The following is a 144,179-nucleotide window of genomic DNA, read 5'->3' as shown; positions in this document are numbered from 1 at the left end:
GACAGGCCTTTGAGTCAGCAGGCCCATTTTGAGTCAGCTCTGGACTTTGAAGCAAAGGAGACTTAGGTCTGGTACCTAATGGTCCAAAAAAAATTGAACCCAGCAAATTCATTTCCAAACTATCCCCATTCTGAGATTTGCCTTCATCATCATTTTGGCAAAGGCACTTTACACACAGAGAGAGAGAGGCATATCAGGGAACACAGAAAAGCAGCTGAGTGACTGGAGACTTAGAATTAATATGAAATGGGTGCTAATAAATCCTACAGATTAGTCCAGGAGCTGCATGGCCAAGCATGTGATGCTTGATTAAAGCACTATTAGCATTCCACGTGTGGAAAAGCACCATCCTCCTGCTTCCATTTCAACAGGTACTGAATATCAAAAAGGGCTTGGTCTGGCATAGGCACGGAAGAGACTTTTTCTCATACCCTTGATATATGCCAACAAGGATATTTTTCAAATAGATACGTGTTCTGGTATCTTCTTAAACTGATGTGATTAGTACAAGATATGAGTACTGACTTTCTAGATGTTCTACAGTTTCTTATTTATGTAAGTAGAAAAGAGATTGTGGAGAGTTGATGCAGTCAGTACCCTGCACATGAAAATTCGGGTGCCCAAGCCTGCAAATCGATGCAGCTCTCTACATGCAGTGGGGCAACAAGAGTGGAACTCTCCTTGTACAGCAGCAGGTATGGGAGGGGAAAGGATGTAGCAAGAAACTGGATCTCCTCCCCCCCACACACACACCTGGTGGGAAAGCACACTCAATTTGCATTTTCTGACTCTTGAAATAAAGTTCTCCAACCAAAAAATGTCTGCAAAAATTCATATACGAAAGCAAGAACAGGCCTTTTCTGTGGTGGCACCCTGTTTGTGGAATGCTCTCCCCAGGGAGATTAATCCATCCATATTGCCAGGTGTGTAAGAGAAAATACATTCAGTTTCTTTTAAAATTGCAGTCTGTTGCAGCAAAAAAAGAAATCTTGCAGCACCTTAAAGGCTATAAAACTTATAACAGCTTGTATGTTTCTGTGCACCCAATTATTGTGAATGTGGGGTTTTGTAGACCGATTTAATATTGCATTTTAAATGGTGGCAATCTGCCTTATGGTGAAGGGTAGATAATAAATTTAAATCAGCAGCAGTATACCGCTTCACTGGGTGCATGAAGTGTTGCCATCAAATGGATTTATTCAGCTTATTTCTACCCCACCTTTTAAGGCAAATCCTCAAGAGATAGCTTACAATAAAAATGTGAATCAAAAATAATATGCAAATAGCACAATAGAAAGAGCATCAGATAAAATAACATTAGGGGGCGCATAGTTACTTAAGAGGTATAATATCTAGGTTCAGGAGATATTCTCCTACTTTGAGAACAATAGCAAAAGGAATTAAATTAAATAGAAATAAATAATAAGAATAAATAACATATGACTTATTTACAGTGAAATTGACATGCCTATTTAAAAGTAATGCTCACTCACATCAATGGGTCCTATACCCAGGTGAGTATAGGATGGCAAGCCTTGGGGACCAGCAATCCCCATCTAACATGCCTTTGCCTACTCTTAGTGTTTAGGCTGGATGGAACAAACACCAAGAACTAACCAAATAAGTGGTAATTAATTTCCTCTTCCTCTTTCCTGTGGGATGAACAAACTGTCAAGTTGGCTAGACTTAATAAGAGCAACATACATCTATCCCAATAGACACTCCACCCAAATGTCTATAATCCCCATAAAGTAGGGACTTAATCCCATAGTTCCAACATCACCTTGGAATCCCATAAAGTATTTCCTTTTGCATGACTACATGAGCAGAAAGCTGAAGGGTTGGAGGTGTGGCAGTTAATCATAAAACTGACTGGTAGTGAAGAGCCCTTGATCTAGAGTGCAAAGAAAGCAATTAAAAGGAACCCCCTCGCTTATAGTGAATAATGAAAGAAATTATGTTCTTGTTAATATCATTAGAGTTGATGACATTCATTCACAATTCAGAGACTGATTTGAATCTGGCTAATGCTCTGACATATTTTTATGTCACCAGTTTTATATCACCATGGTCTTTAGGTACCATTGCAGACAAGAAAAGATAAATGTAGTTGCCAATATTGATGTGACTGAGCCAGCTTCCTTCTGCTTATAAGGTGTTAATGAGCATCTTTCATTAGAGGGGCCCTGGTGAAGATGTGGTTCCTCATAAACACCTATGACACTTGGGCTACATCCACACCATACATTTAAACCACCATGATATCACTCTAAACACCTGTGGCTTCCTCTTAAGAATTCTGGGAGCTGTAGTTTGTTAAGGATGCTGGGACTTGTTGACATTTCAGCAATTTCTGTACGAACCCTGTTTCAGACTGCCATATTCCATCTATGTCCAGGGAATTCCGGACGTATGACAACCCTGTCTAAAGTAAACGAATTCACTAAACCACAATATTCAGTCTTCAGGAAAAAATAAGTATTGAGTGGCTGGGCTTGATATTTTTATTTTCCACCATGCTTCATAGTGATACTACATTGGGAGCATTAGGGAGAGTGATAATGGCAGCTACCTGATGATGCTCAGAGCACCAGGTCACAAGATATTAGTTGAAATGGGGGGGGGGTGATCCCTTGCAATGCTTTGGGGTCTGAGCAGATGTCCGAAGCCTGAGTGAAATTGCAACTTAGAAGGGACCATTTTTATCAGGATCACAATGTGTGACAGAAAGGTAAATTCATCCTTCTGCCATCTCACAGTCCCAATCCTAATAGCTCATCCTCTCAGCATTCCATATGTGGAAATTATTTACACTTAGCATCACATATTCTTTGGCTTTGAGGTTAAAAGAAAAGAAAAGAAAGAAACCCAGAAACTGACTCAGTTTTAGTGATGTTTATTTTACTTCTTTGAGGCAGCATCAAGTTATTCTCTAGAGGAAGAATACAAAGGTGTTCTTTATAATGGCTATGGAGGAAAAACATTCTGTTTCATAATTACAAAGCCACTTTCGTTCTTGTCCCACAGTTTAGTTAACAATAAAGAGCAACAGTTATCAGGAGAAGAGCTGACACTAAAAAATGCAATCACTAACCAACAATGGTGAAGAAAACATTATCAACAGCTACTCATAAAGAATCTAGTCTGATGAAATCAGATGTGACCACACAGCCTTCGACAATCTGTTTTGCTTCGTGAAAAGCTATTTGCATCATGAATATTGATGTATCTATACCGTGGGGAATTGCTTCTCTGTGAAATTTGTTTATACCATAGCTCTGTCATTATAGCAGGACTGAGGAACATATGGCCTTCTGGATGTTTCTAAACTCCAATTCCTATCACCCCTTATTATTGGCATGCTGGCTGGGGCTGACAGGGGTTGGAACCTAACAATATCTGAAGGGCCACTGTTTCCTCATCCCTAGTTTAAAGCATCATTCTTGCTTCACATAAAAAAAACACAGTGAAATCATTATTTTTCTGTCTCCGAAATAAAATCTAAGACTAAAAACCTACACATGCTTATTCAGCTGATAAACAGCCATTGGCTGCATATATTTTATTTAAACGTCTGTGTATAAACTTCTCCACTGCTCTTGGTTGTTCATGTTAGTACACAAAAGAAAAAGCAACCTTGATCCAAATCCTCTTTTCCATCACAACCAGCACCATGATAATCTGATGGCCTGTCAAATGAAATCACACTGCGCAAAGCAAGTACTCTCTCAGGGAGACGCTTTCTGTCAGCAGTGTTTTGGAATAGCAAGTTACCATTTTTCCAATCACAGAAAATGACACACAGAGAGTACACCAAAATGAAACCTTTTATAGAGGTGGTTTAGTTTCTTAAACTCCAGGGGGTCCTTCTGCAGGGCAGGGTGACAATTCAAAACAGAATAAAGTGCATTATGTTTATAGGGATGCAACCTCTAAATCTATCCTAAATTTTGATTAATCACAAAGGCAAAAGAAGGAGGAGGAAGAATTAGTTGTAATTGGTAAACCATTCTTTAGCATGATTCAACGTCTGAACAGTATTCCAAAATGGGGGGGGGGGAGCTTTCCAAGCACTCTTTTCAAATGTAGTCCAATTTAATGCATGTCAAGTCAAAATGAAGCCCTGTTGAAGCCAATGGAACTATACTGTTTGACTTTTGACTTTATCCCTGATGATTCTATGTACTCTTCCGTTGTCTTTCAAGACAGACAGATGCCAAGAAGATTTCAGTCAAATTCAGCTCCACTGAAGATTATCCAAGTGGTAATCAACATGCTTCCCATGTACTTTCACAGAATCTTGGTAAAGTTTCAGCATGGAGAGAGGAATGTCTTAAGTGATGTCAAGTAACCTTCATTGATTTAGCTCTGCTCAGAAGAAAAGCACATTCGCTGATATCTCAGACTGTACTCCATCTCCTCAGGGCCAGCCCTATATCAAAGAACTCATGTGATTAGGGAAATCAATATGGAGAGTCCTAGGGTTTGCTTAATCTTGGCACAGGAAAGGAATAATTAGTATGTCATTAGTACCTCTCAGGAGCTAAGTAAGTAGGTGCATCCGATACACACATTACTGGCTTGAAATGAGAGCAGGTTGTTCTTTTTCTCAATTCGGATCGAACCTGTTTCAGGGGGAAATGTGTCAAACTGCAACATTTCATAATACGTGACAGATCAGATACAAGGAGAGATATGGATTGTGGATGACATCACTAGCCAAACCAGCAGTGGGAGTATATTGGATGCAGAGTAAATGGGAGAATATATTCAGCCTCAGTAGCAGACTCAAGGGTTGGGTAGTGGAGGGGTTGGGGATGCTAAATCTTCCACCTATAAGTGGCTTGGTTCTGAAAATCTTAAGGAAGTTTCCTGCTCCCTTTTTTAACCTGGAGCCACTTGGGGTTTGAAAACCTAACTAAGCATTATAGCTGTGCAAGGCTCCCATTTTGGTTTGGAGAGTCCAGATTGGGCTAGCCCAGATTTGGACCCAAACAGGATCACCAAATCAGGCCACAAACCAAATGCAGAGGACTTGCACAGATCTAGGAAAGAATTCAACAGTGCTAAATTACAGTCAGTGCAGACAGAATGGCTCCTGAACAAAAGCAGGTGCAGGAAAATAGCATGATTTGTGTGGCTGGTTGTACAACAACAGACCCTCCAAGTGTTCCTATTTTCCAGATTAGCAAAAGCCATCCTGGTTTTTGACTTAATCATAGAATGTCCCGCTTTTCCTTAGGATGCCCCTATTTTCATTGGAGGGTATGGAATTATGTGACCCCCCAAGCCAAGGAGTTAAGTAACTATACAACATTTAGAAGACGTCTGAAGGCAGCCCTGTATAGGGAAGTTTTTTAAATGTTTTATTACATTTTTATATATGTTGGAAGCCACCCAGAGTGGGACAACCCAGTCAGATCGGCAGAGTATAAATAACAATAATAATAATAATATTAATAATAATACTATGGAATAAGGTGTCCTTATTTCATTGGAGAAACGTTGGAGGGTATGCAGCAATTTGCTGTAGCTCTGCTGCAAAACAAGCTTCCACTAGTGCAATGGTTACATTGGATTTTGATTGCTTAACCATAATTCTCACCTTTACACTAGTACAACAGCCCTCGTGTTGGTGGTCAGAGAACGTTGAATCTGGGCCCAAGTCTCTACACCCGCTTGCAAACAAAACTCTCCATCCTCCATCCAGGCAAACAAGAAATGTTTTAAGAGTCCAAGCACTGCAGCACACATACAGTAATATCTCAGCAACTGTGATGTTTTCCAGATGGAGAACTGTTGCTGTGTTGCTCACGAAAATTGTGTTTACAGACAGTTTAACAAAATCCTGCCTGTAGCTTTGTAACATTTGCTCTCTCTCTCCATCAGATTGAGCATAAAAGGAAATCTGTGGAGACCCCCACCAGCTTCTTGTTTATCAAAGATACACTTATCGATAGTTGTCTGGAATCACATCAGTTTCCATACATTTTCTCTTAAAAGCTCATTGTTCTTTCTCCTATTCTCAAGAGAGACTGATGGCATCAGGTAGTGCTATGCGAAAACATCCCTCTTGCACAGTCACTTATTTATTTACCATTCTCCATCATAAAAGAAACTGCATTTGAAAAATTAGGAAAGGAGAAATCAAATTTTGTTCCTCATAAGTGGGGTGCAGGATGGGATTTTTGTTTGTTTTTTGCATTCACCTTGCTTTAAATATGGCCCGGGGTGTTTGTGAACGTTCATTCTTTTAGTTCTCAAATAATATCTCATGGTCTGCACTCTGCAGCCTTCCTAGGTGCCTAAAAAAATGCAGAGCATCATTAGCTAGCTTTCCCTATAAGCACAGGAACGTGGGGAGGCTGCCTATAAATAGATGTTTAATTTCAAGTAATGAAACATACCTATACAAGGAATACAGAGTAGTTGTGTTGCTTAGTAGTTGCATTCCTTAGTAGTTGTACAAGAAAGAAAGTAAAATGGCAGCTGATGGTTGTAGTTTTGGACATTCCAAGAAAGCGTTTTCTCGAGCTCAGTTGAGATGGATCAGAATGGTAGTTTGTTCCAAATTTGTTTCTGTGGGATGTAATCCATTGGTACAGTTCTGGGCACCACAGTTCAAGAAGGACACTGACAAACTGGAACGTGTCCAGAGGAGGGCCACCAAAATGGTCAAAGGCCTGGAAACAATGCCTTATGAGGAACGGCTAAGGGAGCTGGGCATGTTTAGCCTGGAGAAGAGGGGGTTAAGGGGTGATATGATAGCCATGTTCAAATATATAAAAGGATGTCATATAGAGGAGGGAGAAAGGTTGTTTTCTGCTGCTCCAGAGAAGTGGACACGGAGCAATGGATCCCAACTACAAGAAAGAAGATTCCACCTAAACATTAGGAAGAACTTCCTGACAGTAAGAGCTGTTCGACAGTGGAATTTGCTGCCAAGGAGTGTGGTGGAGTCTCCTTCTTTGGAGGTCTTTAAGCAGAGGCTTGACAACCATATGTCAGGAGTGCTCTGATGGTGTTTCCTGCTTGGCAGGGGGTTGGACTCAATGGCCCTTGTGGTCTCTTCCAACTCTATGATTCTATGATTCTATACAGTCAAATGCAACATTCCTTATTTCCCTAGAGTGGGCACAGGCAGGGGGACAGCCAGTCAGTGTAACTTCCTGTTCCACTGGTCTGGAGCTTCCTCCCCCTGCATGTGAATCTGCTATGCTACATCACTTACTAGCCTGAGTGAAGGAAGGATAATACTTATTCAATATATCCTTTCCTACTATCTTTAACATTCCCACAGTTCCTAGAGTTGTTCCTCTAATTCTTTTCCAAAATATTTTCCCCACTTTGGTATTAGTGAAGTGAGAAAAAGGGTAGCCAGTCATGTGAGGATTTTATATAGCTAGGTTGGTTGAGTTGAGTCACTGCTCAAAACCATTTAAACTCTGTAGTGCTGATTTAGAAAACATATGAACTGGTGTATCTCTAAGCAGCCACATGGTATATCTCCCAATATAAAATTTATTTCTGGAGCTGTAAGGGGCTTTTGATTAGTGTGGAAGTCTTTGATTATATATATTCCCACTGTTTCCCACCTAGCAAATGAGCCTGATTTGGCTGCTGTGCAAGACAAATAATAAATTTATGGGACAAGTGTTGGTAGACATTTCATGGATAAAGTGTATCATCAGCTGGGAGATTTATATGCACAGAGAATTGCAAACAGTGAGCTCAAAAGGCCTTGAAATGTCCAAGTACTGGCTGTGTCAGTTTATGCAAAGCTCAAATACGCAGAAGATAAGCACAGATGCTATTCACAACAGCAGGAACTGGGGATGATAACACAGTCTTCTACGCCTTAAGCCTTCTTTCATTTCTTTTTTCTGTGATGGACTAAACTAGGGTTTGGTTCTACTTTACATTCTAAGTACAGATTAAAGATAGAGAACCATCACTTGGGACAGTTAGTACATGGACAGCAGGCTGAACAGGCAAGCACAAAGGTCACCCAGTCACAGTCTTTCCCACTGTGGGGAGATGTCTTGAATTTCTATTTAAATTAGCACATGTGAATTGCATGCAAATCTGTGCCCTCTTTTCCATGACTCATTCCCTCTTTTTCTGTTGATGCGTGCAAAAGTGGCCACCCCAACTCACACTCCTTTAGTGTCATCTTTGTCTCCTTATGTGTCCTTTAGGAAGGACATAAACCTTTGATTGTTTTTTTTTAAAAAAATATCTTCCTTAACCAACTTAGCCTCACCTCACCTATTGTGCCCCTAATCCATTGGTTTTTCACTCTCATCTCAGTCTTGACTAGTTTAGGTAAAGGTAAAGGAACCCCTGACCATTAGGTCCAGTCGCAGACGATTCTGTAGTTGTGGCGCTCATCTCGTTTATTGGCCGAGGGAGGTGGCGTACAGCTTCCAGGTCATGTGGCCAGCATGACTAAGCCACTTCTGGCGAACCAGAGCAGCGCATGGAAATGCTGTTTACCTTCCCACCAGAGCAGTACCTATTTATCTACTTGCACTTTGACATGCTTTCGAACTGCTAGGTTGGCAGGAGCAGGGACCAAGCAATGGGAGCTCACCCCATCACGGGGATTTGAACCGCCGACCTTCCTTGTAAATGGCAAGCATTCTGGTCTGGGACTGTGTCCTCTCCATGTTCTGCCCAGTGCCCAATATATTACTGGCTCTACAAAAAAGATCAATATTGGTGGGGAAAGAACTCTCTACCTCCACAAACCTAGCAAGAAAATGTCACATGTTTTAAATTTCTTTTGAAGAAATGTATGAACAGGCTAGCATCTCATATATATATATATATATATATGCAGGTTTTGGTGTCTTCGGGTGTCTTCCCGTGTAAGAGTTGGGGTGTCTAGGCGACGTTTCGACGAGGTCTCACTCGTCATCTTCAGGCTGGTGCTTTCGGCTTCTTGTTACTGGAACAGAGCAGGATCTCAGTGTTTGAGTTCCTATAAATACTGTTGAGGGGGTGTGGTGTATAGCCTCCAACGTTCTGGGCAGAGAGGAAGTTCCCAGGTTAGTGTGCCTATTCTTCTTTTGTTCCTTAATTACTTGAGGGATATCTTGAGTGATTTCTTGAGTGATATTCTGAGTACCACTTAGGTGGGTCATTAGGTGTGGATTAGTTGTTAAAGCTTTCGTGTCTTGACCTCTTGAGCTTGTGAAGAGTTTTTCTGAGAAGATGGCTGTACTGCACTTAGTTGTGCTCTGGCTTGGCTTCGTGTATAGGGGCGAGCTGTGGTTTTGTGCCCTGTGCCAGCCAGATCTGTGTAGGGATTGCAGGGGGGTGCAGCATCCGGAGGTGCCACTATGGTTTGGCTACTGGATGGTGTCTGTAATTTATCTGTGGAGAGGGTCTGGGTTTGGGTCTGGTGTGGTTGATTGGTGATGGCGTTCTGTGTGCCTCTGGTTCTGGTGTCGGTTTTTGTGGGGAGGGCTAATTTCCAGATGTTTGGCAGGCGGGACGTGTCGTCACGCTTGTTCATGTTGTGAGGGTGTTTCTCTATCTCGATGGCTTCCATGATTATTCTCTTGTGGTGATGTTCCATGTTAAAGAGCAATTTGGAATCTGCAAAATTAATTTCGTGTCCTGTTTCTTTCATGTGTTGGAAAAGAGAGGAAGTTTTTTCTTCTTTTTTGACGGCATTCTTGTGTTCTGCGATACGTGCATTTATTCGTCTGTTTGTTTGTCCAATGTACGTGGCTGGGCAGACTTTGCAGGGTATTTCATAGACCCCTTGGTTTTCCAACTGGATTTTATCTTTGGGGTTTCTGAGGATATTGGCTATTTTTTGGTTGGTGCAAAAGGCTGTTTTGATATTGTGTTTATGGAGGATTTTGCTAATTTTATCTGTAGTGCCCTTGATATAAGGAAGGAGGGCCATGCCATTGTTTTCTTCTGTGTCTTGGTTTTTGGGGGGTGTTTCCACACCAGACCCAAACCCAGACCCTCTCCACAGATAAATTACAGACACCATCCAGTAGCCAAACCATAGTGGCACCTCCGGATGCTGCACCCCCCGTTGGGGGCTATACACCACACCCCCTCAACAGTATTTATAGGAACTCAAACACTGAGATCCTGCTCTGTTCCAGTAACAAGAAGCCGAAAGCACCAGCCTGAAGATGACGAGTGAGACCTCGTCGAAACGTCGCCTAGACACCCCAACTCTTACACGGGAAGACACCCGAAGACACCAAAACCTGCATTCCTGTACCCGTGAAAATCTACGAAAGCATATATATATATATATATTTTTCCAGATAGGTGGTGGGATCTGTTTTTATAGGTTGGTAGGTAGGGTCTTGGAGTAGATTTGATAGTTTTGCTTGGTAGTCCGATGTGTTCATCACAACAGTGGCATTACCTTTGTCTGCTGGGAGAATGATTATGTTGTTGTCTTTCCTCAGGTTGGTGAGTGCTTTCTGTTCTTCTTTGTGTAAATTGCTTCTGGGTGGTTTGCTGGAGCAGAGGATAGAAATAGAAGCCAACAACCAACTTCCCTTCCTTGACGTCCTAATCTACAAAAAACCTGATGGCTCCCTAGGACACACTATCTACCGGAAAAAAACACACAGCAACCGCTACTTACATGCACAATCACACCACCACCCTGCACAAATAAACTCCGTAGCCAAGACTCTCATCTCCAGAACCAAACGCCTGGCTGACAAAGACCACTTGACAACTGAGTTACAGAATCTCTCAAATGTGTTAATCGCCAATGGATACCAGCAAAACAGGGTTACGAAGCTAATCCAAAAAGAAACACCCCCCAAAAACCAAGACACAGAAGAAAACAATGGCATGGCCCTCCTTCCTTATATCAAGGGCACTACAGATAAAATTAGCAAAATCCTCCATAAACACAATATCAAAACAGCCTTTTGCACCAACCAAAAAATAGCCAATATCCTCAGAAACCCCAAAGATAAAATCCAGTTGGAAAACCAAGGGGTCTATGAAATACCCTGCAAAGTCTGCCCAGCCACGTACATTGGACAAACAAACAGACGAATAAATGCACGTATCGCAGAACACAAGAATGCCGTCAAAAAAGAAGAAAAAACTTCCTCTCTTTTCCAACACATGAAAGAAACAGGACACGAAATTAATTTTGCAGATTCCAAATTGCTCTTTAACATGGAACATCACCACAAGAGAATAATCATGGAAGCCATCGAGATAGAGAAACACCCTCACAACATGAACAAGCGTGACGACACGTCCCGCCTGCCAGACATCTGGAAATTAGCCCTCCCCACAAAAACCGACACCAGAACCAGAGGCACACAGAACGCCATCACCAATCAACCACACCAGACCCAAACCCAGACCCTCTCCACAGATAAATTACAGACACCATCCAGTAGCCAAACCATAGTGCCACCTCCGGATGCTGCACCCCCCTGCAATCCCTACACAGATCTGGCTGGCACAGGGCACAAAACCACAGCTCGCCCCTATACACGAAGCCAAGCCAGAGCACAACTAAGTGCAGTACAGCCATCTTCTCAGAAAAACTCTTCACAAGCTCAAGAGGTCAAGACACGAAAGCTTTAGCAACTAATCCACACTTAATGACCCACCTAAGTGGTACTCAGAATATCACTCAAGAAATCACTCAAGATATCCCTCAAGTAATTAAGGAACAAAAGAAGAAAAGGCACACTAACCTGGGAACTTCCTCTCTGCCCAGAACGTTGGAGGCTATACACCACACCCCCTCAACAGTATTTATAGGAACTCAAACACTGAGATCCTGCTCTGTTCCAGTAACAAGAAGCCGAAAGCACCAGCCTGAAGATGACGAGTGAGACCTCGTCGAAACGTCGCCTAGACACCCCAACTCTTACACGGGAAGACACCCGAAGACACCAAAACCTACATATATATATATATATATATATATATATATATATATATATATATTGAACTGGTGTGCGAAAGATAAGAGCAATGGCAAGTAGCATGAAACTAGTATCAATTACCATAATTTCAGATATCCACCAGAATAATCTGAAACAAATCTGGGTTTTTAACATGTGCTGAAGGCACATAAGAACACAATAAAAGCCTGCTGGATCAGGGCAATGGCCCATCTAGTCCCACATCCTGTTCTCAATGTGGCCTCCCAGATGCCTATGAGAAGCCTGCAACAGTGCTCTCACCTTCTGTGGTTTTCACCAACTGGTATTCAGGAACATACTGCCTCTGACAGTGGAGGTACACATAGTCATTGGCACACTCTTTATTTCCAGAGGAGGGGTGTTTCAAATAGCAGGACCCACTACACTACAAGGCCTGTGCCAGGAAACTCCAAGATGAATTGCTAGTGCATGTTGCACCATTAAGAAAGTCTCGTTGCAGTTACCAGGCAAATGTGTAGAAAGAAAAACAGCCTACTTTATATTGGATAAAATTTAAAGTAATTATACTAAATAACTTTCAAAGGGATAACTGTGTTTGCGTGTCACCTTAAAGACTAGCAGAGCAGAGCATGAGTCTTATGCCATAATAAGTCTATTATTCTTCAAGGTGCCAAAAGACTCATTGTTTAGACTCAGTACATTTTCCAATAAAATGAAGTTTTTTAAAAATGACAGTCAAGTTTATGTAACTTCTCACCCAAGGTCTTTATACTCATTTGCAAAGTAACTGTGATTGTGATACCTTCATTGAGATGAGTCATTCAGTCCTACCACATGATTTCAATCTTCAGACACTAATTTGATTCCTGTAAACAATGCCACAATATTACTCATTTGGGATTCTTCTGAAACAAACAGAACTAACATAAAATAACAACCCATGTTCAGTTGATATTACCGCTGAGATATTATGTGCCAGTTAGGCCATTTCCTGAATTCCAGCTTTAGTTTATGTCTTCACCTTAAACACATGTTTACAAATTTATTATTATTATTTTGAAGCATTATGCATCTTACGAGTTCCTCATTGGCCACAGCACTATCCATGCTAGACCTAAAAAAGAAAGCAACTGATTTTATTTAGCTATGGAGAACAAGGTACTTACAGGGCTTCATATGCAGAGTTCATGAGTACCTATCCCCTGCTGAGATCACAATCTAAATTGCAGCTCTGTGTGTGTGTGTGTGTGTGTGTGTGTGTGTGTGTGTGTGTGTGTGTAGAATAACAAAGTGGGAGGAGGGGCTGGAGAGAGAGACAAATGATGAATATGAGCAAATGTACTTCATACATGAAGGTACAGATGTACCTTCATACTTAAGCTTACTTACTAAGCTTACTAAGGATAAGGATAAAGGTAGTAAGCCTATCAAAGAAGTTTCAAGTGTCCTTTAGACATTATGGAACCAAAGGTTCCCTTCTTCTGGCTGCAAGGAGTGGAGGAAGAAGAATCATTCTGTCCAAGGAAGCCTACCTTTGGATCTTAACCTTACTTCATGCAGTGCATAGTTAAACTATAGAATTCACTCCCACAGGAGGCAGTGGTGGCCACCAACTTAGATGGCTTTGAAAAGCCATTTTGTTTGCTGTTCTATCCAGACAAGACATCTGTTATTTTCCCCCTTCTGTCTACATTCATCTTGTAAATAGTTCCTGCATGAATAAAGCCTTTGAACTCCAGGAACTGTGAGTGATTACTTCAATATAATTCACCCATGCCAAAAGGTCTGCGAACAGATACACCTATGGAAGAGCAGCTCTCATGGTGATGCACAAGGATCGGAAGGGCACTTCATTGAAGATGAATTGCAAGAAGGGACCTGAAGGAGAGAGGAAGCAAATGGAAAAACACTCAAATAATTCCTTACATACGGTGGCCAATCATGAGTCATGTGAAGAGACTCACATTTAACTTTGAGATAAACAGCTGCATGTGTTCATTATAGTGTGACCTGCAAAGCTGAGAAATAATTACAGGGAAGACAACAAGCCAATATATCAAAGTAAAAGCTGTCTGGTTTGCAATGCTTTAAAGGAAGATTGATTTGACAGAACAAATATTTGACATATTTGTCAAAACAAAGAAGAAGAAGCCTGATAATGTTCTCTGCATTTGTTCCTACTATCGAAACAGCCAAAGAAGTTTGCCTCAAACCATAAAGTTTCTTCATGGATCAACTTCATAAAATTTAGTTGCACCCATATATTCATGAATCACGCTATTATTTATACAATGCTTTATTTTTTCTTGATCACCTTTTTTCCTATGCGGGTACATCAGTATTATAAGCACACAAAGGCTACGAAAATAACCATTTCAAATAAGAAAATCCAGCAATACTCAGGAACAGGAATACCCCAGACAGGAAAAACAGCTGCCCTCCCCCACAAAAAATAAAACACACACCAAAAATAAAGGCAGGCAACACTTCCAAAGAAACAGACAGCTCCTCCCCACAGTCTACCCCCAAAAAACAATAATCTCTCTCTCTCTTTAATTGGAAAGGGTAGAGTGCTTGGGGGACACCAAGAGGGATGTCTGAGGACGCTGTGGTTTTCTTGAGTGCTGTTTTGGGGACTTTAGCTCTAAAGGGTTATATGACTCTGATTTCTAGGAAGGCATAAAATGCTAAGGTTACCTTACCTGAAGCACACTGATTTCATAATTCTGCATCCATCCGATTTCCTTCTCAGAAGAGATGAATCTTCTGTGTAACTGTACATGTACAGCTTCTCTTGCTGGAGAGGAACGCAAGTGTAGGAACACAGCAGATCTGATGGCTGGGGCGCATGAGGAAAAACCCCTTACTTCTGGCCAAGCCACTTTGCTTGCATTGTAACAGGGAACCAAAAGGACAGTATAGATCTGAAATTGATACACCTGTTTCAAGAATTCAATTGATTTCCCTCTTTTTTCCTTAATCCCTCAACGGTCTTACAAATATATTTCTGCAGTTAAGCAGGAGCTCATGCTTTCATGCATCAAGGTACTTCCAAACAGTAAAAACAATTGGGCCAAAACCGTGTATATAACTGAGAGGTATAAACATTTTCCAAGTCCTGCGGGAGCTGCTTAACTGCTCTCAACAATATTTTGGTGCCAAACCAGACGGGCAAGCCCCAGTCATGTGACTCTTTCCCATGGAATTGGGACCACCTTGTTCCTGATGCATGGTCAGTTCTATGGGAGAAGATATTGCTGGGACCTCACATATACAGTGGTCTCATTTTAGCATTCTACAAGTCATGTGAGGACTGCTCATAGATCAACAGCTTTCATATGGCTGGGAAAAGTTTACAGGGTCTCCAAAGTTGAGGAAAGACAAAGATACCTTGCCAGGAAGTCTGACTATTTCTTAAAGGTCTAGAAAACCATGACACGGAGTTAAAACACCAAAAGTAAAAGACAGAGATGGAGTGGGAGGTACTGTACCTCATCCCCCGCGTTGAGGGGACCACAGACCAGAGAGGTGGGTTTTCTAGAAAACGGTGAGTTCAAACATTTCCCACTGCCCTAAATCAGTAGAGATCTGGTTTAGTTTCAGTTTTCCTTCCAGGTGCTTACTTTCCTTGGTGCTATTGCACCAAAGGACTGTAAAACTAATTCCTGGCTTAGGCTGCAATCATAAGCATGTCTACTTAGAAGGAAGTCCCACTGAATTTGGTGGGTCTTGCTCCCAGGTAGGTGTGGTTGGGATAGCAGCCTTCGAGTCAATTCGCAGAGCCAAGTCATTTGCAAGATGTTCACACAGTTTACACTGGCCATCTTAAGATTTCTATCATGTCATGGTTCCTATAGCACTGTGCACCATTACCAGTACACAGTGCTTCCATCCCTTTTGCTGAGTGTCCTTTTCAATGGAGAAGGAAGAAGAAGCCAAATGTAGTATAAGCTGTACTTTTCTCCCTTCTCCTACCAGTGGCATCATGCTAGCAATAGGTAGCACTCACTGCTTTGTAGACCAAGTCAGAGAGAGAGAGAGAGAGAGAGAGAGAGAGAGAGAGAGAGTTTAAACACCAATCTGAATCACACCAGCAACAAGAGACTTTGGATTTCAGTCTGATTGTGTGTGTGTGCGCGCGCGCATACATTTTAATATTCAAAGCACAATGGAATAATTACATCCTACCAAAAGGCTAGAAATCCAATAAACAACTTGGAGATGATTGCAGGTAGATTAGTGAAATGTCAAGGAGCAGAGCATTAAAGCACCAGTTAAATACATTCCGCCAAATGGCTCACTTAACAATAGCAAAACTCTAAAAAGAAAACACTTTGACACCCAAATTGCTTTTCTTCTTCTTCTATATATCTAAAAGCATGGCATACAATTGAACAATGATTCAGGGAGGTTAGGAGAGGTATTTGTGGTTTTTCTAAGCAAATGTTTTCAAAAGTCTTTTTTACTTTTAAACAAGAAAAAGAAAAAGGAAGTTTGGATTTGAATTTAAGTGTTATGCAGCTGTAACAGGTGGGGAGCCAGTATGGAGGTGGTGGGAAACCTAAATAAAAGGCATGGTATTTGCAAAGGGAAAAGGGGGTGCTTTAAATCTTTGTCCTGTTTGCAATTCTCCAATCAGAACTTCCCGAAAACATCTGCTACTCCCAGTGGGATGAAACCTCCCATTGGCACCAATGAGAGATTTCCTCTCATGCAAATAGCAAGCATCTGGATAGGTCCAGCTCTGATTGCAGTGGGGGCAAATGGTTAAAGATGCACTAATATCTTTCTTAATAAGGATGGGGAGAAATTCAATTCAGTTTGCATTTAGAGTTTAATCTATGAAATTTTCATTTTTCGAAACAAAATAAGAACCAGAACACAGCCATCAATCAATATTTGCACTTCTCCTAATTTTGTGATGCAGTTTTCCAACCAAACAATGTTTTGTTGTTGTTTAGTCGTGTCCGACTCTTCGTGACCCCATGGACCAGAGCACACCAGGCACTCCTGTCTTCCACTGCCTCCCGCAGTTTGGTCAAACTCATGCTGGTAGCGTCGAGAACATTGTCCAACCATCTCGTTCTCTGTCATCTCCTTCTCCTTGTGCCCTCCATCTTTCCCAACATCAGAGTCTTTCCCAGGAAGTCTTCTCTTCTCATGAGGTGGCCAAAGCACTGGAGCCTCAGCTTTAGGATCTGTCCTTCCAGTGAGCACTCAGGGCTGATTTCCTTAAGAATGGATAGGTTTGATCTTCTTGCAGTCCATGGGACTCTCAAGAGTCTCCTCCAGCACCATAATTCAAAAGCACCAATTCTTCTGTGATCAGCCTTCTTTATGGTCCAGCTCTCACTTCCATACATCACTACTGGGGAAACCATAGCTTTAACTATACAGACCTTTGTCGGCAAGGTGATGTCTCTGCTTTTTAAGATGCTATCTAGGTTTGTCATTGCTTTTCTCCCAAGAAGCAGGCGTCTTTTAATTTCGTGAAAAAATGCAAATTTTGAGGGCAATGTTTACAAAAATGAATTATAGAATTATAGAACCATAGAGATGGAAGAGACCCAAGGGTCATCTAGTCCAACCCCCAGCAATGCAGGAATCTCAGCTAAAGCATCCATGACAAATGGCCATCCAACCTCTGCTTAAAAACCTCCAGGGAAGGAAAGCTCACAATCTCCCATGTATTAGTCAAAATAACATACAAACATGCTATTTTATTAGGAAAAATTGTACATTAGTCAAAAATGCTGACAAAACGGGCCACATTTTGTTGATGATGACAGTAAATTAAATTAAATAGAAATATAAAGTTGTATGGTTACCAAAATCTGTAGGCCTAAACCAGTAGAAGGCAATCTGTGGCGCTCCAGAGGTTGAACTCTAACTCCTATGAAACCCAGCCAACATGGCCAATGTTTAGGCATGATGGGAGTTGTAGTCCAACATCATCTGGAGGGTCATGGATTCCCCACCAGTGGCCTAAACAAATAATGTAGAGCCGCAAACTACCCTGTTCACCTAAAAATGGATACTGATGGGGGTGATTTGATCAGTCTATGCTGAATTCAGGCTATTTGCAAAAAAAGGAAACTACTGGCTTAATTTAAGAATGATCTTTACACACTCTGTGACTCAGAGGTAGAGCTAGCTGCTCCAGCACCCAGAGAGGCCGTGGGGGCCTGGCTAGCCATCCAGAGGGGCAGGGCAAGCCACCCATGGGGGGGGGTGAGCCTGCATTGGCACGCATCCCAGAGGAGTGTGGTGGTGACAGGGAGAGTCCCAGGGGGGCGCCACCTGTGGCAATGTCACCCCCCTCAGGGATGAAACCCGGGGCAAACCGCATCCACCACACCCACCTTGCTCTGCTACTGCTTTGACTGGCTCTAGCTATATAAATAAATCCATCAGCAGATTATACACACCTTCATTACATCTGCCTTTTAAGGATAACATAGCTTAGCATGTCCTTGTTCGGCAACTAATTCATAGTACAAAACATGCCCTTATTATCGGTCAGTTTTTGCTGAAATGAACTGATGAGATCATGGGGGGGGGGGTTGACAGATAATAATGGCATGTTTTGTGATGAATCAATGTGATACTTCTAGTGTTTAGCTGTTATACAATTTCTCTTAAAAGCATTCCAACTTTTCAGGAGTAACAAAACAATGTATTCCAATTAAAAGAAATGCCAGAGGCGCTTGTTTTCTCAAGTGGGAACAAAACCACTTGGTTTCATTAGGAGAAAGCACTGACTGGAGGGTGGGATATGTTGTTCAAAGCATTTCAGAGTGTGAGTGTGTTCCATTGAGTCAACAAAACTGGTTTTTTTTCCATATTGAATGACTCTATGATGACATCACATCTACATAAGCAAACTTGAAGCTAAATCAGTGGTTTGATCCTGGTTGGCATTAACTAACTTTGGTCACAACAGTCCACAGTTCCCCAAGGTTGAATGCAAAGCAAAACTGTGGTTTGTTAGCAAGTGACTTTATAAACTTTATAAGGGGAAGAAATACACCATGGAAGGGTGGATGGGAAGTCAACGGAGAAGAGATATATGTTCTGAAGGTTATTTAAAAGAATTGGTAAAATCTGAAAAACTAATTTAAAAAGTTATAAAAAAGGAAAAACTCTACTCTTGCATGTGAAGAATTGACTAGCCATTTGTCCCATGTAACAGAAGACTATCTTCTGTTTGAAGGGTTGTTAGGGGAGCGTCCTTTATTTGAAGGTGCCTTCTATTTGAAGTACTGTCCAGCCCAATCTCAGGTTAAGGATAAACCTAAGAAGGAAGAGCACGGACCAAGAAGTTGACCATCAACAGTTAATACCTGGATGGCAAACTGAGTAGGAAGTGGCATGTCTTCTGGTCATGGTCTTCCCCACTGTGGTGAGATGTATTATATTTATACTACTGTACAGTCATTGTTTCTAATTTTGCATTTATACATATAAATTAACACATGCAAATTTCATTCAAAACTCTGTCTCTTGGCCTCTTTTTTGTGGTCATGACTCACTCCTGGCAGACTGTGAGTTTGCTAAATTCCTGACACCTGATTTAGGTGCTCAGGAATGAGTCATGACCAACCTTATATCTTAGGGCCAAACTACATTGAATGTTTGGTCATTTATGCATTCATATTTGCATTTTAAAAATAGCAGCCATGGGAACAACAAATCAAGACCACAGATTTGGGACCATAACACAGAATGGAAGAGGATAAGACAGAGACAGAAAATTGGGACCTTCTGAATGCAAAGCACACACTCTACTGCTGGCCTATTGTACTTTTTAAATTACTGTTTTATTTCTCATTTCATTCATTCCTTTGCCTGGAAATGCAAATAAGTCCAGTATCAAGCATCTATAGTCCACTCACATCTAGCATACAGAAAGAAAAATGAGGGAGAGGAAAGGATACCAGAACAATCACTACATATAGTGATTCTTTTTAGTAAATGCGTTAGCAGATTCTCATCTGAATTTTCGTTCTTATCACAAAAACTATCATTTCCCGAGCTGCTATCATATATTTTCGCAACCCACACGTTAACAAAGGGAATGTACTTTTTCTACTTTCTGTGGGTATCAGTCCTGATAGCTAAGGAAACATTGAGATTCAGAGGCAATATTCCTCTGAACAGGGATTCAGTATCCAAACCATACATTTAAGCACCTTTACATCACTGTAACAGCTATGGCTTCCCCCAAGGAATCCTTGGAACTATAGCTTACTCCCTCATGGAAATGCCATTCCCAGCACCCTTTACAAACTACAGCTCCTGTGATTCTTGAGGAGAAGGCGTGTGCTTTGAAAGTGAGGCAAGTGACAGGGAAGGGCTATTGGCTTGTTTGTGGGCTCCTGAGGTGCATTTGGCTAGTGTTAGGATGTTGGGCTAGAGGGACCCCAGACAAAATGCCATTCATGCAATTAGTGGAGCTCATCTCATGTTCTGTTCATGGCTGTCACATCAGACTTACACTTTAAAAAAATGCTTCAGCTGGAGTTATGGGAAGCCTATTTCCCCTGTACTTCCCTGCTGGCAAGAGAAGGTTTAGAAGCCATGAGCCAGTCACCCTTGGCCTTTAGCAGCTGCCTCTTGACTGTTTATTAAACTCCAAGAGTTTGCCATTAGTCTTAGGTGGTAGCAGCTGTTCCCTGCCTCACTCTTCTCTTGGCTGGCTTGTCTCTGGTGCCACCCTGGCTCCTATAGAGGTGAATTGGGGTCTTCTTGAAAGGTCAGTTCTGCTAGCGGCCATTCTTCCTGAAGCAATCCTCTGTGGATCTTCGCAGTCCCCACATTGACCTTAAGCTCATACCTTCCTTCAGAGATCTGCAATGCGGGTAAGCCTAAGGAGGCAAACATATTCCCCCGTGTATGATTCATGCGCATGCACGCACACAATTCCAACTTGTTTTGAAAGTGCTACAACCTGGTGCCTGCAGCTGTTTCAGCATACAATTCTGGTTCTTTTCCATGCGAAAAAAAGATTGGTGGGTGAGAATGCTGATGGACCATTAATGAACAGACTGCAAAACATTGCTGAAGTAACCCTCAAGATATATTATTATACAAGGCAAGCAACAGCACTGAAAACATCATTGTAGCGAATGCAGACAGCCCTGCTTAGAGATAAACTGTCTAGAAACAGCACTGCCTGAATTCTGTGATCTGATCACATATACAAGTCAGTCAGTACAGTGGTACCTCGGGTTAAGAACTTAATTCGTTCCGGAGGTCTGTTCTTAACCTGAAACTGTTCTTAACCTGAAGCACCACTTTAGCTAATGGGGCCTCCTGCTGCCGCCGTGCCGCCGGAGCACGATTTCTGTTCTCATCCTGAAGCAAAGTTCTTAACCCGAGGTACTATTTCTGGGTTAGCGTAGTCTGTAACCTGAAGCGTCTGTAACCTGAAGCATCTGTAATCCGAGGTACCACTGTATCCTGAAAATCTCAGCTTCTGTCAGTGTGCAACTTTCTAGCCTACAAGTCTTCAGTGACAGACTTGTCAGTGTTTGAATAACATTTGGGGCTGGACTACAAGCTCATGAACCCTGGTGGGCAAATGCACATGGAACATAAGAATAGCCTTGCTGGGTCAGACCAAAGTTCCATTTGTCTCAGCATCCTTTTCCCCCAGCAGACAAACAAATGCCTATGGGACCGAGCACAACAACATTCTTGTGATTCCCTGCAGCTGATATTTAAGGCCAACATATCGCTTGCATTTTTAAAAAAGAAAGAAAGAAAAATGAGCATATGCCAGTCAGCATTGACTTGATTGATTTCTGTTCCTGACCATAAACAAGCATGTGAATTGCAGCAATCTCCTCTTCTATATCTGTTTAGGGTGTGCACCCTGATGAAATGTGCTTCACCTGCCGATACCAAAGCACTTTACGTTGGATTTCTCAGCACTGTTTTTTTATCTGCTAATTTATTGCTCAGTCACCGAGATTACAAACCTATTGACACTTTCTTGGGAGTAGCCATCGCTGAATGCAGTGGGACTTATTTTCAAGTAAGCATGCATACACTCAGGTTCCTTTGCATTCTTCTACTGATTGCACTTTCTGCAGTAACTTCTGAACTCTTACTTCTGCCCTGACAATTCAAAATGAATTAATTACTGGTGCAGGCCAACTAGGTTGTTCTCATCTCCTCCGCCAATTGTGGTTTGTAAGGGCAGAGGCAATGTCGCTTCTGGTTTCTGTACAAAATCCAGCACCTTGATGACTCCAAATGTTAAATATTCATGGCTGTAGCTTATGCCTGCTGCCTCTTAATACCATTTATTATCCATAATGATTTCTGTCCTTCACCGGCATCATAAAACTCTTATGACCCTGCTTTCCTCAGGCTGGAAGTGCAGTTTGAGACTATTCAGTCCTTCTAAAACCTCTCAGTCACTCCATGATCATTAGCATTCATTAAACTTCATATTCTTTTGTAAATGTAATGCATCTGAAATACTTTTCCTATCTACGTTTGTAATGAATTGTCTGCAGCCTTGTTTGGTCTCCCCCCCCCCCCCCCCCCGATTCTCAAGCACAGGCTTACATAAGAACATAAGGAAGAACTTTCTGACAGTAAGAGCTGTTCAAAAGTAATGGACTCTTCTTAGTGGAATTTCTGGACGTTTTTAAACAGAAGTTGGCTAGCCATCTGTTGGGGATTTTTTTAGCTGTGATTCCTGCACTGCAGTGGGTTGGGCCCTTGTGGTCTCTTCCAACTCTGCGATGCTCTGAATCCAACATTTTGTTACTGCAGTGGCTGGTAGCATCTTTTATAGGATCTTCATCCTTGTGTGATTCCTAGCAACTCTGATAGTGGAGGTAGAACATTGACACCATGCCTATGCACGTTTACGTTGGCCTTTGTTTACATTGTAAAGGCTAACTGGCAAAGAACTCAGGCTATGTTGTATTTGAGCTGGGAGATGTGCAAATGATTCTGTAAGGAGGGTCAAGATGTGTCCCATGAAATAGATACTGAATGTGGACAAGCAGTCTCCTGGGCCAGAGATCCTCAGAAGAGAAATTATGAGAACATCACCAGAAATGTGCTGAAGAACCATTCACCCATCCATCACTTACCCTTTGAGAGTTTCCTGGCAGGAATCAGCAGATGCATCCGAGAACAGTGCCATGAACACCTGTCAAGTCTAGGACACGGTGTCACCTACACTAGCTTGCAGCCAGCCACATCAAAGGTATGCACTTGGTCCAGGGAGTGGTCTGATGGTACCCAAAGTCACCATCTTGCTTAAACAAAGCAGTTCCAGGTCTGCTCAGTGCCTGGATGAAAGACAACCTGGAAAACACACGTATACTGCCTTGGATTCCATGATGGAAGAAAAGTGAGGTACAAATAGAAGACAGGCAGAATAAACAAACAAACAAACAAACCCCTCGTGTTTTAGATGAGAATTATCTTCCAAAGCAATTCCCATCAAGAAAAAGGCAAGAGAGGTGCTGACATCAGACATAAAAAAGCAAAGGCTCTTGGTGTGGTTTGCCAGAGAGCAGCGGAGGCACAGCAATAGCCTCCCAGTAACAGTCTTGCTACCTCTTACCAAGAGGCGAGGCATCGGTGAGGCTGGAGCAGCACAGATACACCAGCGGATCCAGTTCACCACTGCCACCCTCTGGGTGAGCCACTCCTGCAAGACGCACAAGGGAAAGAGAGTGGAAGAGGAGGAAAGGAAAGGAAAGGAAAGGGAAAGGGGGAGGAGTTCTTCGAGATCAGAGCAAAGTGCTGAGTTATAAGAGGGTTTCTTGCTTGGGTAGCAATGGGTGCCTCTTGATCTTTTGGCCAATGGAAGGAGCCAGAGTGTTCTTTCCCCAGTCCAATGCCAACTGGCAGTTGCAGCAGAGTTGCTCTTTCTTTGGCTGGTGGATTGGGGCCAGGTTGGTTTCTCTCCCTGCTACCACCTTGGCTCTGATGTTCTTTCTAGGAGACAGGGGGCACTTGGATCTCATGGCCAGCGACAGAGGCCATCGTGTTCTGCCCATGGAGTCCCAAGTATACCTGTAGATTTCAATTTCCATGACTTCCAATGCAAACTGACCTGCTCTGCATTTCCCAGGCTAGTGTGTGGATCTAATGTGGCAATTGGAATGCTGATTTTTAAGTTTTTCATTTATATCGCACCTTTTTCTCCAATGAGCTCAAGGTGGTGCACTTGATTCTTCCCCTTCTCCTCCTCATTTAACTCCCACAACAATCCTGTAGGGCAGGATAGGCTGTGAGGCAGTGATTGCTCTAAGATCATCCAGTAAGCTTCATGGCCAAGTGGGGATTTGAACCTTGGTCTCCTAGCTCCTAGTCTGACACTCTAACCACTACACCACATGACCACATGTACATTATCTTTGGATTTTGCGCAACTCTAGATTGTGCAATACAGTTCTGGACTCAAAAATGTGTTGGTAAATGTGTGTTTTACAATGAAATAGCTTTAGAAATTCACACATTGAAGACAGAATTATGGAAACACATAGGCAAAATTGACGTGGACTGGAAATAGAATCATCCAATCCACACTAATCAAAGGTCACGGAAATATTGAACATGGCCAAATGAGTGTAGCTTAATTTTCATTTCCCTTTAGGTATAAAGGTAAAGGGACCTCTGACCATTAGATCCAGTCGTGGCCAACTCTGGGGTTGCAGCGCTCATCTCACTTTATTGGCCGAGGGAGCCGGTGTACAGCTCACCCCTTTGCGGGGATTCGAACCGCCAACCTTCTGATCGGCAAGTCCTAGGCTCTGTGGTTTAACCCACAGTGCCACCCGCGTCCCTTTAGGTATAGTTCGTCACAAAAGAGACACCTATAGATTCGAGGTAGCTCTTGGCATCATGCCAGCTGATAGACTCATTGCTATCGGGTGTGCCCAGTGCCCTTATCTGACAGCACTCACCTCTGATCAGAATCAGCTAGGCACCCTTCAAATGAGAGCTGGGTGGCTTCCATTTCAATCGCTCATTATGTCCTTGAGCACTTGACATAGCCCCAGAGCGCTTCTGATCAGTGAGCTGCTCTGGGGTATTATGGGAAATTTTCAGTGGCAGCTTATAACTGCTATCGCAGGGCATATAGGATGGACCTCAGTGCCAACAGGCCAAGTCAGGTGCCCAGTGACTGCCAAGCTGGTTGTGGCTACCCATAACCAGAGACATGAAAGTGCAAGTCTCTTCACTTTATCTTCCAGTTTTATTACCATTGTCTGCAGAATATCTTGTGGTATGACTTCTTGCTAATTAAATGAGCGCTCATTTCTCTGGAGGCTCTTCTTCTTCAGATGAGCACCACTTAAGTTTTAATTATATCTCCATCTGACAGCTCCGCTGTTCAACAATATCTGACAGCCCATTACTGATCGTACTGAAGCTGAATGAAGCTCTTGGTGCAGAATGTTCAAAGACTGGAATAAAAGTTCCTCACCTTGAAGGTATTCATCAGAGGATGCTGACACAGCTTCGGTTTTGCAAAGTGGTACAAAGGGCATTTCCAGAATACTTTTTAAATGGAACTTGATTGGAGCACCAGGTTGTTCATTGAGCTGCCATGACTTCACCTCTGGATGGTGCTAGCCATTGATTGATTGATTGATTGATTGATTGATTGATTGCCCACCTTTTTTTCCAAGGTACATGGTTCTCCCAGTCATTTAATCCCCACAACAACCTAGAGAGGTAGGTTTGGTTGAGGAGCAGTGGCTGTTCCAAGGTCGCCCAGTGAGATTCATGGGCAAGTGGGGATTTGAACCCTGATCTCCCAGGTCATAGTCCAACACTCTAACCAGTACACCAAACTACATCAAAGGCAGCAACAACCCCTTCACTCCCTCCCACACTTGCTGTGAAGTACAATTAGGTCCTAACTATACACAACTGCACTAGCACTATAAGTATTCATATCACACATTTTAAATAAAAATAAAAATAAATACCAGGAGTGGGTGAAGGAGGGAGATGGCTTTCAAGATTGCTGCATTGCTGGAAAAAGTGGTTTAAGCCTTTCCTCCCCAGCCATAATCTCCATGAAAATTGCCCTCCTCCCACTGGTGTAGCAATTACAATTAGAATGAAGAAAGAAAGTTCCCATTGGTACCCATGGGAGCTTTTTCCTCCCCAGTATAGGATGAATTGCCACACAGGGGAGGGGCAAATTTCATGGAGACTGTGGCCAAGGAGGAAAGCCTTAAAACCTCCGCTCTGTGTGCTCTGCAATCTTGATATCAATCACAAGCATCTTCCCCCCTATGCTTTGTATTTTGTTAGTGATTTGATTGCTTGGATTGTAACACGTCGCCTGGTTTTAAATGAAACACACACACAGCTCACTGGTGCAATTTGAGAACCTTTGATCTTATTCATTATTATCCACTCAGATTTTGGCTTGTTCCTCAAACATTACCCAACCTGCTTCTTTTGAACCCAGTTTCTTTCTTCTTCGTTTGCCCATAATAAATATTTCAAGGAGATATTGATCCCTTGGTATGTCCTTAACTTGCATAGAGACCAGTTTCAATATACCTGACCTGTTAACACTATTGAGAACCTGATCAGTGTTACTTGTGGTCCCCATACAAGTCCCACCCCCCACCCCAGTTTCTGTGCCTATTATTTGGATCGTGAAGGAAAACACCAATATCAAGGCAAAACAATCACCAAACTAGACTACAGTGTTTGTTGATGCATTATTTATCCACTACTTAATAACACGATGGAGTGGTACAAGCTACAGCCGTGTCACATTTTAGTCAACTAGATTAACTGAAACAAGAATAAACACCTTGCTAATTACGCAGATTGCATTGGCTGCAGTCCAGTCCTAAGCTGCATCTCTTCCGAAAGCTAAACCAAACATTGAACATTTGGAAGGCCAAATTTTAATTACACACCGTAGACAGTCCATTAGCATAATGGTTGAAATTCTAGATCATTTCCTCTAATGCGATACTTTTCCAGTGACATTTATTTTAATTAATGATTCTGATGAGGCAACCGCAATTTCCACAAAACCTGACGTTTTCAGCGATCATGGCCAAACTGCAGAGGGCTCTGTTTCACTGAAGGTAAACCTTAGCATAACTATCAAGAGGCAATAATATAGCTGTGTACACAGTAAGACCTTATAGAATAAATTCAGCACATCTATACAACACAGCATTAAAGGTTAGATCTGAACTCCAACCCTAAAATTATCTTAACTGGTCTCAGGTAGCATTATCAAATTTTAATCAAGGTATAGTAAAATGCTTTGGCCATTTGTTCGCTCCTAAGAAAAAGAAAGAGATGTTTTGACAATGTAAGAAAAATATTATGCAGCTTAATAATGCATCTTGTCTGCTGTCTAGGAGCTGTTCTCCTGCCTGACTTTTGCACCTGGTGCCATTCTGAAGCAAACCGGCTGCTGATTTTTAGTTACTGGTTCCCTCTCCTACTGCCTAACTGTGGTGGAAATATGGATAACTGAACTAAAGATGCAGGGAGGGGGTGAAAAACGGAGAGAATCCAAAATTGACAGATTCATCCATCCCTACCCTCCAGATGTTCTTGGTCTCCAACTTCCATCAGCTCCAACCAGCATGGCCAATGGTCAGGGATAATAGGAATTGTACTCCAGTAACATCCAGAGGGCCACACTGCAGTGCTATTACTTTGTACTTTTATACAGTGGTACCTCAGGTTAAGTACTTAATTCGTTCCGGAGGTCCATTCTTAACCTGAAACTGTTCTTAACCTGAAGCACCACTTTAGCTAATGGGGCCTCCTGCTGCCGCCATGCCACCAGAGCACGAGTTCTGTTCTCATCCTGAAGCAAAGTTCTTAACCTGAGGTACTATTTCTGGGTTGGGGGAGTCTGTAACCTGAAGCGTATGTAACCCGAGGTACCACTGTAGTTCTGCCATTGGCAAATGGGGCCATTCCCTTTCATACCTATTTGGGTCCTGAGAAGCTCATAGGCACCTAAAGAAGAGCTGTTCCCTTTACCTTCGTAAGAGTCCAGACACAGAGTACACCCACTGGAATCAAATCCAAATGACAAATGCTATTCATATTCAGAATAGGCCCAATCACATTAAAAATATTAACTAATTTAGGTCCACTAACTTGAACGGGTATACTCCAACTATAACTTTGTTGGATACAACCCATTGATATCTGTTCATCTGCGTATGACTTAATTGTATATCATCCAATTTGTGACTTAATTTAGACATCTGCGTTGCTTTCCAGAGAAAACAACATAGCGGTTGTCATTTTTTTAAAAATAACAACAGGGAATCCTCATATTTCTTCAGAGTAATATGAGCTCAAATGAAAATAATTTCCAACCCATTTGCTGTTCAAATAATCACTTCAGCACAGAAACAGCCATCCATTATCATTACTGCGAGAACATACCTGAATTCTGTTTTGTTTTGTTTTAAATTATAGCACTGCAGTGTACTTTTTACATTTCATATCTTAAAATGAAGCTAACCTGGGTTAACTTGAATAATCTTATCTACACATTTGCATCCCATCCATATGTATTCAGTGGTTTAGTGGTTTAGATACTCTATACAAACTCTTAATTCAGTCAATATACAAAATGGATAACATTCATGAAATGTATGCTTATTATTGCAAAACATTTTTCATTCAGTCTGTCCTGTTGTTAATGCACTGCATAAAATACAAGTTCTTTGCTTATTACAATTTTTTTCTGGGATTCCCCCCCCCCCCCCACACACACACACTCACACACACAAACAAACACAAAGATGTTGCTATGGCACTTATCACCTTCATAAACTTCAGTGGGTTTATCCTACAACAACCAAAATAAAAAAATTCCTTCCAGTAGCACCTTAAAGACCAACTAAGTTAGTTCTTGGTATGAGCTTTCGTGTGCAAGCACACCTGAAGAAGTGTGCTTGCACACGAAAGCTCATACCAAGAACTAACTTAGTTGGTCTTTAAGGTGCTACTGGAAGGATTTTTTTTATTTTGACTATGGCAGACCAACACGGCTACCTATCTGTAACTGGAACCTACAACAACCAGTGATTCTCATCTTATCTTTTGGAAATGGGGTGGCCGCTAAGGCAAAATTGCCAAGATTATTCAGCTGCCTGGATCATCTTGGTACCATTCAGCATATGTAGTATGTATGAAAACATGAAATCACATAGGTTGGGAGTGCAGGTGGCAAAAATGTTGTGTGGAAATCTTCACCGAAACACTCAAATACCTCTCACTTAACAGCACGTTTACTCAGGAGCTTTCCAACCAGGGCTGGCCAGCCCATGAGGCAGACTGGGCAGGTGCCTTGGACAGTGAAATCCCAAGGGATGGCACCCCCCAGTCACCACAGCTGCTCCTGCCCCCACCACTGGAGAAACGAGGAGAAGCAGTAGTAACTTCCAGCTCTCACAAGATCTTGCCATGGTTCTCCTCCTGTGCTGATGAGACCCAGTGGCCTGCCCTGCCACCACTGCTAGAGAAACAAGTAGAAGCTGCTGCAATGTCCAGGAACTGGCGAGATCTTGTGGACCTCTCACGAGATTTTACTAAAAGGGGCAGTCGTGTGACTCCAGTAAGTGAGGCTTCACCAATTCCATTTGTGTCCAACTGGACTTAGGTAAATAGGAGGAACTGTATAAATGCGTCCCAATTAGTCATAATGGCCATATGCTCCTACCAGAATCAGTGGAAGCATGCCTCTGAATATCAGCTGCTTGAAGAAAATACCAGGGGAAGCTATTGCCTATTTATGTCTTGCTTGGGGACTTCCCATAGGCAGCTGTTGGGCCATTGTCAAAACAGGATGCTGAACCAAAAAAGCATTGTCAGCATATGGAATAGTGCCTTTCAATTAAAAACGTATAGAAAGCATATGAATTTTCTGGGCTTCCTTAAAAATTGATGCTGATGGAACCAGCCATTTAGATCTCTGAATACAGAGATATTTGCTTGTTTGCTTCTTTTCTTTTTTGAAAAGGTCCGTTTTTTATTCCTCCTACACTAGGCACTTTCAAGACCCTTCATTGTTTTTTTAAAGTTTTGCAAGGACACTTTTTTGTACTTAGAAGATGCAATTATTATTCTGTAAAAGCCTTAAAGTAGGTATTTTTTTCTTCTTAAACCCATTTAATAGCTTTTCACACTTTGTACCAACATATCCACATTGCACGTTAGCTTAAAATGGTAGGAACATGGTATGGAAGGAACCTTTTACTCTGAATTTTGAGAATAAGTAATTCTATCTTCCCGTAGTTAACTGTTCACATCTGGATGCAAAAGCAGCCTACCAGTTCTGCAAGAGGCTCTTGCACAGCATAAAAATGGTTTGAGTAAACCTGCTTTGCATCCCATTTCCAGCGGGTAATTTTTCTCAGCATGCTAATGGAACCCATTTACACAGGAATGCCATTTCATTCATCTACAAAAACTGAGCATTAGCATCAAAGAAAAGCTTATTAATGGCTGCTTCTTAACAAACATGGCTCCAGAATGTTTGATGTGGTTATACAATTCTTCTCAGTGCGTACACACTCCGTACGCAGTGAGAAGCTGCAATTGGTTCTCATTTTTAAAAAAGAAAAGGGGAGTGTGGCTGCTCTCCCAGACAAACTAGCTTAAACCATGAGCCCAAGTTTGGATGTGCTGAGCCAAAGCGTGGCTTAATTCAGTGCAGCAGCAGCAGGACTAAAGGAAGAACAATGGGGCTGACATTTCCTCTCTCGTGGCCTGGGCCTTCGCTCTTTCACACTAAACCATGGTTTGGCTTAGGGTTACATGTGAACTGGGCCTGTGTGGTTTAATGATCAGCCTAGGAAAGAGGCATCAACAGAACAGAGTAGAAATCTGTTCTTGCTGTGATCTGAAAACTGAAATTGCCAACAAAACATGCAGACCACCTCAGGCTGCAAGTCTTGTACACACAAGTGGGAGAAAGTCCCATTGAATTCAGTAGGGTTTATTTCTGAGTAAAACTTGGGCTGCAAATGTCTTGAGTGGGAACATCCCATGGGCTGTGTGTCTAGAGATGGTTGTACTGCCATTTCTGATGCAGCCTCTCGTTGTGTCTTAATTATTCATGGCAATGCATTATTAATGGTATATTTTATTAAAAGCAAAGAGTAATGAATGCTCAGAGCTGATTTAGCCATTCCAAAAGTACCCATAGCCTCCTGAGGTTTCTATGACATAAAATACCTACCAGTCCAAATAACCATGAATGTGATTACACTTTGCGAAAATCCTTCCATCGTATAAGACTGAAGGTGGTGATCTTTTCAAAAGAGCAAAGGGCATCAGCAGGTGGTTCAAGTCAGATGAAATGAATATCACCTTTGTGCATCAGTGTTCCTGAAGAGAAGGTTAGTTTCAAGAGGTTGCCATCACTTAAGTTGGGTGTGGGAAAGAGAGGGAGGAAAGGGTAAAAACACAGCAAGTGAAATTAGATTCTGACTAAACATTAGGAAGAACTTTCTGGCCGTAAAGAGCTGTTTGACAGTGGAATGGACTCCTTCAGAAGGTGGTGGACTCTCCTTCCTTGGAGCTTTTTAAGCAGAGGTTGGATGGCCACCTGTCATTTATGATTTAGTTGAGGTTCCTGCATTGCAGGGGGTTGAACTAGATGACCCTCTGGGACTCTTCCAGCTCATCAGCTCTATGATTCTATGACTTGTGGTCCATGTCCTCAGTGCAAGTGGAAGTTGGTGCCCATTAGACTAACTGTAGATGGAGGCAGAGCCATTTTATTCCAGTTTTCTCCCCAGCCTCATCCCTGCTGCTTACTGCAAGGGGCAATACTAAGAGTCCATCCAAACTTGCCCACAGAATCCACATTTTATCTAATCCATTTGTTCCCTGGCAGCCCATACCTGAGCAGCTTATATCTGGATGCGATTTTAACCCGGCGCTTCGAACGCCATTCTCCCCATTTTTCAGTCTTTGCTGTTTTGACCAGCCCCGCCTCTGCAGAAGCTGTTCCACATCAAAAACACCCACATTAAAACAGCAGAAAAATCTGTGCACAGAAAGCTGGCAGGAGAGCTTTCAAAGCAGAACAGATGTCCTTTTCCTTTTATGAGTTTGGTCTAGTGCTAATAGCATCATTAAAGGATGCAGAAAGGAAACTATTAAGCCTGCCAAATTCTCGGTTGACCTCCATAGTTGTGCAACTAACAGAAGCTCCATCTACAAACATTCACAGGTTGATAATATTTACATTTCTATACTGCAAAAAGCATCATGTGCTGATTTTTGCAGCTCAGAGTTCCTAAAGGCACAGCAGGCCAGGCCATTGCTTTGATGAATTAGATGACCCTCGTGGTCCCTTACAACTCTACATTTCCATGTTTAGGCAGCACCCCTAGCAACATGTTGCATATGCACCCCAAGCCTGATTCTACTCTTTCCTTGTGCAATTTGTGGGCCTTTTTTCTTCCATAATGCTGCACTTGGCTTGCCATGTTGCATTTCAAAGTGTCCATTTTTATTCATCCTATTGCTTTCAAATGTGCAATATTAATAACCACAATAGTCTAGGGCCCCTATCTGCTTTTAAATTTCCTCCTGTCCCAGAGGATTGTAGTGAGCATGCCGGCAGAGTGCTGCGCTTCCAGCATATTATTTAGCAGCATTTCTCTCCTTCCAGACACTCTGTGCCAGTTTTGCTGCTGAGCAACACAAATTACTTTCCTTCATATTAAGTAAGTGCTGAGGGTGACCTCCTGCAGGCTAAATAGTTATGAAGAAGATGTGGTAGTCAGTGTGGGCAATGACCTCTGAAGTGAGAAAACAACGGGGTTTTCTAAATGCTTGCTTGGGTTATTAGCAGAGGAGGTGAATATACACTGAAGATTCCTGTTGTTGTGATATAGTTCAAAACTTGAAGTTGCTCTCAGTGCTTTCTCTTATCAGTAGAGAATTACAAGACAGAGGTGGCCTTGAAGCTTAAGAACACATAACTCCATTAGTGGGGAGAAGGATCTGGCACATTCTCCCATCGCTAGTGCTTATAAACTCTTATAAGTGCTTAACTGAATCTCTTTTGCTGCATCTTGTATTTTTTTTTTAAAAAAAATAATATTTATTGCTTTTCCAACAATTGAAACACTACAAAAAGAACAAAAAAAGAATAGACAATACAATACAATGCAAAAACACTACATAACACTAACACTAACACAAAACACTAACACATAAAACTAACAAAACAAAACAAAAGCAATTTAAAACACATCAAATAATTTCAATATCTTATCTTTCATTCACTTATTTCAGCGACCTCCTCACACCTCCCTTTTTGTATTCCACTTCCGTTAATTATTTCAGCAATTCCTTTCCATCTTCCTCTGTTTTCTATCCTAAAATTATCTTAACATTCTGACCTTATTTTTCCCCTTTAATATTCTATTAATCTATTTATACTTAATTCCTTATAACATTTCTACTAAAGCCATATATTTTCATTCCAACATTCATTAATTTTGCAGTATTTCTGTAAATAGTCTTTAAACTTTTTCCAGTCTTCTTCCACCGACTCTTCTCCCTGGTCTCGGATTCTGCTAGTCATTTCCTCCAGTTCCATATAGTCCATCAACTTCATCTGCCATTCTTCCTGGGTGGGTAAATCTTGTGTCTTCCAATACTTCGCAATACGTATTCTTGCTGCTGTTGTTGCATACATAAAAAACTGCATATTCTGAATGGCCCCTTCCACCTCCTGATCCGTTATTTTGTGGTTCAACATTAGCTGTTTTTCCTGAGAGATTTTATGTAGTCCATTTATTTTCAAAAATTGATGAATGTCTATTTCTTTCTGCTTCTCCTGTGTATAAATTTGTTTAAAATACCTCTGAAAACACTTCCTGATCTCCACTGGGTTCTGTATATTCTTTCCTTCCACTTCCAGATTCGTAATAGTATTGAGTTTTTGTCTTTTTTTCATTTGCCAGGCCAACAATTTTCCACACTTATTTGCCGATTCAAATGTCTTTTGCCTCATCTGTTTAATCTTCCATTCTATTTCCTGATTCATCAGCTTCATATATTGTACTTGGTATAACTTTATCTCTTTCAGGATCTCCTGTGACTTTGGTTTTGCTCTCAGTTTCTTCTCTCCTTCCTTTATTTTCCCCAAGATTTTATTCTTTTTTTCATTCTGAGTTCTCTTCTTAATTGCATTCTGTTGTATTAGGAATCCTCTTATAACCACCTTACTTGCATCCCAAATTACTCTTTTTTCCACTGTGGTATTCATGTTTATCTCAAAATAGTCTCTTAGAGTTTTTTGGGCCTTCTTGGTCACCTCTTCATTCCTAAACAAAGTATCGTTCATCCTCCATCTAAAGGAACCAAATGGCATCAATTTCATTTCCATCTTCACAGCTGTAATGGTTGGGAGTTACTCGTGCGTAATTCGGCCCCGTTTGGGCATTAGGTTGCCTGGTTAACCCTTCGGACTGCACAGCCCATCTCCGCGTGGCTGCCCTTAGTCACTCGTAGAATCTGTCTGTGGGCGTTTCTTAAACCGCTGCCAACATAAGAGCTGTTTGACGCCCAATCGTCTCCGCCTCTCACTGCGCGGGAGTCTCCTGCGCAGGGTGGGCGTGGGTAGCGGGGTGCCTGGGCTCTCCTCACTGACTTCCAGAGAAGAGTTCTGGAGCCCCTCCACCTCCTCGTCCCGTTGCTCTCCTGGATCCCTGGTGTTACACTTATTTCCTTCCCCTTCTCCCAAGCTGAGTCTCCCCCTGGTGCTGGGGCCTTCACTTGCAGAATCAGAGACCCTCTCCTTCTCCCGTGTCTCTGATGTCAGTTCCCTGACAACAGCATTATGATCAGAACAGGTTTTAGGGCATATCCCCACTTTGCTGATCTTTGGAACCAATCCCCTGGTTACCCAGATTTGGTCAATTCTTGTCCATGTCATTTTAGCCTCAGAGAAAAACGTGCCCTCTCTTCCCAGAGGGTTCTTCATTCTCCAAATGTCAACTAAATCCATATTTTCAGTCATGTCAAAAAAGGTTTTTGGTAGTCTGCCATCTTTAGTGACTACCTGTCTTTGTTCTTTGTCCATGTTTGTAGACACCACTCCATTCATGTCTCCCATCAAGATCATATTGTAGTCCATGTAGTCCATCAGGGTCTCATGTAGCTTCTTAAAAAACTCCGATTTCCCTTCATTTGGTGCATAAATACCTACAATCAAAAATTTCTCTCCTTGTGATTGAATTTCAAGTGCAACAAATCTTCCTTGGTCATCTTTGAATATGAATTTTGGTGATAGGCTCTCCTTTGTGTAAAGGGCCACTCCTCTTTTTTTAACTTTGTCTGATGAGATAAATTCTTGGCCCAGTCTTTTATTACTCAATATTTTCCTGTGTAGCCTTATCATATGTGTTTCTTGTAAACAAATCAAGTCCAAATGTTCTTTTTTCAATATATGAAAGACTCTCCGCCTTTTTTCAGGAGAGTTCAGTCCATTCACATTCCAGCTCGAAATCTGCAATGCCATCATGTAATTACGTTGATATTCCTCCAACTGCACCCAATGCTTGCTCTTCTTCTGTTGGTGGTGGTGGTGACACGTTCACTGGAAGATCCAATCCAAAAGATAGTGTTGATATATCCAATATTCCCCTATTTGGTGATCTTCTATCCGAAGCTCTTTGCTCTGGTCCTCTATCTGGTGATCTTCTATCCAATGCTCTTGGTTCTTTTCCAAGTTCCTTCTGCAGATCTTCTTCGTATTTATACAAAAACTTTACTTTATCTTCTACTGATCTTATTTTTATTTTCCTTCCTTTGAAACTGAAGGATAGACCTTGGGGAAACTCCCACCTGAAGATGATTTTGTTCCTTCTCAGCAGGGCAACAATATCTCCGTAATTTGACCTAAGATCCAAAAGATGTTTCGGGATGTCTTTAAAAATTTCCACTCTTGACTGGTGTACTTCTAAGCTCTTCTGGTAGTGCCAGCCCAAAATTCTATCTCTCTCTTCTTTAGTTCAAAGGGTGATCAAGCAATCTCTTTTTCTATTCTTCTCTTTTTTTCCCTCCTCTTCCAAGTCTGAAGGCCCTCACAATTCTAAACTCTTCTTGACCCAAGTCCAAATCCCAAAAGGCAGAAAATTCCTGTGTAAGAAAGTCTGTCAAGCTTTCCTTCTCCAATTCGGGTAGGGCTCTAATCCTCAGATTCATCTGTTTTTCTTTAAGTTCAATCATAGCAAGCGTCAACTTATGTTCATCAAGTTGCCTCTGCAGGGCTGGGACTCTCTCTCTCTCCAGTTGTGTTACTTTACATTCAGCAGCAGTAGCTTTCTCCTTGGCTTCCTCCACAGTCTGCCGTATCAAAGTAGATTCCTGTATCAGTTTCTGGATAGTTTCTATATTAGTGTTCACCTTTTGTCCCAGATTATTTATACTTTCTGTATTTAAGTCGATTTTAATAGTTGCAGCATCCACTTTCACATTCATCACATCCACTTTCACATTTGCCGCATCTGCTTTCTTATTAAGCTGTTCCAATGAATCATTTATCTTACTTAATGCAACCGCTAAGGCCTCTTCTGTCGACATTCCTCTTGATTTTGAGTGTACTGGTACAGAAGCAGCAGCCGAAGAAGCAGGGAGGCCTTGTGTTGAACCTCTCCTAGTTTGCTGCCATGTCTTCCCAGATCTTAATGTTTTTTCAGCTGGTCTGTTTTTTCCTTTCCATTTGCCATAACGCTTAAAAGATTCAAGGTCAGTCCCAGAGTCTCACAGTTTTTTATCTTGCAGCTGGAAATTTCCCTAGCCCAGCTCTTGTAAAGCCACCAGTTTCAAAGGCTTCCTCTAGGGGGAAACAGTTTCTATTTATATTAGTCAGTGATGTCCTCTTTTAAACACAGTTCAAACAATCCGAAGTTAGTTTCAGTTCTCAGTTACTTTTACTTCTTTTTCTTAAAGGCAGCCGGGGACAGTAGAAACAATGTATTACTCTTATGCTAGCTGTCAATGAACGTTCTAAACACTGTCAATGGACATTCCACAAGACGTCAGTCCTGCTAGCAGCCCGTTCCCAGGGTCAGAGCAGCGGTATTTTAACTCTCTTCACTCTCTCCTGCAGGCACACTCAGTCCACAACTCCCCCCCCCTTCTCCTGCCTCCGAGGGGGGGGGTTAATGTTCTTTACCGATGGAAATTTAGTCTTTTACAAAAGGCTTTCCAAGACTTCAGCTTGCAGCCTTATTGCTTCAATCTATTTACAAAAGGGGAAGGCGGACTTCCTGTGTTGAACTTCCCTGTTTCGATACCAAATTAAATGTTTCAAAAACCAGTTCTCCCGCTTCAGCTCTACTCACGGGTAATTACTTTAAAGCCAAATTGTCCACAGGAAAAAGTCAGACTTTTGCTGCATCTTGTAATAGGTGAGAGCACTTTCTCAAATGTATGTTTGACTGTTTATTGCTGAATTAATTGATTGCAGGATTACATTGTGTTTTGTTTGTTTGTGTTGTTCCCCACTCTTGGATTATTATTTTATTAATAATCAGCTAGAGAAGATGGTGCCTGTTTAACTGTCTATTCTCTCCACAATGGCTGAGAAATAAAGGAGAGCTGAAATGCAAGACCGTGGTATTTAAATCCTTTTCTCTATTCAGCCCTTCTTTAATTAAAGCTCAATTAAATCAGCACTGGGAGCAGTTCAGACCACAGGGTCATTCAGAGAGGTTGCCATCCTCCTCAATTCTCAAAACGGAATAATAATAACTTTTGATGTTATGGTAATGTCATAACACTACTTCAACAGGCCAATCCTTTTGATACGGGGATAATAGTGGAATCTAAATTAAGACTTGCGGCACAATCCTAGGTGAAGCACAGTTGCTATGTGACTGTGATGGAATCAGTTTTACCTAACCATAATACTCAGTGTAGGTAGGCTCAAAGAGCTGATCGGGACTCATTCCACATCATCCTAATGCATAAATCTGAGTTATGTAGCCATTTTTCTGAAGAGGAGAAGAATGTTCTGTCCTTCAAACATGGGTGAACAAGAGGGACTGTGAAATTTACAGCTATTCTGATTAGAGGGTGAAAACAGTAGGATGAACTTTTTAACTGGCAATATGCTGACCTGCTTTTGCCTCTTGCTGCTGGTAAACAGGGGCAGTTAAGAGCTCCTTCCATCTTTCTGCCAACTCTGTTCCCAGTTGAATTGCCAGTGAGGGGACTGCTGCCAATTCCAGAGGAGGATGGGAGTTGAAACAGCCAGGGCAAATTTACCTGCCTCCCAACCTACAAACAAGTTAAGAGGGTTGCTGCCATGTGGCATGAGGCTACTGGGGAGCCAACCCCAGGAAATAGACCCGGGAGAAACATGCTGACCCTTCAGTGCCACCATGAGGGTGCTGCCCTCTTTCATTTTTCATTGTTGAATTTACTAGCCAGCAGAAGAAAGTGAATGATGTATTGTTGGGCAGTAGATAGAAGGCCTGGGTCGTAATGTTGTTATGTGTTGCAATGTTCCTTAATACCATTCAGTGGGAAAAACTGCTATACCATTAAGGCCCAACCTGGGTGGGAGACAATGAGGGAGCAGTAATGTTGCTCTTTGCATCATATTGTTTTTTCCTAGCTGGAAATGAGTGAATACCCTTGCTGTAAATTGTGCTTAATGCTTGCAGGAATTTTATTATTGTTGTTATTATTGAGACCAAAGTGATTAGCTTTGTTACTTGATATATATGATAATGAAGCTGGCCCTTCATAACATCCCATTATGAATAGGAACAGGTAATGTTGTTGCACAATTATTTTGAACTCCCTTCGCAAAGTAAGCCTGCAGATCTGGCTTGAAAAATTCTAATTGAAGTAAAAAGGCTTTTTCACAGGAATATTGGTTCTAACAGCATTTCCACTTATATGAAAATTGGCTTTGCTTTTGGTGAAAGTGTTATTTCTTTCTCATCAGCACCCAAGGCAAAAATCATAGAATTACTTTTCTGGGTAATAATACGATGAGGTGGGAATTGACAGAAGGGTTCGGAAAGAAACATGTCAGTCTTTTAGCAATTTTAGCAAGAATAGCTTCATCACTGATGCAAAGAATACCTGCAAAATGAAGAATTTACGTGAAGTAGGCATTTCAGTTGTCTTTCTCATGACAAGGCAGTAAATGTTTAAAGGAAACCTAAGAGAAAAAGCAGAACTGTGGGAAGCACAGTGGGGAGCAGGGATTTGCCTCTCACTCTTTTCTACCTTCAAATAGTTAAGAGGAAGCCAAGTCGACTGCATTCTTAGTTGTACATGCTTTAAGCATTATCAGATTCACACCAGCTTTTCTGGTGGTTGTTGTGTTGGGAGGGGGTGTCCTCCAATAGACATTACAGTGGTACCTCGGGTTAAGAACTTAATTTGTTCTGGAGGTCCATTCTTAACCTGAAACTGTTCTTAACCTGAAGCACCACTTTAGCTAATGGGGCCTCCTGCTGCCGCCGTGCCACGGGAGTACGATTTCTGTTCTCATCCTGAAGCAAAGTTCTTAACCCAAGGTACTATTTCTGGGTTAGCGGAGTATGTAACCTGAAGTGTATGTAACCCGAGGTACCACTGTACAAAGTAAGACTATCCTTAATACTGCCTGTGAAGTGCCGAAGAGCTCTCAGTGATTTCCCCCCCCCCAAACAGAGCAGTGGAGAATTGAAAAAAAGATAATTTCAGCTTTTAACTTAAAAAGCAAACAAAAACGCCCCACTCCACCTTCTGCTTTTACATACAAGTAAAAATCATCTAGAGCTCTTCAGTGCTCTATAGGAAGCATTTAGCCAGACTCACTTCTTGCAAAGCCCATGAGGATCATAGAGGATCATAGAGACATAGAAAAGCAAATATTTAGTGCACTGAAAAGTAGAGAGTGCATCAAAACAGAGTGACTGAGTAAACACACAGCTTTCTGGGGGGGGGGGGGTCCTAATCAAACTTGGGGAATGTGTTGACATCACAGTTTGTTTCAGGGAGAGTCACTCTGAGTCAGTCCAATTTCCCTAGTTGTTTTTGCCCTAGAACTGAGCGGCTGCATGTTCCTAGCAAATATTGCATATGACAAGGAATGGGTTAGCACAGGAGTAGCCAACCTTTTTGGACCACTGGTGCCTGGGGGCACCAGTCACAAAATGACCGTTGTGGGGAGCAACATAATACAAAATTAGAGAAAGTACTGTTGCGGTAAAGCTTTCCACACAGTTGTATTTCCATACTAGAAAAGTATGGGTTCCTGCCTGCCATACAGCTGTTAAAGACACAAGAACCCTGTTTGACAGCTCTTAACTAAAGCCTAGGTCAGGCTTCCTCAACCTCGGCCCTCCAGATATTTTTGTCCTACAACTCCCATGATCCCTAGCTAACAGGACCAGTGGTCAGGGATGATGAGAATTGTAGTCTCAAAACATCTGGAGGGCCGAGGCTGAGGAAGTCTGAGTTAGCCAATCAAACTGCAGAATAACAAACTGCAGGAAGCCAAATAATATACAGTGGTACCTCGGGTTACATACGCTTCAGGTTACATACGCTTCAGGTTACAGACTCCACTAACCTGGAAATAGTGCTTCAGGTTAAGAACTTTGCTTCAGGATGAGAACAGAAATCATGCTATGGCTGCGCGGCAGCAGCAGGAGGCCCCATTAGCTAAAGTGGTGCTTCAGGTTAAGAACAGTTTCAGGTTAAGAATGGACCTCCGGAATGAATTAAGTACTTAACCTGAGGTACCACTGTATTAGAAATCTTATAGTGCAAAGGAGAATGATACTATGAAGCTTTTCCAGTTAGATTTTAGCAGAATGAACAGTGGGCTGTTCAAAATAAGTATAAAATGGCTTTAAGTGTCATCTTCTGCTTTACTTGAAATAAAGTGTATACTTTTACTGAGGGTTCTCAAGAAAGAATTCATTTTTAGGAGATAAGGTTGAATCATATTATTTTCTTGAAAGAACTGAAGGAATCTCAGTTAAGTTTGTACAGACTGTTCAGTCTCCTAAATAGTTCCACGGCCTAGTGCATCTTCCCCCCTTCCCAGCTCCTGGGTTAACAAAAAACAACCTTTGGTATAATACTTTCAAGACAATGGGTGTGAGACTTGTCTAGCTGTAATATTGGCAACCCTGTAAAGTAAATCAGTATAATAATTATCCCCTATACTACAGTTGGGGGGGGGGAGAGACTGAGGATGAGCAGTTTGCCTTAGGCCACCTAATAAGTTCATAGTAGAGATGAGATCCAAACTGGGACCTTCCAATTTGTATCTCCTAACCACTAGATTATCCTACCTCTGGCTCAGCCTTCTTTCCTCCATCCAGATTCTCTTTCACCATATGCTGGTCCTTGCAACATTCATTCCACCTGTGTGTAGAAGACAAGAAGTTTACTACCTCCTGACCCACGTTTTGCCCCAGCTTTATCCATCCAACATAGCAGCCTGTCCCACAACTTGATATTGTCAGAAGTACTTATTTAGTTATGAAAGGCATTACGACTGGACATTTTCAATCACTTAAAAGAGGAAATTATGGCTTATTCGAAATGTCAGTGTTCCAAAATAGCTCTTGGTTCAACTTTAACTGCTTCCAAGTGCACCTTTTGAACACTTTTTGTCAGAAACGGTCAGATGTTTTTGAAGAGCTCTTAATAAAACCATACATGGTGGTTCCACATGCTTCTACCCGTAATCTGCTTGCATCTTTTCTAATCTCCTCATGTTTCTTGCCCGGGAGACTTTGCAAACTGTACTGCAAATATTAATATTGTGAAGCTTGGAACAATAGGGTGCATGAAAACTGACTCCTCTTGGAATAAAAATTGTTCAGGTCGATAAATAGGATTCAAAACGTTACTAACCAGAACTTTCTTCGTAACAGGTACAAAAACAGTGATACATCCAAATAGCTCCATGAGACACAAGCTTGTTAAAGCATAGGTTCATCTTTTAAGTAATATTAGATTACTGTACTCCAAACAGACCTGAAATCAAAGGTCGTTCTCTCCCTATGGCTTCCATTAGCCTGGAGTTGTTTTCTGTTTTGGAGAGACTCATTAACTCATCTTTCTCCAACTGCAGCTGGGAACAAAAGACCAAAGGCAACTCACTTCAAAATGGCAATTTGCAATTGAATACTCTACTCACATGATCTAAAGTTAAACACCACGTGTAAAAGCAGAGAACATCAACAGGTAATCATTAACTCATGTAGGTGAATAATAATAATAATAATAATAATAATAATAATAATAATAATAATCACAGCAACAGTAATAGTAATAATAATTTTAGTTTCTCAAAACAAAAAATAAATGTTCTTTTTTTAGAGAGACAGGGCCACAAGAGCACTCAGAAACTTATCAAGTCTCTGATCCACCTTCAGATGCCTTGTTAATAGTGTACTCTGATTTGGAAACACAACTTCATCAATCCCCACCCCAATCTGCCTCGCCATTTAGAGTACAAGAGTTGATGCACACTCATCATATGTAGTAGTCACATAGACTCACTACCAGTCATGGTTTCCTCTAATCCACGGGTGTCAAACACAAGGCCTGCGGGCCGAATCCGGCCCGCCAGACCTCATCATGTGGCCCATGTAGTCTGGTCTATATATATCTGTGAGGGAAGCTTGGGCTACGGCGCGCGCACAGGGCGCCTCGGGTCCCTTCTGCGCAGACGCAGGCCTCCCCCTCCTCCAGCTACCCAGCCGAGACTTATTTGACACGGCGAGGGCGGGGTTGGATATGGGAGGCCGCTGCTGCTGCTCTCAACTTCTTTTCGGGCTCGCCGGGGTGAAATAAGTCCCGGCGGGAGCCCAGCGCGCCTGCGCGAGGTGGTACGCAGAGAAGGGCAGAGCCAGCTTCGCACGCGTTGGAGAGAGGGAGACCGAGAGTGAGCTTGTGTTTCGGGAGCGCGCCCTGTGAATACTCGGGGCGGCGTGCTTTTGCTTTGCTTTTCTTTTATTTATTTCTTTAGGCGCGTTTCCGTGCTGCCCAATGAACAGCATCCTCTGCCTCTGGGGATTCGCGATTCAAAAGCAAATTCGATACGCAAGTGCATGTTTTGTAAATAACGTCAGGTGCGGCTTCCGCAGGGTGCGCATTGCAAAAATTTATATATGGAAAAAAAGCTGATAAAGAATTGGTTTATTTTTTAGGGTATTTACACATCATGCAATTTTTTCCTCAATGTTATTACAGGGTCCGGCCATCAGTTCCCGCCCTCCTCAAAGGTTTAGGGTAGGTAGCAAAGGGGAAAAAATCCAAACAAACGCTCGATTAAAATTTGGGGAATGAGAAAAATTAAAACCTGCACATCTTGTGTAACTTAAACACCAAGCCAAACAGGAAACAATTTTTATATTCATATATGTATTCAAATGAAATCAAGGTGTAGTGTTCCATGAGCCAGAAGCTCTGCATTACTTAATCCAGCTGTTAAAGGTGTCATGGGCTTTGAAGACACTCGAACTCGAACCGGCCCTTTGAGGGTGACCAAACTGCTGATGCGGCCCCCGATGAATTTGAGTTTGACACCCCTGCTCTAATCTGTGCACAGACATATGTGAAACTGTCACATGTATCTATCCATTATTTTATACAAAACACTATATGAATTCCTAACTCCTTATTATAGATTCTGGCCTAGTTTTCTTACATTCTCATAACAGCAAGAACAGGCAACAGTGACACATTCAGGGACTTATTATCATGTTTGCTGCTGATATTAAGTTTCCTTCCACTCTGAAATAACAGTTTTCGTGTGAAGCCCTCACCCCAACCCCTGTGTTTCTCAGGCACGCTACATTTCAGTTTCTGCTCCCTGCTCTCACCTCTGGTCTCTCAAGCCATCCTGTTTCCATTTGGCCTGTTTACCTTGGAGCTGAGTTCTTGCAAGCAAAAAAAGGGGAGGGGGCAATAATTTCATTTTGCTTCCTTGGAATAACATGTCATCTGGATTTGTGAGCTGTGCAAGTGTAGCACTTAGTATCTTAGGCAAAACGGCCAGTCTAGTATGACTGAACATTTCATTTGTTTCTTTTCATTTAAGTATACTTTTACTGCAGCTTTCTCCCCTCACTGACCTCAAGGTAGCAAGCATGCTTATGGAACTCAGCTGGTCTCCCATGTGGTCTGCCCGGATCCAGACCCACTTAGCTTTTGGCAAGGTGTCTGCATTATGGTCCCTAGCCATGGTCTGAGAGCACAACTGATACTGTATCTTTTGCTCTATAAGACCCACCAGACCACAAGACGCACCTAGTTTTTGGAGGAGGAAAACAAGAAAAAAAATATTCTGAATCTCAGAAGCCAGAACAGCAAGAGGGATCGCTGCGCAGCAAAAGCAGCAATCCCTCTTGCTGTTCTGGCTTCTGTGATAGCTGCGCAGCCTGCATTCGCTCCATAAGACGCACACACATTTCCCTTTACTTTTTAGGAGGGAAAAAGTGAGTCTTATAGAGCAAAAAATACGGTAATTATTCTACTTGATTGGTATCATATGTGTGGGTAAGTGATAGCATAATAAAAAATTTCCCGGAAATTAACCTACATAAGATAAAATCTTGGAGGCATAATTGGCCAGAACTAATAAGCCTGAAAGCTTTGGCAAGGAGTTTGAAATTATTGTGTGTGGGTTTCTCTCCCCCTCTCTCTGCCTCCCTCTCATCTATGGGGGTGGGCAGAAATCAGTACAGTGGGAATTTTATATTGAGAGGATATTAATTAAAGCTGAAAGGCCATGACAGAGTATTTGTAGAAGATTCCAGGTTCAATCGGTATCTCTCTTGAGTAAAGAGAAATTCATAGGCGCAACCAGGGCAGTAATATGATATGCTGAAGTTGCTCCTCAAACACCTGTGTCCCTGTTGTGCAAACATAGACTGGTTAATACAGAGCTGTCAGTGCCAATTTGAGGGGGCATCCCTTCCTCTGCCCCAAGACATAGGCTCTATTGTAAACTCCGAGATGGTGGACTCTCCTTCCTTGGAGGTTTTTAAACAGAGGTTGGATGGTCATCTGTCATGGATGTTTTAGCTGAGATCCCTGCATTGCAGGGGGTTGGACTGGATGACCCTCAGTGTCCCTTCCAACTCTGTGATTCTATAGAGCCAATCCTATGTTCTTTCTACAAAAGAGCATGCCAAGCTCTCTGGCTTGACCCTGTGCGTCCAACAGTTTTATGAACGTTAGATTTGCAACCCTTGTTACTTCCGTAACATAATCAACCCTATAACATCTAGAAAACTATTGTCCCTATAGAACCAGAAATAATGAAATGGTGATGCTATGACAAATACCACCTGTGCATGTTATTTTGTACTATTTACTCCCAGTTCCCCCAAATCCTAGGTTACGTGACGGGCCATCTTCCTCTACCTCAGTTGTTTCCTTAACCAAAATATGGCTACTTTTCTGTAGCCCCCAGTAGACGTATGCTGAAATTTACCTGGAGCAGCATTCAGCTATGTTGTCTAAACTAGGGGTGAGCACAATTAATCCTTTGTACCCACCATATAAAAGCAGCTCAATTTGCTGCATCACACAGGCTAAATTTACTCAACACTTTAAATAATATTAATAATCTACACTCAAGGCACATAGTCTCTAGCATTTATTTATGATTGACTCCATACATCTGTTAGTCTTTATGCTACAGGCAGCAGATGGAAGGGGGAGAAAATTTCCAAGCAGTCATATTCATGGCTGGCAAACCAAATTGTTGCAAATGTGTGGTCCTGTCAGTACATGGGTACAAGTATTATATCTGGGGGGGGGGGTGCATGAGCTTTTTGTGAGCATCCTCTGAGAAAGCTCAAGCTCCTCAACTACTGAGCCAATTTGGAGTAGGGCTGAGTTCACCCAGCAGTTTTTTGAAAACTTAATCTTGACCTTATCCTTTCAAATGACATTGCATTTCCTACTGTTAAAGAGGAGCAACTGCAGCTTGAGCATGACCTTATTAGCATTTTGAAATGCTATAGTGAAAAGATTGTTTTAAATGATCTGTCAAAAGTGTCTCATTTTCAGAAATGGCAAATGAAAATAGTCCTAAGACCAGGATTCAAGTCTCTTTTTCTGACTCCCGGTGTGCCTGCATGCTAGATAATGGACAGTGCTCCGAAGACCAATTGCTATGGTTACATCCAAGCAGTCTGCTCAAGTTTCCATAGTTTTTTTTTTTTTTTAATGCATTTATTAATTGAATGGGAACTGATCTCTGGGCAAAGCCCGGTATGCTTCTCTTTTCTCTAGGGATGAAAGAATGTCCTTGGAAGTCACAAGTTTGCCTAATTACCAATTTAAAAGGTACAGATCAAGAAAGGAAAGCATACACAACATTCTCCTGAATCAAAAGAGCTAAATGGCCTTTTATTCGAGGCTGGGGAAAGGCATTGTGGGGCCCAAGGTAAGAGGAAATCAGCTTTTGCTGAAACCCTGCTCACCAACCTTCTTTAGCTCCTCCTCCTTTGTCACCACATCAGTGATGTGGGTGCTTCTCTGCGGACATCTTACCCATATCTCACTCTGAGCAACATCGGGTCTTTCCTCAGAGTGAGATGTCCAGGAGAATCCTTGCAGCAAGTGGAATTTGGATATAAAATTTACAGCATGTTATGGTTTAAGAGGAAATGATATATGAAAATGATATATAGTTGGTATCTGACACCAAGTAAACTGGTGAAAATGTATAAATCTAAATCAAACAAATGTTGGAAATGTAAAGAGAAAGAAGGTTCTTTTTATCATATGTGGAGTAAGGTTAAAGCTTGCTGGGACATGATATATAATGAATTGAAAAGGATGTTCAAAATAACTTTTATAAAAACAAACAAACCCAGAAGCCTTTAGGGGAGGTGGATTATAGGGACAGAACTACCTAAATTGTATAGAAATTTATTTATGTATGCTACTACAGCAGCAAGAATGTTATGGAAATGGAAAGAAGCAGAAGTCCCAGTAAAGGAAGAATGGATACAAAAACTTATGGAATATGCAGAAATGAGGAAACTTACCAGAGGAATAAGAAGTCAAGATAACAAACTTTTTATAAAAGAATGGAAATAGTTTATTGAATATTTACAGATAAATTGAAAACAGATAAAAACATTAGCAGGATTATTGTAATAAACTGCAGTTTTATAAGAGCATATATTTACAGTAGATAATTAAATGAACAAGTTAAATGAATTTGGATATGTAGAAGATATTAAATAATAAATTTAATGAACTACCGAAAGAGGGGGAAGGAAGTCAAATTTTGAAATGTTAAATAGATTGTAAAACCAATGAAATGTATAAATTTGAAAAGTATAAATAAAAAACTATTTTAAAAAGAAATAATAAAAAGAGAGAAAATACTTGCAGCATAACCACTTTGTGGTGGCAAATACTATTTAAAGTTTCACAGTAGTAAACTGTGAAACGTTAAAACAGGTACTCTTGCCCACAATGTCTCACTCTGAAAAAGACATTGTTGTTGTTTAGTCATTTAGTCGTGTCCGACTCTTTGTGACTCCATGGACCAGAGCACGCCAGGCACTCCTGTCTTCCACTGCCTCCCGCAGTTTGGTCAGACTCATGCTGGTAGTGTCGAGAACATTGTCCAACCATCTCGTTCTCTGTCGTCTCCTTCTCCTTGTGCCCTCCATCTTTCCCAACATCAGGGTCTTTCCCAGGAAGTCTTCTCTTCTCATGAGGTGGCCAAAGCATTGGAGCCTCAGCTTCAGGATCGAGAACACTGTCCATAGGGTGACCCAAAGTACCTTTTCAAAGCACCACAATTTCACTATAGCAGAAAAGCAGTGTCAGGGCCCTTACAGTCCCAGGCAGGTGAGCTACAGTAACAAGCCTGCCCACTCAGGAAACAGCAGCGGATCATTCCTCAGGCAGATGGAGATAAGGCATGGATCACTAACCATGGCTAATCCCATAGGAGCCAATTCCAAGGGGCTGTGAGGACTGCAGCCCCCTCACTAAAATATTTGAGAAGGCAGGGCCTCCACAAAGTTGACGGGCCTTCCCATTCAAATAGTGTGGGTGCACTGTGTCATGTGATCGATTATGTGGGGCGGGGCTGACCTGGGCCCCCACAATATTTTATTCAAGTTGGCATCCCTGGCTAACCCTGATCCACAGCCTGAGATGAGGAGTATATCTTGGCTAATGGATGGACCAAAACTGCCTTTCTTATGTTTGTGGTGGGTGGAGAGGCAAATTGATCTGCCCATGCCCTGCATTCTAGCAACATGTAGAGAGTTTTGTGATGCTTATAGAGAATGAAAGAGCTAAGTGATTCACTGGTTCTGTTCTGTACACAATGCATCCACCACTTTTAATTTTTTAAAAGCTAATTTTAATTTAGATTTTAGCTTAAGCTGCCCTGTCAGAGAGTGTTGATAGGCTATGGAATTAGGCATAATCATTCTCAATGCGAGCAAAACCTTTACGTCATCAGAACAGAAGATTTACTGGTGCCGCTTAGTCAGAAATCGTTTATTTCAGTTCTGCACAAGAGAAATTCCACAAGCAAATTGCAGACCCCTGGGGGAATTCCAAAAGTTATTGTTTGGGGCACCATCCATCAAGAGGTTCTCATTATGCTCTGAATTGCTCGTTCTGCCCCTAAATCCAGAAGAATGTGATATTATTGGCACCATCTAGCTATATCTCACGGCTTGCTCATAACTGACATTCCTGTAGCATGTGAAGTGTTGGCATAATGAAAGCTTTCTATGTTCCATTGCAGCCTGTTGACAAAATTCAAGGAAGATAAAGAGGAACAGGGGAGAGCAAAACAAAGCTTGTGGTGCAGAGAGAATAGGGGACGGGTGAGAGAAACGGCCATAGTGCAGTGGTAGGTTTCCGGTTCCATCCCTGACATCTCCAGGAAGGGCTGGGTGAGATGCCGGTCTGAAATCCTAAAGCACCACTGCTAGACAGTGTAGACAATGTTGAGCTAGATGGACCAGGTAAAGGGAAAAGGAACGCGGGTGGCGCTGTGGTCTAAACCACTGAGCCTCTTGGGCTCACCAGTCAGAAGGTCGACGGTTCGAATCCCCGCAATGGGGTGAGCGCCCATTACTCTGTCCCAGCTCCTGCTAACCTAGCAGTTCAAAAGCACACCAGTGCAAATAGGTACCACTGTGGCGGGAAGGTAAACGGTGTTTCAGTGAGCTCTTGTTTCTGTCACGGTCCTCCGTGTGCCAGAAGCCATTTAGTCATGCTGGCCACATGACCCAGAAAACCGTCTGTGGACAAATGCCAGCTCCCTCAGCCTGAAAAGCGAGATGAGCGGCGCACCCGAGTCACCTTTGACTGGACTTAACTGTCAAGGCAGGAGTGCCAACTTGACCCTGCAACTCTGAGTGTCCGGGGCCATGGGTGCCCTTCAGTGTGCATGGCCTTGGCACTGAAAGTTGTGGGTGCCTGGCCCCTTCATGGGGAATTTTGTGGGTGCTTGGGCACCCAGGGCCCCAGAGAGTTGGCACCTATGGTCCAGGGGTCCTTTACCTTTAACCTTTAGATGGACCAATGGTCTGACTTGGTCTAAATCCATTTCCTATGTTGGCCGCCATCTTTTGAGTAGTCCCTGTAACTATGCCTTTAAAGACCACCTGGATGTACTGATATTAGCAGGTGATAATGCTTAGTTCTGTACTTTATCTACTGGGTTCTGCATACCAAGCAGCTGTTAAAGACTGAAGAGCAAGCTAGGCTTTTGAACATTAAAGGAAAACTGAAAAACGTAAAATACAGGGGGCAGGGTAAGAGATGGGGCTGGGGGGGGAAAGCCTCTGGGTGGGGAGAAAAAAGCATGCAGATTAAGGCAACCAAGATAATCAACAGTCTGGAAACCAAGTCTTATGAGGAATGGTTGTAGGGGCTGGGTATGTTTAGTCTGGTAAAGAGGAGACTGAGAAGAGGTATGATAACCATCTTCAGATATCTAAAGGGCTGTCACATGGAAGAGGAAACAAGCTTGTTTTCTCCTGCTCCGGCAGAGAGGACCTGAAGCAATGGCTTCTAGTTACAAGAAATGAGATTCCGACTAAACATCAGGAATAACTTTCTGGCACTAAGAGCTGTTAAACAGTTGAATGGACTCCCTCAGGAGGTGGTGGACTCTCCTTCCTTGGAGGTTTTTACACAGAGGTTGGATGACCATCTGCCATGATAATTCCTGCACTGGACTAGATGACTCTTGGGGTCCCAACTCTACAATTCAATGTTTCTATATCCAGCCACAAAGATACCAAAATACAATTCATCATGACAACAAAAACCAGCATCAGGACACAACTCGGGAGCAAGCAGACAGCCACAAGTGGATCTTGAGGGCTTTCCTACAGGGGCTTGTCAGCATAAAGAGAGTAGAGTGCGCCGTACAATAAAGTGCAGTGAAAAGGGGGAAAGAGCATTGATGACGTACAAGAAAAGTGGAGAAAATCTCACATACCTCATGAGGCAGAGTATGCTATAGAGTCAAAAGGGAAGGTCAACAAAAGGGTTCAGAGAAGTAGTAGAGAGAGGAATTCATCACCACTTCTGTCCCCCGAGAAGTAACCAGGCAGTGTCTTCACTCTCACAGCCCATGGCAGGGAATTTGCTTTTGCTTTGTGAACTGCATTCATGGGAGCCACTTGCATATTAGACAGACACCATCTCTGCTCTCTTTTCAACGTTTCTCTCTTTTCAGACCCTCCCTCTTTCAAGATCTTTTGAAAGATCACTGGAATTGTTTAAAAGACATTTTATTGTTTTTTCCACTTGTTTCCTGTCCTGGGCTCCTTCAGGAGGAAGGTCAGGGTATAAATTTAATAAGTAATAAATGAATATAAATAAATAAATCCAGCAGAATAAAACTGGCAGTCACCCTTGCTGTTAACCTTCAGGTATCTCTTGAATCCTTTATTATATGCTGACAAAAAGTATTTTATAAGTTCATTGTTGTTGGTTCGTTCGTTTTTTAAGCTGGATTCAGCCAAGCTTGGCTAGAAAAAAAGAATTCAGTGCAATAATTAAAAAGGAATCGAATCAACTGTATCTCAATTGCACCTGACACACATCTCAATCATTTATAACCCTTCTGTTAGGCTTTGTTGGTACAGTTATTTCATGTAATTTTCCCTTTGACTCTTTTACTGTTGTTCTGTACAATGGTTGTATAAAAGAAATTTGTACAAGGAACAGTATTTAAAAAGAAAGAATTAATCTAGGCACTACTTCATTTTCAGGTGTTTGTCCGAAAGCTGTAAGTGATCCAAATGCAAAGACAACATTCTTTCCTTAAGCGATGCAAGGTTATTCAAAACGTGGCAATCATAGAATCGGAAGGGATCTCAAAGGTCATCTAGTCCAACCCCCTGCCACACATGGCTAAATCATTCTGTGGATCTATGGCACAGGCTGAGGAAATGTAAAACATCTGCAGTGACTCTGCAGAAATGTCCACTTCACACTGATGAGTTGCTGAAGGTCAGACTCCTTTGAGCAAACGGTTGCTAAAGCAACCAACATTGGCCGCTTGGATGAAACCTTTTGTGTATAATACATGTTTATGGAGCGGTAATTTCATTAGTGCTCTCAAAATAGATACTTGAGAGCACACAGCTGCTCACCAAACAGCACTGAACCTTCCGTAGGACCAAGACTTCGGTTGATAAGCCGAAGTCTTGAACAGTAATTGACATCAGTTCCTGGAAGCAAAGATGGTAGCCTGGGGGAAGCCATTTGAGTTTCTCACAAAGCCTTTCAGTAACAGATTCTTTAAAGGAGAGAGGGGGAAGTGAAGTTGATTTGGCACTAGAAGTAAATTCAAAGATAAAATGGTTTACACTGGCTATGTGTGTACCACAAATTAGAAGGTGAATTGCAGTAGTTTGGGAAAGGTTCTTGCTACTGCTATTTTTCTGGGGGTGCACAAGGGCACTTCCTGTAACAACTTCATGATGAGTACGAGCGCAAAAATATTTGTTATTTAACTTAATTAGAAGACTCAATTAGCAAATTAATCACATCATCGAGAATTTCATAGAAATGAAAACAAAGTATAAAGATGAGCATTGCCTTGGAATTTAGGATTTATAAATAATCTCCAGTGTTCAGTCAATCTATTTGTTACCCTTCCTTTCCTATTCCTTCTATAATTTGTGAGAAATGCTATTTCCCAAACTCTTTTATACCACTATCAGTAGTTTTGAAGATTTCCAGTTGCTAGCAGTGACTTGCCTAGCTGCTCTTATCTAATATTCTGTATGTTTGAGATTTGATTCTTCAACCATTTCTTTTAAATTGCCAAAGGGAGTGGTTTTGCTGTCCTTGGGATATCATAACCAGTAATAGCTTCCATTGTATTCAATATCTCTCGCACAAGTCTTGAGCACAAGTCCAAAATAAATGTTACAGGCTTGCAATTGACATCTCCAGTGATTACCATCCTGAAGATTGTGTTTTCTGCAAATGAACAAACATCAGATACTAAGTTGCAAGTTATATAAATTCTATTTTAATGTCACTGGAATCAGATTTATACAACCACACCCATTCTTCTGCAATAATTGGTTTACCAAATCTTATCTCCATATACCTTCAAAACTATATGTGTGATCCTGACTTCAGCAGTTGAAGCCATTTAGTTTATCACATTGACAGCAATCAAAACAGCATGTTACTTACATCCCTTGAGAATTGATAAGTGTGTCAGGTAAAGAAGTCAATGGAGTGGGATTGCAATGCCTAGCAAACTGTACGTTTTGTTATTTTCCAATCAACCCTTGTCAAAGGCAACAAACCTTCTAGAGGGAACAAGGAACCAGAGGAGTCAATCACACTTGATACAGCAATGTGCCTGCTTATATAACCAAACCCATGCATTTTACCTGAAATTTGTTGACAGACAATGCCATTTATCAGGTGAAGGAAAAGCTCAAGAGGCATTGTTCTGAAGCTTAGTAACTTGGGTGATGCATAACAGATTGGCTTTCTTTTCAAAAATAAATCTGTGGTTCAAGAGAAGCTACACAAACATCTTCAATCCAATGCCATTCTAATTCCACTTTTTAAAATGCCACTGCTTATGTAGCCTGTAAAGAGGAGAGGAGATATAGCCATCTTCTACACAGACAAACTCCGGCCCTCCAGATGTTTGGTACTACAATTCCCATCATCCCTGACCACTTTTCCTGTTAGCTAGGGATGATGGGAACAGTTGTCCCAAACATCTGGAGGGCTGGAGTTTGCCTATGCCTGATCTAAAGGGCTGTCACATGGAGGACAGAGCAAGCTTGTTTTCTCTTGCTCTGGAGGCTGGGACCCAAACCAATGGATTCAAGATAAAAGGAGATTCTAACTAAACACCAGTAAGAGTTGTTCAAAAGTGGGGCCAACTCTCTCAGAAGGTGGTGGACTCAGCTAATACTGTATAAACAAATTTGCAAAGCCATTTCCCCTAAAATAATGCATTTATGTGTGTGTGGGGGGGGGGGTGGTTTGAACTACTACAGTAGTACCTTGGTTCTCAAACTTAATCTTTTTCGGAAGTCCGTTCCAAAACCAAAGCATTCCAAAACCAAGTTGTGCTTTCCCATAAAAAGTAATGCAAAATGGATTCATTCCAGACTTTTAAAAACCCCTAAAACAGCAATTTAACATTAATTATATTAACATGAATTTTACTATCTAATGAGACCATTCATCATAAAATGAAAGCAATAAACAATGTACTGCAGTCACACAATCAATCAATCAGTAGCTGAACTGGGTTCCACACAGTCACAAAAACAAAACAAAAAAAGCAGCAAAAACAAAATTGCAAAATAAATAGCAAAAACAGACAGACCTCAGCGTAACACTCAAAACCGAAGTGTAGCACTCAAATAGGAAGCGTAACACTAAAAATGGAGTACGTTCAGCTTCCGAAAAAAGTTCGCAAACCGGAACACTTCTGGGGGTGGGTTCCAAGTTGTTTGAGTACCAAGGCATTTGAGAACCAAGGTACCACTGTATATGCATTTTTAAGTGCATGTACCTGTCAAACAGACACTTGTTAATGACTGGACTACTAACTGGGCCTTTCCAACTAATCTCAATACATGGACTGGATGGTACTGGGAGAGGCACCTTTTATATATTACATTAGAAGAGACCCCATGTGTTTCTTAATGCCATCATAGATTAGAGAAATGATGCTCTGGCTTCTGTTGAGAGCCAGTGTGGTGTAGTGGTTAAGAGCAGTAGTCCCGTAATCTGGGGAACCGGGTTCGCGTCTCCACTCCTCCACCTACAGCTGCTGGGTGACCTTGGGCCAGTCACACTTCTGTGAAGTCTCTCAGCCCCACTCACCTCAGAGAGTGTTTGTTGTGGGGGAGGAAGGGAAAGGAGTTGAGATGCCTGCATTGCAGGGGGTTGGATTAGAGATGACCCTCAGGACCCCTTCCTACAGTTCTATGATTCTAAGTCACACACAGCAAACCTGATGTTTGCTAAGAATGGACAGGGGAACCCCCCCCCCCAATACACACACACCAAATGGACAAGTCAAACCCTATGGGAACAGAGCATGCTCACTGGACACAGAATGCTGATAGACGGTTGAGAGGGAGATGCAGAAAAGTGGGTGAGAAAATGAAATTGAGCAACTGGGAAAGGATGATCAGGAAAGTGAGGCAAGTAGAGAGAGATGAAAACTTTCTCACTGCTGCCTGGTCCACAAGAGAAAAGGCCATTTTTAGATGCTCCCTGAGATGCCTAGAAAAATGAGAGAAATTCAGGATTTTCATTTAGCTGCCATTGCCCATTCTCACACTGAAAATGGAAGGGGAGGGAAACCTCACCAGCACCCAAATATGCTCAGTGAGCAAGAAACACTGAGGGTTGGAGAGAGAACAGTTTTAGATTTGATATCCCGCTTTATAACTACCCGAAGGAGGTTCAAAGCGGCTCCTTTCCCTTCCTTCCCCACAACAAACACTCTGTGAGGTGAGTGAGGCTGAGAGACTTCAGAGAAGTGTGACTAGCCCAACGTCACCCAGCAGCTGCATGTGGAGGAGCGGGGAAGCGAACCCGGTTCACCAGATTACGAGTCCACCGCTCTTAATCACTACACCACACTGGAGGAGATGACAGGGAGAAACTGAGAACAAAGGGTAACAGAATGAGGTAACTAGCATTCTGAACTGAAGCTGCAGGCACCACTTTCCCCTTCCAATAGCAATGTGGCTCATTGGCTGGCTCAAATGGGTTGGAAACAAAATGGGGCCAACTGTAAGAATACAGGTTTCTGCATATCTGGGGGACCCTGAGCCATGCAGATGTATATGGCTTCTAAAAGAAACCTACTCCGTTAGGACTATGTGCATAATGGCTGGGCAGATAGCTCACTTAGGCAGGTGCAGCAACTCAGTGGTGGTGGTAGCCCAGGTCCTGGTGCAGGGGATAATACTGGCTGCTCTGAAAGGAACAGAAGATGCTGCTATTTTGGATGACAGAGTAGGAGCATGGATTGGTAACAACCCTGTGTCTGGTGTAATGCAAGGTGGTCCTTGTTTGACAGCCGAAAAAGAGAGGGAAGGATGGCATGTGGTGAGCGGATGCAAGAGATCCCAATGGACACAGAGAGTGGGGATGGGGGGCAGTCTGAGTTGGTGGGCAGAAAGAAATGGAAGAGGGAAAGTCCTAAGGCTATGTCTGTGTACACACAAAGAGCAGGGATGTAGTTTGGAGAGCTTCCTGCAGAAGAGCAGTGAACAAGCGTATCTGGAGGTGTTGGCTGTGGCTTTTATAAGTCTACTATTGAACTATAGAAGTAGCCCTCGAGCAGATTCATTTCTCTCCTTGCCAACTGAGGATTTTCAGTTTATCATTTGCTGGGTTGGAAGCAACAGTGATTGACAGTATCCGGCAATTGTTTCTGACCTATGTGTCTGGTATATATGCTAAAGCTCTAAAGTTGGGTTCAGAGCCTGAAAACATTTACTAACAACCTGATCCTGTGGCCTATCTACTAGGAAACAGGCCCCACCTACTCAGGAACAAGGCACATTATAATGATTTGTACTACAAATTTTACCTACACTGATACCCGTCCATCATCCACCACCACTGCTTTCTCTTCAGCAGCTAATGCACCAATGCCAGTCAACCTGGCAATGAGGATAAACTTTGTGGCTCCCACCCAATATCCAAGAGCTAAGGTAACTCAATATGCATGAGACCCCGCTGCCACATTTTGCCAAAAGGCCCACCTGTTCACATCCTGTCTGACCACTGCCCTCCACCTCACTCACATTTGTGGATAGGGCCTAATGGAGCCACTGATTCTGTTGAAAGGAGAAAGGAGTAAAGAAAACTTGGTAGGAACAGTCAACCTCACCCTCCAACCCAGGATATAAAGAAGTGTATGTAAGTATGCCTGTTTATGAGGGGGAAAATTGGGGTCGTTATTAGATGTGAACGTTGTGTATGTACCATGCAAACTCCATCTGCTCTCTTAAGTTTTACGGGCAAGTAGGAGGTGCAATCACATAATTTACATCACTTGAGCAAATTAGTAGGTTCCCTTCTTACAATAGTGGTTGTCTAAGCCAACCCACCACGTTCACAATTAATAAATCCTGGTAAAATGCCACAGCAACTATAGCAATCACTGCACAGTGGTACCTCTAGGCTAGGGAACCTCATACATGGGACTAACCCCAAGGGGACACATTATATTTTTTGCTGCTTGCTGATAAGAAATCTCCCACCACTATATGACAGATCCCTCAAGAGCATTAGCCTTCAGCTCTTAGGGGTCAGGACTCACTACTGGGTCACAGCACGATCCAAGGTGGTTCGCAACAGCAGCACTACCACAAAACAAATATATGATAAACGATTAAGAAATGGGCCACCAAATCTATCTTTGAGTTAAAGGTGGGTCTCAGATTCAGAAATAATAGGAGGCTACTGATCTAGAGAATACAGTTCCAAGGTTACCTCATTCCATCAGCAACAGAAAGAGCAATCACTAACATTATATGGAGGATAGAGGGGAAAGCCATCCTAATCGGCCTAGATAGATGAATTTTTTTTATTTAAAAAATTGTTTCAGAATAAGGGGTTTCTAGCCACACAATCACCCTACCCTAGCAACAAAAAACTGGCTGACAGCTTTAGAAATTAGAAAGGTTCATCCAGAGGGTGGAAATACATGAGCAAACAAGCCACTGAGCAGTGAAGTGGCTAAATCACAACACTTTTTGTGATGTCTTAAATATGAACTGCTGTTCCATTACCAGCAAATGTAAACTGGCATAATTATGTCTGGCAGACAAAATAGGGATTCAGGAAATGAAGATCAAAAGATCACTATATATGCAAAGCACTTTTCATAGCTCTCCTGCAGCCTAAAAAAAAGCAGCCAGGTATAAGACTGATGCTGAAAATTTGTTCATGTCAGTGAATGGCGTGTGAAGAGTTCGAACAGCCTGCAACTCCTATGTGCACTCTGCACAGTAATATATTCAACAGTATAATATTAGGAACCTTTGCACAATAGATCCGAGATGGAATTCTCAGAGAAAATAATATCATTACTTCTCTGGCTGATTACTGCAGAAGCATCCTTCAAAAGGCAGGCAGAGTTTCCTTGGGACACTTCTGCACTCACTGTGTAATGCCAGCACTGTTACTGGCCATCGAAGTCTCTCTCAGCCGGGCAAACCAGTATGGATAAGTGGATGCAAGTTAAAAATGGAAACTTCAAAACCAAAATGTTTGTCTAAAAATATTTTAATAGAGCAAATTTTCCAAGAAACAAATCTGATATATAAGATGACACCTGATGCATAAAATTTTGCTATTTAGGTCTCATTTGAGGGGGGAAACAAAACACACACACACACATACACACGTGTGGCAAGTTGTCTGATTCACAGAAGCACCATAGCTAAGACCATGCTGCTTTGGTTAAGTCATGGCTTTAGAGACCTGACACACTGATTGACTAAGAAAGATGTCTACAGAGTAACCATTGTTTCGTATGTTTTGTTGTGTTCTTTCATGCTCAGCTCACAAAGATAAAACCCTTTGAAGATAAGGAAACAAATGATTTCAGCATTAGATGCCAAAACATACAGAAATCTTAATACTAATTTACAACATAACACAACATTTTTTTTTATTTTTACAAAAAGTTTTCAGTATCCTAGTCAGGCAAGATGCTACATAGGGCTAAAACATTTTTTCCCCAAAGAATGTGTAGAATATTGACATTAGAGGAAGGCTTTGTCCTAACTTTTAGAGAAGGACTGGTTTCAAAAAGGTAATGTCCTAAGACTCAACATTCAATGACACAAATAAAATTATATAACCTGAAACAAAAGATGCACTCTACAGGTTATTTACAAATCACAAATTAGATAGAAGATTTTTAAAAAAGCAGCCCAACATACATAATAAACCTGCACACTCTTGGAAATCAAAAGGGTGTTTTATATTAACATTCTCATCCGCTTGCTTCTGGTAGCTCTAGTTCTGCCAACAACAAAATATCAAATGAGAACCCCATTCTAATCCGTAGTAACATAGACTATGTGGAATATATTCAGTCTCAGACAGTACCAACACTCCAAATGAAGGGAATTCCATGGCAATGGTATAAGTCACCATGAATACTTTCTGCTTCTGTTTCCTTATTGTAGGGGTATATCTCATTGGTCAAAGCAAAATGGCAGAAAGGTGGAAGATTAACTACATGGCCTTTCTGGTTAAACAAGAACCACAAATCCCAGGCATGATCATCAACCTCCCACCCTTTCAGTGGTACCAAATATTTCACTTGTGCTTCAGATGGCTATCCTTCAGATTACTTTACCTCTGACCACTCTAAACGAAGATAAAGTGGACCAAACAACAGAGGACCATTGGTAGGAAGTGTATGATGGGTTATACTAAGCAATGTAGTGCTTTACCAGGGCGATCTGTAGTGCAGTAGCGACATTAACTGGGGAGGGCAGAACAATATGGGTTGCACCCAACTAAGTTGCCCCATGAGCACAAGGACTTCCACCTGTGCACTGGAACTTCCCGTCTCTCTCCTCGGTGCCCCTCAAATCTCTTCTGGAGGGTTGGAGGGGAAGGGCAGAACAGATTTGAAGGGGAGAAGGAAAAGGAAGGAAGTCCCACTGTGGAAAACCTTGCACTAATGAGATGACTTCAATGGATACAACTCTTAGGTTTCCATCTTTTAGAGAAGACCCAGTGCCACGGAATGGCTGTGGGCATGGTGTTCCATATGCTTGGCTCCAGTCCTCATTCACTAACCAGAGCAGGGATGAGGAACCTATAGCCCTCCAGATGCTGTTCAGACTACAGGTGATGAGAAACAGCCTGACATGTTCCCCACTCCTGCTCCAGCAGTTGTAGCTCTGCCATCTTCTGCCACACAACTAAAGCCTGAATGGGAGGGTTCTGAGGAGAATGCTACAACAATAGGAATCACCTGGATGTAGTGAAGTACCCATCCTTAAAAATAAATAAATCATAAAAATTATTTTCACAACTGCGGAAGCAAGTAGCTTTTATATCAGGGATGTTGGTTTTGTTTTCTTCAATCTGTTTTTGTTTAGTTACTAAAACTACTAAGTTGTGCATACACTCTGCACGCTCCATTTTCCATATCCAAAGGTATACTCAGTCAACTGGTGTGAGTGGCATTTGTACAGATACATTCTGCATTAAATACAGTATTGGATATATATGACCTCCCTACAAAAGATACCCCCCAGATCTTTTCAACATCAGAAGGCCTTATGTGAACTCTGTCCTTGAGGGCAACTGAGGTCTGGTGGGTGGGGTGCCAATCTGGAGCAGATGCCAACTGGGCTAATGTAATTCTAGTGGCATGACTATGTACTTGCTCATCACATTCAATGACTGGGAGCTCAGCGTGCAAACTTATGGGCACTGAGTGGGATGTCACAATATACTGCTCATGGTATCAATTTGCTAGGAATGAAACCACAAAAAATGTTACACTGGTAAAGGTCCTAGGTAGTCCATTGTTTCTAATGGAAAACATTCCACAGCAGAATCTGCTCTAACAAAATTATACCCGCCTCTCACTTAGTACTTTTCATCTAATTAATTGTTTCGAAGAAAAATACTGAACAAACCAAGAACATGCAAGGGATTAATTTTTAAAACATTTCAAAAATTAACAATCTGTAATTTCCTAGTGTCTTTCATTTGAATATCAAAAGAAAGGAGGACAGCCTATGTAAAAGTAGAAAGGAATTTTCTTGCCATATCTACTGTCATGGTTTCTTTGAAGTGATGCATAATTTTTGACCATTAACTAAGAGCCCAGTTTTCCCATCAGGTCTAAAAGAGTTTTTGATATTGCAAGGGTTTTGTTGTTCTTTTAAAAACAAACCAACACTTTTTCCAAGTACCATTTTGCTATTTAAGATTATGCTCTCACACCATAATGGACAAACATATCTCTCAAGAGTCCTACCCAATGAGATTTCAAAACTGTGCAGGGCACTCTGTGCACCAGATAAGCCCAGTGTGACCAGTGCACAAAAGTGGGGAAGGCATGTAATAAGATTATTTTTTTACTAATAAAGAGAGCTGCCATTTATTACTTCTGGAAATGCAAAATGCTTCCTCTCCATGGCCTTCCACGGGCACAACACTTGTATTAAAGGTTCATTCATAATGAACTTCCCCTGAGCACTAACTTCTCAGAACAACTGCATCCAGTTTGGCTTTACTGTCTCAGTGGCAATCGATATCTGCACTTACCTTTTATTGCAGAGAATGACCTACTCTTTCTATTAAAAAAACCTCCTCATTGTGTGATATCCAACTAAATCCTACCCAGAAGGGACCTGATGAAATCAATGGACTTTAGTCATGACTAACAAGTCTGCTCTATGGATCTACTCTGAGTATGACCTAGCTGGTCACCACCCACAAGACACAGGGGATCCCTTAGTTCTCTATGCATGCATGGTGCTTCTTCATAGAGAACACGGGGTGGGCAGGACAGCACCTTGTGACTTGCCTCTGATCTGGGACCAGAAGTAGAATACAGGGATCCAAATTCATCCCATATGAGGTACAGATTGCTGCATATATATTCATACCCACAATGCAGTGCAATCTATTGCAGGACGTTCAAGCTTTAGCAAGAGGAAAAAATCCTTTACGTGCAAATCAAGTACACAATTCACTTACCTTCTGAAAAGGGTACAAACTTTTCATGGGTGTATAAAATTGACCTAGAGTACCTTGCTACCCAGAGGTAAGCTACAAGCAAAGTTTCAGCTACGTTCTTTAAATCTATTATAGCAGTCCAATAACAAGGTAATAAAACAAACAGGTTACTTAAAACCATAAAGAAAAATCTATGTGTACTGTCACAGCCCAACACGGTAGATGTGAGCCAATAACCTGACCCACAATGTCTTGTCAAATCCTTCTATCTGTATGTACCAGCGTTTCAACTCTGAATTGAAATCGCATGTGGGAACCGCTTTCTATCTGGGGTTTAAGCTTTTGCAATCATTAGTGAAGCCAACAACAAAATACAATAAATGCTGAGACTTGCATTAATACTTCTCATGTGGAAGGAAACAGGGAACATAATTGCAATTTTCGTTCACTCTTGTTTTCCTAAGTGATAGGTTGCAAGAAAATCTTGCAAATTTGCAGCATGTTTAATCAAATCACAGCTTAAGAGAGACAAAGCTGCAAAGCACAAAAGCTGAAAGCAAGGAGACTGAGGTCACAGAAGGACCTATTAATGGATATCTGAATAAATGGGGGGGGGGGAATAGGGGGAAGGGGGCTGAATAGGTGAACCATATAGATCTGGAATGTCAAGAGCCAATAACATAAGACTGACTCTAGGATGCAAACTTTTTGTGGAACAAAAGAAATACTGCCAAGCGATCAATTTTTATTCTTTCTAAGCAAAACATTCCAGACAAAACCTAATGGGCACAAGCTCAGCAATGTCCACACATTTAGAAAGTGCAAAGTTTCTTTCAGAGGAAGCTGCTTTTTTTTTTTGGCTACCATGTTTTAGTATGCACTGGTCTTTTTAAAACAGAAACAGGAAGGTCTGCTCCTCACAGGATTGCCCAAGAAGAACTTGTCAAGACTGGTCACATTGTTCCAAGTTAGCCCCCAAATAGCAGCAAACAGATATTTTATTACATGGCAAGAAACATGTCCAAACTCCTCTTGTAGGTATAGCTTGCATCAAAGAACCTGAGTATCAGTAGAGCCCAACTGGGCCTCTGGATACCCTCCCTTCCAATGTCACTCCAGTGTCCGCTCATATTGAGAATAAAATACTTGTTGCAGTCACTATCTGCATCCTCTTGAGCTTGCACACGAAGCGGAACCATCTAAAACATTTAAAAAAAAATTAAAGAGAAAAATGATTCAAGGTATCTTTGCTGGTGCCCTCCCACCTGATCTATTATCTCAAAAGACAAGCATCCCACCCATTCTTCTATGTGTACAAATACCCTAAGAAACTTAAAGGGCATCTTTCCATATGCCAGAAAAGTACATAGATGGCTGTTAAGCCCTAAAGCCCTAAACACCACCATATTATACAACACACTATAGTAGTTTCATCAGTTTGGAGCACCAAGGACTGCAGAACGACAGTGTTTGGCCGAACAGACCTGCAAGATAAGGCCTGGGTATTTCTGATCCTGCCAATTCAAGTAGTATCCATTCACTGATATCATGCTGAAGGTAAAGTCAACCTACACCTACACACACACACACACACACACACACACACACACACACACACTTCAGTGATCCAATACTAAATTTACAACTTCTTGAATCTTGTTTTGCTCATCTCTACAAACTTTATTATGGGCTCAGGCTACCAATATTTTAGAGATGTAGAGCAGGCATAGGCAAACTCGGCCCTCCAGATGTTTTGAGACTACAATTCCCATCATCCCTGACCACTGGTCCTGTTAGTGAGGGATGATGGGAGTTGTAGTCCCAAAACATCTGGAGGGCCGAGTTTGCCTATGCCTGATGTAGAGGGAAGTGGAACTACAGAGAGCCAGTTTTTCTTACTCCTCAAGGTTACATTCCAAACCTTCTGCACCCTGGCACCTTCTCTTTGACCCATGTTGCAAGTTGCCATACACAGGAACTTAACTTGTTGGTGAGAAGGAGTTGTTTGCTTCACTGCTTCTGTTGTTAATCAAATAATTTATAATGGTAATCTAAATTACTTACTGTAGGTTAATTCTTCTCCAGCTCTTTTACGTGACTGGTCACCTCTAAAAAAGAAGGTAGCAAGGGAAGGAATTATAGAAAGTTAGCATGAAGCCTGACATCAATATAGAGTTCAAAAACAATACAAATAAAATATAATATTTATCTATACCAGAAGAGCAACAATAACAGAAGGAACAGAATGTACCAGAATCAATTTATTCTGCCTGACAAGTATTATCCCTAATATTTAGGGCCAAGTTTTGAATTACCTGTGTGTCAGGGTTTTATTTCAGTATGGTCTTATTCCACACCAGCAGTTATTTGAAATGAGCAGCTGCAAAGCATAAGCAAATGATGTGCTTACTTCCCATGCTGGCAGCATAACGCTCTGTGGCTAGTAACACTGGCATGTGAAGCAGAGACAAAATCTACCTATCCAACACAATGGCCACCTTTCTAAATGTTACAGGGACGGATCCAACCATGCAGAAGTAGCTATCCTACCCAAAAACATAACATGCAATTGACACCTATGGCAACTTTCTTTTGGAGGTGAACAGAAACTTCAATGAGGGGCTGTTTTCATTAGGATGCCATAACCTTTCCCATCCATGCTGCTAACAGCCCAGAATGGGCTATCTTAAAAAAAATAATTATAATAACCAAGCATGTTAGCAAACATACATATATTTAATGAGCCATCTAATTTTGCCTAAAAGATCTGAGACACAAGGAGCAACCCTGCCATTAGTCACAGGAAAGCAGCTTTATTTAAGCAGCTTACTTAGAAACTGGGAAAGGGCAACAATTACTAACATGGGGAGTTTCATTTGGCATTTGTGCCTCAGCCATCAGACTAGTTAGTGTCTTGATGAAATTTCTCAATTTACTATTTCTCCAAAGGGGTTTGAACTGAGCATCTTGGAAACCACACTGATAAGCTACTGAAAGAAATGCTACCAAGCCAACATTGTTCCATTTAGTGAACAAAATGGAAGAGTTAACATTCCTCCAACATATGTATGACTCATAGCTAAAAACTATTTTGTATTGTAAGTGACCTCTAGCACTACAGCTAACTTATCCTCCTGGAACATTGCTAGTGCTAAATATCAGCCCCAAGGCTAAATTTACCCAGAGTCACTGGGGAACAGCAGTTTAAAATTCAAAATGAAAATGAAACAAAGCACTTGATCAGATTTCCAGGCTAAAGTGATTAGGTGTAAATGCGCAAGAAACCTACAGCCATTCTGCAAGGGTTCAAGTACAGTGGTACCTCGGGTTACATACGCTTCGGGTTACAGACTCCGCTAACCCAGAAATAATACCTCAGGTTAAGAACTTTGCTTCAGGACTTCCGGTTCGGCGCCAGCGCTAATGGCTGCTCTCTCTCCGAGCTCCGGAGAGAGGACGGCTCTGCGAGTTCGGGTCTGACCTGCTTCGGCAAGCGGGGGACCCCTAAAATCACAGGAACGGATCCTGTGAACAAGGAGATTCGGTGGGCACCCGAAGCGCCCCCTCTTTACCGCAGAAAGAGCCTTTTTAAAGGCTCCGGAACGACAACGGGGGAGCGCGGTGCTGAGAATCGCTACCCAGCCCGCAGAGTGAAGCCGCGTCGCCATTAGTGGAGAGCGCCGATTCCCTTCCTGAATAATCTGGACAAAAAAGACCCGTGAGTAAGACTGTACTTCTATTCGTGCTAAAATTACCTGAAACTAGGCTGAAAACGGGAAAGGCAAAAATTAAGGAAGTCTGCCTTCCCCCGACTGCATGACAATCAAAGCAACGAAAGTTACTAAGCTGCATCCGCGAGGGAAAATTGTTTTTAACTGTTTGAACCCGACATTTGGACTTTGACTATCCCCTCCAGCTTGCAGGGCAGAGGGGAGGAAAAGGTGACTTTATAAGCTGCATGACTAATTTAATGGAAAAGGAAACCTTCTGCAGCCTCCAACCTGGTACGAACTGCTCATAAAACAAAGGAACACTGAACTGACTTCAGATTCCTGCGAAAGTAACAAAGTGGAAGCTTCATTGTTTATTTGTTACAAAGTTTTGGGACTTTGCGGATATATTATATCAGGGAAGGCTGGGACTCTATCTACTGGGAAAGTGTTGCAATATACATATAGAAGCCTCCTGATAAATTTGCTTTTTAATACTCTTTATTTCGGTTTGCGGACATTCTGCTTTGCTCCCTCTAGAGGGTAAACTAAAAGTTGCTACGCTTTGGGACAGTGGAATTTTCCTTTAGGAGAAGGCTCTTGTGGGAATTGACCTTGGGATATGAGTGGCCCAGCAGAAGAGATAAGCACGAGAGCCAAGACAAGGCAATATCAACAACAGCTACAGCAACATAAGAAAAGAGGCTCGATCTCAGGAATAACTTCGACAGTGACAACAGGACAAGAAAGAGGTACAGCAGTCTCCATGGATGCAGTATCGCAAGCCCTTCTTAAGATAAATCAATCCCTGGAGAATTTAACAAAGCAAACGGCAGAGAACACTAAGAAATTGACAGAGAACTCACAGAAATTGACAGACTTGACAGCAAGACTTGATTTGAATACAGAATCTATAAATAAGCTTACGCAAGAAAACTCTGCCACACGTCAAATTGCGGAGGAAGCCAGAACTATTGCTGGAGAGACTCAGGAAAAATTAGAACCGATTGCCAGGAAGGTCTATGACCACGATGCAACTCTGGCATTGTGGGAATTACAAAGAAAAGAAAAGAATCTGAAATTACGATTAATTCCAGAGGATGAAGGAGACAATCTTACGGACTTTTTAATGAAGGAGTTTGCTGATGCCTGGGAAGACTTAGAGGAAGACGAAATCAAAATCATAACGGCATTCAGACTGGGCAGAAGACAGAATAGAAAGGTACCGAGAGACTGCTTGATTACCTTGAGATCGAAGGAGGAAAGAGACAAAATATTAAGACTGCACTTTGAAAAGGCCTTACAAATTGGGAATTCACCGATACAGATCTTTAAAGATATCCCTAAACATATTCTGGACTTGAGAGCTTCTTATAAGGACTTGGTCTACCTGCTCAAGAAGAATAACATTCGTTTTAGGTGGGAATTTCCACAGGGACTGTCTTTTGATTATAGGAGGAAGAAGGTGAAAATAAAGACGACACAGGATAAAGACAGTTTCCTGCATAAAAATCAAGAAGATCTACAGAAAGGAACTGTAGACCCAATTGCTGAACAAAGGAGCGTAATAGACATTTTGAACCTTTCATTTGGACAGAACCTTCCACCACCAACAGAGGAGGAACAACAATTGGGAGCAGTTGGAGGAATACCAGAAAAATAACAAGATGGCCCTGCAATTCCTTAGCTGGAATTGTAACGGGATGAACATGCCTTTGAAGAGACGACAAGTATTCCATATTTTGTATAGAGAACAATTGGACGTGATTTGTTTACAGGAAACTCACATAACCAGAGCCCACAGGAGACTGCTTATGAATAAAAAATTGGGACAAGAATTTATCTCGTCGGACAAAGTGAAAAAAAGAGGAGTTGTGATTTATGTAAAAGAGAAGTGGGCCCCAAAAATGATTTTTAAAGATGAAGAAGGAAGATATTTAGCGGTGGAGATTCAAGCACAAGGAGAAAAATTTTTGATAATTGGGATTTACGCACCAAATGAAGGTAAAGCAGAATTCTTCAAAAAACTTCATGAAACCCTGACGGACTACTTGGAATATAATATGATAATCATGGGAGATATGAATGGTGTAGTTTCTACAAACATGGACAAGACACAAAGACTGATACTTACTAAAGAAGGGAGACTCCCGAAGACTTTTTTTGAAATGACTGAAAACATGGACTTAATAGACATTTGGAGAACAAGGAACCCTCTTGAAAGAGAGGGAACCTTTTTCTCCCAAGCAAAGATGACCTGGACCAGAATTGATCAAATCTGGATTACTAGTGGAATGGCTCCGAAGATTAAGAAGGTAGAAATCTGCCCAAAAACCTGCTCCGACCATAACGCCGTGAAGATGGAAATGAAACTTACAACAACTGGTCAGTTTAGATGGAGAATGAATGACACCCTGTTTCGAGATAGAGAGTTCCACTTGAAGGCCCAAAAAACCTTAAAGGACTATTTTGAAATTAATCTAAGGGGCGATGTGGAAAGAAGAGTGATCTGGGACGCAAGTAAAGCTGTGATGCGAGGGTTTTTGATTCAACAAAATTCAATAAAGAAGAGAAAGCAAAAGGAGAAAAGAGAAAAAATTTTGGAAAAGATAAAAGAAGGAGAGAAAAAACTAAGGTCAAAACCAAAGTCCCAGGAGATTTTGAGGGAGATTAAATTGTATCAAACACAATATATGGAATTGATGAACCAGGAGATAGAGTGGAAAATAAAGCAAATGAGACAAAAGACATTTGAGTCGGCAGACAAATGTGGCAAACTCTTGGCATGGCAACTCAAGAAAAGACAGAAATTAAATACAGTTTCAAGTTTAGAAGTGGATGGAAGGACCATATCTAAACCAAATGAGATAAGAAACTGTTTTGTGAGTTACTTCAAAAAACTTTATTCCCAAGGATTACAAAATGAAGAAGACATAGATAAATTCCTTAATAAATATGGATTACAAAAAATCTCTGCTCAAAGTAAGGTGGATTTAAACCAGAGAATAACAGAACAAGAGATAGAGGGTGCCATTCAGGACATGCAATTGGGCAAATCTCCAGGGCCAGATGGACTGACTTCCAGATACTACAAATCGTTAAAGGAATGGTTGATACAACCGTTAAAGGATGTCTGTAATGAGATCTTAGAGGGAAAAAAGGCACCTGAATCGTGGAAAGAAGCATATATTTCACTCATACCAAAGACAGAGACTGAAAAGACTCAATTGAAGAACTACCGCCCAATCTCGTTACTCAATGTGGATTACAAAATTTTTGCAGACATTTTAGCAAAAAGATTCAAAAGAGTACTGATGGAAAAGATTCATAGAGACCAAGCAGGCTTTCTCCCAAAGAGACACCTCTCAGATAATGTTAGGAATATAATAGACATTTTGGAAAAGTTAGAGGTGAACATAAATACTAAAGCAGTTCTGATATTTGTGGACGCGGAGAAAGCCTTTGACAACATCTCTTGGAGTTTTATGAAAAAGAACCTTCATGGGATGGGGGTAGGCCAAGGATTTGAGAACGGTATGGGTGCGATATATTCTGAACAAAGAGCTCAGCTGATTGTAAATAATGTAATAACTGAGGAACTCAAGATAGAAAAAGGAACACGACAGGGGTGCCCAATGTCCCCATTGCTCTTTATTTCTGTTCTGGAGGTGTTGCTGAATATGATTAGAAATGACCAGCAGGTTAAAGGTGTACAGGTCGGAGCAAAACATTACAAGTTAAGGGCTTTCGCAGATGACTTGGTTTTAACTTTACAAGAGCCATACACTAGCACGAAAAAGGTGTTGGAGATAATTCAACAATTTGGCCAGGTAGCTGGATTTAAATTGAATAAACAAAAAACTAAAGTCTTAGGGAAAAACCTGACAGATATGGAGAAGAATAAGTTTCAAGAAGAGACAGGTTTGATGGTGGTTAAGAAGGTGAAATACCTAGGGGTTAATTTAACATCTAAAAACTTGAATTTGTATAAGGACAATTATGAAAAATGTTGGTCAGAAATTAAAAAAGATCTAGAAATATGGTCAAATTTGAGATTATCAATGTTAGGCCGAATTGCAGTAATTAAGATGAATGTATTGCCTAGAATGTTATTTTTGTTTCAAACTTTGCAGATTATTGACAAGATGGACTGTTTCAAGAGGTGGCAGAAAGATATTGCGAAATTTGTCTGGCAGGGCAAAAAGCCCAGAATAAAATATAAAATACTAACAGATGTAAAAGAAAGAGGGGGATTTGCCCTGCCGGACTTAAAATTGTATTATGAGGCAGCAGCATTCTGCTGGCTGAAAGAGTGGATGCTCCTCGAGAATACAGATATCTTGGACTTAGAAGGTTTCAATAACGCATTTGGTTGGCATGCATATTTATGGTATGACAAAATCAAAGTGCATAGTGCCTTTAAAAATCACATTGTAAGGAAAGCGTTGTTCAATGTATGGATGAGATACAAAGACCTGTTGGAAAACAAAACCCCTAGATGGTTGTCACCCTTAGAGGCGAAGGCCCATAAGAAAGTCAATATGGAGGTCGGATGGCCAAAGTATTGTGAGATTTTAGAACAGGATGGAGAGAAACTGAAATTAAAGAGCCATGAAAAACTAAAACCCAAAGTACAAGATTGGCTCCACTATTATCAAATAACGGAGGTTTTTAAACAAGACAGGAAAATTGGCTTCCAGGTGGAAAAATCAAAACTTGAGACAGAATTGCTAGAACCCAATACTAAGAATTTGTCAAGAATGTATAACTTGCTGTTGAAATGGAATACACAAGATGAAATAGTTAAATCAGCTATGATTAAGTGGGCACAGGACATCGGCCATAACATTATGTCTGCTGACTGGGAAAGGTTGTGGAACACCGGAATTAAATTTACGGCATGTAGTGCCTTAAAGGAAAATGTGATGAAAATGGTATATAGGTGGTACATGACCCCAGTCAAGCTAGCAAAAATTTACCACTTGCCTGACAATAAATGTTGGAAATGTAAGGAAATTGAAGGTACTTTTTATCATCTTTGGTGGACATGCCCGAAGATTAAGGTTTTCTGGGAGATGATATATAATGAAATGAAAAAGGTATTTAAATATACCTTTCTTAAGAAACCAGAGGCCTTTCTCTTGGGCATTGTCGGCCAATTGGTGCTAAAAAAGGATAGAACTTTCTTTATGTATGCAACAACAGCAGCAAGAATACTGATCGCAAAGTATTGGAAGACACAAGATCTACCCACCGTGGAAGAATGGCAGATGAAAGTGATTGACTATATGTCATTGGCGGAAATGACGAGCAGAATTCGGGACCAGGGAAAGGAGACTGCGGAAGAAGATTGGAAGAAATTTAAGATCTATCTTAAGGACTACTATAAACTTGAGGAGGTTTAGAATGTCGAGATTTTACAGAGAGAAAGGGTTGCAGTAATATAAGATTAGAATAAGAAAGGACTATGACGAATTAGAGTTGAAAAAAAATATTTATAAGTTGCTATAAAATTTGGACACGAGGATGCAGAAAGGGGAGGTATGGGGAAGTCCGAGGAAAGGAGTTTATGAAAAGACATTATGAAACTATACTTGTTTGTTTGTTTGTTTTCTTTTTTGTGTTTGTTTGTTATAAAAATTTTTGTAAAACTAATAAAAAATATTATAAAAAAAAAAAAGAACTTTGCTTCAGGATGAGAATAGAAATCGCTCGGCGGCACGGTGGCAGCAGGAGGCCCCATTAGCTAAAGTGGTGTTTCAGGTTAAGAACGGACCTCCGGAACAAATTAAGTACGTAACCAGAGGTACTACTGTACAACCTTTTAAGGAGAGTGTTGAGAGAACTCCTGCTTTTCTTGGCAAAAGCTGAAAGTGTGCACACACATACATAAGAAGGACATATAACAACAAACAAAGCAGAACAGTAATAATTCCCATTCACTCCGCCGTCACAACATTCAAAACTCTGGTAGCTGGTTTATCAAGGCTATCATATGGCTTTAAGCAGACAGCTTTGGGTGCTTTTGTAGCAGTTGTTCAAAAGGCAATGTCTGTTTTGTCCTTGTTCGCAGTCCTTGAAAACTGTCCCCATCCCTGATAGCTCCTCAGTGAACACATTCTCCACGGTCAATAGAAACACCAAGGAAGAGAACAAAGAAACACGGGCTTCTTCCCCAAAACATTTACAGCAAACAGACAGTACAGGGGCAGGTAATCAGTTGTTATTATTGCACTTTAAACTCAACTCTCAGGGCAGTTCATAAAATTTTTGCTTTACACACAAGCTGTTCTGACTTTTCTGGGCAAGTACAAGGACTGCTGGCAGCAATTATTCTGACTGTGGCTGCACTTTATTTCAGCTCATAGTAATAGCCATGACTGACCCCACTCCCAAACCCCAACAACATCAATTTGAGACACTTGCTGAAAAAAACTAGGTACTAATTTTTAAATGCCAGGGTTATTACCTGGAAAATCCTTCCTGAATAAGTTCTTGTTGGAGTTTCTGGTCTTGAGCAGCATATTCCTCAAGCTCAGATTCTACAGCAGGAGGGAGGATGTTTGGAATAAATTTAGAAAATAAAGCTGGTGCCATCTGAACCCATTCTGTGTAGAAATGGAAAGCAATAGTGAATGAAACAAAATCACTCGCACACACACACACACACATTAATTCATATGGCAGGCCTGTAACATCCTAGCACTGAGCTTTCACACAACATAGAAAGGATAGCTCAGTTGGTTAGAGCGTGGTGCTCATAATGGCAAGATTGCAGGTTCAATCCCCGTATGAGACAGCTGCATTTTCTTGTACTGCAGAGGGCAGGACAAGATGATCCTCAGGGCCCCTTCCAAGTCTACAACTCTATGATTCTATGAGAAAGGGTTAAATATTATCTTGCTGCATGCTAAATGCATGTACAAGGCACCAGACTGCTTAGCTATGGAAGAGAAAGATGTCTGTCAGGGAGCAGCCTGGAGGAGTAGGTGTTCCTAGTGTTTCAACAGCAATCATAATCACAAATGTACCACAAATGCATCCAATTTCCCATGTGCCACACAGTTTAACTACACACCTTGACATTAATGGCTCTGATCTAGGACTTCACCTGCAAGTCCAAATCTGGCCAAAATAGATTATAAGAAAGGACTATAACACACACACACACACACACACAGAGAGAGAGAGAGAGAGAGAGAGAGAGAGAGAGAGAGGGAGAGGGAGACGCCTTCTTGTTGATCTGGTTATTGAGACTTGCCTAAAATATACCGCTCTTGAAGGCTTCAAAGCCAAGCCCTTTCATTTTTTGCCATGCGTACATAAGCCAGGCCATGATGTCAACAGGGCAGAAGTCACAAAATCATGGAATTGTTGGAAGGGACCCTGAGGATCATCTCTCCCAACCCCTTGCTATGCAGAAGAATGCAGCTGTCCCATCCAGGGACCAAACCTTCAACCATGGCATTATCAGCACCATGGAGACAAAGGAACTTGCTGCTTGATTTTCCAGGGACATCAGTCCTGTAAATTATACACTATTCAAAAGAAAAATGATTTAGCTCATTTCCTATGTTTGTATTCCTTCTGTGAAGCGCAAGATACACTACGTATCAATATTCTTTATATCTACTATCCATCAAAATGTGATCACCAATTCTCCCTCATTGTGTTATTGTTTTCTAAACGATGTGCAAAATTAATAGAGTATTTAAAATAATAATAAAAATAACAATAATAATTTACCTGGCCTAAGCATATACAATCCTTTGACAATGTTTGCCATAGTGGAAGGGTCTATCCAAAAAGGCGTGGTCTGAGCTTCTAGGAGTAAAGCTGAAATGATAAAATAAACTCACTTAACATTAACTGTATGCCAATTAAGCAGGTAATGGTGGCATCCAAATAACCTTTTCAGAAGACAAAACTGAATGAACCATATTATCAATTGTTACTAGTTCAGAAATGAGGAATATTCTAATATTTTCCAACAACCTTTTCTGAAGATAGAGACAACTGCCTTTACCATCTTTATTAACAACAGTATGAAAATACTGGATCGTTCCAATATCTATTGATACCCCCACATGACACAGTAAGAACTTTAAAGCCTGTTAAAACTTCCCAAGATGAAAACATTTTAAGCCTCTTAAAAATAAAATCAAGTAAGATACCAGTTGGTATTAAAAACAGAGGAAAATCTCTGTATGCAATGCTAAGTTAACAGAAGAGTTTGAAGGTAACCCTGGGTGGGTTACGGGGACCCCCTGGTGTCCATGGACCACCAACTGGGAACCACTGCATGATGAACTGCATGGAAAATGTACTCACCCATTAATATAACTGGGTGGCCAAGATCTCTTTTATCATGAGAAAATGGGTGAGGAGTTGGCTAATAATAATAATAATAATAATAATAATAATTTATTTATACCCTGCCATCTGGCTGGGTTTCCCCAGCCACTCTGGGCAGCTTCCAACAAAATATTAAAATACAATAGTCTGTTAAACATTAAAAGCTTCCCTAAAAAGGGCAGCCTTCAGATGTCTTCTAAAAGTCTGGTAGTTGTTTTTCTCTTTGACATCTGGTGGGAGGGCGTTCCACAGGGCAGGTGCCACTACGAAGAAGGCCCTCTGCCGGGTTCCCTGTAACTTGATTTCCCGTAGTGAGGGAACCGCCAGAAGGCCCTTGGCACTGGACCTCAATGTCCGGGCAGAACAATGGGGGTGGAGACGCTCCTTCAGGCCCATGCACTTTCTCCAAACCAGACATACATTTATAAACTGCTATTGTGTTTCGATTGTCTTTTCTCCATACTAGAAAACTTAGCACGTCAACCTTTTGATTGTTCCAAAAAATCCCTTATATTTACTGAGGTGACTCAGCCTTTTAATGTCTATTGATTACGCCCAATAGCAGCACAGGAAATTACTTCTTGACTTTTAACAATGCCTTTACATCTAAATGCCTTGACCTTTACACCTAAATAAAAAACTGCTGCCATATGTCAGACGCATGAGTCAGTCTCACTAAAATTATAACGTTAATGATTTAGAAAAAGTATTGGTTGCAAGTACAGTGGTACCTCAGGTTACAGACTCTGCTAACCCAGAAATAGTACCTTGGGTTAAGAACTTTGCTTCAGGATGAGAACAGAAACTGTGCGGTGGTGGCGCAGCAGCAGCGGGAGGCCCCATTAGCTAAAGTGGTGCCTCAGGTTGAGAACAGTTTCAGGTTAAGAACAGACCTCCAGAATGAATTAAGTTCTTAACCCGAGGTACTACTGTAAATGGATCTGACGCTGAAGCACTAAACAGCAAAAAGGTAGAATACTACAAAATGGCATTGCTGGGTGTTCATTAGCTGTGGACTGGGATGTAAGACGTGAAGAACAGACATTTCCTTTTATTGACTATAATCAGTTGTTTACCTTGATTTGATATAAGGGAATTTTAAATAAGTGCTATTAAACTACTAGCAGAAAGCATTCAGGTGCAATACTTATGGGACTTTAGGGTGTATCTAATAATTCTTACTTACACCTCGGTTGGGCTGATACAATGACAGTAACAAGTTTACCTTAATCAAAGCCGATACAGTCAAACCTCGGTTGTTGAATGTAATCCGTTAAGGAAGCCTGTTCTGCTTCCGAAACATTCAGCAACCAAGGCACAGCTTCCAACTGGTTGCAAGAGCTTCCTGCACTTAAGCGGAAGCCGGGTCAGACGGTCGGCTTCCAAAAAACATTCAAAAACTGGAGCATTTACTTCTGGGATTTTGGGATTCGGGAGCCGAAACATTCCAAAACAGAGCCGCTTGGGAACCGCGGTTTGACTGTATAGGTTCACAAAAAGCAGGTGGTGCAGCTCTCCTAAAGACAGGCATGGAAAATTGCATGGTTCATGCTTCCACACATACAAAAAAAATGAAATATGTAACTCATTATATGCAGAAAACTGGTGACAGTTTATGAAAATGTCTGAAGAACAGAATTTCCATGAACGATTTCAGTGGAGGCCAAAGTAATCACTGAAGTGTTCTTATTTTCTTACTGGGTTGGTTCGAATCCAGAGATAGTTGCTGTTTTGCCAATGTCAACATTGACATCTGAAAAGGACTGTTTCCATTTATAGCAAAAGATTTGTAAAAAAGTAACAAAAAGTTGGATGTTGTAGTAAGAACAAATCAACAGTGAACTCTGTGGCTGCAGACTTCCTGGCTTACAATGGTTTTTTGTGAATGACCAGCATGCTACTGTATGCTTCACAATGTTCCCACTAAACTCCTTTCCAGGCATGAGCAGGACAAACAAACTCGGAAGCCCAGATCTAAACTGTGGATCTCCTTAAATACCTCGATGAATAACCTTCACCTCCCATGGCTTAAGGTTAGCTAGAGATCAAGGCTTGCTAGGGAGAAACAAATCACAACCCCCTGTTCAGATGGAACAGGAAGTCTAGGCTTTCTGGTTAGTTTATCCTGCTCATATCAGGGATGGAGTGCAGTGGAAGTGACTTGGCATGCTGCTTGTTCACAATAAAACCACAAAAAGCCAGAAAATCTGTGTATGGAGCTAGTTTTTCCCAGTGATGCATTATGACTGTATTTTAGTACAACTTAATACTGTTAAAGACATCTGCTTCAAACCTCTTCAGCAGCTAGCTGTATTTATTGAAATAATCAATCATATTGCATTTTCTAATATAGGCCAGGAATAAATGACATCCATCATCTGGTCTTCAAAGCCTATTTTGAAATAAGCTATTAAAGGTTCCTTGATATAATATTTGGTCTTAGAATTTTTACCTGTTCAATTTCCCCATTAATATTGAAACTTCAGCGTTTTGTAACTCCACAATACGAAAGAAGCCAATTAACTTAATATTTTAGAAAACGTAAGCCCAAGAACTTTACTTACGCATTAGGCTGTAAATGTGCTTTTCTGCAACATGTTCCGTAAACAGTTTTATAAGGTCATTTTTTAAGTCTCGATTAAGCTTGGTTTCTATGTAAAACTTATTCTGAAAAACAAGACAGAAGAAACCATGTTAACTGTTTTGGATTTACAGCAACACAAAAAAAGGCCTGTGAAAATCTTCAGAAAAGCATCATTCATCGTCACTCCTTAGAACCTTTGTTGTTGTTGCTTTTGAGCACTGTATTTCTTCAAGGATAAACTGTTGGGGACCACATGGTGGTGGTAGACATGGGCTGTACTAGAGAAACAAGTGGCCCAACTTCTATTATTATCCATTGTTGTTATTGCAAGGTATTTATAGGCAGCTTTCCTGCATGATACCCATTTCAAGGGGAGAGAGGAAATCAACAATACAGAAGTTAAAAACCACTAGATCACCCCAAGATTTAGGACTTCTTTTCTCTTTCTCTCTCTGCCACTCCCCTTTCCCTTGTTTGCCACATGCATGAAATTAGGCCAAGGGCTGCTTGAAATGAAAATGAGGACTGCATGTTGCTCATACCTAATATAAAGTAAACATAGCTTTCTTTGAAAGTGATTCTAACAACTTTTGCTACCCCATTACGGTACATAGAAAGAGTTCACAGAGTGATAAAACCGTTCAATGTAAAACCACAGTAGAGATATCTTGCTTATCAGTACTGCAGGTATCACATATTTCTACAGGAGCCGTTTCCTGCTTGTATCACTGCTGTTCTTCAGGATCACACATCAATTGCCATTATGGTCCTCCAGATAGCAAGCATATAAAATGAATATTAATGATACCTGTCAAACACCAGCTCTGCCCAGCTGTCCCCGCTATTACTTATTTAGTTAATTGCATTTATATACCACCTTCTCCCCCAATGAGCTCAAGGTGCTGCACATAGCTCTCCTCCTCATTTGATCCTCACAACAACCCTGTTAAGTAGGTAAGACTGAGAGACAGTGACTGGTCTAAGGTCACCCAGTGTGCTTCATGGCTGAGTGGGAATTCAAATCCTGGTCTCCCAGGTCATAGCCCAACATTAACCATTATGCCACACTATATTCTACCACTATCAAATGCAACCTAGCAGATGTCAGGAGACAAAATGTGCTGGGGCTTCTAAGGTGATGATGATTTTTTAACATAGAGCAAAGAGAAAAACACATCATGTTTTGAATCCTCCATCCAAATGGTTCCTTAAACCAAGGTTACATTTACCAAAATGGAATGTCTACTTGTCATTTTGGGGCAAATCAGCTCGAAAGTCTTATATTTCAAACGATGGACTGCCTGTGATTGATTATCTGTTAAACATCTGGCTAGTTAAGATGACAACCTTGAGCTGGGTTAAAAACTCTGAGGACTTAAAGAAGAAACATCACTTGATCCAGGGACAGTCCACATATATATTGGCCTATTCCGACCTCTTTTTCTTAATGGTGACTGCTCCTGCTCAGGCTGCATAGAAAAAACATTTCAGTTCCTGAAATTCATTCCAAGTGTACAGATGAAATATATTTGATAGAATTCTACAGGATGTGGTATTAGGGTGTGAAAACAGTCCAGATCCAATGATCCTCAGGCTTGAGTGCCATTGGGAGATGAGACTACAGAAATTATTATATGAATCTAAGCGAGTGAAGTCTATTGGAATCAGCAGAAGCATATGGTTGATTCAGAGACAAAGCAAAATGAGAACCAAGACATTAAATCTGACTAAAGCAACAGTTAACACACTGCCCACTTCATACTCCATTTAGAATCACTACAGACCTGAACATACCACCCAGAGATTTCAGCCAAATACAGGACACCTCCAAGCACTTCATTTTCTCTTGAGAAAGAAACATGCTTCAGAACAAATTGTTCCTCACAAAAGGTCAAGTGTGAACTACTAGCACATATTCTGATAACACTAAAACCCTTCACTACCGTTCAGAATGTTTATCATTTAGTCAAAAGTCATTTAAAAAAAAATCAAATCAAGAAATATTACAACACAAAAGAAAGGCTACATAATGACCAGGCTCAGATAGTTTTAAAGGACAACACAATAATTTTTACAACATTCATTTTAGTTGTTGCCATGGCAAGTAATATAACCCTCCTAATGTGTGTATCATTATTCAATACTATGTAGGATAGCTAATGGGATGCTCTCTAAAAGCAATGGTACCAAGGATACCAGCTAATCAGTTTTCTGGTGACAGTTTGGAGATGTGCCTAGATCCAGTCATGGGAGTTACAAATGGCCTCCATGGACCAAGAGTTTTCTAACAGCTTAGCTTGGTTTGTCAGCTGAGATTTCTGGAGAGAAACATAAAAAGCACCTGAAAAGATTTTAAGTTACATATCTTTAAAGGCTCTTAATGAAACACAAGTTGGCATTGGTCCAGTGTTCTTTTAGGACTACAGATAACATGATCCGAAGTCAAAGGGTTATAAACATTCTCTGTGGTACAGTCATTTAAATCAAACAAATACTAAGCAATAAAATTATGGCACATATTTGTAAACCTTATCTGTGACCTGCCAATACACTTCTTTTTAAAATCTGAGATCTAGTAACAGTTGGCTCTACGTGGGTAAGAGAGTTTTGACAAAACCAAAATCATAACTGTGCATAAACAAATCCTATTTTTGAGATAGTGTGTTGACAGAGGGTTGTTTTTAATTGCAAGCTTATTTTGGTACATTAAAAACACAGCTAGAGCCAAAATTCAATAAATGAATGAAGTGGTCTTGCAATAATAAGCATTACAACTTCTGCTTCTTGGCATGGGACCAACAAAGTAGATCAGAATTCTCTTGACATGCATAGTTATCAAATTTCTCAAATCGGTTTGCAATGTTTTAGCTGCAAGACATTTTAGAGCAGAACCCATCTAATACCCCTTCCTCATGTAAATCACATTAACATCTGCAATGTAAGTGCATGTTTTGAATTAAATAGTCTGAATATGTAAAAAAACAAAACAAGAAGCCAAACTTACTGATCCAGGAAAGATTATGCAAGATACAAAATGTCTATAAATATGAAAGCCTGGTAACCCATCTGCAAGAAAATAAATGTACATGCACTCTTAAGCTTAACACACCAAGCTAATGGCAAAACAGATTCTTCCAAATGAGTGCTTATACCAATTTTAGAACACTCATGAGCAATGCTTGATGCAGTACAACCATACTCAACCCGAGTGGTTGCCATGCAACTCCAGGCACTTTTAGATGAGATTAAGTTAACTGTAACCTGAGTTATGCAAGCATGCCCTCTTTGCTGCACCTTTCTGCAGTCCCTTATAACGCAGCCAAGGGGGAAACGGCCAAAAAACAAGTACAGACAGCTTGTACAAGCCAAACTTCATGGTTGCATTGCAGACTGACCAATGCTGCTGGGTTTCAATACCATCAGCCATGGCATGCTTTTGGACAGGCTGTTTGGGTTGAGAACAGAATGCACCGTGTTATGATGGTTCTGTTCCTAACTGGGTGGTTAATTTCAGAAGGTGCCGCTGGGGGATAAAAGAGTGCAGCACAGAAATACCTCAGCACACTAGGCGAGGTTCTGTTACGGCCTGGGCTTTAATTAAACTGGTGGAATAAGTCCAAGTGAGCCCATGAGGGAAAGCTCAGTTGGTAGAGCATGAGACTCTGAATCTCAGGTTTGTGGGTTCAAGCCCTACTTTGAGTGAAAGATTCATGCATTGCAGAGGGTTGAACTAGATGATCATCGTGATCCCTTCCAACTCTACAATTCTATGATTCTATTCTATGAGCAGAGAGAGGAAATCTGTGGTTCTAGCAGGAGATCATCCCACTTAACTCCCAATTTAAGTCTTCAGGAGAAGCTAATTGCTGACCACTGCTATACCTCGCACCTAATCAGTTCCTTCCTTCCAGACTATGCACAATTTGAAAAAAATAGTCTAAAAACTTACCATATATATGAAAAGAGGCACAATGCTCTGTAATGCTCCCATATACTGTCCAAGTGCTATGTTAAACCTTTCGATGTAGATGTCTGGAGGGCTGGCCTGCAAGAAAGAAAACATAGCTGCCTTACTAGAATGAAGTAACCAGGTTGGACTTGCAGGTAAAAAACAAGACTAAATAAGGTGAAATAATACAACATCTAGGGTCATATTGGCTAAATGCACTACTAATTTGTCCTTAAGTGGGGGGAAAGAGCTTGCTCAAAAAGAGAAAATGTGCAGGGAGAGCCAAAAAGAGCACCACTGTATCTGCTGATATAATATCATATTAATCAGTGATGGGTAGCCTGCGGCTTGCAGGTTTCATTAGGCCAGCCAGGATGTTTTGAGTGAACCAAGGACACTTTTCCATGCTTGATGTCCTATGATATCAAGTGTGGGAAAGTTCAAGAAAGAATTCAAGTCATGGCAGGAAAGAAAGAAAAAAATCTTCCTTTACTGCTATGAGTTGAAGTTTCAATTATCTGGTGCCAGGTGATTAGCAGGTGGTTGATTACGCTCACTTTTCCAAGTGGTCTGTAGAGTGCCACTTTTAGAAACCTGCTGTATACCAACAGTGAAATCACTCCATGAGTGCGTAACCTTATGTAACCAAAATGGGAAGTTATCAGCAGGCTTGGGCAAATCCCCAATGTTTGTAGGTAAAAAATGTGGTGGGCAGGGAATACTAAGGAAGGGAGAGGACCTGAAACCAAGCCGATGAGGACTGAGCATGCTCAGTAGCCACAGAATGTCAAATGTCTGTTGCAGGGGACAGGGGGATGGTATGGAATATCCCAGAAAAGGGCATGGCTGGCTGGAATCTGGAACTGAGGCACTGCACCATAGTGGTCCAGGTTCTACTTGCTCCAGGTTTTATAAAGCATGAAGAACATCAGTACACACACATTCTATTAGACTTTTCAGGGAGGAGGGGAAATCTGGTTAAATTATTATTTATATTCAAGCAAAAGAATGTGTGTTTGTATCCTAATTTTCCTAAAGAGCATCTAAGAATTGTTGAAGGAATCATTATATCTGTACTCTATTCTGCACTAACATTACAATTACTGCAACACTTACTGACCAAGAAATGCTTTTAGCAATCATAATGGGGTCTTGATGACGTCAAGTGTGGGAAGGTTTAAGAACGAATTCAAGTGATGGCAGGAAAGAAAGAAAGAAAGAAAGAAAGAAAGAAAGAAAGAAAGAAAGAAAATCTTCCTTTGTTGCTATGGGTTGAAGGATCTCTTCTTGAAAGGGACACTTCAGAATATTCCAAGAAGTCGGCATCAATTTAATGTAATTATTTATGTTCTGAGGAGGAGCATTTGCTCTTCCACTTGTAACTGAATATGCTGAATACACATCAAAATTCAACAGTAATTCTCTTAAAAAGGTAAATCATAAAACTCAGGCCCAACAAATCCCAAGTTGCATATGCAATTCATGGAGGGAAGCTTGTCTAGCACAAACTGATTTCCACTTGCACAACAGGACTTCCATCCCTCCAGTCCTGCCCCTGTGTGCGCTCTCCTCAAATCTGATCCAGAGGGTTGGGAGAACCCCTAAATAATGCTGAGAGTGTATAGGGGAAGAAGAGGGGGAAGTCCCACTTTGCAAGCAGAAATTCTTGCGCAGACGCAACCCTGATGCAGTGCTATGCTAGATACAAACCAATACAACTATCTGAAGAATTCCCTAATAAGTTAATTGCTGACACTTAAGGTTTTTTAAACAAGCTGCACAATGAATTGGTGCAAAATGTTGCAACAGGCTAACACAGCTACGTTACCCCTCTGAAAATACGACTGAGAGTTAGTTTAATTTTTTTTCAATTTAGTTTAATTTTGAATCACATCTGCAAAAACCAGAACCCTTTGCTTCACACATACCCTCTGCCCGCAAAAATGTTTATCCCATGTTGTAGAAAATATTTCCAAAACCTAATGTATAATAGAGACAATCTTTTGGCATTAAAAAAATGTGATTCTCACAGTATTTCTGTCAGTTTTCCTTAGTATAGAATGAAAAGTGATTTTCCGAGACTGCTAAATTAAAAATTCATATAAACTGTGAAGAAGTTCAAAAGATACCTAGGGAGTTCTTGTATGCATAATAAAATTCATTATTAGATCAAGTGCATACTGTAACAACTTTCAAACAGACTTGCAAGGGCAACAGGTCTTCCAGCATTATACTTATTTTTAAGCACAAACTTTTTCAGCTGATACTTTCTTATTGAAGCATGTTCCTTTTTCTTCATTATATTCCTTTTCTTTTCCAGCAACAGTATTTAAGAATTGCCAATCTGTTTGCTTGAAATTTCTCTGTATGAATTATCATTATTCTTTTTAAAAAGTTATGCTTCACTTCTACAAGCTACTATACGGGAGGATTATTTCCAGCACTATGATTAGGGTACAAAGGATGGTTTTGCACTGATGCTGGAAGCCAAACCTAAGTCCTACCTTTCAGTTTCAAGTCTTAACAAGTTAAAATTACCCCTTCAGGATGAAATTGCTCAATGCTAAACTCAAAATGAAATACTGAAATACATTCAACCATTTGAAAGGTTGGAAATGGAGAAAAACACCACAGCATAAGGTCAACCAGAAAAAGTGATGATTAGCTAACATTTCATTTATAATAAAAAAATTCCTTCCAGTAGCACCTTAAAGACCAACTAAGTTAGTTCTTGGTATGAGCTTTCGTGTGCATGCACACTTCTTCAGATACACACAAGTGCACACAAGTGTGCATGCACACGAAAGCTCATACCAAGAACTAACCTAGTTGGTCTTTAAGGTGCTACTGGAAGGAATTTTTTTATTTTGACTATGGCAGACCAACACGGCTACCTATCTGTAACATTTCATTTATATAAAGAAAAGATTAGTATCACCCAGAAAAGAAAGAAACTGAGGATGGGGGAGGCACAATTTTTCCATATGAAGGACTACAGAAATACAGTGGGACCTCGGGTTGCGAACGTGATCTGTGCGGGAGGCACATTTGCAACTCGCAGCGTTTGCAACCCACAGCGCCGCGTCTGCGCACACACATGATGCGATTCAGCACTTCTGCGCATGCACAAAGCACAATTTAGCGTTTCTGCGCATGCACGAGCAGCGAAACCTGGAAGTAACCCATTCTAGTACTTCTGGGTTCAGTGCGGTCCATAACCTGAAAATGCACAACCCACAGCGTTCGTAACCTGAAATATGACTGTATCTAAAAACCTGCAAACCTCTACTAACACTGCTGCTAAGAACATCTTGCTCCAATAAACATTTTTGCTTAAGATTTTGCTTAAAGGTAAAGGGACCCCTGACCATTAGGTCCAGTCGTGACCGACTCTGGGGTTGCGGCACTCATCTCGCTTTATTGGCCGAGGGAGCCAGCGTACAGCTTCCGGGTCATGTGGCCAGCATGACTAAGCCGCTTCTGGTGAACCAGAACAGCGCACGGAAACGCTGTTTACCTTTCCGCCGGAGCGGTACCTATTTATCTACTTGCACTTTGGCGTGCTTTTGAACTGCTAGGTTGGCAGGAGCAGAGACCGAGCAATGGGAGATCACCCTGTTGCGGGGATTCGAACTGCCGACCTTCTGATCGGCAAGTCCTAGGCTCTGTGGTTTAACCCACAGCGCCACCCGTGTCTTTTAAGATTTTGCTTAACCGAGGTTCAATTCAGCAGGTAATATTAAGAGTTTTGCAAGGCACAAGAGCAGACTTCCTCAGGAGCTTGTGGACTCTCCTTCCTTGGAGGTTTTTATACAGAGCTATCTGTCCTGGATGGTTTAGCTGAGATTCCTGCATTGCAGGCGGTTGGACTAGATGACCCTTCAGGTCCCTTCAACTCTACAATTCTTTGATTACTTTCATATTTTCAGGGGAGAATGAAGGTTTGCCTTATGCTGCTTCTTACCATAAAATAATTTAAGAGGTGGCAATGGTGGGTATTTTTGCTTGTACATTATTTAACATGCTAGAAGCTTCATATTGACTTTTGCGTGTCTGCTTGTGCTTGGAGGGAGGGGACTGCCTTCCAGCAAGCCTTACGAGGTGATGATGGCTGCGTGCAAGGCTGTCTGCAGAGTGCTGGAGAAGTTTTGGACAAATTATTTCCAAGCAGAGCAGCAGAGAATATTTGAAGAAGTTAAAGGAAGTTTCCAACCCTCCCTTCCAACCCATCCACTGTTCTGATCTAACAACAATAAGAATAACCATCCGTTGATTTCCAGTGTTGCACAGGAAGCATTTTGAATTCCACGAACCTAAAGAAACATTAAGAAACCAGAGATACAGTTTGCAGAAAAGTACAGAGAGAGAATACCATTTGGCCGACTTAGGGCACTTGGCTGACATTTCGTTTCACCATAGTGAGGGGTAAAGACATCCCAAATCACTTGCTCTTCAGCCCTAGCAAAGGTGCTGCACACCTCTAGCAAAAGTATGTGCTCCTCTTCCTTCCAAGCCACTGCATGCAGAGCTGGTGTGGGGATAGAGTGTGTTAGAATTCCTGCTCCATGATTGCAGTCATGGGATTGTTGTCTATCACATGATGGTGTATGTTTTCATTCCACAGAGTGGGAAGTGACGGAGACAGGATATTTGTGTTACTGTTCCGTGAAGTGGGACTATTGTCCTTTGCTCTTTCTCTTTGCTGTCTGATGCTAGAGAAAGGGAGCCATGTTACAGTGCTCCGTGTGTGTTTATATGTAAATAAAGTAGATTAGCCAAAATGCTGAGTTGCTGAGGTCTGTTACGCAAACCGCAAACACTCTGCAGATCCCTAAGTGTGCCAGTGTCTGTTGGCATCGGTCGCTGTGATGTTCGGGCAGAAGAAAGCTTTTGAAGCTCCCGAACGATAGACCAGGAGGGAGAGAACATGCCAGTCAGGCATGTGTCTCTACCAGGGTCCTACTCGAGAGTAGGACGAGCTCCTGACAGAGAGGGGCTTGCCAAGGACCCCCTGCCCCTGAAAAGCAGAAAGACAAAGACAACCTATCTCCATCTTCCCCTCCACAATTTAGAGTTAGGCAGGAACGGCAGAGTTGTGCCTTATTTTGGCCCTCCACTTACATCCAGCAAGGGTGGAGCCAAAGCAAATCTGCTCATCTCTGGGGCTGGGAAAAGGGGACAAGAATAATCTCTGCCCCTGCAGTTCCATGGTTTGGAGGAACTCTCAGATTTTGTTACACTTGCCTGAAGATGGCTAGGCAGTCACTATGGAAACCAAGATTGAGCCCTGCAGCTGTTTATGTATATATTTTGACAAAATGTTTGTTTCATTTTCTTTTTCCCTTAGAGAAAGGATCCCAAAGGGGAAATTTATTTATGCTGCAGACATATATGCAAAGTAAATTCAAGAAACCACCCTCATTTCCATTCTTTATAAAATGCTGAATAAAGCAGTCCTTCTATCTGAAGCAGCAGCAAAACGAAAACCTAGCATGTTCTCCTTGACAGAAAAGCCAATATATAGTTTTGTTCACTGCACTACCTTTCTGATTAAAAAAAGTGAGCAGTGTAGACAGCCATTTACCAAGCAGTATCTTATCATATGCATATATAACCATTTGGTTAGCCATTATTGAATGTCACCACATTGTGCCTGAAGGACATGATACTTCTTTGCCTGATTAAAAAAAATCCAAGAAAAAAGAGAAATTGCAAGATTCTCCCTACCTCTTGGTAATACAGTAAAACCAAACTACATGCCACGTGGATATAGGCAAATAGTTAAAGTTAGTTACCAACTAATCAGTAATATGAGTTTATTATGAATGTTCATATATAGCCACCCAGGGCTCAAACTAAAGCCATAATAATCTGACATAGCTCAATGGAAGACCAAAAAAGGAAAAAAATCACTCACAGTAGTTCCACTATTCCTAAATTTAATGTAAAAAACAACAACAGATAAGCCTAAGTATAAACTCTGCAGTGTGTGTTCAACACTTTCAGTGTTTAAAGTTTCTGTAAAATAGCAATTCATGTATTTTTAATTATTTCCAGTTCTTAGCAAGTGACTCATAGATAGAGGCAACCTAACTGCTGTTGTCTAAACCAGAGCTTTCCAAACTGTGTGTCGCGACACGTCTGTCGCAGCAGTGTGTAGGTGTGTCGCACAAACACTACTCGCGCCCCTCCCGGGGCTGGAAAGGGGTTAGCTTCGGTTTTCTAGTAAAACTGAATCACTGTGTCGCAAATGATGCACGTCTATAAAGTGGGTCACCAACATGGAAAGTTTGGAAAGCTCTGGTCTAAACTCTGGTAACCTCTGGGCTAGACAACTGCAATGCATTGGGGCTGCCTTTGAAGACAGTTCAGGAACTGCAGCAGGTGCAGAATTTGGAAGCCAGGTTGCTCACTAGGACAAGATGGTCTGAGTACATAAGATCAGTTCTGGCAGAACTGCACTGGGTCTTGGATGTACTGTACATACAAGCCCCTGAAGCGTTTTTCTCAGGCTGTGCTTCAAGTTCCATTAACATCCATTACAATACAATATGCCAAGTAGACTTATGCAACCTCTCTATGTTATTTAGACAACTGATTGTCATCCGCATCTATCTCCAAGACTTGTTGAATGCTTACAGATGCATAATGAAGGAAGGCTAATTACAGAGTTGTTACTATGCTAGACCAAACCTAGCAGTTACTATGTGACATAAAGGGGGGAGGTAATATATCAGGCATAAGCTGTATTTAGTGTAGTGCATGTGGAGGATAATAGGGAGGTTGTAAGTGATACAGGGAACAGTCAGTATGGAACAAAGCTTCAGGTTCTGTAAATCTATGAGACAATCTAATGCACAGGAAAGCTACGAGGTTTTCAAAAGAGAAAATCTATCTTGTCTTTTCTGCAGTTTAAACAGTATTCAGACAGTGAAAGCATTCTGCTGCCACCTACAGTACAATTTACAAAATGGAAAACCCTTCCCCCCCCCCTTTAGCTGGTGAAGAGTCCACAGAAGACATCATCTATTCAGGTTGCTCACTGCAAGTTAAGCTCACTTGTCACTAGTCACACAAAAAGCAAAATTAGTACTTCACTGCACTATATAGAGGAATGGGATAAGAGCTGAATATTGCAAAGAAATCCATCGAGTGCTAAAATATTGACAATATTTAATGTTAGATGAGAGATAGGCAAGGACTCTATGAAGGATATGTTACATCCTGCAGAAAGACAGAACATTCCTCTGCGGCTGTCACAGACCAAGCATAAGCTTGTGCCAACCTATGAAAGGCAAACACATTCAGCTTTAACCTGCTTATCTTATCCTTACCCTCCCTTACAAGCCAAACCTTGCTACAGTTTCACCAGTGCAAGATTGCACCAACAACAACTCTGGCCTCATCTTGGATACTGATCAGCTCCTCCTATGATTGAGCAGACCCCTTCAGAATTCAAGCACCTTCACCAGCCCTGGGAACTAGGAAGAGGAATCACCAAAATCCTAACACAAACAGAGGAAAGGAATGAGCTACAGAAATTCTAGCATTGTTCATCCAGCTGGCAGCACTTGTGAACATTTTACACACAAACATTCTCCTGTTTGCTCAGGCCTGGCAATATGCAGTTAGTTATGTGGTAAGATCTTTAGCTCACTTTTCCAGTCTAGAAGGGAGCAATCAAGGCAGCTTCTATCTAGTCAAGAGAAATAAAAACAAGATGACAACTAAAAAACGTAACAATAGCACAAGAAGGGCAGTGAATGAGAACCTGTGGCCCCACTCCACAGGTTGGACTGCAACTCCCACAATCTGACCGCTGACTTTGCTAACTGGCACTGATGGAAACTGAACTCCAGCTCCAATGGGGAGTCTCACAGGATCCCAATTTGTGCCATAAAAACAAAAAAAATTGTTAAACAAAAAGGGAAGTCAAAAGTTTTACAAATAAAAAATGTATTTTGGGACCTTAAGGTGAAGAGCAGGTTAATAATTAATAATAAGAATCAGAATAAGAATAGCAGAGATATGTTAGCCACTCTCTGCTATTAATATTATTAAGCAAATCACATGACAGAAGGAGTTGTGCTTTCTGGGCACCACAATGAAACAGGTGTTGTCTCATGTTCCTGCCAACCTGCATCGGATATCTGCTGAAGGAAAGGGTATAAATCTCTTAAGTAAAAATAAGTGCAGTTGGGAAACCATACATACACGCAGGTTTTTCTGGTTACCATGAGTATCTCATTGTAGATCCAAGAAACATCTTGTTTAGAAATGGCTGATTATTTAACTTGTAAATACGTACAAGCGGACACTTGCTGCGGCTGCCTCAAAACATTCAGCTACCAATGTTGACATTTTGCAATGAAGTCTTTAGCAAGTATAAGGAAGCACTACTTTTAATAACTAATCACGATGTTCAACCTTATTCCATAGGAAAGCAATACGCAAGTATCAGAACATTTGAATTTAGTAGGGAATAATGCTTCAGGGGCACAATGTGCTATCCAGCGGCAAGTTTTCTTTTTAGCAAACAACCTTTATACATTGACACTTCACACCAGTGGAATCATTGCCAATAAAATTGTGTGATGCTGAAAATAAGATTTACAGATTATAGAGAGAGTGTCTAAATAATTCATGAAAAAGCATCAGATTACATGTACATTATGGCATCTTCTTAAAGAAGCTTAGAACAGTGTTTCCCAAACGTTTTTGGGCAACGGCACACCTGTTTACCGGAAAAAAATCTCGCGGCACACCACCATTAAAGCCCCGCCCCGTGACGTCAGCGCGCAGCGTCACGCCGGGAGGGACGCACAAAAGTGAAAGTTTTTTCCCTTCCCCTTGCCGGGGTGGGAGGAGGCAGCAGAGCGAGGGCGCGTTGCGGGCTCTGCGTGGCTTCAGGCGGAGCCTAGGAGCCACTTCCCAGCCTGGAGGGCAGGCTGTGCGCGGACCCCGCCACTCTCGGGGCGCGACCCAGACCCGGCTGCCTTCCACGGCCAGCAGAGGTAGGCCGCCGGCTTCTAACCCGGCGGAACTGGGGCGTCCCGGGCGCAGCGCCGCGCTCCCCGCTCCTCCCGCCCCGCCCCCTTCTCCCGGGTGCCCCCTCCCTCCTTTGTTCTCCGGAGCCCCGCCTCCCCCTCTGCCCCAGCTCGCCTATTGGCTCACGCAGCCGCCACTCAGGTGGGGGCCCGCTTTGGCCCCGCTCCCCGGCCGCCGAGAGAGAGTGGGAGCGTGCGGGGCTGGGCTGGGCGGCCGGGCGTCTCCTTCCCTGCGCTGCTTCGGCCGCGTCTGCAGCCGCCGCGGGACCAGGCGGGAGGCCAGTCATGCCCAGACACTGCCAGCCGCTCGGAAGGAGCCGTCGCTCCGCCGGGCAGCGCCTGCCTGCGCGCCCCTCGCTCCCTGCGCCGAGGATGGCGGGGGCGCCGGGCGCAAGGCAGCGCCGGGGCTGCTGGGCAAGCGGCAGGTGCTGATGCAGTTTTGGGAATTCCTGTCACAGGGAGCAAGGCAGAAGCGGATGACGGGGCACGTTCCCCGGGGGAGCGGGGCCGGAGGATTAGCCCGACTCGCCCGCCTCCCTCCCACGGCACACTAGGCAACGTCCGGCGGCACACTAGTGTGCCGCGGAACACCGGTTGGGAAACACTGGCTTAGAAGTTGGGAGTGAATCATGTTTACTTTCCCATCTCTATCAGGACAGAGGAGCAGGGAGAAGACTGGAAGAGGCCAGAGAAAAGCTAGCCTTTCCCCTAGTAAATGCCTGCATTTTCTTAGAGCGGCTTGCCACACACTTTTCTGTTCCTCTCATTATGGGAATATTCATTCCAAAGATTGACAAATTGAGATACAATAAAATCTGATATGTGGATCAACATATTTTGGGGATGAGCAGGCTTCAGGGCTGCAAGATCCATCATCTGAAGGCACGTAAGACCACTACCTTGCTGAAATAAAGCAGGTATTGGTTTGGTTGGTACCTGGATAGGTACCTGCCTGAGAATCACATATTCATCACCTTGAACACGAGGGTACAAAGGTGGGATCCGAGTGTAAAGTTTTTATTCATTTATTTAGCCAGAACGTTGAGGTGTAACAGTAAAGCCAGTCACAAAGCAAAAGCCTGGGAGAGGCCAGGTAACTGCGACTTCATGCTGGATACCACAAGGCAGACAGCAGGATGACTATAAGAGGCACTACACCTGGCCCCAAAAATTCTACATAAAAACTACATAAAGACCTACTGTAGGTACGGTGATTAAATGTATTAAGGCTTGTGCATTTAACATAATACAAACTTTATATGCCTATCAATCCCAGCATCCACCTCTGAAATTTATCCATATCAACCTCTGCCTTCAGGCTCGCAGAAAAGAAAACAAAGACCTGAAAACCCTGTTCCCAACAGGAAGGAAGCCTAAATTCAATGCTGATGCAGAACTCTTGCACTGCATTGCATCACTAAGGACTGAATAGTTTAATGAAATCTAATAACAGTTAAATTCAAAGATTAATCCAAGCATCTATCTGCAATAACAGAGTAGTATTTGGATGATGTTCACAGCAGAAAATGCAGATTCACAGAAGATAACTGGCGGCAGCAGCAACAACAACAACAAAGGCAAAAGTAAAAACAAAGCAACACAGTTTTTTTAAAGGGATTTGATTTTTTGGAGATTTTTTTGAAAAACAAAGTCATTTTTACAAAGGACATTCAAAGCTAGGAGGAAGAGCAGGCAGAGACCAAGAAGAGGTGACTGTAGAAGCAGAGGGGTACAGTGGGCCATGTCTACCCTGAACCAGGTTAGATTTCCGTTATGGTGGGGTCTGTAAGCATACGCCTTTCCCCGCTCAGCCAGTACAAGCAAACAAAAGATAGTGGTGGATTAAAGGGAACAGTAGTTGCAGCAGCTGCTCTCAGGAGTCCTCCTCCATTAAAGCCCTACATTCCAGTAAAGAACCAGTAAACATGCATGGGGATAGGAACTTCTAGCCACTTCTCTCATCTTTCTACAAGCCTTGAGTAAGAAATTGACTTAACAATTTTTCTTATTACCACTCACTTTTATACTTGTTCTCTTAATGTACTTCTCCTTTCCTTTGCACCTTGTTGCCCAACTTTGAACCACAAGTGTAAACAGCTCTACATGTTTTAATGTGCAGCATAGAGGTATTAGGATATTTGTAGCTCAGTACTGAGGGTAGAACTAAATGCTTGCCCCCATCATCGACGGCAAGCAAGAATGAACAAAAATAAACTTTTATACTCTAAGAGAAAGGGGAGCTCCTCTTAAGATGGCAATGTCACCCACAAGTGGCATTGGCTAGGTAAAAACAAATGTGTATCAGCAGTTTAAGTAAGACTCAATCAAAGCTGAAGTTCTGCGATGGATTTGTGGTCAATCCTAAAACACAAAGGAATTTACCCAGGCAAAAATATAGTAATGTCTGGTCCTTTGGGAGGAAACAATGCACTTTTGTGCTGATCCGGGGTAGGTTACGACGTGCCATAATGAACCACTAAGGAAATATTTTTAGAAAATTTAAATATACATTAATAATTGCTCTGGTTTTGGCTCACTTTTATGTTATCCCAGAGAAGTCTAGAGGTCTAAGAGTCAAGAATATTCCATTGCATCTATTTCAACTTTTGGTTCATGACACTTTTATAAAATACAGGACCTAAGCAAACACAGTGAAACCTCATTTTCCTAGAGGAATCATTCAAAGGTTAGTGCTCTACACTCACACATTACACATAAGGTTTAGTTGAGTTCTACATAGGTAACAGCTGTGATAACAATCATTTCAAATGATCGGTGGCACACTACTCCCAGTAAAATGCCAAATCCCAGGAAAACAAAATTGTGCAGCTTCTTACCTGCAGCTCCTTTGAGACTCTCTCTAAGTGGTTAGTTATCTTTTTTATTAGGTCACTATACATCTGTTCCGAATGCTGCTGGCACACACATTTATACACACAACTGCAGAAATAAATACAGGAACAGTGATGAATTGACAACAGTTTGCAGCACAGGGGGGAAAAAACAAGAAATGTCAAGCCAGTAGAAATTCTGCTTAAAATTAAAAGGAAACTTCAGCAATACGCATCCTAAACAAAGACCCTATTTATCCAACAAGTTTTGTAGCAGCCTACAACCTGTGCTCCCTACAGACAGCCTTTCAAACACTGAAAAGTTAAGGCTGCCTCATATATAATGTTTGGGATTTTAATAGAATAGCTTGATTGTATCAAATTGTTATGGAAAGCCATCAAATAATTATTCACATGACTGGAGTCTGTATTAACATGGGCCACTTTCTCAAGCTTTATGCACTTTAACCACAGCTTCATCTAATTCCTTCAGAGTCTTTACTTCTGAACATAAAGGTATTCCTGTCAACTAATTTACACTTTCCCTGTTAGGCACAGAATGCTGGTTTAAACCTACAAAGCCCCACACAGCGCAGGACCCCTATACCCAGTTCTCTCATATGAACCTACCCAGCCCCAAGGTCATTACAGGCCTCCCTCTCTGTGCCCCACCAGCAGAAGTCTGGAGAGTAGTTACAAAAGAAGAAGGGATTTTCAGTGGTAGCCCCCATGCCAATGGATGCTCTCCCTAAGGAGGCTTACTTTGCACAGATTTTGACATTATTTTGGTGCCAGGCAAAAGTGTGTCATCAAGAGGCAGAGGAAGCTTGAAAATAGGCAGGAAAGTAGAGGAAAGTACTAGTCTGAACACCCCTTCAATGTCTTTCACTTTAAGCAAGTAATCTTTACTCCTTTACTTTACTCCTAGGCACTTAAGTGCAGATATTTTACTGCTACTTCTTGGGAGCGGATTGAGTTTTAAAGGTTAGGTGATCGTATAACGTTTGTTGGGATGATGAGGTTTCATTGCTTGATTGCTTAAAGAGTTATTGATCTCATCGTTGTAGTGAGTTCTTTTACAGTCTTTAAACTGTTGGTTTTGTATGTGATATTGTTTATAATGTATATTTTGACATCACCTTGAACTGTTCCATATAAGGAAGATCTAAAAATCAAAATAAATAAGGCTTAGACTAATCTAAGCTAATATTTGTTGGCTGTCCCAGCAATGCAAGCTACAAACCACAAACAAAATAAGCAGCACAGAAATACCTGCACATTACAAGGATTTAAAGATGCTATTTCTGAATGGAAACTGACAGTTCTGCCGTTAGTAGTAACCACATTTCAGCAATCATCTGTGATCAGTGTTCCACGACTTGCTTAAAGTGAAAGACAATGAAGGGGTGTCCAGACTAGTGCTTTTCTCTACTTTCCTGCAGGGTGGATTTGATTTAAATCAAATCAATTTTAATCTCAGTTTTAAAACACTAGTCAGTAAGACTTGATTTAAATCAATTTTTTTACGGAAAGAATAATTCCTGCTGGTATAATCTTAATATTTACAACCAGACGAAGGTTTCATTCTTGGAATAATAAATTTTCAGAGTAGTTCTCACAGTTATATCAAAAATTACTGATTTGGTTATACTATTAGAAATACATAGACTGGTAATTATGAAATTATTGTGAGGTTTAGTAAGTGAACTGTTTATATCTGGACAACTTTTCTGCTGTACTTTATTGGAAGGAGAAAAATAATCATTTCTTTAATAACAATTTAAACAATTCATTTAACTAAAACAATAGCATTATAGCATATGTATCCATGTTTAAACAAATCCTTATTTCCTGATGAATAACTTTTGGACTATAATGTAACTTAAATAGAAAACTATCTTTAGAAAGATTTTTTTCCTCCAAAAGCATTTTATTTTAAAAATCCAATTTAAATTTTAAAAAATCTGATTTAAATCCATTTTTTAAAAAACAAACCATTGATCCACCCTGCTTTCCTGCCTATTTCCAAGCTTCCTCTGCCTCTTGATGAAACAAATTTTGCACAACAAAACAAATGGTGTGAAAATATAAGCAAGTCCCACTGAACTCAGAATAACTTGCACGAAAAGCTACTGGTGTAGATTCCACCTAAGACGGCCAACATTGGAAGTGGTTATGTTCTGAGCACCTATCTAAAGTATGGATGAAATTTCATCAAAGCCACAAAACCTTAAGCAGCATAAAGCTGTTCCTTCATCTTGACCTAGAAAATACCACAGATCAAGGGACATGAAGCCACTTCAGATCAAGCCCAAGTAACAAACCAAAGAATGCTGTTTTAGAAGTATTCAGACCTTCACCAATGTGGCCTGAAACAAAAAGAAGGCTGTCTATGATCCTTTGTACCCACTTTGGAGCTATACAGGATAGCACCTTCATCACAATCCCTGCTCACACTGTCACTGAAGGCAGGACAGCTACCATGATTCTTCATATGCAAATCAATGGAGATAAGAGGATCCATGCTGGGTGTGGACTTCTTCACTGTTGCCAGCCATTTTCAGGGATGCAATATTTATTTTCTTTCTCTGGCAACTGCCCCAATGTGAACCAGCAGAGAAACTCCTGCTCACATTGACAGTGGCTGTCATGTAGTCAGCAGGTGGACATCAAATGACTCAGAAAATCAAAATCAAGGCTGTATCCTGAGTACAAGGTGAAACAGGTCCCACCCAAAGTACAGAAGTTGCTTCTGAAGCAATTTGTGTGTGTCTCCAGATCTCTACTACATATCGCATCAATTTAATCGGGCTCAAAAGAGAAATCCATTCAAAGTTATTATCTACGTAAGTCTTAACATCTAAAGCCTTTATTGCCAAATACTACTGACTTTAAGAACTTTCCAAAATTGCAACAGCAGCAAAACTATACACGGGAAGTACATCTGACAATGCATGCAGTGTTCTCAGATCAAAAGTAAAATAGTAAAATGAAAACAAAATTATATTTAAATAACAATTATAACATGTGGGACTCCAAAATGCTTCATTTGAACTTTTAAGTACAGTGGAACCTCCATTTTCGAACATAATCTGTTCCGGAAGACTGGTCAACTTTCAAAACGTTCGAAAACCAAGGCACAAACGGCAGTCTGCAAATTTACAGAGAAAATTGAAAAAAATACAGTGGTACCTCAGCAGAAGACTTCCGATGCGCGTTCGAAAACGGAAGCATTTACTTCCGGGTTTTCGGCGTTTTCATCAACGGAGACGTACGAAAAGCAAGGTACCACTGTATTAATTTCAGAAACACAACTACCACAATTCTCAGATACAAGGCTATAACCATTTTTCTACTAGAGTCCTTCCATGCCAAATCACCTGATTTTAATACTCGACTGTGCTCTCATGACTCAGATTTTCTTCAAAAAAAAATTATGTGTAGATACCTATGAGATAATCTCAATTAAATTTTTAAGATTTTTTTGGTCCAAAACTGGGCAGAGGAGAATTTTTTAAAAAATTCGATTTTCACATGATATAGACTAATGCAATTTCTGTGTCAGCTTAGAAGAAAACCTCCTGTTTTGCTTATTTTTCAACCAATTGGGCTTATTTTTGTATCAAAATAAAGGTAATTTTTGTCTCTTTCAAAAGAAGGTATAAAAATGGTATTACATGCCACAGAAAAGGTTCACCGACCATTCAAAGTGAATTTTAGTCATTTTGTACCTTGGTAGGTTCGATTAGCCATAGCACACAAACCACAACTAACACATGTACCATACTTTTTTTGTAGAATGGGCTAGCCATGAACTTGTTATGTTTTAAAAATCAGAAGGGTGTTTATTTGGTGGTGGTAAAATATTTTAAAATTAAGTTTAATTAATTAATTAATAAAAAACCCCATACGTCTTGGAACCCTTGTTCATTTTATTGTGTAAAACACTTCTGCAATGATACGGTCAAAGCTCTTTTGTTTCCCGTACGTGTAATATGGTCAATGGTGCTGTTCTGGCCACTGTATGCAATATGATGTTTCTGAATCACCAAGAAAAAATGCATATTTTTTTTACTTTCAGATAAAAAAAGTCTAACAAGTTTCTTGTGAATGAAACCAAAGCATTTAGGAAATAAATCTACATGAGTGTGCCTGTCTTTAACAGAAAAACAAAACAAAAACAGCAACTTGCATTGGAATGGATGGCAACATTTTCATGAGTGAGCCTATCTTAACAGAATAAAGCAACAGAATGAAACAGCTTCACCAAAATAAATGGGACTAGTGTACACCACAACTAAATTTATATTGATTATGTATAACTCTGTATATCTGCCTTTCTTCAGCCCCATGTTAGAATTCCCAGCACAACAGAGGAAATGGAAGCACATGCATTCAATTTCTTTGACACTTGGTACATGACAGTACCCTGATCCATATTTTCAAAAAGTGAGTGGTCACCTCCGCTGTCCTTCTCAGAAAGATAATTTTACAGTGGGGCAGATGAAGCACAAGTCAGATGGTGTCAGCTTACAGCAAACAGAATGCTGCTTTTAGACACTGGGCTGCTTTTAGGCAAATATTTGGGTGAACAATAAAGAAAACTGGTTGGTCATGGACAAGACCCAAACATCTCTCGGCCTCACCTATTTCATGGAGTCATTGCAAAGTTCCCTGAGATAAGCACTGCAAAGCACTGTGTGTACACATAGCAAGTGATTGCAGATGAGGAAAGTAGAGGATAACAAAGAATTGAAGTTTAAGCGCCAGTGGTATTCTGCCAGCATTTACAGCTTCTGTTCACTTCCATGGGGTCCTCAAGTAACCCATGATTCTCAGCCCATTTTATTGAGGGTTCTCAACACTCCCAGTGCCAAGCTAGTGTTGCCATTAAACCTGTATTTGCTATTTGAATCAGAGTTGAAGGTACCAACAACCCAATCCCTGCCCAAAATCACCGAGCTCCTTTTAACTAAAAAAGGCCACTTCATATCTCTTGAGGAATTATTGTAATCCATACTGTATTTGGCTGGCCCTTGAATATTCCATAAATTTTCGCAATCGTAGATGATCCAGGAACTATACCTAAGACATTAACACACACAGTGATTCTGAGCTAAGGAAATAAACCGGCAAGAGTTTCACCTAAACTTAATTCTAAATAACCTCAATGCAGTCCTTGGAACATTAAAAACCACCCAGCAATACAAACAAAGAACCCCTGGGACAAATCATCCCTAAGTGATGGGTTGAACATATTTATAGATCTGTCCCAATGGGAGAGGGAAGAACTAGGTAACAGAGGTGTAGGGGTACATGATAGCTATTCTAAGAGCTGAAAGCACCATAGTGGAAAACATTATGCAGAGACATTTGGAGAGACACCATTTATAAGTGTTTATATGCCAATACTAGAAGATTCCAAGACAAGATGGGAGAGTTGAAGTGTTTGGTTTTAAAGAACAGCATAGATATACCGGGCATAATGGAAACCTGGTGGAACAAAGAGAACCAGCAGCACAGTCATCACTAGATTCAAACCCTACAGAAAGTACAGGAAGTGCATACTAGGGATGACTGTAAGTCAAAGAGGACACAGTCAAAAAAAGCTAGAATTCCCTAAAGGGACAGGCTCCTTTATAGAACCACTGTGGCTGACACTAGTAACTTAATTGTTAGGGACATACTGTCATCTCCCACCACCCTAACTAAAATGGTGAACTTGAGATTGTGAATCCAAATCAAGGAGGAAGTGCGGTAGTAATAGGAGACAAATTACCCACACATTAACTGGGTGATTGCAGTCAGGGATGTAAGATTTCAGGGTGCCCTAAAACGTTTGCCCTAATGGAACTGATCAGATGGGAAGAGACTCAAGACTTAAATTTAAGTGGTAAAGAGGGGGTGTAAAGTGCTGTTGAACCAAATGCATACTGTATGACACGGCTATCAAGTTCAACATATATGGAAGTGGGGATTTGTCAAGGAAACTGAAAGCAGTCACACATATACTTCAAAAGAGGAACCTTCTCAAAATTCAACAGAAGTGTAAAAAGGGAAGTTGAAAGGGAAAGTCAAGAAAGTAAAAACTCTTCAAAATGCTTGGGAGTTATCTAGCTCAGCTTGAATGTATATAGCATTTCAGGAATTAGTGGTGACTGGCCAGGAAAGAAATTTTGGGGTCAATGTGGACAGCTCAATGAAAATGCTGACCTAGTGTGAAGCAAGCAGCTGTAAAAAAAGGAGAATTCTGTGCTAAGGATCATTAGGAAAAGGACTTAAAATAAACCTGCCAATATCATAACACTGTTATACAAATCCTTGTAATTCTGCATGCAGTTTATTGTAGAGCTGGAAAAGATGCAAAAAAAAAAGGCAACCAAAATCATTAAGGGGGTGGTGCAAATCCCTTATAAAGAAAGGTAACAATAGTTGGGGTTTTTTGTTTAGAGAAAAGGTGAATAAGGGAGAACAAGGTAGAGGTTATAGCATATGCATGTTCTGGAAAAAGCAGCTAGAAGCTTTTTCCTCCTTTTGTATGCATAACCCAAGATTAATTGAAATTATTCACCTTACTTTCCAATAATTGAAAACTTCAAAAATGTGTTACCTGGTTCATTTTTTTATCATACTTTTACCCTGTCTTTCAACCTTAAGTCTTAAAATCTAATATTAAAATGAAAATTGTTACCCAAGAATGCAATACTAGTGCATTAAAAGTAGCTTCTATGCACACAATTGATATACAGAAAACCTTAAATGCAAAATAATTTATTCCAGAACCATACAAAGCTTGTAAAATTTTCTTACCTGTATATTTGTTCATAGGAGATGGGGATGTAGTCACCAGGACACTGAGTTAAAAGCTGATCTATGGCACTATCCAACTTTGGCCAGTATGTGCTCTTATAGTCTTCTATTGTTATAACATTCATTACTATAAGAGAAAATAAATCATCTTAATGCATTTCTGGAACACAATGAGAAGAATGATAAAATAATTGCACCAACATTCTTAGCAACATCTGTAAAGCTGTCTTAAATGTAAATCATCTCTATAATGCAAAAAAACGTATTTTTTGAGATGCAAAAAACGCATTTTTCACTGTGATACAAGAACAAGAATTTGTTCTCATCAGTGTGCTAGAGACATTAATATGTTTATTTCAACACAAAGCATGTTTAAAGACAAGACATTATACATTTACACCTAACCCCAAGCCAAACCATGGTGAAATGTGAACAAACATGTGGGTACTCAAAAGAAAAATTTGCAGTCATTTTGCCCTACTCTGGCCCTGCTGCTACCTGGAACAGAGCCATGGTCTGGCTTAGCATTACATCTTAATCCACATTTATGGTCCTTTTTGCTCCAGACAAATCATGAGCTATAACCAAGGTTTGTTCTTGGCTTAATGTTCATTGTTTGTGCGGTGGGGAAAATTCAGATGTAACAGTAAGGGAATCTATGGCATGGCTCTGAACAGTGTGGCACAAGAGGACACGGGCAAAGAAGCTGATAGATGTTTGCATTCATTTGCCTCCTGAAACACACAGATGTTTACATAGTAATTTTCCCAACTCAAATATTTATACTTTTCTTAGTAAAACAATAGGGCAAACAACATGCACTTCCATAAGCATGTGTGTGCACGCATGCAAAAGTAAATGCACATTGGGTAACTTTTTATACTTTTATGTTGTTGAACTGTTTTTGTTGATTATGTTTTATCGTACGCTTCTCTGGAAACCTACTGGTACAAGAGCAAGCTATCATTTTATATAACCCAGTTTTCCAAGCACTCCAAGTGCCTTGCACACTTGATTAAAACAATCCTTCCAACTACCCTGTAAAATAAGCCATATGCAGTGCTAAACATAACAAAATGGTTTGGGGATCAGGTTATTTGAAGGACTATCTTATTCTGCATAAATCTGGCTGTTTGTGTTCAGAAGAACTGTACAGCCAAAATGATACCCACATATGTAGCCAAACTAGGGAGGGCAGCAATTCATGCACACACTGTGATGATGTCAGGGAAACAGTTTAAGCAGTAAGAGTTGCCATCCTCAGCTGGAGAACATATGGTGACAGGCATATGAGAGCAGTCTCTAGCATGTATAAGCACACAAATTCATGTCACCAGAGATCAGACAGATGTTATCTCTTAACATTTCCATGTGTAGCACTTTTTAACTGTGGAGCAACTTGGACAATAATCATAAGCGCACAACTGGAGAGCATCAGCCGAGCCTGACCTGTTAAGACAGGTACAACCAGAATCCCATCACCCTAGGACCCTCATACTTACAGGACCGTCTCTCCCAGTATGCCCCACAGAGGACCTTAAGGTCCATAAATAGCAACACCCTAGAGGTCCTGGGCCCTAAGGAAGTTAGATTAGCCTCAACCAGAGCCAGAGCTTTTTCAACACTGGCTCTGGCCTGGTGGAACGCTCTGTCTCATGAGACCAGGGCCCTGCAGGATCTGATTTCTTTCCGCAGGGCCTGTAAGACAGAGTTGTTCCACCTGGCCTTTGGCTTGGAGTCAATTTGTTTCCCCCCCCTTTCTTTTTTCCTTTCTCCTCCTGTGATGAGGCTGTATTTTAATGTTTTAATGTTGTATTTTAATCTTGCTTTTAAGTTGTATTCATTCAACTTGTTTTTATTATTGGTTGTTAGCCGCCCTGAGCCTGGCATTGGCTGGGGAGGGCAGGATATAAATACATTTTATCATTATTATCACCCCAGGGAGCAACTGTGGTTATTACCCGCTTCCCACCCCCCCACCCCCCGCAAAAAAACCCATCCTTTCACTATGATGCGAGGACAGAGCAATGCTACAGGATTTACAGGCCGTAAACTGAATGTCGGTTTCTGCGAGCCGCTATTTGCGGAGGACCCTGCATGTGGGCATCCTGGGACATTTTTGGGTGGCCACGGCGAGAACAGGATGTTGGACTAGCTGGGCCCCTGACCAGATGCAGCAGGGCTTTTCTAAGGACCTGAAAAAAGGGCCAATGGGCCGGGATGCTCCGTGCATGCCCCCTTAGCCGACACTCCTGGTTCTGCAATGAAAGGGGGAGCACGAACCAAGCTGGCCTCCTCCGCTCAGCCCAGCTCCTCAACAGATCGACCGTGGTGGGGGTGGGATGGAGGTGGCGCAGAACACGGCCGCTTGGGCCCCGGCCTCCCTTGGCCACGGCCCTTTTCGGCCTCTCTCTCACTCACAGAACTTGGAGGCCGAGGGGTTGATGTTGAGGTTGATGCTGGAGCCCCCCTTGACCGGCGTGGCTTCGCAGCCCTTCCCTGGCCCGTTGGCGGCCTCGGACATCATGTGGATCTCCAGCTCCTCGTGGGGCGACAGGGAGGCCCTGTGGGGCTCCCCAGGAGAGCCCGGCCGGCGCCGCGTCTGCCCGTAGCTCCCTCCTCCTCCTGCCGCGGCTTCGGCCGCAGCTTCCCAGTTGTTGTGGTTCTGGTCGTCCATTAAGGCCTCGTAGCTGCTGCTGCTGCTACTGACGCTTCCGCCTCCTCCTCCGCCGCCGCCTCCTCCCGCTCCTCCGCCGCCCCCCTCCTCCTCCATGCTCTCCTCCTCCATCCCGACAGGCCTGGAGGGGCCCGCTCTGCCCGGGCAGGGAGGAGGGGGCGGGCACGGAGAGCGCCGCCTGTCACAATCGCCTCCCGCCCATCGCCGAACGGCGCTTTCGCGTCTCCAGGTTACGCGGAACAGCGAGCGGCGGCAACGGCTGCCTTCGGGGTGGCTCACTCCGGAAGCGGATCCGGCCCTGGCAGTCGTAAAGCGACCGTCGCACGCGCACCGCTCTTTCCGACGGCTCTCCCCACCCCTAAGCAGTAGTTTGCGGCACAGCCCGGCCCAATTTGCTGTCGCGGGGCATGCTGGGAAATGTCGTTTAATGATCGGCCTCCCCGCCATGGCACGAGAGGCAAAGGATTCCAGGAAACCTCGAAGCTGCTGTAGTACTGGGGGCGAGGCAAGGGCGGAAGTGGTAGAAGAAGCATTCGTCTTCTTTCCCCGCCTCCTGCTTTCCTGCTATGTTATGGGGTGCTAGATGTTTCCAAGCCCCGAACTGAATGTTTTGTTGGAGGAGAGCAATTCTGAAGAGTGAGGAAAGCAGTCTCTGTCTAACTCATCCCTTTACAGTGCAGGGAGCAGAGTTCTTTTTTAAAAAAACACAAAGCAGGTGGTCTCTCGTTACCCCTAGATCAAGCACAGACAAACTCGCCCTCCAGATGTTTTGGGACTACAACTCCCATCATCCTAGCTAACAGGACCAGTGGTCAGGGATAATGGGAGTTGGAGTCCAAAAACATCTGGAGGGCCGAGTTTGCCTATGCCTGCCCTAGATGCTCACTACCTGCTGCAGACTCCAGTGGGTCGGCTCCCCTCCTCCATTTTACTTTCCTTGGTTGCTGTCCATATTTGAGGGCACCCTGGGCAAGTGGTGGGCTTCCTTTCCTAGCAGACAGGGGCAAAACTAGGCTTTATTTCACCTGGGTCAAAGACCCAGTTTGGCACACGCACCCCACACACATTTGTGTACACAGACTGGGAGCCTCAATGGCGCCCCTCTGGAGGCTTCACCTGGGGCAAAAAAACCCCAAATACCACCCCCCGCTAGCAGGCTTACCTCCAAGCCATGTTGGACATCTTCCTACTTACACATTTCCCACAGTGGCACTAGATCAGTCTGTGGGCAATCAAAGGGTGGCTAGGTGCAGCTGCCTTTCATTGCTCAGTGTGTTAGTCTTTAAAAAAAATTAAAAATAAAAGGGGTCCCAGGGTTGACATCAGCTGTGGGCCCTGTTGGCACTGCCTAAGTATGCTAAGCAGCCCTGGTGGCTGTGTTCAGTTGTTAAATTTATTGCCCATTCTCCAACAGCAGGTCCCAGGGCAGGTTACAGCAATTTAGAAACTCATATTAAAAACAGTTAAAACAAATTACAGTCACAGTTTCAGGGAGGGGGGGAGGAGGCCTGCAAACACGCCTCTCAGGTTTCAAAGGCCAGAGCACAGAGATGTATCTTCTACATTCATGAGAAGCTATACAGTGAAGGTGTCAGATGCACCTCTGTACAGAAGGAGTTCTGTGATTTAAGAGCTGCCATAGAGAATGCCCTGTCATGGGGCCATGGATCAAAACTCGCAGTCTCTACCATAGACTTAACTGATAGATCACACAAGCCCTATTTAGGCAAACCATTCAGGTATTCTATCAAAATCTGATAGTGAGGGAGCTTTCACATATACAGCTAAAAGGTCCCTATTAGGCCAATGGGGATTTATTTATAATACCATTTCCTTTTAATTTGCAAGCATACAAACTTCTATACCTAAAGATGTATGCATGTATTTGTGTAAAGCATTGTTTTATCACCGTCTTGAACCAAAAAGGCTCACAGAGCAGCTTACAGTTCAATTTTTAAAAAACAAGATAATCCCTGCCCTTGGATTTCCACTATAAAAGACAAGAGAGAAAAGGCACCAGCTCTTAATGTTACATTTCTCATAATATGGTTGTTTTAATTTGGATGGAAATAGTTCGGGGTGGTAGCCTGATGGAATGGGTGCTTCTCGGTGAAAATTGGGGAAAAGCCAAAAGCAACTAGTCTTCCACCACAGTGACAGAATAGCCAATTTCCTTTACCTCCCTTTGATCTGTAGCCTGCTGGAAGCGCTGGTGTTTGGAGATAGTTAGAGAGAGCCAAAGGGATCTTGTCTCTCAGCAGAGATGGAATAGCCCTGCTTCCCTTCTCTGCTGCAGCTTGACAAAGTCTGGCTTTCCCTGCTTACAAATAAAAGTCCAGATTCAGTGCACTTGTATACTCATAAGTGTAGGGGAAGCCTGTCCCCAAGTCATGTTTTTCCTCAAGACAATTAATATATCTCTAGTCATTTGAAAGAAACAAAGAAAGCAACCTTTTGGGGGAACATCTAGTGGTGCAAGATTCTGATGAGTCACATGAAGTATCAAATGGTCCTCATCAATTTAGAATCATAGCAATTCGTTTCAATCAGCCTGTAGCAGTTGTAACCTGCCTCTCAACCTTTAAAGTTACTGGGGACTGTTCTTCAATTTTCAGAATTTCAAAGTACATTGAAAGTTCAAGTTTACTTATAAATTGCAAAAGAAGGTTTAAGAATACATTTAAAATATAGTCTGTTTATTTCTACCAACTATAATTTGGACTCTGCTCTATTCGTTTTTATGAAAAAGGAAAAGATAGGCAAATTATGATAAGCATATGCAAGTCATTATATAGTTATAGTGTGGTCCCTTGATATCATACCTCCAGGTGCAAGCCAAGCGATAAAAGCCACTCCGACTGCTTCCTAATCATATCACCCATAATGTGCCACTCATTTCTGTGGAGGCACACATACTAGTGCACAGCACTGGAAAGTCTGGAGGGAGGTAGAGTTAACCAATGTGACCACAAAGTCTTGCAAAGTATGAATGAATAAAAGCAGGGACATCACATTCTGCTACATCTTTTCACACAAAAGATTACCTCAGCATGGCACATTAATTTGCTGTCTCTGCTATGGCTAGTTTTTATTGATGTCCTGCTATCCGTGGCTTGCACATGGGGGAAAAGAAACAGAGGGTTAATTTATTGCCTTTGTCTGGTATTAGCTTCACATCGCTGCTCTCTTGGTACACCAGGTGGTTTGCTGTTTTTAGCATCACTGGAGCCTATTAGGATGGATATAAAACTCTGGAACCTCGGTCAAGAAGCCATTTCTAACATAATTTCTGGTCCCTGCACAGCTCCATATGCGAATCTGCACATCATTCTCGATAGCTATTGAGAAGCATTTTATATTATTCACCAGCAGGGAAAAACGATCACCGTCCTGCAGACCTGGCTGTCAGTCTCAGTTATACAATTGTCAAGCATTTAGAATTGGTAGACATAAGGAGCACCGCAGAGGTATTTTTTTTCTCCCTCTCGCATCCTGTTTTTTAGGAAATGGTTTCATTTGCAGCCCTCAAATACACACTGAACTGCTGAGATTCTTGAAAAAAAGACATGGAAAACAATGTAGTTTAGAAAAAATAATACATTATCTCTGTACATGTCCCCTGGTAGGGATATACAGTCCTATATCCTGACATTCTTCACTGTGAGAACAGGAGGAGCTAGAGCAGGGGTAGCCAACATTGGAGTCCAGCAATATTTGGGGAACACTAGGTTAACTAACCCCTGAACTGGAGGCTTGCTAAAAATGAAAAATGCATTTTGCTGGATTCTAAAAAGGGCAGAGAAATATGATATGCCTTCTGATCCTGTTCTTATTTGCTCATAGGTAAGCTCCCTGAATTCAGTGGGACTTACTTCCAAGTAAGTAGGGGGGGAGTCATTGCTTATACAAGAGTAGCTATGCAGGACGGAGCTGCAAGTTGCCTGGAATGTGGTGTTCGTTTTATGCCATGAACAAAAAATAACCACACACACACAAACAAACACCCATGTTGCTCGATCCTTAATCCTAAAACTGATTGTTCCATGGAAGGGGGGGTTTCAGGGGTTCAGAATGCCCAGAAGAGTTGGCCCTTTCCTCCCAGCTGGCACCTCCTTAAAAACATCCACTCCCTTATTGCTGTAATTCAAGCAAATGATGGGGGGGGGGGAGGAAGGTCTAGGCTTCAATTCTGTGCAGGATCAAGGGTCAAGGGAATAGAGAACATGGTCCAGGTTCAAAGACAACATGGGCTGCACCCAATCACAGTCTGGCAGTTCTCTACCCTTAGTTTAAATACATCAAATATGTTATATTACTTCAGGGGCTTTGTCAGACAGCAGGAATTAAGGAGTGCAAATGTCTAACCTTTTTGTCTGATTGAAGACAAAGTTTCAAGTCTAAATGCACAGGTTCCTTGAAGGTTGGCTGATTCACATCCAAAGAGGCTTATAACAGGGGGAAATGTATTCTCTTTCCTGTTTGCTGCTGAAGGCTGTATTCCTGTTACTTTGCCCACTGTGTGGAGAACCTGAAAATATGATTTTGATAAAAGTAAGCCAGGATGAAGACGAGAAGTGTGAGGCCCCCAAAATACATGCAGAAAACACGAGCGGATTATGAATTTGTTAAATGTGATGATTGACAAGGAAATTGTTCCTGAACGCATAATACAATTGAAAGCCTGGCTGTAAAGCAATATGAGTGATCTTGATTTGAAGTTAAGAGGATTAAAAGAGTGTAAATAATTCAAGTCCCAAGGGCTGCATTTAGAGATTATTTTTTTCTTACAATTTATACATGCATCCACTCGGGGGAGTACTTTCAATTTGATATTCCTTTTCATGTGCTTTTCCGCTCAGTGCTTCTTTCCCTGATCAGAATGTCAGCTTTCTATTCAGCAGAGAGAAGGCGATAAGAAGTAGTCAGAAAAGGAAACTTAACAAATAAGAATTATAGGAGCAGTCCTGGGAGCGGCTGCCTCAAGAATTGCTATCAGCAAAAGTGTCTCTCCAGACACTGTTAGTGGGGAAAGGGGGGGGGAAGAGAAAAGGCATAAAGGCACAGCAGCCATTTAGTACTTGGTTTTAAAGCACATAATTAGAGCTAAATGTGCTATCTGCTTCCACTTGCCAGTGGAGCATGAGGAAGCCCTGCACTCCACCATATGAAGAAGAAGAAGAGTTTGGATTTGATATCCCGCCTTTCACTCCCTTTAAGGAGTCTCAAAGCGGCTAACATTCTCCTTTCCCTTCCTCCCCCACAACAAACACTCTGTGAGATGAGTGGGGCTGAGAGACTTCAGAGAAGTGTGACTAGCCCAAAGTCACCCAGCAGCTGCATGTGGAGGAGCGGAGACGCGAACCCGGTTCCCCAGATTACGAGACTACCACTTTTAACCACTACACCACATATCCACATCCTATTAAAATTAGGCTCATTTCATGAACTACTGTTCATATCACATTGCTGCAAGACAGAGCCATCCATTATTATTATTTTTTAAAGATGATAAACTTTATCAGTTGAATGCTTACTGCTTACTAATAATATATTTTATGGATACCTCTTTGAGGCTTTGACAATTAAAGGTATATTACGGTAGGTAAAGGTAAAGGTACCCCTGACTGTTAGGTCCAGTCACGGACGACTCTGGAGTTGTGGTGCTCATCTCACTCTATAGGCCGAGAGAGCCGGTGTTTCTCCGCAGACAGCTTCCAGGTCATGTGGCCAGCATGACTAAGCCACTTCTGGCAAACCAGAGCAGCGCACGGAAACACCATTTACCTTCCCGCCGGAGCAGTACCTATTTACCTACTTGCACTTTGATGTGCTTTCGAACTGCTAGGTTGGCAGGAGCAGAGACCGAGCAACGGGAGCTCACCCCATCACGGAGATTCGAACCGCCAACCTTCTGATCGGCAAGCCCTAGGCTCTGTGGTTTAGACCACAGCGCCACCCGCATCACTAAAGGTATATAAATCCTGTTAAATAAATTCACAGATCGTTACAAGAATTGCTGCATATAGACTGGGTGTCCATGTGTTACATGATGTAGATAAGTCCTGTTCACAATGCAATATAGACAAAGAGCAGAGAGGGGATAGGAGGCAACAGGACTTGATCAAGAGTAGTGAGGTTTGCTGCTACTCATCAATCAGAGGGGCTTGGAGTCACTTGAATTCCAACCTACAATACCTGGTTTTGAAGGTGTTTGGTTACCGTACATTGCTAAAGGAATCAGAACCATGGACAGCTCTTCTCACCTTGGAAACATGCAGAGATTACCCTAAAAAGGATGAACTGTTGAAGAAGCTGTCTTGCAATGACTTCAGCAACTAAGAACAAGGTGACTGTAATAGGATTTGTTTTAATGGGTAAGCAGGAGTCAGCAAACTTTTTCAGCATTGGGCTGGATCCGGCTCCCGGGCTTTAGTTTGCCTACCCATGGGTAAGACGTGTATCCAGTCACACTAAGACATCCAAAATTAGTTACTTAGATATAAGATTACATTTTCATTTTTTTTTAAAAAAGAAAAGATAGGTCTACATCTGCTTCCAAAGGATTCACAGCATCTCATTAAAGATCTGTGTAGCTGTGTCAGCACATACACAGTATCATGCACTAACATGGTTAGCATTTGATACAAATATGATGGTGGTGGTGATGATGATGATGATTTTATTTGTACCCTGCCCATCTGACTGGGTGACTTCCAACAAATATAAAAGCATAATAAAACATCAAACATTAAAAACCTCCCTGTATAGGAAGGCAGGACAGATATGTCCCCCTGCACTATAAACAAGGTTCCACATTGTCACTCGCCACAGTTAATGGGCTATTGTCCTCTGGTAAGTGCAACAAGTCCCAGCCTTGGAGCTGCAGAAGGGGTGGGAATCACTCCTGAAGTTACATGGCAAATCCCATCCAATTTCTAGCTCCAAAGTTTGGGAAAAGGCTGCATTGCCAATGCAATCCAAAGGTCACAGAAGCTCAAGTCCAGACCAACAAACCTCTACCTTTTAAGCTCCAAAGTATCTGGACTTTCTCAGCCACACAGAATCAAAAAGACAAAACCCTCCCCCATCATGCTTTCTAACTTCAGACTTGGACCTGGAGAAGGGAGAGAGACACAAGGTCAGAAGTGGTAGAGTTCTGGTGTCCTTACATCAAAATCCTCAATTTCCCCTCCCCCCAAGCGATCCTGGTGGAGAGGGACTCTTGCAATCAGCTCTGCACATGTGACTGTGGGGCTATAAACGTGATGTAGCACCTTGCGATGAACCCACACAAAAATAACTCCCACCCTGCTGCTTTAATATCTAAAAAAGATTACTATGAGAGAGAGAATTCTATGCCCGCTTTTCTGACAGTAAGCCCCTTTGAGCGCAATGGGACTGATTTCTTAGTAGACATGTGTAGGATTGTGCTGCTGCTTATTGTCCTTGTAAAGCAAAACTTTTTGAGAGTGGCCCAGCTGTTGCAACTGTCACCTCTTACTGCCTGTCACCCCATGACAGACCTTTATCATGCCAGTTTAAATACGGCTTAACGTGCTGAAAATGAGCAAATCAAACATTTCTGTAAATCAGCGAATTCAGAGACACTGGGAGATAAGAAAGACACTCATGATATACGTTGCATTGGCTGCTTTACACTAGGCCTTTATTTTGCAAGCATTTTTATCCAACATTAAAGTGGTTATATTATGCTGCTTGCACTGACACTCAATTTTAATCAGTGGTTCTAAAACCCAGCCTGCTGTAAGTTTCTCATTTAGATTTCCACTCTACAAGGCTAGCTAGCTGCCTGTCAGAAGCTTGGCTTAGACACACTCCTGCCTGAACAAAATGAGTTGGCTGGCTTTCCCTGCATAATGCACACCACCTGTGTTCTGGAGGAAAGAACTGGCATCCATTTGTTTTCATTGAGGCTTACCTACATCTATCTGTCATTTCAGCCCTTGCATCACAAGTTCATGAGAGCTTGGCAGGTTTGCGGCGGTAATGCAAATTCAAAAATCCCAAATGGTTCTTAGTTACGCCATTATGTTAGGCAAACATCCTTCACTAGAGCAATAGCTGAGTTGTCTCCTGATGTAGACACTAGGAATGCATTCAATATTCAGCTTTTTTTAAAAAAAGAAATTGGGCGGGGGTATCAGAACTAATGCAGAAATGCAGTAGAAATTTATCCTGAAAATCCACTGGATGGATGCTTTTATTGTTAGGTCAATGCTTCTCACGTTTCCCCCCACCCTTTCTTTTTTGCAGCATCTCACCAACATTGTTGGCATTAAAATGCCAGCCCATGTTTTTTCCCCATTTAATCCAAATTTATCCTTTTAGGGGGAAATCAAATAAGTTTTTAAAATGCAGCTTGGAATAGCTCAACAAACTATTTCAAAGTTCCTATCTGAAGGAAGTCTTAGGGCACAAACTTTACCCCTGGCCAGCTGCAGTGCAGCTTAATGGAGCAATGCAAATAGCACTGCGCCCACTGTCTCTATGCTCACACCAACCAGAACAGAATGTGGGCAGGGGTGGAAATGCCCCTTCACTGTTTCAGATCCCAGACTGGTACAGTGAAGAGGACCAGATCAGGGCCATTGCTATTGCATGACAACAGGATGCTCAGCACAGGAGCCAGCATCCCATCTTAGCCTGCACTAGCTTCTGCCCACCTGCCATTTGGGTAGGTGGGAGCATTGGGGTGCTTCTCACTGGCAAGACATCCCCACTGCCAGTGGATCTCCCCACTACCAGAAGAGTCAGGCAAGGTTGGAAGGAGGGACATCTCAACCCTATCAAAGCCCCCTTCAACCCATTGGATCAGGGTGGCTCCTATAACCTGTGACAGTTATGTAGAGGAGGGAATACTATCTAGGCACCCTACTCCTGAAGCTTTTTACCCTTATTGCTGATGTTCCTTTCTAGACTCATGACATATGTGATCCCACCCAACCAGTACCATGCCATGATTGGAATGATGGCATAATGCTACATAGCCAATCAGATTTGGATACATGTTGACATCTCTGAGGGCAACTGAGAGTGAGGGCAGGTGGAAGCAAATTAAACAAAGACGTGGGGAAAATTGCAATAAGTAAGAGAGAGGTGTACCTTGTTTTGTTTACAGCAAACTCTAACCAGCATTGGGCATGGGCAAAGCCCATCATAAATCTCTCTCTTCAACTGTCTTAGGGCTTCTTCTCAAGAACTCTTGAGCTTTGTGTTAATCCTGAACTGGAATTGCTCAAGATGCTTGAGAACTCAAACATGTAAAGCACACACTGGATTCCCTTAACACCGCAGGTTGTATTTTTAGCATGGCTTGAAATATTTGCAAAGAATAGTGAGTATTGTTGGCTCAGTCCTGGGTGGAATCATGACCATGTGAAGAAATAGCACCACACTTTTATTCTATTGCATGATTTGGAAGCCATGGTGGTAGTGGCAGCCATTTTATGCCTGAGAAAGAAGGGCAACCACAACAATATGCACAATTCCTCCTGCTTGGTTGTGCTCCTTTATTTCCTGGCAATCTTTCTTACCATCTCACTAACCCTGCATTTATGTGGCCAGACCATTGAAAGCTTTCAAAACCTCCTCCATCTCATGCAAGTCTTTCCTGATTAAAAGCATGAAAGGGAACTGAAACTTTCTCAGGGAAGGAAAGTAGTCCCCCCCTTTTTTTATAATCTTTGAATCCTTCCTTCTTTTCTCAGTTTGTTTCATATAATAAAGGATGGGAGAGAACAAAACCATCCCAGCCAAAAAAATCCAGTGCGGGAGAAATAATCTTTAATCATATGTCAATGAAATTTTGTGTTTCTTATAACAATCTGCCAACAGGGCTTTAAAAAAAACAACCAAAACCTACAATTGCATTCTTTGGAAAGAGCACAGTAACTGAAATTATGCCCACAAAAGGGAATAAACCTCTGTAATTCAATTTGGTTTTATTTATTTAAAATGTGTTTATAGGGGCTAGAGTTGGCGCCAAACTCCAGAACAGTGGTGGTCCAGATACCAGATTTTGTCTTTGAGACTGGGTGAAATGCTCAGATTCCATACTGTCCTGCAAACAGCTGGATTTATTTTGAGTCTATCCCAAGGGCTGTAGGGCTGGTGTGAGGAACTTATGCTTGTTGCTGTTGGTAGACTACAACTCCCATCATCCCTGAACACTGGCCTTGCTGACTGTGTGCACACCTACTCATCTGTAGTGCAAAGACGATTTCCTCAAGGCAGGATCATGGGTGCTGGTCCTCAGCAATTCTGCTTTCAACCTAGATCAAATCTAGATCCTGCCATCCACAAGGGTCAGTGAGTTTTCATGATGCACATTTGAAAATCACCCCATTGATTAGCTAATTATAATAATAATAATAAATTTTATTTATACCCTGCCCTCCCCGGCCAAAGCCAGGCTGGCTCAGGGCGGCTAACACCAGTAAAATTACAATAAAAACGTAATGGGGGGGTGAACCAATTTAAAATACAGGTTAAAATGCAATTTAAAATGCAGCCTCATTTTTTAAAATAGCCCATAGATCAAAAACTGTAAGGGGAGGGAAAACATAAGGGTCAGACTGAGTCCAAACCAAAGGCCAGGCAGAACAGCTGTGTCTTGCAGGCCCTGCGGAAAGATGTCAAGTCCCGCAGGGCCCTGGTCTCTTGTGACAGAGCATTCCACCAAGTCGGGGCCAGTACTGAAAAGGCCCTGGCCCTATTTGAGACCAATCTAACCATCTTGTGACTTGGGACCTCCAAAGTGTTGTCATTTGTGGACCTTAAGGTCCTCCGCGGGGCATACCAGGAGAGGTGGTCCCGTAGGTACATGGGTCCTAGGCCACGTCAATTCCTCCCCACACATGCCCCAGCTGAATGAAGAAAGAAGTGGTGGTTGTGATCTTGGTATGGTATAGTATGGGTTCCACTCCTTGTGCTGGGACTGTCATCTATCCATTCACTAATGGGTACACTGGAGAGCAATGCAGAATCAAACAGCACTGAGCTTTTACTTTTGGAATGAAATAATTGGTCTGGAAGAAACCATACTAATTTTCAGATTTCAGAAGATAGCCAGGTAGTTAATGTGCCTTTCTTGGTTTAACAATAAGATTGGGAGGGTCCGCTCATCTGTTATAAGCCATTACTTACAGTAGAATAATTGTTTGTTTGGTCTTTGTTTTTAAGAGGAAACGTGTTCGAAACAGCAACAGGGAAAACCAATTTCAACACATTTTGTTATTTCAAAAAGAATTACTGTTCCTATTGATCTCCATTTCGACATCTTCTGCTATTGAGCAAAACAATATTGTTCTGGAGCTTGAACCACAGGGAATGAAATTGACTAATCCAGTTTTATTTTCCATGTTGAATGTAAATAAATAGCATAAATGTTGTATTACATCCACTTTTTCAAGCTGTGTGCAGTTTCCTCTTCCTCAACAGCTCAGCACTGATCATAGCTATGAATTAGTTATATAAGACAGCTCATGATGGACAGTTCAGTCAGTAGAGCAGGAGACTAAATGGGTCATGGGTTCATGGGCTATTTCATTTTTGCTTATGTTTCTTTGGCTCTAATCTGTTATCTTTAAAAAGAAAGTACTTTAACAAACAATGCATAAGAATAGAGGATTCTTGTTTGAGTGTGAGGGGAGAAAGATAATAACCATGGCCCAAATACAGCAGAAGTTAGTTATTAGTCACCAAGACACCAATGAAACAAGTTAATCATGGTTGGCTTAACTCCCATTACTTTCAACAGGGTTAACAGTGCAGTCCTGTACATGTCCACTCAAAAGTAGGCCCCATTAACTTGAATGGGGCTTACTCTCAGCAAGTAAAGGTACATAGGATTGCAGCTTTAGTCATAAGTAACTCTCATTGTATTGGAGCCCATAGTAAAAAACATTTCAGTGTTGATAGTGACTGTTTTTGTAAGAAAACCTAGTCTGGCAGACTCTTATGAGCTTCTTTCTTCCATTTAATTTCCTGTGTCAAGAGAAATGATCTGTGATAATTACATAAATTAGATAACTTCATCTCACTTTCCTTGACTGACAGTGCAATTTAGTGCATTCTAAGCACAGCCTGCCTGGAAAGACCCACAAAAATATCCATAATAATAATAATAATAATAATAATAATAATAATAATAATGCTGCATATCAATCATAACACAGACGGCTAGATTTTAATTAGATGGTCTTCTCCCTATAACAAATGGTTGAGTGTCTGCCATCCATTTAAATCTGTGGCCTTGTTTGGTGTGATTATGTCAAAAATTTGCTTTAACCATGTTCTGGATGTTTTTGTGACTAGAATCCTGTGTGTTTCAGGTTCTTTTTTCTTTGAATTGTAGGTTTGTTTGTTTTTATATTACTCCAAACTTTGCCTCCCACACACTTTCCAGAATCATGGGCTGCTAGGCTGGAGAGCTTCTTCCTCTTTTTACATTTTATTTATTGATATATAAAAAAATTATACTGCTGCATCATAAATATATGTCACAGTGGTTTATTGATATAGGAACTGAAGAGCGGCTTGTGAGAGCCATGCAGTCTGAACTGGAGCAACCAGTTGAGACCTCCTCAAATGCTGAGTTTCTCAGATAAACAGAGGGGGGACAAAGGCTTGATTACCTAGTCCATGGGTAGGCAATCTAAGGCCCGGGGGCCGGATCCGGCCCAATCGCCTTCTAAATCCAGCCCGCGGACGGTCCAGGAATCAATGTGTTCTTACATGAGTAGAATGTGTGCTTTTATTTAAAATGCATCTCTGGGTTATTTGTGGGGCATAGGAATTCGTTCTTTTTTTCTTCTTCCAAAATATAGTCCAGCCCCCCACAAGGTCTGTGGACCGGCCCCCTGCTGAAAAAGTTTGCTGAGCCCTGAGTCCTAGTCCCTTCCAAGGTGAACTAAGCCTAGCAGGACAGCTTACTCTATGGTTTTAACCCCTTCATGCATTAATTAGACTTAAGCATGTTGGTTATATAAGGCTAGTTATCCCACAAAAAAGTATTTAATATATCTATTAAGAGATAGAAAAATACAGTTGTTTGGACAACATTTTACTCTTATCTTCACTCTCAACAGGAATTTAGCTACAGTTTCTGTAATAATCTTATTTGTAACAGAGAAAAGAAGAAAAATAATACTTAGACAGTATTCCAGGATACAAAGAGATTAGTGGATTAACCACCTCTTTCTGGAGAGCTTGATAAAAGTTACAAAATAATAAAAATATGGCTTACTGTTTCAATTTCATCTGAATCACAGGGGCATACCCTATTAAATCACAGGGGCATACCCTATTAAAATAGGCTATCCCATTAAATCTCTCATCGGCTGACAGTATAACACTGAAACATACAAAAGAGGACCCCCTCCTGTATTTTGGAATGCTTAAATTTTGAGAATAGTTGGCTTGCAAATTAACAGAATAGAGTAAATGCTGAATAAGAAAAGGGAGTACATCTTATTTGCTACTAAAATTTATTTGAAATTTTATATATTTGATGTTCTGAATAATACAAGACCCCAGTCCAATACAGATCATGGACATATCCCTAGATCAGCCAATTCCCTATTCTTGCCTGAATTAAAGTTCATTTTGTGGTCCATATGCAGCAAATCAATGATCTCAGACACCAGTTCAGGGATCTCAATTGCCTTCCTAGGATTTTACCATAAAGAGAAATACAGCTGGGTTCCATATGCATATGTTAATACTATACTCCAGATCTGCAGGTGACCAGGTTCTATGTAGATGTTAAATAGCCTGGCAGAAAATATATAACCTTACAGTGCATTGTAGGCCATTGACCACAAGTTGAAGCATCAATCTTTTAGTACCATATTTAGAGAGATTCACTCCAGGAAGCTACTCCAGAATGGTTTCCCTCTATCTCACATTGACAAGATGATCCTGAAGGATATTCCATTGAATTGTCCAAGAGAATTAAGTAAGTCACCCTCCCCCTATTGGTCCCTTCATAAATGTCATTGACTAGGATGTACCTGTTCCAGAAAGTCAAAGTCAATTCATCATCTGTTGTGCTGTGATTCTGATAAAGTTAGCTAAATTGATGCATATTTTGAAAACATGGCTGTTAGCTGACCTTAAAGCATTTAATTTTGGAATGTTTAACAAACAAAGACACTAACGGACACTGGCACCCAGCTGCCATTTTTTATTTGTTTGTTTGAAAATCTGACTTTAATAATCTATTTGGACAAAATGTATGGTGATGCAAACTCTTATGAAGCCGATGAAGCAGATACAAAGATAAAGTATACCAGTCAGCTACCATCGCAGCGGGAAATCTAAATCAAATCTAATTACCTCTAATATGTTTTTCTTAAATTGTTTTCTGCAGAGGTGAAATGTGAAGTATCATACAGTGTGAGTGAGCTTCTACCTGCTGCTTTATAAGATAACTGTCATGCATAAATTGCTATTATGAGTTTAATTTGCTTCACACAGTTCATCCAAACACTGTATAATCAGCCTTGACACAACCAATAGAACAATTGCTGCCTATTTTGCCTTACAAAAATCGAGAATTGCTGCCTTCTGCCTTCCCTCCTTGTTCACCTCCCCTGTGTCCAGTGAGAAGAGAAATGACATACCACAGGGTATCTTCCACAAGATAAGAAATCTGAAACTCCCTACACATGAGGAAGCTTCAGTGTGCATTATGGAGAGCCTGCCTACCCAAGTGATTTGCCATTCACTTCCAACAGTGGAGGAACATGCCATGTGTTCTGTGTGGAGCTGGCTGGCATGTGAAGCTACTCTTGATCTGTGAAAATGAATAAGGGATTTTTTGCTCATAGGACATTCATGCATGTAGAAAGATACATGCACACAAAGCTTGAGATCAGGTCTGTTTTACTTGTTCAGTCCAAGCACAATGCTTCCAGCCAGTGGGAATTGGTCCTTCTCTCCAGATCCCATTATACTGGAGAAAGCTTCAGCTCACAGCACTCAAAAAGAAGCAAAAAACAAAACAACAACAGCAACATTATGTTGGGCTTCCCTTCCAATAAGCATTAAATCATTGCAAAAAAATGCATATATAAATATGAATAGTATCAGTATAAATATTGATAAATATGGGTTTGGGTTTTATTTCCCCAAGAAGGTGAGAGGGAGAGAGCGGAGACGAATATCTGTGGCTCTGGCTTCTCCTTCTCTAATTCAATTAACAATTGTCTTACAATTAGCTTCATTTTGACAAGTTGGCAAAAAGAAATCCTGCTGTGAGGAGGCTGATGTACAGCTTCAAATAGCAGAGCGGTTTAGAAAGGAGAGAGTTAAATCAAAAGGCCCATTTCAGAGGCCAGCAGCCTAGCAAGAAAAACAACTGACCCATTTCTCTTTTTTGTTTTATTTAAAAAGAACTTGTGGTGGTTTTTTCGCCTCTCCCCTACTGATCTAAATTTGATAAAGCATTAGCTAGATCTAAGGAAGGAAGAGATGAAAAGTGGATATTCCAGAAACTATGCCAGAAGCTAAAAATAGTTACCTCTGGTTTACTGAAAGTAAATTAAACAAAAAAGGGAACTAGCTTTGATTCCAACTGCTTTAAAAATGGCTACAACATGCTATGTTCAAATATATGGGGAATAAACCTTTCTACAATGAACTTTTAAAAAGCTATGCCAGTATGAGAGAGCTTGAAAATGCACACACAAGGGAAGAATTCTTTCTCTACCTCATGAGAATAGTTATGTAACTCATCCCACAAATTTTTGTTAGGAACTATGTAGAGTGACATTCTGGTTTGAAGAAAAGCCTGTGGACATCACTAACCATAAAAAATCCTCTATTGTCCTCTAGGTAAAGGGACCCCTGACCATTAGGTCCAGTCATGACCGACTCTGGGGTTGCAGCGCTCATCTCGCTTTATTGGCTGAGGGAGCCAGCGTACAGCTTCCAGGTCATGTGGCCAGCATGACTAAGCCACTTCTGGCAAACCAGAGCAGCACACAGAAACGCTGTTTACCTTCCCGCTGGAGCGGTACCTATTTATCTACTTGCACTTTGGCATGTTTTCGAACTGCTAGGTGGGCAGGAGCAGGGACCGAACAATGGGAGCTCACCCCGTCGTGGGGATTCGAACTGCCAACCTTCTGATCGGCAAGTCCTAGGCTCTGTGGTTAACCCACAGCACCACCTGCATCCCTCTTCTATTGTCCTCTAGCACTCTTCAAACTTTATCTCCTCCAATAGGAAAATCTGACATCAAACAAGGGCAATGTTCGTCACTTGCACAAGCAGCCTTGCTTGTCCCAGCCTTGTCACTAGATCCCAGGCATCTGCACCAGAGCTCTGGATCACAGTCCAGCCTGAGTGGGAGCTGCCTTTCTCACCCTCACCCACTGGCAACCCAGAAGCAGAAAGGAACAACCCATGGTTGTGCCAATGGGACTTGCTGGTAATCCCTTACTCAAGGTGGTCAGAGTTGGCTGACCAGGCATATACAGTGGTACCTTGGTTCTCAAACTTAATCTGTTCCGGAAGTCCATTCCAAAACCAAAGTGTTCTAAAACCAAGGCACGCTTTCCCATAGAAAGTAATGCAAAAGGGATTAATCCGTTCCAGACTTTTAAAAACAACCCCTAAAACAACAATTTAACATGAATTTTATTATCTAATGAGACCATTGTTCCATAAAATGAAAGCAATAATCAATGCACTGTACTATAAAATAAATAAGACGGTATTGTAGATGATAAAAAAATAAATCTTACCTGCACTGAGGACAGTCGTTGCTTGGATGGCGGGCTTTTATCCATTTTCGCAGTCACACAATCAATCAGTCAGTAGCTGAACTGGGTTCCACACAGTCACAAAAACAAATTAACCGGAAAAACCTCAAAAACAAAAGTACCAAACTTAATCTGTTCTGGAAGTTCCGAAATGTTCGAAAACCAAGGCACAGCTTCTGATTGGTGCAGGAGCCCCAGAAACAATAGCCGGCAACCACATTAGACATTTGGCTTCCAAAATATGTTTGAAAACCAGAACACTTATTTCCAGGTTTTTGCCGTTTGGGAACCAAGGCGTTTGAGAACCAAGGTACCACTGTAGATCATAGAGCTGCATGGATAACAGTATCTGTCTAAGACATTTTTCTGCCTGAGGTGGAAAAGATAAATGGTACTTCAAGATTCCAAAGCCGACCAATATATATTTGCCTTTGTAACAGAAAATCTCACAAACTCCTCTCCCCCTCCCTGGCTGTAAAAATAATGACGACGCAATAATAAGAAACAACTAGCAATTTTCTGCTCTTTCATGACATCCAAAATTAGCTGCCTGAGGCAGCTGCCTTACTCTACCTAATGGTAGGGCCTTTTCTCGCTGGGGAGAACAATGGACCAGGACTGGGGACAGAATTGGCATGGCACTGTCCCTATTGATTGCTTACACAGGCATAGGCTTGGACAGTCTCCAGGATACTGAAAGACCATGCAAGCCGCCACGTCAAAGGGAGAGCTAGTACAATGGCGTCTACTTTATCTTCTCTCTTTGTCGGCATTCATCCCAGAATGGTTTGGTTTCTGTACATCCAAAATAAAGGCCAATGCATTTTTGAAACTTTTCAAATGGTTGCTTATTTCAATCAGTTCAAAAACTACGCATGCATACACACACACACGCACACACAAACTTTGTTTAGCAATACACCTTGGGAACACAAGAATACCTTGGGGGCTATGAATAGATTGTGGTTTATGTATTTCTCATTCCTATTCTGCATTACATACCCGCATTCCCCACAACTGACAACATTCATTTTGTTGCATATGTGCCGCAGAGCCAACAGTTTCCAATAAACTCAGGGGGCTTAGTCCTTTCAAAATAAATAAATGAAGGTCCCTCAGGACCTATTCTCACAAACTTCATGGGATGCAGGAGCTGTGCTGACTCCCAGCCTTAGTGTTCATGGATTCAAGTAGTTACAGAGATGTCAGCAGGCATGCTAAAGTCACATGGATCAGATTTGGGTGCCTTGTTGCAGGAATAGCCTTTGCACTTTTACATTAATGTGCCAAAAGCTGGACTGAACTGACTTCAGCATGTTCATAACCAGTGCTACCATGATCAGAAAGTGGCATTTGGTCACTGAAAGCCATGTTCCTGAAGGATTGTGAAAACACACTCTTGTTTTCTTTGGACTCATTCACCCAGAGAGCCCTATTCCTGTCTACTCATCCTCACCCCACTGATGTCACTGCAGTTGATAAAGCTCACCTTCTCTGGGCAGAATAAAAGAAGAAGGAGGAAGCTACAGCAAGGCAAAGGCAGAGGCAGGAAATCTTTTTCTCAGCCTAAGGGCCACATTCCCTTGTGGGCAACCTTCCAGAGTCAGAGTGGGGCAGCCACCTCAGACAGCTGGTTTGGGGTGTCATGACAGACCAGTAATCTTTAGTAGTAGTAGCAGTAGTAATTTCATGCCATGGTTACACTTGAGGAATTTTCTGCCTCAGGTTCCAAAACAACTTGGCCAGCCTTAGGTACCACACACCTGATTCAGGCAGCAAAATGTTTGCATTTAGGGCTGATGTTTCAAAAACAACTATACTGGTAAGAGGAAGTCTAAAGATCTCTGGGAATCTGTAGCAACCGCGAGCCAACAGCCATTTGGGCAGCCAGGAATTTCTGTACAAATGGGAACTGGTTCATAGCCTCCCACGTCGACCAAGTCTGTCATATACATTCAGGTACACTTTACAAAATCTTGCAATTCAGTAAAAATATGAGCTGCGTATATCTCAAGCTGTTGTGAGATTTATTTATTAAGAAACAGTATTATACCCCTACCATACCAGTTATGTCACATGGAATTTTTGAGGTGATATGAATGGTCTCTCTGGGGGGTTTGCCTATGGTGGCTGTTTCACTCATTCTAGACATCCCTCAAAGTTACTTTCACTAACTGATGAGCAGGCATGTATGTGATCTAACATTTTCAAGACTACTATCAGTCAATGTGTTCTTTTGTCAGGTGGTTTGGAAAGATTACTTTCTCTTCCCTCTACTACCTTTTCCTTTCACTACAAATGTCAGTTTGGCAGCTTAAATAACAGGTCCTGAAGGATTAAATGAATATTGTTATGTGCTACCCATTTCTCTAAGAGCAGCGGTGTTCATGGGCAGCACTAAGCAGTTTAGTTTCATGCGGCTGAAAGAAAAAGCATTGCAGGCTTATGTTTTTTTGTAGCATTGGTTTGTGTACAAATAGACAGGCGGAGCACAGCTGAAGCAAATAGGCTCCTCAAGCAGGCAGCACAACCACTGATCCTGCTTCAGATTCCCAGCTAGCTTAGGCTGCAGCCTACCACCAAAAGCTTCACTCCAGTTTTCTTGCTAATTTTAACTCTACCATGGTCTGCATCCACATTCAAACTAACAAAATACATCTCCATAGGCGCCGACTCCATGGGGCCTGAGGGGGCCCGAGCCCCCTCAAAAATTCGTTTGGGGGGGCTCTGCCCCCCCAATAATCTCGGGCGCCCCTCCAGCAGAGCGCCACCGCCGCCCCTCCCCCAGCCCAAAATGCACAGGGTCGGGCTACATGCCTCCTGCCCTCCCTCCCGAGCAAAAGCTCCACCCAATTTCCTTCGGAGCTGATTAATAGGCGCAGCACGCTCTCCCCTATTCGCTCACGAGGAGGCGGCGCCACTTTATCTGCATATTCATGAGCTTATTTATTATTCATGAGCTTTCCCGGGCCCCCCCAATATTTTTTATAAGTCCGCGCCCCTGTACATCTCCTTTTCCTCTTACTCGTTGAATTCAGCAAGGTTGGGTAACATGGGACACAGGCCTAATATGGCTTCACTTAAAAGACTGGTAAAGGGCTTCTACAATGACATCACAGAGCCAATGCTTCCAACCTTCACACTAAAGTTTAGAGTTTAAATAGTAAAATGTTTTCCACTCTGTTCTTAGTCTTCCCTCTGAACAATCAAACAATCACCCAAAGTAGGGATGCTTTTATGCAAGAGGGAAAAGTGTTCACAAAAAGCACCCAAGTTTGGGGCTCATCCATAGTTGTCAGGTGCTGGTGGTGGTTGCTCGCGAGTAACCAGGCAGGACTCCAACCTGTCTTTTACAGGTTTTATTGGTGCAAACTATTTACAGTGCAGAACCACAAAGTTCATGTCCGTCTCAGTCACTTGCAGAATCTGGGAGTGGCCCCTTCCAGTTTCTCCCCCAACATAAGAGCTTAGACACTCCAAATCTCTACCTCCCCTCCTTACGTTTCACCCCTCTGCACAAGCTGGGTGACGGAAACGGCATGTGTGCCTCCTGGCCAGCCGGGCTAGATGAGGCGCTTGGGCTCTCAGCATCATTTTCGGGCCCTCTCCTCGCTTGGCTCCCTCCTTCCCTCTCTTCTCCACTGGAGGCATGGCTTTCCCCACCGCTGGACAAGGAGTTGCTCCTCAGAAGCATTGGAGGATCTCTGTATCCCCCTGCCTCCCTCCCCTGTTCCCATGGCAGTCCCCTGACAGTAGTTATTTGAATAATATTATGAGCTTAATCGCATTTTCCAAAATATTTCTAGATAGAATTACTATGGTCAAATCTCTCCAAATTATTTGCCCAGTTCATGTGAGGCTGTATCATCAAAGTAACTATATGTGGTTTCTAAGTGGCTTCAAATGCATTTTATATTCCTCAGTATAGTAGCCTGACATCTATTGTAAATGAAAACACTATATTCGAAGTGTGAGCTGTGCTAAAATTATTTTGACAGTTCCTGTTGCTGAAAAATGAAAATGTTAGTTTATGAATAAGACCATGAATTGCATGCAAATGTCTGGTTTCCAAAATTAAAAGGATACAGATGTGTTACTGAAATTATTATGAACTTCCCGAAGTAAATCAATCCCATTATTTAATAAATTATTACCTGTGTTTCTTTTGATGGGAAGAATTTATTTCCATAGATGGGAAAGGAGAAATAATACCCAAATTTAATGTTTTTAGCTCTTCAAATGCATAGGGATGTGAGTATGCTTGGGAACATAAACCCCAAATAGTGTTGCCTACTAACAGGGATCCTATGGTTTGGATCCTAAGATTATTTAGCTTAAGGAAGTTCACAGAAGGTCATATTTTTGTCCATCCTTCCCACTTCAACTCCCTCTGCACACACCCGCCCCAAATTCAGGGAGCTGAAGAGTCCTCCAGAACCATGTAGGAAGAGACTGTAAAAGGAGGTCCACCAAAAATTGGATGAAGATTCTCCTCCTCTAGCTGTCTCCTGTGCTTCACTCCACATTGTTCAAGAGGGTCAATCTTCCAGTGGACCTTGTCAGGGTCCACTGGTGACTGCAAGCAAAAAGAGTGGGTGAAAAAAATTCCCACTGTGGATTTCCTTAACTTATCTTAGGATCGAAGCCAATGTCTTCAACAGTCACTTGCTGGGTAGGCATTCAACAGCTGATGCTTTTCCTGGCATGGCAATACAGGGAAAGGTTTATGAGCTAGATTTTTGTCTGCTGGGCAAGTCTTAAAGATGCAAGGGCCCTGCCAAAAGAAACTTAGCAACCCAAACCCCCAAATCAGTTTTGATTTTCTGAGTGATTCACCTTTTATGTAGAGCTTTTGCAGTCCTGACAAAGCAACAGAAGCTGACCGGTGCTTTGTTGAACAATGTAAGTGTTTGCATCCGCCATTGTGGATTGGTATCCATTCATTATGTAACTGAGAAAGTGACAGCTACAATTAATCTTCTTGCATATGGAGTTGATTGATACCAAACAAAATTCAAGGGCTGTCATCAATTTAGTCACCACAGATGTATAAAAATGTGACTATAGTTGAGGAGAGAGGTTCAAGCCCATTCTTAGAGCTTGTATTAGAGAAACAACGATAGCAAAATAGCAGAAGTGCATTAATGTGACACATGATTTAATATAAGTACATACACACATACAAACACACAAACACCAGAAACAGCCACATTCATCAGTCTTACAGAAAATGGCACAATGTGTTAATGTGTGCCCTTGTGGAAATTGTTAGCATGTGAGTGGCTCGCTCTGCTGGGATATGCACTGTGTTTCAAAACACTCACACAATGCAAGACCGATAAGAGTTCAAAAGCTGCAGGCTGCCAAACAGGTATAATGAGGGTAAAATACGGGTCCAGTTAGGTGTGAAAAGCTGCTCTGGGGAAAGGATATTGAAATGCAAAGCAAGGTTCTGTGAGGACAATTAGCAGCTATGGCAAAAGGTCCTCAGTGGCCTGTGTCTACTGCCATCCCAGCAGGAAGAGGAGCAAGATTGCTACATGAATATTTGATAGTTGGCAAAAGTAAGCCTCCCTGAAATGTCAGAACAAACCTTTTGGATTATACTTTTGTCCTGTAGAGCAAAGGAATTCTTTTCAAGATTGATTTAAAAGGGGGGTGGGGGGAATAAAGCAGCATTAAAAACACTTCACATCACTGGCTTGGCTTCACCATGTTCATGGTGCTCAAACCAGTGCCCACATGTCTGGAAGTCATTGTGGCCAAAGCAGTTTATTGAGCTCATTCGGGGTTATTATTTTTTTAACACTTTGTCCCTTCAGGGAACACTTATGACATCAACTTGACTGTCAGTGATCCTGGACAGCATGATGGAAGGATTCCAACAACCAGTCTTTAGTCTTTAGCAGTTTACCCCTTGAGCTACTAACATTCTGGTCCCTTTGCAAACCAGAAGTATGGATAAAGGGAACCCTCTAAACTGCAGTTCTGACCTGAACATGGTCAACTGTCAGGGACAGGCTGGGTGCTGAGGAATGATGGGAGGCAGCAGCTGGGAAACCACCAGGGAAAGAAGGGTCAGCGTTAGGGGAGTGGTGGGTGGTCAGAGGAAGAGAAGGGAGCAGACTGGGAGGAGCAGGTGTCAGAAGCTGGAGAGGAAACAGGGTTTGGTGAACAGGAAGAGGCTGGGGCAGAGAGCAGTTCAGGATGTGATATAAATTCTATGAATAAACAACACTTCTTTCTGTCTCCTGTCCTTCGCTATCTTGCCTACTGTAATCCTCCACCTTAATAGAGCTCTCTCTTAATACGGCTCTGACATCATTTCTTCTTCACAGCGAAAGAAAGAAAGAAAGAAAGAAAGAAAGAAAGAAAGAAAGAAAGAAAGAAAGAAAAGCCACAAGCCCAGTGGATTTCCTTTACTGTAATAACTATATAGGTCATGTTCATACCAGACTGAAGGAACAGAGAATATCCTTTGCTAGCAAAACTCACACATTTAATTGTGGGCATTCAAAATATGTTCTAGTGTACATGACAAGTCGCCTTCTCATAAATACTTGTGTGGCAAAAACTGGAAACTTGCATTTCTTTGTGCTCATAATTCAAAGGGAAGTTTTAGGGCTATAGAATATTTTACTAGAATGTTGCCATATGCCTGATTTTGTTTGCTGGTGTTAATCTACTAACACAAATCTGCGGTACATTTGCTTTTGGTGCATTTGCTGGAAGGATCAGAGCAGATGAATTAAACTATTAACTATGTAAGCCAAAGATCAAAGGCAATGGGTGTTAGGCATTCTCTGTGAAGATCTTGTCATGATATTTGCATGTGGTTCAAAGTGAGCAAGAATGGATCAGCAGAAGTCTATAGGAGTACTTTCGCTGTTGCTGGAGAGAACGAAGCTCAGGGCGAAACTAATTGCATGAATTTGAGGGGAAACTTCATCAAGAACATGGTGGCGAGGGAAAGGTTAGACTCTCCACTCTCCTGCGTTTATGCTACTGATCAGACCCCCTGTGGCTAATACTGACATTTTGTATTTAAAATGTTCACATAAGTTGCATTCACACAATTAAAGTTACATCTAATTTGGCCCTTAGCTTGAGACCCAAGCCTCACAAAGGTTTTATGTAATCTGTATGATTTTTAATAGTTCATTTAGCCAGGTCTATCCATAAAGTACTCTAAAACAGGAGAATACCGTATTTTTCGCCCTAGAGGACGCACCGTCCCATAAGACGCACCTAGTTTTTTTTGGGGGGGGATAAAGGGGAAAAATTTATTTTCCCCCCCAGGCTGGGGCGGGGGAAGCCCGAGCTTTCCCCAACCCCAGCCCCCAGAACAGGCAACTCTCCGCAAGCCGTGGGAGCCCGGCGCCGGGCTCCTGCGCCTTGCGGAGAGCCGCGTGAAGTCTGGGCGCGCTGAGCGCAGCGCCCAGCCTTCGGTATGCAGGCAACTCTCCGCAAGCCACGGGAGCCCAGCGCTGGGCTCCCACAGCTTGTGGAGAGCCGTGCGAAGTCAGGGCGCGCTGAGCTCAGTGCGCCCAGTCTTCCGCATGCAGGCAACTCAGCGGGGGCTCCCACAGCTTGCGGAGATCTGCGCGAAGCCTGGAGAGTGAGAGGGGTCGGTGCGCACCGACCCCTCTCACTCTCCAGGCTTCAGCGAATGCCTGCATTCACCCCATAGGACGCACACACATTTCCCCTTCATTTTTGGAGGGGAAAAAGTGCGTCCTATGGGGCGAAAAATACGGTACTTTGAGCACAGCTAAATAAAAACTAAGACGCAATTATTAAAGGAAGTCATTTTTCTCAAAAAGGTACTGAAGTACAGGTGCATTTAATATTCCCTCACACCTAACCTTCTGGTTCTGCCTTTTCTACAATGCCCTGACCAGGAATAATCCACATGCTGACATTCCATCCTCACTCAGACTTTCCTTGCATGGCACTGAAGTTTTTGTTGTTGCTACTCTTGTTAAACAAGTCACCACAGACAGCTTTACAGTCTTCTAAAGCTGGGGTGGCTAAACTTCGGGCCTGTCCACACCTCAGTGAAATGTAGATTGCTTACATCTTTTGTCTCCTTTAATCTCCCATTCTCCATGTGTCCTTCTCTTGCACATTTTTTTCTCAGTAGAGCTGATGCTGAGGAAATCTAAAAGGGAATCTGTTCTGGTTTTAAAAGGGCTTTTCAAACTATCCATGGACACCAGTCTCTAGGTTTCCCAGTGTGGGCAGTCTCGTCCATCTCTTTCCTCTCTTTCAACACCACCTGCAAATCGCAACTTTCTCTTTTCTGTTTCGGGTTGCAGTTCCGAAACGCTTCCACTTGTGGTTGGCAGCACCGATTCCGCTCCCAGCCCTTGAAATGAAAACAGAAAACAAAACCCACGAATTTGATGAAAGTGAACAGGGCAAAGCTTTTCTCCCTCTCTCATAATACTAGAACTCATGGACATCCAATGTAGCTGAATGTTGAAAAATTCAGAACAAATAAAATAAAGTACTTCTTCACGTAGCTCATAGCTAAAGCATGAACTCGCTCCCACAGGAGGCAGTGAATTTGGATGGCTTTAAAAGAGGATTAGGGAAAAAAACTTGGAGGATATGACCACTGACATAGATAGATACGTTCTACCCTCACAGGCAGAGAGAGTATGCTTCTGAATACCAGTTGCTGGAAACTGAGGAGGACAGAGTGCTTCTGCACTCAGATCCTGCTCAAAGGCTTTCCATCGGCATCTGGTTGGCCTCTGTGAGAACAGGATACTGGACTAAATGGGCCACTGGCCTGATCCAGCTCAGCTCTTCTTATGTTCTTAAGTGATAAGCGCTGGATGGTGAGCATAGAATATCAGCTACGTAATTGTATTTAAGACAAAAAAAGAGGTTTAGGAGTGGGAGGAGATAGACTAATAAGAATATCACAGGAATAAATGAGTATTTTTATTGCATTGGCTGTGAGAAAATAATCGACCTTAGATGTACTGATAAACAAGACAGAAAGACTTTGTGACATCATGGACTTATAGAGAAAGAGGAAATGGAAGGACTGTTCACCGGGAGTGATGCCAGCAGAAAGGAGGCCAGAAATGCAACCCAAATTCCCCAGCAAGAATGTTATTAGAAAGGGAGCATCTTATTCATGAAGAACTGACTCTTGACCCATGAATGAACCCTAAAATGTCTGTACCACAGACCAACCCACACTGCCAAAGCAATTAATCCAGAGACTCTGCTCAAAATAATTCATAGTATGTCCATGTGCGAGTTGTAGGAGCCACATGTTTTGCCCTGCCAGTCATGGAATCTGGACCATGTTCCAGCCACAAGCAGTGTTGGTGACTTTATGCACACAGTGACTTTTGGAAGGAACTGGAGCCACAGAGAAATGTTGGTTCAAAAACCTTTTACTGTTCAAACAACTGTCTCTCACTCCCCAGTAATTCTGAATCTGTCTTCATATTGAAGACTAGATGCTGAGCCACCAAATTAATTTACTTGGTCAGCTCTATATGGTGAGGGTATGTGTGTGTGTGCTTAAAAAACACAAAAAGAAACCACCCTGCTGTTCAAACAGCTTCCTTGTTTTGAGAAAGCACTTAATCCTCACAGAAGCAATTTCTTGTCGCTTTTATGACATGAGCCCAGGCCAGTCTATTATCGTTCAGTCTAAGTACTATATTTAACACAGTCTTCTACTTCCCTAACTCTGGTCTGACTAAAAGAGGCTGTGGGTCAGAATTGCAGTCATGAATAAAATACCACAAGGGAAGTCAAATTGTTCAACCAGCTTTTAAGCAAATTATATACATAAAGAGCCTGATTTGCAAGAGGTCCTTCAATATTTCAAAAGGGTTTCCATGCCACTGCACAGTTTCAGAAATGGAATATGAAACATTAACATAACATTATGGATGTAGCATAGAATGTGGCCCATCCCCCAAGAACTGTGCTGGTTAGCACATTTATATTCTGCCTTTACTCCACCAGTATGCATGACGTTTCTCATAGCTGGTCTCAAATCCACAACTAGACCTGCTTAGCTTCAGGAAGGTGACTCCACCATATGACCTTAGATCATGCCCTAAAGCCCTCTTCTGTTCTAGATAGGGTTACATTCTTACTACCCACTTATTTAGAAGTAAACCCCATTGAACTGAATGGGACTTACTTTTGAGTAGACGTGCACGGGTTTGTTCTGTACAACCATATGAAGAAGAGGATATTTTTGTCTAAGTTCACATGCAGCCATGTTGCCAGCTGCATTGCATGGAATCCATTCTGTAGATTCATGCAGCGAGTGTATGTTGTCTAACTCTCCTCTTCCCAACACAGACTGGGCTATCACTCCAAATTCCACATCAGCTACTGGAATCTCAATTTCAGGATTCTACAAGCAGATAACAGACATGCCACAACAAGCAACAGCTCCAGATAACTGATTCAAGCAAGCAAGCTAAATAGCATGGAATCTGGTATAATAATAATAATAATAATAATAATAATAATAATAATAATAATAATAGTTGTTTAGATCTTGAGGAGTGTCAATTTATCATTGGAGACAACTGCTAGATGGATTATGTAATGTTCTCATTCCTTTTATATTATTCTCTAGTTCTTTTTCTTCAACCCAGACAAGTTTTTTCTCCTCAACACATATTTTTTCTGCTAAAACAAATGTCACAAATTTGGTGGATGTCAACGTTCACATGTGAAATGTTGACAGCATGCCAAGCAAATTTTGTGAATGTCTGAAAGCTCAAACATATACTGCAGCGAATGTTGACAGTAATCAAAATGTAATTGTCTACAGTCACTGCTGCGTGTTTGGAAAGTGGGGAAATATATATTCAGGCATGAACAAAATTCAATTGAGACTGTCAGCATACATACACAGGTGAATGCCAAACTTTGCTGCAACATATCTCCATCCACTTTCACTGCCACCAGCTAGGAATGGAGGAGACATTAGTTCCATTTGCATTTTAATGTGAACCTACCTAATTTGCACTTCCCAGACCAAGACATAAGCTGAAATGCAGCTGTCCTTCAAGTGCACATCTCCAAACAAATTTGCAGTGCAGCTCTCCAACCAAAAAAGCATATATTAGAAAAAAGGAGCATACAAATATGAATATGATTGAAAACAGCATACAATTATATTAAAGGAAATTGTTTCCAAAATATGCATATTAGGAGAAATGCACATTAAAATGCATACAAATCTTCACGTGGACTTGAAAAAAGTTTCAAACTGATGTTGAACAGCAGTGAATGGAAAAAATGAGAAACTAAGATAAATCAAAACCTGCAGATTTGTGAATACCTACAACCACCACAGCCCAGAGTGCCCAGTTGAGTACACAAGGTCAAATTATGCTTTAGCATATTATGTAGTTTTAAGATGCAGTTTTGCATCTTAAACATACCCTCCAACATTCCACTGATTAAAATCAGGACAGGCATCTTGCGGTGCCATGCTCCTATGGGAGCCAGCTGGGGCTTCCCCACTCCAGCTCCCTGTCTTTGTTACCAATAGCAGCTCCCTCAACAAGCGCCGCATCTGCACCTCCAGCTCCTCCTCCGCTTCCTCTTCCCCATTGGGGTTCAGTTGTTGTTTTGTAGGCAGTCCCTGGAATCACAGTTTGGGATATTATACTCTTGGCAGCAAGTGAGATTTCCCCCTGAATGTCTTCTCTTCCTGGGATTGTCAAACCCATCCCCATTTCCTTCGTTCCCTTCCTCCCACTGTCGGCTGAATGTTCCAAACTGTTTATGAGGCTATGGTTTTGCCCTGCTGCTGATATAGTATATGCCAGAGGCCAGTTCAAAGGCTACCTAAATGATAACTTGTATTAGCAGAGGCAAACTTGTCATTTATATACCAAACCAAAAAGGCTTTAAGTGAATGAAAATATTTATTAGGACAGCATGTTTGTCAGCTCTTTCATAGAGACATCTTTTCCCTTGTAACTGGGGAATGTTTATCTCACTTTGGACGCCAGAAGCTATGTGCTATTGGACGGTTTATCACTACAACACATTCCTGTCAAAATATTGTGGCCTTGCTGACACCTAGAGTGATTTTGATAAGAACGTGTGACCATAAAAGCATTAGTAGCTTATCAAAAGATGATTTCTGCAGTTACAATCATTTCCTTGCCTTTCCGAGATGAGTTTTACCTCATATGCTGCTGTCAAGAAGTGTTACGTTTTACTTATGGGGGCCTTTATCACACCAGACTGGCATATGATTGCATCTGTGTTATCTGAAGAAATTACACAGCGGAAACAGCAGCCAACCGACACTCAATCGACACGTTGATTATACTTGCTGCCTCATCTCTTGGATCGTCTTCACAGGAGTTTACTGCAAGTTTCAGCAGGGTCTTGGCTGAAGAAGTGGCACATGCTAATCATATTGTCTGAGTCCTGGCAAGATGGAAGCACTGAGGGCGAGTAGTTCCCAAGTCCACCTAATTGGTCACACTCCCCCTGAAGGAGCAGATTCATAGCCTGGGGCTGCACCTAAATTTGGAACTTCCTCCCATTACTGTAGCTCAACAGTAGAGCATGTGTTTTGCATTCAGAAGGCCCCAAATTCAATCCTTGGCAGCTCTAGGTAGGGCTGGAATCTTGCAAAGCCCAGTGCAATAGGCAGCCATCTGGCTCCTGCCCCACCATCACCCTCCCTCCAGCCTTAGGCTAACCCTATCATTAGGCAGGACTCAGGCAGCTGGTTTTGGGTGCCATGAAAGGGTAGCAAATTGAGGTTTAACTTTCTTTACTGCTAGGAATGGTTTTCTCAGGGCCCAAACAAGTTGGCCAGCCTTGAGGAAAGGCGGTCTGTGCACTTTCAGCAGGGCTGGCCCAAGACATTTGCGAACCACAAAATGGTGCCCCCACCACCACTGCCAAGGAAGAAGGAGTGAGTGAAGATCTACATTGGCAACAAGGGAGGGGGGCATCAAATCAACCTTTCTCAGTGGTTGAAGTGGGAATCAGATGCCATTGTGTGGGGGGAAGGGACTCATTCTGAATCACATCAAACAGGTACAGACCCCAGGAGACCCCAGAGGGCAGCTCCCGCCATTTCCTCCCTGGGGTGGAGAAGAACAGTGGTGCTTCCTATTTGCCAAGAGCCTGCTATAGAGGTGGCATAGGGAGGGGCTGGCCATGTCTGCCACTATGGCAGAGCAGCAGCCATGGGTGATGTGGAGCTTGGATCTGCCGCCCCTGTGGATCCTGCTGCCTGAGGCAGTTGCTTTACATTGCCTCATGGGTGGGCCAGTCCTGACCTTGAGGCAGAGGATTTGCTGCTCTGCTGCCTGCAGCAAAACGTCTCTTGGGCTAGCAAAACGTCTCCTGTGCCACTCTGCATTGAGTGCCGGAGAAGGCACTCCTCTTCTCCACCACCCATACCATCTTAATGCATTTTTATTTTATTTTTTAGTAAATGGCATTCTTCAGCAGCGCTAAATAAAGCAGTGTTCTTGGACTGGAATACAAAGATTAGAAAGAAGCACTGACGCTTACAATAAGCTACCCAAGGAAACTGAGGCCTTCCATTTGGTTTCCTAGTAGCAGCATCTCACATAACACACACACACACACACACAGAGAGAGAGAGAGAGAGAGAGAGAGAGAGAGAGCCACTCAAGCTGACCTGAATAGCCAGACCATCTTAACAGCCTCCCTTTCAAAGTGCAGCATTGTTTTCCTTCCGTCATTGGATACATTCACATTTGAAGGTGAATATGCAGAGAGCCAAGAGTCTGAGCCCCTCAGAGCCACTGTTGTGTGTCCAGCAATAACAACTCTGTTGTGGAGAGGGAAAGGGAAGCTGTTGTGCTTTGCTAAGCAGCAGGGGAGTTGGCGCTGCGCCAGCCTGAGTATTCTTGGGTGTGGGGGAAAAGGCCGTTCACAAAACCTTTTTATTTTTTTGAGAGGATGGTGGGAGGGGGTGGCACGGAGGATATCTACCTTTTCCATTACACCGCAGCCTGGTCAACAATGGGCATTTCCTTCTCCCGTATTATCAAAGTTCCATTTGGGGGCTGCGGTCTCAGCCAGGGCTCAATTTTCAAACGGCTCTCGTTTGGGGGTAGCCGGCTCCCTGAATCCCGCCCCCTCCAGCTCAGCGCCTAAATAAATAAATAAAAAGGGCAGAAATGGAAGAATTTTCACCCACTGTTAAAAAGCCATCTGGTTACGTAGCTCTGCAAAGTGAGATAGATAAGGAGCTGCATGATACCCATGTAAGGCAATTTGCTGGCCTGTTCATCATACCTGACTCTTGGGTGCACGGCTTTGTTTACGATTGGCTCGAGAGAGAGGGAGAGAAAGCTGTACAGCTGCAGCACGCGCTGCCGAGGCCAACAGATGGGCATCACTGTAAGAAAGCCACATGGCATTTTTTTTTCTGTTGTTGTTGTTAAATTCAGCTCATTAGGTTTTATCTGCAATATGTTGCTGTATTGGCAGAAAACAGTGAGCGAGCTGCTGCGGCGTCCGGTGATTTGTCAACAGCTCCACGCAAGATTTGGTTGAGGAAAAAGTGTATTTGCACAAGTGAAGTTTGATTGCTTTTAAAAGCCCAGAATGAAAACAACGACACACACACACACACACACACACACACACACACATCCCACCCTAGTCCATTCTTCAAACTTTCTCTTAAGTCACCCTCTATAATGTGTATCGAAATGGCAGTCCTGACCAGCATATTAATTGGATTGCTATTCAGCCTTTACAATTGCTGGTGCACTTTGGATTTGTCAGCACAAAAAAGGAGAGGAGGGAGAAAAGAAAGTGAGAGAGTTTTCTCTCTGCTCTTTCCATGTAAGGAGAAGCAAAAACACCTCACAGATTTAAGGTTGCTAGATGGCCCTGTGTTAAAAGAATATGGTAGGGCTGTTGTTTTTGCTCTAGGCAATGCCTTTGAAACACCATGGGGAGAAAAGCTGCTGGATGGGTGGGTGATTTGGAGTGAGGAAACGGTAGGGAAAGGGTTGTGCTGCCACCTCCCCACACTATCACTCTGCTTCCAATTGCCCCTACCCTGCTTCTACTGCTTGCTCAGACCTCCTCCCAGGTCAAATTAAGCACACAGTCAGGAGGCAAATGAAGTAGGTTGACTTTTGCTTCAACCTGAGAGGCAGCAGCAGGCAGCATGATGGGGCTGCACCACTCACCTGACCTCCCTCTGACTGACTCCCTGCTGCACACCCGGATGGAGAGGTGGAGGGCTCAGGCAACGACAAATTTGGTGAGGTGCAAATGTGCTGGCAGAGCCAATCCAAGGAAGAGTGAAGGCCATTGAGACTGAGAGGGGCGTAGGGAGGCTCACAACAGGTGGTGGCAGAGCCAATGGCAAGCAATGATAGATGGAGCTAATTAGTTCTGGTTTTGTCCCACCCTCCTTTCTACTGAATTCTGCAAAGGCAACACTGAGACTATGGGGGAGGCAGGTAACACAGCCAAAATCGCCCACTGGACTAGTAAGTAAGGAGCCAGGCAGGTGGGAATTGGCTGAGGACAGACAAAGCTTGGTGGGACAGTGCCCCATTTCCCCATATGCACCAGTCTCCACTGCCAATGGGTTATATCCATGACTTTATGGGATATGACATCTAAACATCTAGACATTTTGGGTGCTGTTGCAAAGAGACCCTCTGAAGGCAAATGCTGGTTTCGTCTACAGAAGCAAACAGTTTTCTTTTATCATTTGTCTTATCATTTCAGCCTTTTCAGTGTTGAAATGCCCAGACCATTTTACAAGGAATGGCAACCGACACAAAGCAGATAATAAAATAAAAGAAAGGTTTATCCTCTTGAAAAATATTCCCATTTCCTAAGAGTGACTCTTGTCACTTTTGACACAGAGCCTTTTCCATCCTCCCTGAAACATATGCTCCCCACCTTTGCCTTTTTCTATTTTGCTCTGGATGTCAAACTGAAACTATATCTGGTCACACATGAAAAAAGCCAAATTCCCCTAGTAATTGAACTCTGGGCACCTTCGTCTCCTGCCAACATTCAAAGTGTATCAAAACATTTCTGCGAATGTTGCTAAACAGACGAGGGAGGAATTCCTCCTTCCAAAAGGCACTGTATTTACAGATGCAAAAGAAAAGCGAATGCACAACAAGGGGCTGGGGGAAGCTGGCAGGTTTATCCTCAGGAAGGATTTCAGATTAGATATCAGCCCTAGAGAAAACTCAGAAAGATCTTCTGGAATCCAAAGTGCAATTGTTATTCATGAAGATGTATGTGATCGACATACTGCACATTCCAGGCTGGCCTTGGCAGTGAGTGCAGTCAAAGCCTAGATGGGAAAGAATGAAGGGCAAGGGAGGGAATATCAAAACACCTCTTGAAGGAAAATAGAATGCAGTGGAGAATCAACAGTTACCAGGAGAAAGGGAGGGAGGGAGGGAGAGCAAGAGAGCATATTTCAGCACTCAGTGAGGGTTTTGTCATGGTAACTATGAGTAGCTACAGAGGCTCTGGTAAACACAAGGCTGAGAACTCCATCCACCTCGACAGAGTGAGAGCAGAGGGGGTGATTTGTAGTGAATAAGCAGCATGAAGAAGGAAGCGCTTAACCCGTTCAATGGCTCCCAGAACTGGACACAGTATTCCAGGTGTGCTGCAGCTGGATACAGCGCTACGTTTGGAGTTCAAATCTGATTGGGGTATTTCACAGCCCGTCTGTCTGAAATCTCAAAATGCAAATGTGGATGATTCAGATTTCTAAATGTGAAAGTTTTGAAATTATGAATTTTAAAAATGTTCTGGTTCAATTCATCCCATTTATTACTCAAACTGAATTCATGATAACAAAACATACTGAATTTTTGGATTCTGATATCTTTAAAGAGTCCCATCATCTTTCGCAGAATTATTTCATGGGGAGCATTGTGTGAATTTAACTAGAAACATAGATGTGAAGCTGAACATCTTCTGATCAGACAGAAACTGAGGAACATGAAAGTTATGAACTAGGAGATAAAAGCTATGCAGATCTTCAAAGTAGTCAGTCTTAAAGTATGTTCTTGAAAAAGAAAGCATCCATTTTAACAGAGGCTACATAGTAAATATTTGACTTTGTGCTGCCTGGTACAAGTCCGATCACCCCTGACCATGGATCATGCTGGCTAGGGCTGATAGGAGTTGAAGTACAGCAACATTTGGAAGGTGACAGCTTTCCAAGTCCACTCACCTTCCTTGGACCATGCAAGTGATCCAATGAATGGCAGACTGGATTGCTCAGCTACTGGCTACTGGCCAATGCCAGTAGACTTTGGCCGGGCATTCCCTGGTGGTGGACTCAACCAACCAATGGGGACGCTTGGGCCTGCTTCCAAGGGAGTTTAAATTGCAGCTGCCCAGCAACCTTTCCTCTGCCTTTTTGTTAGATCTCCCACTTACCCTCCCTTAATTTTGACTACTTTTACTTGTGCTATGAGCATGCGATGGATCAACTCAACCACAGTGTTCAGGACTGGGCAGGAATTTTTCCATTGGGCAAATTGGTACTGGCCACCTGGCTTTCACTTACCTCATAGCAATCGTCACAACTTTGTAAAGCAGTCAGGCTTGGGTAAGCCTAGATTTTGGCTAGAGGGGAGGTTGCAGCCTCTTCCTGCCTCTCCTTGGATAAGTGTATCCTGTTCAAAGGATGTGAGAGGAGTGGCTTCTGTCCAAAGCTCAGGCAGGGGCTAAGACCATTCCACTCCTCCAAGGGGGATGCCATGGGGGTACTCCTATTTGATGTAGGTCATAAGCCACCACCACCCCATGTGGATTAACCCTAGATGCACTTCCAGCAGACAGGCTGGAGTAGAATAGCAATGACTTTACCCAAAACCATTCTCTACTGTAACCAATAAAGTTGTGGCCTTATTCAAGCCAAAACCCAAAACCCAGTATTGTTATTCCTTTCCCTGGGGAACTGTGGGGTCACAGGGCCTTGGTACACAATATCTACTGCTGGAAAACTTCATTCATAGTTTATCTTCTTCATGGGTGTTATTGATAGGTGTGGTTCATAACAATCTATGGTAAGGCTAAGGACATGTACCTGTTTTACATGTTTATTTAGAAAAAAAACTCACTGGATTTTGAGTGGTGTAGTTCAGTTCAAAGTTTGGTAAAGTTTCCCTTAAAATTTCAACATAAATGCACAGAACCATAACATCAGTTTGAACGATATACCACCACATGTCCCAAAAATATAAATTTGACCTTTTCTCTCATGACAAAATGACTTTGTGGGGGAAACCATCTTTAAAAATCGGGAAAGAAATGGTTGTATGGAAGAGGTGGATGAATTTGGGTATATTAATGTTAGACCAGCTGATAAACGAAGAGGATGAATTTTATACATATTCCATCTTAAGAGACAAATACAGATTACTTACAAATGCTCAATGACAATATCTCCTGATAAAACACCTACTAACCACCATCTATGGACCAGCAGCTTTTACATCCTTGGAGATCCCAGAGATATTGAAGCAGTTGATTAATTCTTATACAACAAAAAACTGGCCATCAGCATATATAAATCTTTGTTACTAGCAAACCAATATACAGGTATTGATATACAGGTATTGATATACAGGTATTGAGGGAGGAAGGGAATAAAGAATTAGAGATCTCAATTTCAACCACACAGTGGGAAACTGTTTTATGTGCTATAACAAGGGCGTCTCTGGGCCTTAAATTGAGGCTCATACAATAAAAAATAATATTTAGAATATACTGGACCCCATTACATTTGTTTTAAAAAGAGCAATCTAAGGTATCTAACTGTTGGAGATGCAATAGGGATAATGCTTCTCTAAAAATATTTTTTCATTGTCCTATATTGGAAGATTTTTGGCAGAAGGTAACTGAAATTATCAACAGAACTGTACGGAACAACCTTACATTTACAGAGCAAAAGATCCTTTTGAATTATATGCGCAGTGCATGGAACCTTACAAAAGGATAATGTGAGTGGACACTCCACGCCCTTACCACAGCAAAAAGACTGATACTGATGAATTGGGGGGAGGGGGGGGGAATGTGGCTCCCTTCTACAACTGGATTGAAGACTTATACAAACTCACAACATATGAACAACTTGCATATAAACGCAGACTTGCTGTGGACAAATTCAATGATACTTTGAATCCATTCTTACAAATACTGTAACAGGTTAAGTAAGATCTGGTGAATTACAATAACAACTTTGTAAAGTATACAGTTTTGGGTCCCCCACCCCTTTACTTTCTCTTCTACATGGGTGCTGTTTCTTTTTTCTCGTTCTCTCTTTTATTTACATCTCACCATGTTTAGTGCACATATAATTACAGTGGTACCTCGGATTAAGTACTTAATTCGTTCCCGAGGTCCGTTCTTAACCTGAAGCACCACTTTAGCTAATGGGGGCCTCCTGCTGCCGCTGCGCTGCTGAAGCACGATTTCTGTTCTCATTCTGAAGCAAAGTTCTTAACCTGAAGCACTATTTCTGGGTTAGCGGAGTCTGTAACCTGAAGCGTATGTAACCCGAGGTACCACTGTATGTACCAGTGGCGTAGTGTGGGTTGTCAGCACCCGGGGCAAGGCAAGTAATTTGCGCCCCCTAACCCGTGGATTTGCGCCCCCTAACCCTAACCCCCAGGTGTTGCGCCCGGTGCGGCCGGGCCCCCCTGCACCCCCCACGCTACGCCACTGGTATGTACTTTTTAACTTTCAGTGATGTGGGGGGGGGGGTGGCGCCGGATACACATAAATGCACAGATCACATCCCAGTTTTAATCAAAATAAAAAAATTCCTTCCAGTAGCACCTTAAAGACCAACTAAGTTAGTTCTTGGTATGAGCTTTCGTGTGCATGCACACTTCTTCAGATACAAGAAGTGTGCATGCACACGAAAGCTCATACCAAGAACTAACTTAGTTGGTCTTTAAGGTGCTACTGGAAGGAATTTTTTTATTTTGACTATGGCAGACCAACACGGCTACCTATCTACTACAGTTTTAATCAATAAATGTACTTCTGCACTCAAAGTTCCATTACAGAAATATAGCAGACAACAGGGAGAGAGAGAGAAAGAAAGAGATATCACATAAGCAGCAATGATACTTTTGCCCGCTGGAGCCTCAAGCCTTCTCATTGTGCTTGTCAGGTCAGTGAAAGGAATGTACAGGATTAAATGCCTTGGAAAGAATGATGAGAACTCAGCACCAAGCAGGAGACAATGCAGCCTCTCGTCTGAATGAAGCCCCTGCCATTGTCCCGACAATAAATATTTATTTGTGCCTCTGAGAAGTAGGTCGCAGATAACCTTTGCATCTCCCCCTTTTTAAAAAATGCACCATTTTGCTGTTGATGTGGACCAGCAGGAAGCAATTCCCTTTGTTTCATTGTCAAATGAAGATGATTCAAATTGTCCTCCTTGCAATTAATTTCCTTCAGAAGACAAAAAGGCAGCATTTCTGCCTGTCCTCGTCTATAATTTTCATCTGTAAATTCTCAGTGGGTTATTAACACCTCCCTGCCAAAAGCAGCGTGTCACCAAAGCATCCCTTTGTCATTATGAAGTCAACCGACTTCCCCCACTGACACCAAATATCCTGGGAGAAAGCATTTTCTAACCTATTAAGTAGTTTCTGAACAGAAAAGATCGCCTTTTCTATTTTTGTCACAACACCGCTAAGCAAAATTGATAACTCCCTTTAGGAGAAAGGAAGGAAGGAGAGGGCTTTGCTTAATGCCTGGCGTAGACCTGCTGAGTTCCCCCTATTATCCAGGGACAAACATGGCCATTTCTCTTATTCCTGGGTTTGTCTCGCTGTTGGTAGCAGCTACTGTGCTACGCTTCAGGTGGTGCACCTAGCTGAGTGAGTGCACAGGGACCACTGTTGTCCAAACTCATCAACACCAAATCAATCCCCCGGGCAGCCTTTTGTGTGTTTGCAGTTTAATTGACTTGTTCTGTCTCCGAGAATTGTATGGGCCAGTTTAGCTTATCTCCAAAGCAACACTGCATGTGTGCAATAAAGGCATTCAGACTCGGCTTTGAGAACTTCTGTGCTAACGTGCTCTGCCTTTTTCGGCATCTGCAACGCTGCCATCACCATGGTGTTTTCTATGGTAGAAAGCCCCATGGGGCCTCTCAAGATGCAAAGTATGATGTACTCTTCCTTTTGATCTTTGGCTTCCCTCCCAGGCAGAGCTCTGTGTCTTCTGTTTCCTTATTCTCACAGCGCATTAAAGAAGCCATAGAATGCCCTGCTTACTCCAGTTGCCTGGTATCAGGTCCAGTTCACACATAGAATGATAGAATGATAGAATGATAGAATGATAGAATCATAGAGTTGGAAGAGACCACAAGGGCCATCAAGTCCAACCCCCTGCCAAGCAAGAAACACCATCAGAGCACTCCTGACATATGGTTGTCAAGCCTCTGCTTAAAGACCTCCAAAGAAGGAGACTCCACCACACTCCTTGGCAGAAAATTCCACTGTCGAACAGCTCTTACTGTCAGGAAGTTCTTCCTAATATTTAGGTGGAATCTTCTTTCTTGTAGTTTGGATCCATTGCTCCGTGTCCGCTTCTCTAGAGCAGCAGAAAACAACCTATCTCCCTCCTCTATGTGACATCCTTTTATATATTTGAACATGGCTATCATATCACCCCTTAACCTCCTCTTCTCCAGGCTAAACATGCCCAGCTCCCTTAGCCGTTCCTCATAAGGCATTGTTTCCAGGCCTTTGACCATTTTGGTTGCCCTCCTCTGGACACATGCATACCTGTCAACTGTCCTGATTTGATCAGGACATCCTGGGATTACAGACTGGATCCTCGGATGTCCAGTTTTGGCTCCTGTGAGAGTATGAACCCAAAAAGAGTCATCAGCCCAGGCCATGCCAGCTCCTTCATGCCTTTCTTTGTTGCCTCTCCACAGCAGCTATGGCCAGAGCAACGACAGAGGCACCAGCAATGCATGGGCATCCCTCCTTGCCTGCCCACCTGCCTGTCTCCCTCCCCCTGATGCTTGCCCACCCCAAAGTGGAAGCACACCAAGCACCACTTCCAGCTCCTCCTCTATAAAGAAATATAGAAGAATGTATAGTGAAGGGCTCCTAGCACTTCTGGATTCCAATTTAAAAAATGGCTTTCTGCTCTTTCGGAGCAAAAGTTTGCCTCAGAGAAGGGGATGAGGGCACATCATCGAATGGCTAAGAGCCAGAGTAGCACCATTCTGCGCCATAGAGATTTGAAATCTTCCACTGGTTACCAGAAGTTTAGGTTGCATTGTCACTCTACACCTTTCCCCATATTTATGTCCGTCCTTCTTCTCACCCCTCATCCACCAATGAGCCTGCTGCTGTCTGGAGGCCCCACCTTCTTGCCCTCTATAATGAGTTCCTTTGGTGCATCATTGTGCCAAATGGCTCACTACCCCCACAGGCTAACACCTCCAAGGAAATCAGTCTGAGTTAACTAGCACCAGCTTGGCCTAATGAGCCCTTAACACATGCTAATTCCAGAGGGTTTAGGAATGTCCAGTACATACATTGAGACACAAAGGTCTGGCTTCCCATTTCAGCACACAAGCTCTAATTAAATTCTAATGTTTACTGAACCCAGGTTTTAGCACCCACAAGTGTATAACACTGCCAATGCATTGAGCATGAACATCTACAGAGAACGGGTGTTTGTGGGAAGGGATCCTCACAATCTGGAATCCCAGTCACACAGGGTTCCAGATTATGTGGATGCTCTCAGGCACACAGTTCCATGCACAATATGGCTTCCTCGGTGCAGACATACACATTTCACGTGTGGGCACAAGAGGGCAAGGCAAGCACATTGTCAGGGGAGAGAGCTTCTCAGCGTGACCCCACTGCCCACTCATCATGAATTCAACACATGAGCCTTTCTTCAGAACAAAACTGGAGCTCTTGGGCAAGAATAAAAGCCTGGATGCTGTCTCCTGTCTTGTCTTTCTTCTTTAGGGCCATTGGAACGAGACCAAGTTCCACAGCCACCTGCACTATCGATTGAGCATGCCCATTCAATGACAAACACTTTTGTTTTCATATTTAAATTGGCAAAGATTATTCAAGATGAACATTGCCTAGAGGCTCTGAGGAGAAAACTCTTGTGCTGGAAATGTGTTGAGCAGAGCAAGGCTGGGGAAAATATGGGAAGCGGCATTTTTTTTAAAAAAAAAAGGTTTCATGCAAATTGGGAAAAAAGAACAAAATAGGAAGACTGGCTCTTCAGCCCCAGCTGGCATCCTTAGAATCTGTTTCCTAGGATGCTTAGGGCACAATCTCCTGGGATGAGAAATTCTCCTGTGCAAACTCAATGGAAATGAATTGGGGTAGTGGAAGAGCAAAGCAGAATGGAAGCTGTGCAGATGAGTTTACCTGTAGACTTTGTATTCCCGAAAACATAAGAATGCTAATAGTTTGTGGCCAAAGTTGGTGCCCCATTCTCCCCAGAGCTTCTTTAATTCCCTCCAGATTTAGAATTCCCCCCATGTTAAAAGGTTGGTTGGGGGATAATGCTATACACATCAGCATGTAATCTCTAGCTTGGCACTAAGAAATCAATGGTGACTGGAATCTGGTGAAATAATCCAGATAGTTAAGGACAGCTACCTGTATTTTCACTATAATAGCATTCACAATAATAATGAGTGGAATCCATTGGTGCACAAGTGGACTTAAGCTTGCACAACAAGGATTTGCCTTCTTCTGTTCTACAGCTCCCTATGCATTCCCCAAAAAATCCACTCCAGAGGGTTCCCCAACCCTTCTGAGCAAATTTTGAGGGTGTGCAGAAGGTTACAGGAGGACGAGAAGAAGGTGAAGTCCTGTTGTGTGGGCAGAAGTTCATTCTGCTCACACATGTAACATGCATTGCATCACTGCCTACTCCCCCCAGTTAGTAACTACCTATTCTTCACTTCTTCACTGACAAAAATCCGTATTCCCAGGGGACTTCACTGAGCTAAATTCACTCCCCTTTTAAATTCCTGCCCACTGGAAATTGGGTGAGCTCAGTCAGTTCCTTCTGTTTTTCAAACTAGGAACTCCTGATCTAATTGGCTAGACTAGCAGCTAGGGGATGAAAGCCAGGGATATAATGTTGGAGCAAAATAGCAAAGGAGCTCGTTCCATTTGTATGAGGCAAGTGCCAGCTGATGAACGATTTCAGCCCCAAGAGCAAAGTGTCAAGGCCCTGCTTGTGGACTTCCCACAGGCAGCTGGTGTGCAATTGTGAGGACAGGATCCTGAACTACATGGGCCTTTGTCTGATCCAGCAGGGCTCTTATGTTTTGACAAAATAATAATAATAATTAATAATAAAAATACAGACATAATCCGAGTTCCCAGTACAAATCGATGTAAGGGAATCACACATGCAGGGAGGAGCCGAAGCAGCAATGAACTCAATTGACCCTCTAAGATTTATTATTAATTTCTGTGTCCTGGTGGGATTTGTAGAGTACAGACTTTGCACCTCTTTTGCAATAATTGCATACTCAAAAAACATCATGAAATATAATCTTTTAACAAAATGTAACTTAAACAGCTCTCTCACATCATAAAAGAGCAAGATGCATTCCTAATGCAATGGATTATGACTTTGTGAAATACTACAGTTTTCTTTATTTGCCTTTGCAGCTAGTTAAATTTAAATGCCACTTACAGCTTTCTTCTCAGATTTATAATGTAATAAATAGCTTTAGTGGTTTCAGTTCCTTCTTCTCTGGAGAGCCAAACTGATTGTTTAAATCACAGAGAAATAAATTCTGCTATGGATATTGAAGGATCAATTTATCTGTCCATTTCACTCCTTTCATTTCCTGCTCTACACCTTTGCCAGCTAAGAGACCTCAGTTGCAACACCTTGCCTCCAGGAAGGCTCAGGAAGAAACCGAGATGGAGCCTACAGAAACAAACGCTAAAACTCTTCTTGTGCTGGAGGTTGGATGTTGATAAGGGCAGGTACGTGAGCAGCATTTTGTACCCTACTCTGTAGCGTGACATGGGAGTAAGAATTGAAGATCAGAGGGATAAAAGTATAAAGAAGATCAAACTCAACACTGTCATTGGAAAAATGAATGAGTCATATTCTAAAAAGAAAACTTTACTTTTTATCTAACATCAGCCTGGTTTTTTTCAGTCTCCTGCCCTGGGGAAAGTTTTCAGCTTAAGTAAGTATACATACAGTGTACTACTCAGAGCAGTCAGGGAAATAACATGAGTGCCTATGAAATAGGAGGAATAAATCACAAACTACTTTTCATCATGGTGTTTGCCTGTTCCAGTCTCAATCAGTTCACTATATGGCACAAGGCTCTGTTGCTCAGAAATTGAAAATACACCTGGGTTAATACAAGCCCTTAAACTCACCACAAAGGAGGTCTTTAAATTCAAACTTCTGAGCACAATGCACAGAAGGCATAGTGGCTGGTGTTTTATCATTTTAGCTAAATTGTACTTTTAAACTGAATTTGATTGTAACTCTTGCTGAGCAGAATCCAACACTGCACAAGTCGATTTGCACTTATGCAGTGGGATTTCTCCTTCCTCTCCTTCTCCTGCCTGCTCCCAAAATCTGCTCCAGAAAGACTTTCCCCTCCCCCCCCCACGAGAGAGGGATAAATATGTCAATTTTGATTTCTCTCAGTTTCTCATTTTCCCAATCTTAAATTCAGTTCTCCACATTTCTTCATTGACTGGTGGATTATAATCTATCAAAATCCTCATGGAAATTCATCGTAATTTTAGTATGCTTTTCTCCTAATATACACATTTTTGTATACAATTTTGCCTAATATACATGTTTTTGCAAAACAATTTCCCCTAAAGAAATGCATTTTGTATGCTATGTTCATGAATATATGCATTTTCTAACAGTTTACCTCAATATATTCTTTTTTTCTTTTTTACACAATACTCAGCTGGAGAAATGGCATTGCAAAATTCAGAGAAGTAGGAATTTTAAAGGATGGCTGCGTTTCGGTTTTCATATCATTTCAGAAATTGTGAATTAGCTAGGTTCAGCTTTAAATGTGAACTGCCTTAAAATTCCCTTGAAATTCTCTTATTCAAGCGTGATATATAAGCACATAAAGAAACACTATTAGGAAACGAAAAAACAGACATGCTAAAACCCAAGTAAAACCAATGGGCTTTAACCATTCAGTTATTGAGTTCGATAGGATTAGCCCTGCTATCCT

At 42.0% G+C, this 144,179-nt stretch overlaps 1 protein-coding gene across 1 annotated transcript; it reads right to left on the bottom strand.

The window, feature by feature from the left end:
• Positions 1 to 57,704: 57,704 nt before the first annotated feature.
• Positions 57,705 to 101,506, bottom strand: CACUL1 (CDK2 associated cullin domain 1). The gene is made up of 9 exons (XM_083504980.1): positions 100,862 to 101,506; positions 98,441 to 98,567; positions 91,637 to 91,739; positions 79,753 to 79,848; positions 75,784 to 75,886; positions 72,611 to 72,700; positions 71,334 to 71,472; positions 63,219 to 63,262; positions 57,705 to 62,353 (listed from the first exon to the last, which is right to left on the bottom strand). Exons 1-9 carry the CDS (start codon positions 101,226 to 101,228, stop codon positions 62,313 to 62,315), a joined length of 1,110 nt encoding a protein of 369 aa, XP_083361106.1. The 5' UTR covers positions 101,229 to 101,506; the 3' UTR covers positions 57,705 to 62,312.
• Between the last annotated feature and the right edge of the window lie 42,673 nt (positions 101,507 to 144,179).

This window comes from Podarcis liolepis (assembly GCF_965112155.1).
Source record: "Podarcis liolepis genome assembly, chromosome: 5".
Taxonomy (NCBI): domain Eukaryota; kingdom Metazoa; phylum Chordata; class Lepidosauria; order Squamata; family Lacertidae; genus Podarcis; species Podarcis liolepis.
The sequence above is the reverse complement of the archived record's forward strand: the minus strand, read 5'-3'. Positions and strand labels throughout refer to the sequence as shown.

Bases quoted from the DNA above. Each gene is read 5' to 3' on its own strand.
- CACUL1 (XM_083504980.1), bottom strand. From the start codon at position 101,228: ATGGAGGAGGAGAGCATGGAGGAGGAGGGGGGCGGCGGAGGAGCGGGA. The intron at 75,887-79,752 runs GTAAGTTTTTAG...CTTGTTTTTCAG, and splicing joins TGCCTCTTTTCATATATATG to AATAAGTTTTACATAGAAAC. The intron at 72,701-75,783 runs GTAAGTAAAGTT...TTATCATTTCAG, and splicing joins GCACATTTACAGCCTAATGC to CTTTACTCCTAGAAGCTCAG.